General features: G+C 41.9%; 3 protein-coding genes and 1 non-coding gene across 4 annotated transcripts; 2 read left to right on the forward strand and 2 right to left on the reverse strand.

Moving 5' to 3' along the window:
• Nucleotides 1–3,561: 3,561 nt before the first annotated feature.
• atad3 (ATPase family AAA domain containing 3) lies at nucleotides 3,562–47,499 on the reverse strand. Its single transcript, XM_041207056.1, has 16 exons — nucleotides 47,252–47,499; nucleotides 46,879–46,955; nucleotides 46,056–46,157; nucleotides 45,360–45,419; nucleotides 42,251–42,320; nucleotides 37,367–37,532; nucleotides 35,853–35,922; nucleotides 32,193–32,348; nucleotides 30,728–30,784; nucleotides 30,469–30,594; nucleotides 26,201–26,325; nucleotides 25,372–25,423; nucleotides 24,484–24,554; nucleotides 17,961–18,128; nucleotides 11,101–11,209; nucleotides 3,562–4,824 (listed from the first exon to the last, which is right to left on the reverse strand). The coding sequence occupies exons 1-16, from the start codon at nucleotides 47,457–47,459 to the stop codon at nucleotides 4,648–4,650; spliced, it is 1,794 nt and encodes a 597-aa protein (XP_041062990.1). The 5' UTR covers nucleotides 47,460–47,499; the 3' UTR covers nucleotides 3,562–4,647.
• A 234-nt stretch (nucleotides 47,500–47,733) lies between these two features.
• LOC121288508 lies at nucleotides 47,734–59,225 on the forward strand. Its single transcript, XM_041207057.1, has 5 exons — nucleotides 47,734–47,806; nucleotides 49,718–49,851; nucleotides 51,525–52,440; nucleotides 56,634–56,807; nucleotides 58,505–59,225. The coding sequence occupies exons 1-5, from the start codon at nucleotides 47,751–47,753 to the stop codon at nucleotides 58,668–58,670; spliced, it is 1,446 nt and encodes a 481-aa protein (XP_041062991.1). The 5' UTR covers nucleotides 47,734–47,750; the 3' UTR covers nucleotides 58,671–59,225.
• A 5,690-nt stretch (nucleotides 59,226–64,915) lies between these two features.
• Nucleotides 64,916–101,739, reverse strand: vwa1 (von Willebrand factor A domain containing 1). The gene is made up of 6 exons (XM_041207425.1): nucleotides 101,408–101,739; nucleotides 86,334–86,897; nucleotides 73,683–73,961; nucleotides 69,807–70,079; nucleotides 67,703–67,978; nucleotides 64,916–66,261 (listed from the first exon to the last, which is right to left on the reverse strand). Exons 1-6 carry the CDS (start codon nucleotides 101,475–101,477, stop codon nucleotides 66,197–66,199), a joined length of 1,527 nt encoding a protein of 508 aa, XP_041063359.1. The 5' UTR covers nucleotides 101,478–101,739; the 3' UTR covers nucleotides 64,916–66,196.
• Nucleotides 101,740–131,678: 29,939 nt separating this feature from the next.
• On the forward strand, nucleotides 131,679–131,785 carry LOC121288746. Its single transcript, XR_005945427.1, has one exon. It is a non-coding gene; the product is annotated as a U6 spliceosomal RNA (small nuclear RNA).
• Nucleotides 131,786–144,179: the final 12,394 nt, after the last annotated feature.

Raw genomic sequence — 144,179 nt, forward strand, 5'->3', positions numbered from 1 at the left:
GAACCTGAGGGCAAATTCAGAGCAGGCAATGGAAGATGAAGAATCAGTGAGTTACTCTGAAAAACAGAAACAGCACAGGTTAAAAGGTGTACAGCACAGGAATTTGATGGTGTTAAAAGGTGTGTATGTAAATGTAAGGGGTATAGCAAATAAACCCAATAAGCTGAGGGCACAGATAGATACATAGCAGCGTGATATCATCGCTATAACAGAAACTTGGCTTAAGGATGGGCAAAAATGGCAGCTCAATAGCCCTGGGTATAGACTTTTCAGGCAGGATAGGGAGGGGAATAAAAAAGGTGGGGGGGTGTAGCATTATTGGTTAAAGAATGAATTACAGCTGTGAAGAAGGATGATATACTAAATGAAGCATCAAATGAGGCCATATGGGTTGAGCTCAGAAATAAAAAAGGGGCAGCCACACTGCTAGGAGTGTAATATAGACCCCCAAATAGTGGGAGTTAGAAGAACAAATATATAGACAGATTTCTGAGTGCAAAAACAATAGGGCAGTAATCATTGAGGACTTCAAATATCCTAATATCAATTGGGATACGAACAGTGTGAGGTGCACAGAGGGTGCAAAATTCTTAAACTGCATTCAAGAGAACTTTTTCAGCCAGCACATAACAAACCCGATGAGAGGGCGCAATTGTAGATTTAGTCTTAGGAAATGAAGCTGGGCAAGTGGATGAAGTAGCAGTGGGGGGCCATGTTGGGAGATAGTGACCATAATAATAGTTAGATTTAGCATCATTACAGAAAAGGGCAAAGACAGAACAGGAGTAAAAGCTCTAAATTGGGGAGAGACAAGTTTTACAAAGCTGAGAGGTGAGCTGGCGAGAGTGGGCTGGATACAGGTATTAGAAGGAAAAACTGTCAAATCAGTGGTAGGCATTCAAAGGCGAGATTCTACAGGCACAGTGTAGACATGGGGTTAAAATGAGTGGCTAGTTTCTTTTTTCTCTTTTTGGTTGGCGCAGACATGATAAGGTGAATGGGCTCTTTCTGCACTGCAACGTTTCTATGGTTCTGGGTGGATAAAAGGACTAACCCAGAATCAATGTGCTAAATTTTCTTTTCTCCATAGCTCCCTGGAGCTCAAGATACTAGGAAATTTCACATAAGACCGCATGTTTCTTTCCTTCATCCCATAGGAGAAGACACAGTGCTGGCATTTTCAGTTGAGTATTGCTTTTGATATTTCGATAATATTTTCTGATGGTCAGTTACTTTCACCCAAAATTATTGACCTTACAAGGCACCACAAATACCTTAGTGGTAATCATTGCAATATTAGATATTCCAATGAATATGGGTTGGGCATTTTTGAGTGAGAATTTTAACAAAGCTTCACCATGAATTAGAGGTGCCATAGGGTTCATCATTTCATTGTTATAACAAGAGAAATGGACACATGGACAAATGCAGTGAACACACTAACTGCCTAAGGGCTCACGACACCAAACGACACCATGGCTGTTTTTATGCTGAAATGACTTAGTACCAACAATCACAGGGCTAGATTCCCTTGGAGAAGACTATTACAACGCGGAGGTGCTTTAACTATAAATGCATTAACACAGGAGACAGTATGATTAGACACTCTAGGTTTTGACATGATTGCATCCCACCTTACTGGATGAAAGGCCTCATGTAAAAGAGTGGGGTACAAGTCAGATCGCAAGAGCACAGTAGCCCACTATATAAAACAGGCCATTAAATTGGTCTTGGCTGGAGGGTGTGATTATATTCGGTGGGGAAATTAATGGCACTAACAGCAGACATGGCCTAAGGACCTGTAATCTGCATATAAGCTTTGCTGTGTCCCGCCTGGAGGAAGCTTTACTTAATGCTGACTGTTAACACGGGTCAGATACAAAATTAAAGAAAATTCCACACTGGGCAATAACATCTTGCATGTTGACAAGGGTCTACATTTTCAGCGAGAACCAGCTCTTGACTTGTCTTTTCTTGCAAAATAAACCATTTTCTATTTGGCTGATTCCAATAGCTTATCTTTTTATTAGATAAAGCAGGATTTACATGTTTAATCCAATAAAAGAATGATTTATCAAATTAAGATCATTCCATGTTTGGAATATGGTGATGTGGCAAGTTTAAAAAAAAACTATGGGATTCTGTTCACCTTCTAATAAATGAACAAAAGGAAGCTCAAGCTTTCCAGATTGTAAAATCACCAGGATCATTTCAACAATTAATGGTTTACTTAGAATATATATGACAGACCGGAAACCCCACTTGGCCCCCATGCCCAAACATCATTTAAAGCATTCCTGCTACTTCCACTTCAGTCTTTCAATGAAGTTCACCAGTGGTTTTCAACAACAACTCAACATCTGCAGCCACTCTGGGGAGAGGGATTCTGAACATTCCAGGCACAAGGGGCATAGGGATTCTGAACATTCCAGGCACAAGGAGCATTACAGGCTGGCTAAAAGTACATTTGATCTTCTTGGTAGTGATTTAGATGAGCGACCTCACAAGTCATATGGAACAGGCTATTATAGGAGGCTTTCCCATTTTAAATCATGGGAAACAAGAATCATCATAAATAATACAGAACAATTAACATGGCAAATTGCAACCCAGGTTCTCTGCATGTAGCTCAACATCCATAAATATGTGTAGTCATCATTAGAAACAAAAGGGACAAAGGAGTGGAAGTGTGGAAACTACTGGGACCCTATCCCATTCTACACAGATCCAACTCTGGAAAAAGACCATAACTATCAGCTCATCAGGACAGAGTTCTCTACTCTTGTTTAAAGTTAATACTTTTGTTTTATTAATGCCAACAGCTTGGCACATGCAAGGCACCTTTTTTAAAAAAAAGGCAACATGGGAAGAAAGAAGAAACCTTTTTTTTAATGGATTTGGTGCCCCGGGGGGGGCGGGTGTGTGTGTGTGTGTGTGTGTGTGTGTGTGTGGTGGTGGTGGTGGTGTCACTGGTTTAAGTTGGAGATCAAACTGATTCAAACCTTTTTTTAAACGTACTTGTTCCTGGGCTGTGGGCAATGCTGGTAAGGCCACATTTGTTGGCCACTTCTAATTGCCCTTGAGAAGGTGCCCTTCCCCCCGAACCTGAAAGGAAAGCAGGCAAAGTACGACTTCACTCCGTAATGCAGCCCAAGTCTTGGCTTTCCTCATTCAACTTTAGTGCCAATGTATCACTGAAAACATTCTCTGACTGAAGGGGTCAAATGAGTCTCGATGTGACACCCTGTATCCCCTATTAGATAAGCTTAGAGGCACATGGAACAGGATGGATGAGAATTTTTGGGTGAGGGATGGGGATGAGGAAAATTGCAAGGAGATTTCTCACCGTTTGGGCAGTTTTAAGTTAAAATTCCATTTAAAATCAATTCCAATTGGCTCTAATCCAATGCAATCAGTACTGCTGGTGGGTCAGTGCAGAACCACAGGACATTTAACCTTTTGAGGCCCGAGTGCAATTTTCACTTTCTAGAAAATGCAGGCTTGCTGGCAAAGAAATTTCTGTCAAAAATGTATTTAAAATGATTAAAAGTAGTAGTGGGATCAGTTAAATTAGTGTTTAGTTTAATTTATTCAAATTTAACATATTAAAAATCCCAGGTTTTAGTTCTTATAATGTTCATACACAATAGGTTAAATAGGAAGCCGATCCCCCTCCTCACTAATCCCAACTACAGGAATTCTATAATCAGATATTCAGGGGAGTTATTGGTCATCAACCTGGGGAGGAGACAAACAGGACAGATGTAAAGGGCCCAGCCAGCAGCCTCTTTTAATTCCATACAGACTATGTTAACATGCCACAACCACAGGAGATTATATTTGACAAGGGAAACAGAATTGGATTTCCCTGATAGTCCTCATTCCCACTTTATTTGTAAAATTCAGCAACTGTTATGAGGTGGTTTTATTTTCTCACAGTAAAACTCAGTTCAGTGACCTGCTGAGTTGCAAACTAACAATTGCTTGATCACACCACTGATGTAAAATGGCAGTGAATCCCCATGATCTGTGGAAATCGCTATTGAAAAAAAGTGAAAATGTCCATTTCAAGAAAGACATTTGAGGTAGGCGGCCAATAAGGGATACGGTCGCAAACATGATGAATCCAACTGTAGATTATGGATCATGGCCATTGCCATGAGTCGAGGAGCCCAGAACAAAAACGCACCACATCAACGCAAAACATCTTCTACACATTGATACTTAGCTGCACAGACTTCACCATCATACTCTCCTCCTAGGTCAGGTTGTCTACATCGAATACACAACAGCTGCAAGGGATGAATGACACAGGACATACAGTTGCTACAGCTGGTGTGACAGACTGAGACTGACAGAAATGCCATTTTAAGTCTCCTCTCATTAACAAGCTGCTTCCTACTGGTTACACAATGTACAGACAAATACTGTCTGACTAGTGTAAGCTGGAGGTCCAACAGGGCATCAACTGACTGCTGCCTGGGTTGAAGTCATGTGCAAAGCTGCTCGTACCACTGGAAAGTCATAGATGAATAACCCTAGATTGTGCACAGTGCATGCTCAAGCACATTTTACGTTGGTGCAGTTCAGTTCAATTCAGGGATTCTCAGTCCAGCTGCTGGATGCAGACACTGCTCTGCTGGACCCTCACACCGGTGTGCCCTCTGGAAGGGGTGGCACAAGATGCTCTATGTCTTTAGTCTTCTCCCTGCCCTCATTCTTCAGCCACTCCATTTTCTGTTTGTGCTGCCGAATTGCATCAGTCACCCTGGAATCGATCATTGCCTCAGTCAGAACACCATCCTCGGAGGCATATGCTGCAGCCTGTAGAAGAGGAAGAGGACAAGCAGATCTATTACCAAGAATGCACAGAATCTCAGATCACACTGACTATGTAGGCAATAAAAGTGAAACCCAACAAATGGCTTTTAAAAGGATGATGTTTAAAAAAATAGATCGCAATAGGACTTTCTCCAGACTGTGACAAATCACAAACATACATCAAATGTAATGTTTATTAAGAGAAAGCCTTTCTTTTCAGACATTTTATAAAAGGGATTTATTTCCAGCTTTTCAGCATTCCGCTGCAGATTTTGCTTTTAAACAAGTGAATCAGACCTGTGCGGAATAAAAGCATAGTGCTAACAGGCTAGGAGTTGCCATCCACTCCAATGTCAGTGAAAGCAAAGAACCTGAGGCAATTGGATTCAAACAAGCCAGAGGGCACCAATGTTCTAAGCTCCAAGGAGAGCTAGTTTATTTTGTTGGGGTCCTTGAGAGAACATTGACCACGGGTGATGCCAATACCTGCGTGATTTGGGCCAGTATTCCAGAATCCATTGAGAGCATGTTCAACCGTGAGTTGAATTATTCATCTCCATACAAAATGTTATCAGCCCACAGGCTGCTGAAAACCAGACCTTGGCCACTCCCAGGACAGAGGCACGCCGAAGTAATAGACCAACAGTCATGAACGCTGGCAGAGTGGTACCCTGCTGAGCCGACATTCACATTCTATTCTTTCTTTCCAATTTCCTCCTCTCCTTTTCCACAGACAGTGGATTAACATTGGGTGCCAGTTTCATAAGCACCTCAGAGACACTGCCTGAATGGCCTGGCCATGCTGAGCAGGCTCATTAAGATGCAGAGGGCATTTTGAGCAGCCAAATCAAAATGGTCACTGGATACTAATGAGGAGCAGAAATCCTTGCTGATTTTCCTGTTCTCTAGTGTGGGGGTTTGAGGTGGATCCAAGGTGAAATCAGTACAAATATAATCAAACCTGGAACTTTTGGGTACAGCTCTGTATCTCACTGAGCAGTGCATACACCCATTTCAAGGCTCAGTTCTGCACCGGGCAGTGGATGCACGCACCTCATGGCTCAGTATCTCACCAGGCAGTGCATGCACCCATTTCATGGCTCAGTATCTCACTGGGCAGTGCATGCACCCACTTCATGGCTCAGTATCTCACCACGCAGTGCATGCACCCACTTCATGGCTCAGTATCTCACCGGGCAGTGCATGCACCCACTTCATGGCTCAGTATCTTACCACGCAGTGCATGCACCCACTTCATGGCTCAGTATCTCACTGGGCAGTGCATGCACCCACTTCATGGCTCAGTGCTGCACCGAGCAGTGCATGCACCCCCTTCAAGGCTCAGTACTGCATTGAGCAGTGCTTGCACCCAACTCATGGTGCAGTAACTCACTGAGCAGTGCATGCACCCACCTCATGGCTCAGTCCTGCACTGGGCAGTGCATGCAGCCCCTTCAAGGTTCAGTACTGCACCGGGTAGTGCATGCACCCACTTTATGGCTCAGTATCTCACCGAGCAGCGCATGTACCCACCTTGTGGCTCAGTGCTGCACCGGGAAAATCTAAATGCACGGAGGCCAGATCAATGAAAGACCAGCTCATCCATCAGAATGGGGCCTGTGCCTAAATGCTGCAGATTTACAGCTTTAATTACACCTGCAGACAGTGCATCAATAAGTACATTTAAAACTGAATGGAGCCACTTCAGTTAGGAAAAGACTTGACAAATTATTGAGATTGATTTTTATAGTAACAGTAGTCATGAGCGCCACTGTGGCATCTACTCATTACCTTTAAATTCTCATCAATTCAATCCCGCTTTCCTCAGACCACTAGTCCACCCAAACACATCGTACTCACACCCACCATTTAAAAGAAAGCAATCATGTACATGGAATAAGATCACAGATGTGCAGAGCAACCCTTCATTTTTTTCCCTCTGCCTCAAAAGACAAGAGTAAATAGTGGACTAAATTTGGAAAAATAACCAGAACTAAAGCTCTGAATGGAAAATGTGTTCTGGAAGTTATTAAAACTGTGTGTTTTATTTTTACAGATTGATCAATTCAATCGTTTCCCCAAACTGGCAGTTAAGAACACAGATGCTGACTGAGAGACACTTCAGTATTTTGGTTAATTACAGGACATTAAGGAGCTGAAGAAATGGTAACAAGTAGTAATTCTGGTGCTGACGTCAGAACAAGATTCCACTGGGTTTAGATGTGGATGTGTCAGGCTTGAGTGCTTATAGACTTTGGCTTGTGAAACATCCAATAAGCGCATAGTATTTTACAAAATCTGCACAGGCCGACATTACTTGAAAAATGCCAACACCTGCCAGTGGGAGTTATAGTGCTGATAATCCTAATGAACGTTCCAATATTTTGAGGTGAGTGATGGGATGAGTATGTTCATATATCAATCTATTGCCAATCCAAACTAGTACACCAAATAAACCAGTTTAAATTAGCTCCTAACATTGAACAGCTAAAATGAATTAACTTCAATTTAATAAAATAAAAATGTTAATACTTTTACCCAATGAATCACACACGGGTTAAACATTCTTCCCTCGTTTCAACACTACTCAAGCCCAGAGCACAATGGGACCTGCCCGTTTCAGGTATTAGATTACTGTATCTGTTAGAGTTGCCAAGGAAAAAAAATATCACTAGCCATCTTCTTCAATAGTCAGTTACAGAGTCAGGAGGCAAGCAGCATTGATAACCTGAGCTTTTAGAATAGTTGTACCTTCTCCTTGCTGAATGTCAGGTTGGCTCAGCGATAGCACTCTCACCAGAGTCAGGAGGTTATGTTTACAAACTCTCCTCCAGGATGAACACATAATCAAGGCTGACAATTCAGTGCAGCACCGAGTAAGCACTGCATTGTTGGAGGTTCCACCTTGCAGATAAAATGTTAAATTGAATCCCTGTCTTTCTTACTCAAGTGGATGTGAAAGATTGTATGTTACTGTGAAGAGATGGGGAGTTCTTTAAATCAACAAATTAACTTATTTATCTCTTTGCCCTAACCTAAAATAAGCATTTACAGCAAGTCAGTACTTTTGACATGTAAAGCGTTTGGGGGAAGTGCCGAGGATGTGAAAGGCACTACATAAATGCAAATGCTTATCTTCATTATTCCAAAATGAGAAAGTATGTGCATGCTCACTTTTCAAACTTTAAAAAATCCTTCACTGTCAAGCAAATAACCCCACCATGGATCTGACACCATCTGCTCAAATGAGCAGCCAATCTGTCTAATATCTGCAGCATGCTAAAAATGACTGAGTCCACACTTAATGAGCGAAATGGGTAATAATGCAAAAACTTTAAGCCACTGCAGCCTGTTCATCACTTCTATAAGCCAGTATCTGTTCAGTCATTTGCCGGCTTTTGCTTTGATCAAACCTTCCACCCTTACTCCTCCAATACAGAGTGTGGTAACAGCACAAAGGATACCACCATTAACATTAAACAAACAACTTCATCAGTTTAATAATTTCTCTCAATTTCATTTTAAAACATTGTTCATCATCTTTCTTATGGCTAAATTTAAGTAAACTAAATTGGCTAGCAGACATGGTTGCTGAAGTCTGTTTGCAGGCTCCTTGCACCGTGTCTCCTTCCTTTTGTTTTTACCCTGAAGAAAGTCATTATGTTTCAGCACAGCCTCACAGGCCAATGGAGTGAAAAACAAAAATAACAGTATGGCTGTGCCCAGCCTGCCTTCAAAATTCTGTCACTCTCTCATTCCATGGGGAGTATTGACTAGAACTACTTAAGAATTCAGATACCTGCATACCTGTAGAGCCAATAACATAGGTTATGTGGAAGCATCAACTGTAAATCTGACAGAGGCTAAGTACCTGAGTAAACTCAGCCCAACAGACTTGATAGGCTACAATTCTTCACCTGGAATTAAGCACAGGTCTCTCAGGATCAAGAGACATTTTCTGTAAATGTCCTGCTATTTTCAGACCTGTCAGTAGTTTCCATTAAATGCTACAAATGTCAGCTGTAACTCCTTCTAGTACAAACATGTTTCCATCTGTTTATTCAGATGAAGTTACATTGTTTCATAGTTTGCCATTGTGAGATTTGAACTCTTGATACTCTTTTGAGTAAACCTGTTTCCATCTGTTTCAGATGAAGTTACATTGTTTCATAGTTTGCCATTGTGAGATTTGAACTCTTGATCTTGGGGTTACAAACCCAGTACCATAACCACTTGGCTATTTAGGCCAAGCCAAAATTACATTGTTTCATAGTTTGCCATTGTAAGATTTGAACTCTTGATCTTGGGGTTACAAACCCAGTACCATAACCACTTGGCTATTTAGGCCAAGCTAAAAGGTGTAACTCTTTCAACTACAAACACGTTTCCATCTGTTTCAGATGAAGTTATATTGTTTCATAGTTTGCCATTGTGAGATTTGAACTCTTGATTTTTTTTTATATATATATAGGCCTCAACTGTAACTCTTTCGAGTACAAACCTGTTTCCATCTGTTTCAGATGAAGTTACATTGTTTCCCATTGTGAGATTTGAACTCTTGACCTTGGGGTTACAAACCCAGTACCATAACCACTTGGCTATTTAGGCCAAGCCCCTTTGAAAGGTAAATGTCAGCTGTAAACATACAACTGGAATAGGATTAATAATACAGTACAGCTGGGAAAGTGTTAATAATCCAATGTGCTGTGAGCAAGAATTCAATTAAGTATAATATCTAGTTAAATTGAGAAGCAGCCAGAAATTCACTCTCAACTATAGGGAAAAAGAATAACCAGTGCGTATTTACATAGGGTACTCAATTTAACAGCAGTCAGGAGCAACAAAACAGTTATCACACAAAAAAAATCACATACAGGGTAGAGAATGTGTAGTGACAGCCAATGTTGTCACAAAGCTGAGAAAAGTTCCATCTATTCTAATCACCAATCACCTGGGAATGTGAGTGCCTTTTGGGGATTAGGCATAGGAAGTACAACTGGAAAAACAGGGACCATTTATAGTACACACGAAGCCATTTAACAGGCTGATCAATTCTGAAGGGAGCCAAGCCTCGATTATCAGAGCTCTAGCCTGATATAGAGACTGCATTTGCTGCGACTTTAAAAGGTGTAATGCAGGAAAGGTAACTACCTTTAAAAAGAACAAATAAACGCCCAGGCAACTTTTTTCTCCTCATGTCGATCTTTGGGGGCCAGCATCAAGTTGAGGCACAGTGAAGTAACCAGAGGCCATCCAGCCAACTCAAATATGTAGTAGATTTAATTAGACTCTAGACCTGCCCTGCGCAGAATGAAAGTGGGATATCAACTCAGTGGCAGGAAACAGAACAGGGGCCCAAGATACTAGGAGGGTTGAGGTCTCCTGCAGTACAGTCCACTGTCTCTGGGTGACAGCATCTGTCCAGGACAGAGAGGGGTGCCAAGCAACTGATCTCTGCTCCAGCCGAAGCAGTGCTCCAATCTTGCCTGCTGAAGATGGCAACTTCCTTTGAATTGGTATCTTAGTGGGCTTTGGGTGAGCAAATCAAGCTTTAAATATAGGGGTGACATCCCCCAGGCAGACCACTGGTCATTGCTAATCCACGTAATTTGGGACCCACAACACCACTCGTGAAGCGCAAGTGTATTTAAAAATCATATGTCACAAGAGGCCATTCAGCCCATCATGCCTCTACCAGCACTAAAGAGCCACCCAATTAGACCCAATCCCCTGCAAATATTTCCCTTTGACATTTATAATCCAATTCCCAAAAGCAATCAAATCTTCCAGGGCTACAGTTTCACAGAAACTCTAATCAGAACTTTTCAGCATTTCACAATCCATTAAGATGCAGAAAGAGAAAAAAGTCAAACATTCGCACACCCCAAAGACTGAATATCATTCAGATTTTGGCTCCCCAGTATCTGGTTTCTGAAGACATTAGTTAAGCTAAACTGAAATAAAAGCAGCACAGTGGGTGAGGAAGTCAATGTTTTCAGCATCAACAAATTTCAGCAGTCTCCCACCCTGTCCCCTTGAAAGAAAGCTTCATCACTTGGATTTGAAGGGTTGACCAACAAGGGCTTAATCCTGAAAGAGAGACTCTCAGAACATCTGCACAAACTTCCCAACCCTGAGGGAAGGAAAATGTTTGTATTATTTAATGAGAACAAACCGTTTGCAGATACCTTTCCAGATCTTGCCACAGTAAGTGGATATACCATTGCTCCAGACGTTAAATGTTCAAATGACATTATGAGAAATAAATAAAAGCCATACCTGCCAGGCCACTCCAAGTTTGGAAATCTCTCTGCCCGACATCCCTTCAGTTACCCTAGCAAGCTCAGAGCATTTCTTGCCATATTCAAATTGTGCCACTTTCAGGCGCCTGTGAAGAGGAATCAGATGGTCACAGAGCGATGTAAATTACACATGGCCATGGCCAGTGAGCCTCTTTAGGTTCAACTTTCATCTACTAATGTGTGGGCATAATGCTTCTCAATATTTAACATTACACAGCACCTTCAAGTGCCTTAACTTCAAACCGTGGGGATAAGATTATATACTGGTACAAAGTACATCAAGCCAAGGGGTCAAACTTATAAAACAAAAACAGAATTACCTGGAAAAACTCAGCAGGTCTGGCAGCATCGGCGGAGAAGAAAAGAGTTAACGTTTCGAGTCCTCATGACCCTTCGCCAGAACTTGAGTGAGTCCAAGAAAGGGGTGAAATACAAGCTGGTTTAAGGTGTGTGGGCTGGAGGGTGGGGGGGGGGAGCGTAGAGAAGTGGAGGGGGTTGGTATGGTTGTAGGGACAAACAAGCAGTGATAGAAGCAGATCATCAAAAGATGTCACAAACAACAGAACAAAAGAACACAGGTGTTAAAGTTGGTGATATTATTTAAACGAATGTGCTAATTAAGAATGGATGGTAGGGCACTCAAGGTATAGCTCTAGTGGGGGTGGGGGGAGCATAAAAGATTTTAAAATATTTAAAAATAATGGAAATAGGTGGGAAAAGAAAAATCTATATAATTTATTGGAAAAAAACACAAGGAAGGGCGAAACAGAAATGGGGTGGGGATAGAGGAGGGAGCTCAAGACCTAAAGTTGTTGAATTCAATGTTCAGTCCAGAAGGCTGTAAAGTGCCTAGTCGGAAGATGAGGTGTTGTTCCTCCAGTTTGCGTTGGGCTTCACTGGAACAATGCAGCAAGCTAAGGACAGACATGTGGGCAAGAGAGCAGGGTGGAGTGTTAAAATGGCAAGCGACAGGGAGGTTTGGGTCATTCTTGCGGACAGTTCGCAGGTGTTCTGCAAAGCGGTCGCCCAGTTTACGTTTGGTCTCTCCAATGTAGAGGAGACCACATTGGGAGCAACAAATGCAGTAGACTAAGTTGGGGGAAATGCAAGTGAAATGCTGCTTCACTTGAAAGGAGCGTTTGGGCCCTTGGACGGTGAGGAGAGAGGAAGTGAAGGGGCAGGTGTTACATCTTTTGCATGAGCATGGGGTGGTGCCATAGGAGGGGGTTGAGGAGTAGGGGGTGATGGAGGAGTGGACCAGGGTGTCCCGAAGGGAACGATCCCTACGGAATGCTGATAGGGGGGGTAAAGGGAAGATGTGTTTGGTGGTGGCATCCTGCTGGAGTTGGCGGAAATGGCGGAGGATGATCCTTTGAATGCGGAGGCTGGTGGGGTGATAAGGTGAGGACAAGGGGGACCCTATCATGTTTCTGGGAGGGAGGATGCGCGGGAGATTGGCCGGACACGGTTGAGGGCCCTGTCAACGACCGTGGGTGGAAAACCTCGGTTAAGGAAGAAGGAGGACATGTCAGAGGAACTGTTTTTGAAGGTAGCATCATCAGAACAGATGCGACGGAGGCGAAGGAACTGAGAGAATGGGATGGAGTCCTTACAGGAAGCGGGGTGTGAGGAGCTGTAGTTGAGGTAGCTGTGGGAGTCGGTAGGTTTGTAATGGATATTGGTGGACAGTCTATCACCAGAGATTGAGACAGAGAGGTCAAGGAAGGGAAGGGAAGAGTCAGACCTGGACCACATGAAAATGATGGAGGGGTGGAGATTGGAAGCAAAATTAATAAATTTTTTCAAGTCCCGACGAGAGCATGAAGCAGCACCGAAGTAATCATCGATGTACCGGAGAAAGAGTTGTGGAAGGGGGCCGGAGTAGGACTGGAACAAGGAATGTTCCACATACCCCATAAAGAGACAGGCATAGCTGGGGCCCATGCGGGTACCCATAGCCACACCTTTTATTTGGAGGAAGTGAGAGGAGTTGAAGGAGAAATTGTTCAGTGTGAGAACAAGTTCAGTTGGATGGAGGATTGGTGGATGGGGATTGTTCGGGCCTCTGTTCGAGGAAGAAGTTAAGGGCCCTCAGACCATCCTGGTGGGGGATGGAGGTGTAGAGGGATTGGACGTCTATGGTGAAGAGGAAGCGGTTGGGGCCAGGGAACTGGAAATTGTTGACGTGACGTAAGATGTCAGAGGATTCACGGATGTAGGTGGGAAGGGACTGGACAAGGGGAGAGAGAAGGGAGTCAAGATAACGAGAAATGAGTTCTGTGGGGCAGGAGCAAGCTGAGACGATCGGTCTACCGGGGCAGTTCTGTCTGTGGATTTTGGGTAGGAGATCTTGCTGCATTGTTCCAGTGAAGCCCAACGCAAACTGGAGGAACAACACCTCATCTTCCAACTAGGCACTTTACAGCCTTCCGGACTGAATATTGAATTCAACAACTTTAGGTCTTGACCTCCCTCCTCCATCCCCACCCCCTTTCTGTTTCGCCCTTCCTTTTGTTTTTTCCAATAAATTATATAGATTTTTCTTTTCCCACCTACTTCCATTATTTTAAAATCTTTTTAAATCTTTTATGCTCCCCCCACTCCCACTAGAGCTATACCTTGAGTGCCCTACCATCCATTCTTAATTAGCACATTCGTTTAGATAATATCACCAACTTTAACACCTATGTGTTCTTTTGTTCTGTTGCTTGTGACATCTTTTGATGATCTGCTTCTATCACTGCTTGTTTGTCCCTACAACCACACCAACCCCCTCCACTTCTCTACACCCCCCCCGCCACATCCCCTCCCCTCTCTCCCCCCCCGCCCCCCCCACCCCGCCCCCCCACCCACACACCTTAAACCAGCTTATATTTCACCCCTTTCTTGGACTCACTCAAGTTCTGTCGAAGGGTCATGAGGACTCAAAACGTCAACACTTTTCTTCTCCGCCGATGCTGCCAGACCTGCTGAGTTTTTCCAGGTAATTCTGTTTTTGTTCCAGCATCCGCAGTTTTTTTGTTTTTATCTCTGGGTCAAACTTATACAGTGGAACAATCAACTTTAAGCTAGGGGCTGCAGTTTACATAAAACAAGAACTCTCACTCATTTGGCACTTACATCCTTAAACACCCCTAAAACCTTTCACAGCCAGTGAAATACTTTGAGAATTGCTGTAATGTGGACAAACACATCAGCAACTTTGTGCACAAGGAAGTCCCACAAATAGTAATGAGATGCATAACCAGTTATTCTGTTTTGGCTGTGATTGTTAAGGGATGAAGGCTGGTCAGGGCATAAGAAGAAACACCCTCCTCCTCTTCAAATAGGTCCAAGGAGCTTATCTGTCTTCCTGAACATGTGGACAGCCTCATTTTATCATCTCATCTCTCATCATCTCAACTGCTTAGCAATGCAGTTTATAAAACGAGATAAATAGAATGTCATACAACCTTTCACTACACTATACAAAAGGGAGTGCCTGGCAGAGAGTTTAACTCGAGTTAAGCCAATAACTCAATGTCAAGCTTCTGCTGACATTTTCAAACTTCATGCAAAAGACATCCGTAGCCTAGTGAGCTAACGTGTTATCCCTGGAATCTAGCCTAAATTGATAAAATGAAAGACTCTTCACTCCTTTGGCTGCTGCAGCCTAGTCCCTCTGGGAGTGCAATTCTGTAAAAACTGACAAACCACACGTGTAGAATAAGTGGTAATTCCTTAATTTGTTAGACCACTGTAAAATGTTAACCAACAACAGTGAACAAAGTAAAATTTGGGGTGTCTATATTTTATTTAATTGTGTGCTAGATGGTTAGTCTCCATCCCCTCAAAAGTCAATGGTTAATGGAAAGAACAATAAACAGCCATTCAAACTGTTTTTGGGATGCTCTGGAAAGTTACAGGGAACCATTATGTCAGGCTGTAGAATGCAGTTGATGTACTGGTCAATTGAGCAGTATTGAAATGTGGCAAATTGTATTCTAGTAAAATCACTGCCACTGAGAGTTTCACTGAATCCTTCGCTCAAGGTCGGCGTGATCACAAAAGATTTCAGGAGTTGGGCCTGGAAACTCTCAGTAGCATTATCCTTTGAACAAAGTTCATCCTCCCACTCATTCCTTTAACAAAGGCCTTCCTCCCCACCCACTGATAACTTTTGGGGTGAAACAGTGATTGCCCATTGCAGGCTGAGCTATAGAGCTACTATAAGGGAAATGAACATAAACATGTCTGAACTAGTAATGATCAGTAATTTTTCCTGGGTTACCAGCAGTCTGGATGAAGAAGCTGCAAGTCAATTTGTCTGATGCCACAACACCAATATTTAGATAAAATAACTTGAAAACAGCACGAGATTCATCTTAATATTCTTTCATGAATGTGTGTTTTTTTTAATTTAAAAAAAAAGTGTGGTTGCCTAACGGGATAAAACCCAAGGCGCAATTTAAAAAAGGACGAACATTCAAGTTGGCTCAAATTTCTATATGTTCAGTCAGACAGCTGTCACACTCACTGATCTGTACTACAGCTCTGACACTTGTTAGAGTTAGTTGTCACTGCTTTTGCCCTTCCTGGGTTGCGCATCAGTGTTAATCATGTACAAGGCTGTGCTTCAAAAAAAGACTTAGCTCCACTGTACCTCCATTTAATATAAAGTTCCCAAAGCCATTTTAATTATAAACCAGATTATTCTTTATCTATGAAGAGATTTCAAGAATATCACTACTTCCAAAAGGAATGTAGTAGCTTTTAAAAAAAGGAAGCGTATTTGAGGTAGAAAAGGAACAGACAGTGTGTAATATCTTGAGTTCTGAAGTTACTGAATTCAGATCTAATGAAGTTGCAATCCTTTGCAAGTACCAAACAGTGGGTGGGTGAATCCTGAAATTGGATATTCACTCCCACTACACCAGTTCTGGTGTGAACAGGCTTCTCGGTGGAGTTAAAAACAGAAAATGCTGGCTGACTTGCTGAGTATTTCCAGCATTTTCTGTTTCTATTTCAGATTTTCAGCAGCCGTAATATTCTGCTTTTCTAGGCAGAGCTATTGAACCGAACGATAAGATGCAGAAACAGAACTTGTATAAATCTGTAGGGCACCCACATTTCAAACTTGCAGCCCCCCATTCCATTCACAGCATTGTCACTGTCAGACTTTAACAGCTGATGGTTACTGCAATCGATATTGTACCTTTTCATATTGGTAGAAAAAAATGTCAGTTACTTAATAATTACAGCAACTTCTGTCTACTGTAGGCTTTGGCCTGCAATGAGAAATCTAAGCATCTAATTGAGGAGTAGGACTAACGGTTTGTGTTTGAACAGCTGTAAAAAGCTAGGGTGGGTGAGTCGAGGGAGGAGTGGAATTAAATGACAGGTTCATCTTGTTTACAAGACTCAGATGAGTTATGAGTTATAGTTTGGTCAGAGGATCCAAACTGTGCTCAACCCATAAGTTACAAGTATTGCAAAATTAGGGTGCAACATTTCCTACATTTGGTTACACTTGGGGCAGTAATTTCTTTTTACTGTGAAGCCAAGTCTGTAGGGGAGTGGTGGGTAGGGAAGGAAAATGGTGGTGTAGTGGTAATGTCACTGGACTAGTAATCCAGATGCCCGGGCCATTCCCCTCGGTATGCAGGTTCAAACCCCACCACCGCAGCTGGTGGAATTTAAATTCAATATTCAATAAATCTGGAATATCAAGCTAGTCTCTGTAATTGCGACCATTACAACTATCAACTGTTGTAAAACCCCATCTGGTTCACTAATGTCCTTTAGGGAAGGAAACCTGTCATCCTTACCTGGTGTGGCCTACATATTACGCCAGACCAACAGCAACATGGCTGACTCTTAACTGCCCTCTGAAATGGCCTAGTAAGCCACTTAGTTCAAGGGAAATTAGGAACGGGCAACAAATGCTGGCATTGCCAGCAATATCCACATCACATGAAAGAATAAGGGGGAAAAAAAATTGAACTCAAAAAGGGTATTATCACTGGCTTTCTATTTTATAGCAAAGATTCAGTTTCACTTGAAGGCAGAAAGAACAATTAGGTGAAAAAGCAGAGCGGGGCATTTCACCCCAAGCTCTGCTCTCACCTCCCAGTCCTTAACACAGATCCCTCATCACTCAGTGAATGATGTGTGGAACTAAGGGAAAAAAACAGGTTAAGCAAATAAATGAAGGAGCTGTATTTATAAGTGGGACATTGTTACCATTGGCCAAAAGGTTTTGTCCATTCGACAGATCCTGGTCACTACAGTATGTTTAACCCCTAGCAAAAGATCTTCTGCAAATGAGGGAGACTTAACACCTACTACTGCAAAACTAGTTGAATTATCAGGAGCTTCTGGTGGACATATAGAGTGGTGATAGAGTTTTATAGCAAAAAAAGATTGTATTTTTCAATTGTTTTATTGTTTTCATTTTTAAACTGCTGCCAGTATTTCCAATTACCAACAGACCAGATTAAGGGCACAGCAGCTCCTTGATAAGTGGTAGCCTACACTAATCTTATGCCAGACAGAGCTATTGCCCTGCAAGTGCGTAGCCTCAGTGAACATATTTGGAGGGATGTTTCTCCTCAGGAACAAAAAGAACAAAACTTTGTGCACATCCTGACACAGCTCATTAGCAGCAATGTCAGTTGCCAATCCAGCCTTAGTCTCAACACAATTCAGGGTGGGTAGCTCAAAAGCAGTCAGTTTAAAATGGGAGCAAGGGAGGAGACAAGAAATTAAAAATGAACCAGAAGTTAAAATGGAACAGAAGATCACAGTAATATTATCTGTCACTAAAAGAGAAAAGCGAGAACAAATTAGAGCACGTACTGTTTTCCCTCTGTGGCAGGTTTCAGGACATATTTGTCAAAATATAGCCTGACCAGTCGCTCCCTCTCCTCAAGTCCTGGTAGATCAAAGTTAACAATTTCATCAATACGATCATTGATAGCCCAGTCGAACTGCTCTGGTTGATTACTAGCCAACACCAGCATAAATCTGTTAGGAAAAATAGATAAACATTAGTGAGTTAAGTGTCCAGGAGATTAGTTAAAACAAATCTTTAAAGGCAGGTTGGCATCATCACAGTGGAAGTGTATGGCGACTTGAAGATTGCAATGTGTTACACGACACAGCATTAAAAGGGCAAATCATTACTAATTTCATTTCATGATGTTCCTCATAATTCTGGGGTGAATTAAACAGCCCAGATCATGCTTCAAATTCATCCTTTACCAGAATAGTTTGTTCAGCAAACAAATTCACAAAAACAACAAAGCAGATGAACACCAGGATTAGTGGATGAAGCTGTACGTAGGGATGAAACAAGCTAGGATCTGCTCTCAACTTTAAGACACTAAATGAGGGTGGAATGCTGAAGAGAAGATAGGAGGAAGGATGGCAGACAGGGCCAGAACCTGACTTGAATAACCAGGAATTGATGGAATGAATATCTTGGATTGCAGATATTTGTTATTGGCCCTCAGTGATTTGAATTTGGGTACAGTCAACCCAGCTCCCAGCAAAGTTGACTCCAGTCAATTTGTTCCTGCTTCTTCCTCAGTTTTCTTCCTGAACGCAAGTCCTTGGCAATTATTCACTGAACCACAGCAAAGTGGCATGATTTTTACAATGGGTGGGTTAAGGAGGCAGGTCCCAAATCTACATCAGCCAGAACAGAGATCGAACCCCACACTGTAGACACTAAACTGATCCACATCTAGCCAACCAAGTTAACTGCCCTCTCCCCTCGTTTTGCCAAGGAACATATATTAAAAAAAAAATCAGTGTCACTGGGAGTTCAGTAAAGTGCAATGGCGGATGTGTGAAATTCACAATGTGCCTACTTCATCTGTGAAAATACTCAGGAGCATAATTAAAGACGTTTTTCCAAACTTGTACTGTGCTTGAAGAAAGCACTTTGAGATACACAACAATAAGTGGAGTATTGACCGGCCACGAATAGGGGGTTAAATTTAAGGGGATGCATATAATAGACCATTAAATCTCCAGTTTCATGTGCAAATATTTCCTACCGCACATGCACTAATGAACAGAATACAGCACAGAATTCTGGTAAGTGAACCCTTTCATATTAAATATTATGAAATAGCCCAACTAGAAAGTTAGCAATTAATATTTGCATGTGATTGTTAATGTGAAGAACATTAATTGAAGGAAAACCGAGGGCACAGTGTATATTAACAGAGTTTTTTGCTGCTTAATGAAAGTATCCAAATGTAAAATTCACATAAAACACATTTGCTAGAATGTGAATGTACGGTACAGATTTTATTTGTTTTATGTGCATCATTACCATTTTCCTTTTGGCCAAAGGTGGTACTCCTTGCTGGGGCAATGGTTTCAGAGTGACTGATCATCCTCTAGTACCTATCCAAAAGGGAAACTTCCAAGTGCAAGCTAAGATAGTAAATGTTAGCATGTCATATCTCAGAATGGGGAGGGGATATCGCAGCAGAACTAAACCCTGTTCTCAAAACACCCAAACTCAAGTTTCTCAGGGGTTACTGACCAGTGGTCAGTCAAAGGAATCCTGGCTGGCTTTATAAGAGATCTGAGTGGTCAACTGTATTGCTTCCAACCTCTGCTCTAACAGAGATCAGGGAAGTCAATGCAGACCATGCAATGCCTGGGACCTTCTTAGTCTGTGTGGCACAGCTGCACATTGAATAAAGTTGCTGACTCACCAGGCAAACAGCTTTACACGTACTTAATAGATCTAATCTCAATCAAGGAGAAAATCTCCTCAGAAAAAAGTCAATACTTCCAGCCACCGAAGGCATTGATTCAGCAGAACACCTGCGGCCAGCACAGGAATTAAGACTCTGCAACACCAAAATACAAAAGCAGCAAAATCCTCTGTCCTGAAGAACAATGTCACTGTTAAGCAATTAATTACACATGGGCAGGATGCTACTCAAATACATTGTTTAAATAGCTTGGCCAAAATGGCCAAGTGGTTATGGTACTGGGCTTGTAACCCTAAGATCAAGAGTTCAAATCTCACAATGGCAAACTATGAAACAATGTAACTTCATCTGAAACAGATGGAAACGGCTTTGTACTCGAAAGAGTTACATTGTTTAAATAATTAATCTGACAGATTGCAATAGTGCAAACAACCTTGTAGGTTTCCTGAGTGGTCTCTCAGGCACTAGCATTGCTGCCTGGACTGGCATGCTGCTAGTCTATCTGGATTGACATGTTCCTGGTGCTATCTAAACTCAATGTATCATTACTTTCTGGATTGATATTAGTGGTTAGCTTTTTTAGAACAGTTCTCTAGGTGCAGGTGATGCTGCCAAGGCCACATCTACTGTTCATAGCTTCCAGGAAGGTGGTGAGCAAATACAGGTTTCACACTAGGATCCTGGCTCTTCTCATCCCTTTGTCCATTTTTGAAATAATTCTGTCCTTCTACCCATTGCACACATTTCCCTGGAGGGTCATTGGTGACATTCTCATGAGAAGCCCTCAAAGTTGCACATGTTACTGCCCAGTTGGCAGTGGGTGTTTTCCAATGCTTCTACTCCATAGTGGTCTACACACCACTGGTCCAACCTCTTGCTGAGTGGCTTTTAAACAACATCACATTTTCCCTATAGTTCTTCCTGGGCTACAATGTGCTTTAAGACTGGAAACAAACCAGCTGCCATCCAGATTTTCCTCCCTTTTTGACAAAGAAATGAGATAGCAATTTTATTTTGGATTTTTCAAAAAAATTTACAAACTGTTAAAAGTCTTATTTTCTGAAACCTAACATTGCCCTAATGCTAGACCAACACCTGGATCGAACACTTAAAACAAGCTGGTGTTTCAGGCCTAAAAACCAAATGGCTTCAGATCAAAAGTCAAACTCTGAGGTGCAAAAAGCAGATGGAAGGTTAGCCAAGTGTCCTCATTAATGAGGGGTTAGAAAACGAGCACCAGAGTCTGTAAGTGTCAAGTGAACCCAATCAAGATCTCCAGTAGCTTTTAGAAGAGTGATCATTGTCACTAAGTATTAATGTTTGATTCACCATTATTTACAATCACAATTAAAGCATCATCTTGGCTTTCCCTGCAGAAACTGAACACTCATACACTTTTTATTTCAAGACTTAATTTCGGAAATTTGAGCACACTGATACAAAGGTGGGCAGCTCAGTTTCCCTTCCAAGCTTGGAGGTGAACTAAAGATGAAATTCTATGTAATTTCATTATTTCCATCCCTTTTGTTCAGATGAGTATAGATTTGCATGCCTATGTGCATGTAACGCCCTGCAAATGAAAATCTGCTCTTTACATGCAAATACATGGGAACAATCTTAGAGGTCAAAATATCCTTGCAAAAAAACTGACTTCTATTCTCAAGTCAACAACTTGAATTTAAAGTAATTTTGCAAGTGGAAACTTAATTATGTTCCTGCAGATTTTTAAAATAAAATTGATTATTTATTTCAGTATTTGTGTTTGAAACACGAATGCTGAATGGCATAGGAGAAAACTTGAGCTAGAGGAATTTCTGAATCTTATAGTTTTGGGAAAAGTATTAAAAGAATTGTAGAAACAGAAGGAGGCAAAACAACAGAATAAGATTGCATCAGAACCCTCTTGAATTGGGCTTAACATCTCTTCTGGGCCAAGTTAAAATGCTCAGAGAGCCAGTGCATTCACGATGGGCCAAATGGCCTTCTACACCGTAACAATTCTGTGATCACTGTCTTTTACTATATTTCAATAAAAATGCAGAGAGAAGTGAAATTAAACCCAGAAAAGTTATATAACAAATGCAAGGCTTCAGGTGCACACCTGGAAAGGGAAAAAAGAGATTTGGTTTCTTGGGCTGCCCTTGAACAAATCACAAACCCTGCTATTATCTTCTCACTTTTTTGCCTCAAAATCCTATGAAAATCTCAACTCACCATGAGCAGAACCATTGGATTGCAGCAATTTTACAAAAATAAAGCAAGACGCTTTTTAAAGGCAGACAGGCATTAAATAAGAATTAATTTTAAAATAGGAACTACCTTTCAAATTGAAAATGCGAACTGCTGCTTTGTAATTGGCTCAGTTCCTTTTAGTTGAACTGTAAATGTCTTCTTAGTTTAGACGATTTTCCCTTCAATCAACCATATTAAAAAGCAGGCTTAAAGGGCTGGGAGTCGATCAATAAGCAGGAAGCGTGACAGATGATAGCTGGGAAGCGCTGATAAGACCGCCAACTGATAAGCGCGTTAGTATTCAGACTTCACTCAATAACCATAAAAGCATGTGGCTAAGAACCACAAATTTATTTACCTCAGTCATGCAATTATGCAACTTCGAATGTCAGTACCAGGATGCCATATCAATATTTTTTTGAAAAAAAAAAGCATAACAGAGATTGAGCTGCACTGGGTGATCAACTGAATTTCTTGCCAAAAGGCAGATGATGGCATACAACTGTTGCAGTCTGTACAAGTGAAACATTGCCTTAGTACGCTTGTATATGTTAAACATGATCACATTTATACTAAAATTCCTTCCCCGAAATGGAGACCAGTAACACTGTTCAAGAATAAATATACATTCTTTTGATTTGAAGATTACCGATTTCATTGATCTTGGCTGTGATTGGGAACAGTGTGTTTAAAAATGAAAATCAGCATGAATACCCTACCATACACATTGATAGCTCCATTTAACTTAAACCGCAGCACTCTATGGGAGGTGCTTAGCATCACCATATTTTAAAAGCGCCAATTTAGTCTGTCTCAACAATCAGAAGGAAGGGCCATTTCAATGTGTATATCAACATAAAAAGACGACGAAAGGCTCAACACCACTTACAATGCCTCGCAGATTGTGCCCTGTGTCCCCAGCCGTTAGTAAAGCTAACTCCTGGGGGAGGCAAAATAACAGTGGCCAATTTCAGGAAAAGTCAAATTGCTCCCCATTTTCCCAAAGTAACGTAATCTAGTAAAGTTCTAGCAGGCATTGAATCATTGCTAGATATATTTAAACTACCCAACCTCAGGCAAGTTTAAATTTCCTCTGAAATACAGGACTGTACAGGAGTGGAAACTACCATATCCATCCATTGGACGACTTCCAAAGAGCACAGATTTCTTATTCCATTTGATATTTTCCATAGTTATACTTGCCATCACCCTCTTAAAATTTATAACTTGCACAGCCTACTTGCTGGCATGTTCCATATATTTGCCACTTTATGGAAAAGTTGCATCTTGGTGTATATTCACCCGGTCTAAATTTGAATTCATGCCCTGGAGTTCTTATTAATATCAACACACTCAAGGAGCCAGTTTACCTATACTATTTAGGATCTCAGTAAAATCAGGTATGGTAGCTTAGTGGTAACGTTACTGGACAATAATCCAGAGACCTGGACTAATCCATTCAATCACATATTTAAGAATTTGAATTAAGTTTGGGGAAAAAAAGCTAGCAGCAGTAAAAGTGATACCAAAACTGTTGAACTGCTGTAAAAAACAACCAGTGCAGTAATGTCCTTTAGAGAAGGAAAGCCCAGATTGGCCCAGAAGTTGCCCCCAGAAATCATAGTGTGGGCAGGTGTCCTACCTGACAGAGCTGCCAGCCATTCAGGGAGATGGGGTGGGTTAGTATTTAGGGCAGGTGGGGATCTCCAGGGGTGGCTCATAGCTTTGAAAGGTCTCTCAATTAGTCATAGGGCGTCCACGTAGAAGGGACTCCTCCTCACCAAGCCACTGGGTTTACTTGGCAAGCTGCCTGTATGTCACAGCCCCTGTTGACCACTGGTTAAATACCAGCAGCAGTGGGAAGGCCTTCCTGCTCTTGACTAAATTGGAAGAAAGTGGGAAGGTAGCAGGACTCCACACCTTCCTCTCTAATCACATCCCCCCATCCTGCAGCCCCCCCGCCAACTCCCGAACCCACTGGGGGAGGGACAGCATTAAATTCCACCCCCATGAATGAGATTTTAAAATCCTCAGGACACCTTTATCTAAAGTAAGTATTATCTGTAGACATTTCTTATAGCTCACTTATCAACTTAGTTGCCCTTCAGCCAGGGCCAGGATGACTCTGGAGGGAGTCATCTGTATGTTGTGCAACAATTTCATGAAGTGAAGCAAAAGCATAGTCATCAATTAGATTTTCAACTATATTATTCCTTTCCAAATAATCTCATCCTGGTTTACCTGAAACACAACTTAACCCTCCACATCAAATGCCACACCCAACAATTTACTGCCCATTAATCCTTTTATGTTTCATCTTGTTTAAACAGACATCTTCTGACAAAGGGTCCTACTCCTCCTTTCATATGCTGAATGACCTATTGTCTTCTGATTTTTAAGGTAATACTTACTTGTTACTCTGCTCCCCCGTTCGGTACAGGAATGCATTCAGTGTCGCTCTCAGGTCTTCACTAATCTTTTCCTATAAAAACATACCAAGGTAGAAAGAAAATAAGGACAAGGAGCACTTTCTCCAATTCATAAACCAACAACTGGCAGCTGTTGAAAATGGAAATGCATCCAAATAGCTCATATTTTATCTGCTTTACTTAGATATTGAGTATAAAGGAGCTTGTGGTGCACTCACTCAACCAGATCACAAAGATAAAACAGAGGAAGTTCTGATGTGCAGTTGCATTAATTTGTCTTTAGTGGCGTTATTACCAATCTGTCTCTTTCTCCAAATGTTAAACTCATTCTAAAGCAACAAGTGCAAGGCCTACATCGCTGCTCCCAGAGGTTGAAAAAATATTGGAAAAAAAAAGCAAAATTTAGTTTCTCTTTCACACTTCAATAAACTTTCTAAGGAAACATGTGAAACAGAAAGAGCAACAGCTCAGACACAAAAACCACTAGAGATGGCCGAAAACCCCAAACCCAAGATTAACAAAAGGATTGTATTCGGGAATGATACTTCCCCATTGTACCCAATTCTCATGGAAGAAATTGAATGTAAACCCAGCCAGTGCATACACTCCCACCTGATCAACCAAGGCCACCCTCCACTGTGTCAACTAAGGTCCATTGATGGTGCCCCAAGGCAGAGTGCAACCAAGAAAAGAATAAAACAGAAATTGAAGGGAAAAAAAAAGTGGGAACTGAAAAAATGTTGGACAACAAATTTCACTCTTTTTTTAAATGCTGACAATTAATCAGGGCTATGGGACAAACAGCATCTTCTTCCCCAATGATTATTTCTGTTCAAAAAAATTTTCAGAAGGACACGTGGGTAGACTTACTGTTGCTCTCTTTCGGAGGAACGCATCCGCCTCATCCACAAACAGCAAAAGCCTGTGCACAGGAGGCAATTTATGATCATTCCTTTGACTTCAGATAAACACATCCAAATATTCAAAACCTAGAAGCCCAAAATAATTAATTCCCATTATTTAGAATTCCTGAGGTGCAGAAGCCAGGAACACTGATCCAAGAGTAAGGCACTCCCAGAAAACAAACAGTAAGTTGCACCCACATTTTTAAGCAGGTTGGTGTAAGTGGACCAAGGGGCACAAAGAGGATTAGCACACTGTACTTCAGATGAAAGTCTCTGTTGCCTTATGGCCGCAAGAGTCCTACATAAAATGAGTTTGGGCAGTCTCACCAAAATTCTTAAAGGCATAAGTCCACCGCCCCTAACTTAGCAACAGTACCTTGTTAAAGCACAGGTCTTGTACAGAAAATTAAAATCTCAACATTGGCACAGAAGGGGGAGGGTGCGTTGCTACTTGTATTTTAAATCTAAAACATATGGCATCCACCTGGAAGCAAACACTATGTGAAACAAATTAAAAGAAACATTTCAAATGCTCAGCAGCAATATTCATCTCACAAGCACAAATCAGGTTAAAATTAAGTAGCAGAGTCCTCCAAAATCACCGTCCTACAAAGCGCAAGTTGACCAAACCCCCTACTGCATTGGCAAGATTTCAGTATCACTCCCCCAAACATCATTCACATGCAATGAATTTAATCGGTTAATATATAAATATTCATAAAACAAAAATTAGTAGAGCTGAAATACAGAAGGAGTCCTTCACTTCCCTCTGTGCCTTACCCCACCAAACTTACCCTCTTCTGCTGGTGGATGCCCAGTCAAAGACTTTGTGCATGGCTGTGACACCCTCACGACCCATAGGAGCCACATCGCCACCTGTCATAATAGCATAATCCATGCCGGAATGTACAGCTAGTTTCTGACAAAAGAAAAACACAAGAAACATCAATCTGAAAGTAGATCTTCTCCTGAACAGTGAGCTCCCCATTGTAAGGTCAAAGAAAAAAGCCACTGACCTCAGTCGTAGGCAGTATTCAGGTTCTTGTGCATGTGACATGTATTTATATAGCACTATTCTGGAGTGGGCCCCAAAACGTTTTATAGCCAACTTTTTTTTAGTTGTAGTCACTATTTGTAATGTAGGAAATGTGACACACCAATCTGTGCACAGCAAGGTCTCAACGAAAACCAATAAAATGATTATCAGGTTTTTTTTTAAAGTGAGGTTGAAATGAAGGATAAATATTGATGAGGAGACTGGAAGGACTCCCTTGTTCTTCTTCTAATAGTGCCACAGAATCCTCTACATCCACTGGTGGGGCAGACAAGGCCTCTGTCTAACATCTGGTATGAAATATGGCAGTACTGCAATGGTGTGCCAGCTTGTGGAGTGAAGACTGATACAAACACTCATTTAGTATCTCTGCCTGAAGCCCTTCCTGACCTCTCCTAAAGCATCTTTCAATGATCTAGTGGCCTTTGGTGGCCCTGACTCACTTAGCTGTAAAAAACTATTCCCATGAACTCCCAGTTGCCTATGATCCTCTTTTCCAGCAACCTTTAAGTTGATCTAATAACCAGTGTAGATTTTTAAATTGTTTTTAGTGCCTGTCTTTCAATTTATGAATAATATTTTGTTTGTGTCTTATTTATCTTGGTTCATAATCTTGGCTTCTCCTTTCCATAATCCCTTCTTTTGAGTATAGGAGATTCACACCACTTCCATAAGTTTAGATTTGCTCTTAAAAACTTGCCATTTACATTCCACATTAGTTTTATTCCCACCAGTAGATCTGACCATTGACATTTTCCAAATTCTCTAAGGTCACAATAAAACTCATGCATAGTTGCATTAACACTACATCAATGCTGATGCATGAAGTCCCATTAATATTGGCATACCAGCACACAGGAAGTTGTGAATAAGCATAGCCCTCAGGTGAAGTGGGGGAGAATTAGATCAGGGTGCCCAGATTATACATCAGCCCTCATGTTAAGTCCATTAATTATCCTAATTTATGTACTTCCTACTCCACATTTATAATGAAAACCACCAAAGCAAACCTGGCATACAGCAATTTCACCACCAGTGGAGGTGCTGCCACTGACAGGAGGACACAGTTACAGTGTTTACACACATTTTCCATTTCAAATATAAACATATGAATTTATAGTGGGGAAAAAATGACAGGTGTTGCATGTTGAAGCAAGATTTTTAATATATCCAATCAATGTGGTTACATTGAGAAAGTGCATTCTTAGGTTAATGATATTATGTACAGTTACATTAGTATTTTGGCTCTGCCTCAGTGCCCAGTATTTCTTACTCAAGTGCCAGTATAAAATGAATCATTGCAGTGTTACATAAAAAGAATTACACTTTCTAAATATAACTGTACTGCACTCTATAATTTAAGACTAATTTCCCTTTATGCAGTTAAAAGTGTTGAGGCAAATCTTCACGATTAAAGCGATTAAGCAGCCGGGCTATTTACAAGAGAGAGAAATCCTGTGAAATGGTGGAACTGCCGCAAGAGGTGTCAGTGTGGTTATTAAACTCGCAAATGTTAGTGCTCACTTTGCAGGCGATGCTGCTAAACATCTGCCCTTGGGAAGGAAATGACATCTCAGCACTGTGCAAATCTGATAGGAAAGTGCTACACACAGCAGCCACCATTCATTGCACACACTCAGCAATAAAGTCTCATGCAACCAAAAATCTCCCTCATAAGCAGAGTTATTATTTCATGGGCAAAAGCAGCTTTCTTAAATTAACCAGAATAATTCACTTGCAGAGACAAGGCTACATGGTCAGCATTTCGAGTACCTGCACAAACCTCTTTAAACAGGGACAGTACTAATACATTTGATGACAGTTTCGTGTACATCAACTTAACTGGTATCACTGAAGCTATTTGGAAAAATTGATTGCAGTCTGACCAACACAGTCTCCTCCCTACACTCTTCCTTACCTGAAGATTTACTTTTCCTATTTATCAATTGGTTTTTCCACAAGTTTCCTGTCTCAGTTAACATTGATTCACAATTCAAGAATGTTAAACACAAAAACTTCAGAACATTTCATACTGTTTGCTAACACCTGGTAATATACTTGTCATTGTGTTACTCAATTATGGAATAAATTGCTCTGTTTTATTTTTAATTCTCATATTTGTGCTGGGAGTTATTAGATCAATGTACGAGTGCAAAATGCCATGGGGCAAGTGCTGACTCACTAAAGCAATCATAAAAAAAACTTACACAATCTACAACAGCACCAATTAAAATATCATTTCACACTGATTTTCTAAACACAGCAGGGATCGGATCAGAAAACAATCCTGCCTTGCTGTAAACTCATCATTTCATTTACTGCACTTCAGCCCTGTAGTCTGAAGCATGTTATTCAGTTTTTCTGCAAATTCGCTATGACGTCTATAACCATTAAAGACTCCTGAAAGAAAATTCTTCTGCAACATATACCGCTATACTACTCTCTTGTATATCTCTAAGCCTTCTCCACCACCACATGCACGAACCATCACCATCCAACTTCAATTCTATAGGAGCAGCACATCCCAATCTGTGAAGCATTTTTCTATTAGCAATTCCGCTCTGGAACAAAGTTGCGTGTTAAGTATTATATACAACCTTCACCTCATATTGCTCACAACCGAGGCCAAGATGGAGGCCTCCTAACTCTACCAAAAAAAAGCCAAATCTGTTGGATCGAATTGACATTACAATCTGGACAGAGTTGTGAGAATTTCAGAATTAAGAGCGATGGAAATAGTGGTAGAAATTGTTTGGGCCATTCTGTGTTCTTTAAGGCAAAAATTTACTGCTGGGAAATTTGGCACTTAGATGGGAGAGCCCAGGTCAGGTACAACACTGCAGGTACACAGAATAATGTTTTCACATCACTGCCCCAACAATATGCCACAACCTTAGTCACAGAAGAAGATCCAAACACAGTGTGAGTTTTCTTTTGCAGTTGCCACACAAACCTCTCCAACTGTCTCAGTGAAGCTACCTATAAAACCTGAGGAGATTTGTATCTAGAAACTTGCTGGCATGGTTAGAACTAAAAAAAAGCAAATAACACACTAGAGAGTATGAAGCAATGAGATCAACTCACAGCGAGTTGATAAATACATTATGCTTCCCCTTTATCTAACTGACCTGTTGTCAACTCTGGTTCTGACTTGACTCTAGCTATGACAAAAGATATTCTTTCCAATAGCTATCATGTCTGGATGAAATACTAAACTTAAATCTGTCTGTACAGGTGTATGTAAAAGATCTTGTGGCATTATTTTTTTAAAAAGTGTTCCCCTGGTGCTTTTGCCAAAATTTCCCCCACAAATCACCACCACCAAAATCACATCAATTGATCATTTAACTTGTGGGATCTTGCTCTGCAGAAATTGGCTATTGCATTACAACAGTGACTGCACATCAAAAGTAATAACTTAGCCGTAAAAAGCTTTGGGACAACCCAAGGTGAAAGGCAATATAAAAATGCAAGTTCTGCCTTACTTTAACACCAATTTCCTCAAAACTTCCAACAGAGGAATTAGAGGGAATCATAAGACATGATGTTACAGTAACTGCTCAGGCTGCAAGCCTGTGACACTCAGGAATTTTATTGCCTAAAATTTAAGTGCATTTAATGTGAATACCAGGGCTACTGACAGAGAGATGACTCACTGATCATGCATGGCAATTAGTGTTGCTTTTTGTAGGTTTGCAGACTGAAGCGGGGAGGATAGAGGAAGGGTTGTGGTGCAGGAGTGAAAGAAGAATTTCATGAAGGCTTTTTATTTCTCTGCTGGTAACCGATCACCTGAAGATTTCATAGAGAATTGCTCTGAGCTCTAAACATTAATACTATATCTCTCTAATTGTACTCTACCCACATAAGCTTTGACATGTTCTTACCCAAGGAACTGCCCCATTTGCAATGCTATCTGAAATATCCATTTCCCCAACACTAACATACGTCATTTTGATGTGCAGAAGATGGACAGGAATTTCCCCCCCCTCCTCATACTGACCATACCTTAGCAAAAAGGGTTTTCCCCGTACCCGGAGGCCCATACATTAGGATATTTCGATACAGTCCTTTGTTGCTTTTTGTGTTTCTGGTTGCTATGGCAATATCTCTGACACGTTCCTCCAATTTGGGCTGTAGATGGAAATGAGAAGTGAATGAAAGTGGAAAATGAAGAGAATCAGATAATAAATAAATTCAATTTCTTTAGGCACAGAACTGCATACTGAAATTTTTTTTAAAAATCAGCAGAAATACAACAACTCACACTCAACACCACTCCCTCAAGTGCGTCCTGTGGCTTGCTCATCACACGTTTACCAACCTGGGGTAAAAAAACACATATCCGGTTTAAACCTCACAATGAAACATTATCTTTTAAATTTAATGAGCACTTAAGCAAAACCCATTACATCACCTGAAGTCACTTGGTGCAAGGGAATACAAAAGCAAAATACTTCAGACACTAAAACAGAAGTTGCTAGAAATACTCAGTAAGTCAGGCAGCATCTGTGGAGACAGGAACAGGCTAATGACCTTGCACTGTTGAAACGTTGACTCCGTTTGTCTCTTCACAATTGCTGCCTTGCCTGCTGAGAGGTTCCAGCATTTTTTTCTATACTGCAGTGTTGGGAATATTCTGCTTATTATTTAACTGTTACTGAAATCCCAAGGACATTAGTCAACAATTGAAGAGCACTCAGCAGAGTGCACAGTTCCACCACACTGTTAACTCAATGTATTAACATTTATGCACTTCAAGTTCTGTGCAAATTCATTCATTAGTTTTTGATACATGGTTTACAGACAAATAGACTAATGGGGGCAAAAAGATTCATGGTTCAGTGGGTGCAGGTAATAAATACAGGAGTTTCAAAAATGTACATGGTTCACAAGTGAATTCCTGGTCTCCCTCCCCATTTGCCCCCAGTACGCACTCAACTTGATAACATGGAGTTGTCGCGAATCGTTAAGTCACTGCTGCTCACCACACAAGTGGGATGCCAGTCACAAATCATCACCTAACATCCTGCAGTCAATATATCTTCAACCCAAGAGGCAAAAATTAAAAATATATCAATTGGGAGCCACACAGATGCATGAATTGCAGAACAGTTCTGGAGTTGCTGCTGTGGAAGTTGCAGACTTCTCAATACTTGTTATCTCACCAAATACAAAAAAAAATTATTGAAAATAATGTGTGTACAGGGGGAGATTTCAAACTTCTCACAACTGACCAAAAATGGACACAGCAACAAATACACACACACACTAGGAGGGCACCAGCCAATTGTTACATGACTGAAAAAACCTTCTGAACCTGTGCAAACCTATTGACAGTGAACATTCAATTTCACCTTTTATTATTTCACTATTTATGCAGACTACATAAAGCTATTAACACATTAATACTCAAGTTACTATGAAATAAAATTTCCTTTTAACTGATATTTGAAATTACATTGAAGGATGCCACTTTTTATCTGCAACAGTTAAAACCATCACGGGTACCAGGTAGAAAATCTCCGGCTATTCTGGAATGGCTGGAGATTATAGCTGTTGCTGGTGAGGAGGGTTATACGAGTAAGAATTAAGCCTTTGGTTATGCCGGGTTTCATAATGCAACTGGCCCTTATTATTCAGATATTGCGAGAGTGTTCTCCGTTACAGAATCAGTCTGGGCCTGATTAAAGATACCAAAGCTCACAAATCTTTCCAAGAAGCTGCCTTACCTTGATTGGGTGCTTCAGTGCTTCCACTAATGTGATGCGGGAGGTGTCCCGAACCAGGGAAGGCTTTCCCAGCCGAGCCTCAATATATCGCCCAGCAACTCCTGTTGCATTCTTGGCAGAGTAAACACCGACAGCCAGCAGTGTGAGCCCAGCCACCTAAAGGCAAGACAATTCCAGAAAAAAAAATAGATAACATAATGAGTTATAACCATTCCTTGGAGAGTGGCACAAGTATTCAGCTTATACAACATGCAGGCACTTTTACTAAGCATATTTTGTACAGCCAATTAAGAGTTCAGAGGGTAAAGATATTAAACATCCTTAAATATTTAACAACACATATTTGACCCATCATACACATTTTTCCAAATACCATGTTGTCTCTATCCAATCGTGGACATTACACCCCCATTAAAATTACTCTACAACCCAAGTACAATCTACCCCATTGTGCACATAGTCCAGCCATTTCCTCTCCTATGGTAATGTTTAATACCCAAAGTGTAATTGAGTGAAAATCTAGAATATTCATCCATCCCTATATTCCACTAGCCGCTGCCCTTCCACTTGTGGCAGATTGATTGTGGCCCATCAAGTACTCCAGCCCCAACCCCCCCTTAATCTATTCCAATTCCTAGAGCCTCCACGTTAATTCTGGTATTTATACAGCTTGATTTTTTGAAGAAGCAACACCAGGCATTCTGAATTTAGAAGGCACTGAGAGTTAGCAGGAAACCTTACTCTCTTCTATTAAAAAGAGCAAGGGTACAAGTCACACAGCACTACACTAGCAAAATTTTTCAAAAAATAAAGATGATGTTAATTGGGAAATAATGATTAAACAATACCAAACTTGGGCTTCAAAGGCCTGTGAAGAGAAAGCAAACCAGGGAAGTCAACTGATATCAGGCAGGGAAAAATTAACTGAATAATAGGGGATAGTGAAGTGTGCTTTACTTTTTAATGTTGAGACTGCAGAGATGGTGGAGGGTGTGTGGGGCAAGGTTTACTTGGAATTTAGAAGGAACAGGAGAGCAAGGTTCAGAGGAGCAATAGTTGAACAAGGGGTGTAGTTATTACCCCATCACAACAAACTGTTCTTACATTAAGTACTCATGTAGATTGTCACCAGCTCTGTCCCAAATGCTTTTATTCAGGTCTGGGACGTCTCGGTTTTCTTTAAAAATCTGTATCATACCCATTTTAATGAAATATTAATAATTAATATCACCGCTCCAAACCTTAAAGAGATTCTGAAGCAACTGCAAACACTTAAGCAAACCACTAATATATAAAAAAAAATTGCCATGTAACTTGGCAGTAAACTAAAAAGGTCAAACATTATTGCATTACAAAATTAACTTGTGATAAAGAACTGGTCAAACTGGGCAGATAAGGATCAATGTTTACAGGTATTGTGGCTTCACAAGATGAATGTGGGCAAATAGCAACACTTGCAGAATCTCCCCACAAAGTTCTAAGACAGATCAACACTACAGCACAACTCCCTGAGGGGATCTGCTGAAAAGAGTCCATTTTCACTAGCCCCAAAAGAGCTGATGCTTACTACATTGTCATATTAATATACAGTAAAAGAACATGCCATTACTGAGCGCGCTTTACAGCCCATTATCTCAATGATACTCTGGATGGCACATTGAACACAATATAATTTACAGCCCAACGTTGTCATAAATAAACCTTAAGTTTTCAGTTTGACAAGTACATGTAAATGTCAAACCTTCAGCTGATTCATGTGTACAAATAACAAAGGGAATATTCAACCACTTCTAGATCATGTACAGACAACTTTATTTTTACCAAAAGTCAGAGCAATAATCCAACAGTAATATTTGGCATCTATGAAAGGTGGATATTATGAGGCTTCTTGTTGAGTACAGAAATTTAAAAATTAAAGTCTCATTGCACTGGTGTGTCACCAATTACCATCTCCAGCTTTTGGTAATGTTTCCTGCCCATTAGGAATGTCATGGAAAAAATAATCCACATTTGTCTTCTACCAACTAAAGTTGCTGCACCAAACATTCCGAGAGCTCACTACAGTCTGGGGACATGTTGTTGCCAGAAAGAGGAGGCCAAGCCAGGGAAGGACCAGTGTACAAAAACTGGAAGTGATCAAGTGGTTTGTCCAGGATCATGAACTGAACAACTCTTGGTATGGGATCTCAAGCTTCTTTCTTTCTAGAGAGGGAAAGGCCTCCATTGCTCAATATTGCAGAACTGCACACTCATTCCAAAACATCCAACTGCTGCATACACAATCAGCATGATCCACAGCTTCAATATCTCACTCAAAATCTGCATCCTTTAGTTGAAGAGATTGTTTGTTGACAACAGGGGTGCCACAAATCAGATTATCCATTAACTGTGCACACTTCAGCTGTTAGTTCCCAGTCAGCACTTGTATAATTCTCAAGCAGAAAACAAATAAGAAACCAATCTCCTGCTGGGTCAATTCATTTTTAAACCTTGGAGTTGCCAATTAAAACTGCAGTATATCTCAGCTCAACAATGAGAAGAATATAAACCTAAAATTTAAAAATAGAGCAAATTTCAGTAACAAAACCAACTAAATACTTTTGAAAGCGCATGGCATTTGGCCATAAGGATACCCAAGGTTTCCAACTGCCGCACAACTCAGATAAGAACGCAGTAAAAAGTCACTAAACAAAGCACTAGCATGGAACTCTCTTCTGCAAACAGCAAATCATACTGGATCAATTGTTAATTTTAAGGCTGAGATTGATAGTTTTGTTGACCAGAGGTATCAAGGGATATAGGCAAAGGCAGTTATGTAGTTAGTTCAGAGATTAGACACGATTGTATTAGATGGTCGACGAGACTCAAGGGCTTATCCCTGTTCCTATGTGCCATACAACTTCAAAAGGTGATTCCTTGAGTTATTGATACTGTCACATCTAATCTTGTCCCTCACTGCAATATTTAGTCAATCTTCATTCGGATCTCCATTAGTACAGGTACCCTCTGGTGCTTGAAATGTGATATTGCACCTATGGAAATGCAGCACTTGAAGATCACAAGATAGGTACAGTTGGAGGAGGCATTTGGTCTAGTTTAGTTCATTGGTATGGAATAAAATAAACAATGTTTCCTCATCATATTACCCAAATACTTCTTGAGCAGTTCCAGAGGTTTTGTCTTCAATAGCCCATCTGGAAACCACCCCAGATGCCACTGCTTCTCTTGTGTAAAAATGTTCCCAACATCTGTCATAACCTTTCACCAGTTTTAACCTACATTCACTTGTTCTATATTGTGGCATACACTGACAAAATGCTCCTGATTTATCTAATCAATCCTGGTTATTTTGTAGACTTTTACAAACTGCCCCCTCAGTTATTTCCTTTTAAAGCTCAAGTAACAGCTTCTCCACTCTACAAAAGATTAATCTTATCGTACCAGCACCAGTCTTGAGGCCGTTCTCTGCATAGACTCTCGGGCTTTACTGTTTAGCTTGTCCTGATCAAAAACTGAATCCAGTATACAAGATCACTGGGTTCTTCTGATTTACACTTAATTGACCCAGCATTGACTTAAGCATTTTACTTTCACTGTTCATTGCTACCCCAGAGATTTGACAAGTGTTAAGGGAATACTGCATCTTTCCTTCATACTTACTGTAGCCGTCACTTTGTCCCAGTCAGAAACGAAGGCACGGAATCCTTCCCCAAACACTGCACCAGCTGTCCTGAGTGAAAGCAGAAAGTAGAGCAGTCACCGCACCTCAAAACATCATGAGCAGCTGCACAGAAGTGGAAACACAGTCACAGCCTCTTTGGGAACGGGGAAAACAGAGCGCAGGAAACAGGAGAAAGCTTTTGGGACAGGGATTGCATTATACCACTCACTGACTCAGGACTGGACAAGCAACAAAAATTCACTCATCCACCCCATTTCAAAGTGAGGTAATCAAAAATTTCATTAGATTTTACAGCATGAAACTGGTCCCATTGTATGTGTGTGTGTCAGCCTCTTTGTTAAACTTCTGCTCCTATATTTTCAGTGGAGAATTTTTTTCATTTTTATAAACGGAACAAATCTTGACATTAATCCCTAGCTATCTTATAGCTTGTGGAAAAACCCAATGCAGTGAACCTTAAGGAAATCTTTGTGTACATTTTAATTTTAAACAGCTTCCAGTTTTAAACGTACTCAGTAATCATTGCCTGTGCACCGCACGATAATGTACTGTCCTAAAATCCTGCCATCAATAATTGTGTTAGCATGACAGTTACTCACTCCCTTAACTATTTGTGCCTGCAAACATTTGTTAAAAATATGCTGAGGGTGAGATAAAGTAAGGTGGGAGGAGGTTTGTATGAAGTATTACCACCAGCATTAACCTGTTGGGCTGAATGGCCTGTTTTGATGCTATGAAATTTTATGTAAAAACAATACAAAGGAACGTGGCAACAGAAAACAGGGAGGATACCCCACTGCTGGTAATGCAGCAGCATGCTGCGAATGGGGTGTTCATAGTTATACATTCAGAATGCAAAAGTCAGCCAAACATTTTAGGGACCAGATTCACAAGATATTTCCTTGCTTGAAGCTATTTCATGTGACAAGAACCTGGCTTAAGAAGTTGGACCCAAGAACTGAACAGACTTAAAACAATGAACATACTTTGATCCCAACCTATATCACATCACCTTGCATGGAATTGTAAGCAGTAGTAAACAGAGTCCTACTCAATAAACTACCTGTGAGGGAAAATCTGGTCCAGTATAAGAGAAGGTTATGAGTGCAAAAGTGTATTTGTAGCAGCAGTTTTTCTTTAAAGGAGAAGATGACACAACCATGGGATTACCATCACAATTTAATGCTAAAACATTAGGTGCCTAGGAAGTGTTAATTTCTTCAGCAAACGATGAGTCACTCAGGCCCTACGTTAAGCAGTTCAATGCCAAGTGTTTTAATTACTATCATTATCATCCATTTGAGGCCATTTTTATTACCCTGCAAAATGTCACTACACCTTGATTGGCTGTATACATTAAAGGGAGCAGATAAAACAAGGCCCTGATATTGATGGGAAGGAAAGTGATGTGATGGTTTGGTGGGGAAGAAAGAGAATGGATCAATCCCATTTTATTGAATGAAATCAACCCTTCCTTCTGCCTAACTCTTACTTAATGGAATCAAGGACAGTCTGACGATGCTCTGCAGCTTTCAACCGGATCTGTTCTCTGATCAGATCAGCATTCTCTCGCTCAACCTTGGCACGGGCCTTGGCTTCAGCTTCAATTCGAAGCATCTCATTCTTGTGTCGGAGCTCCATCTCATGTTCAATAGTGGCTACAGGGGAGAAAAGAATTATAAATCAGAATATCTTTTACCAAGGTTTGGGGACTGAATTTTCATCTATTCAGTTAAGACAAAGTCCTTGATGCTGGACCTAATTATCAGTTAGGGTCCATTAGTACTATTGGAAGTAACAGACATTTATGGTACAGAAGGAGGTCATTCAGCCCATAGCGTCTCTGCCGAATGCAATTCAGCCTAATTCCACATTCCAGCTCTTGGTTGGCAGCCTTGAAAGTTATGGCAATTTCAGCGTGTATTCATGCACATTTCAAATATGGTGATGGTATCTGTCCTAGCACCCAGAACCCATCACCCTCTGGGTGAAATAGTTCTCCTCAACTCTCCTCTAATCCTTTTCAAATATTTTAAATTCATGCCCCCTGGATATTGACCTCTCTGCCAAGGGAAAGAGATCCTGCCTATTCACTTATCTAGGCCCCTCAATTCTATACACATAAATTAAAGCACCAATCAGCTGCCACTGTCCCAAAGAAATCAACCTCAGCTATTCCATCTTTCTTCATAGCTAAAATTTTCCAGCCCTGGCAACATCCTTGAAAATATTTTTCATACCCTCTATATTAAGAGCACATCTTTCCAGTAAAATGGTGACCAGAACTGCACTCTGGCTATGGCCTAACTAGTGTTTTGTGCAGTTCTGGCATAACCTCCTTCACTTATATTCTATGACTTGGTTATGTGATGAGAAATGTATATTTTTGTCATTATGTTGTCTGTGTAGAAAGCTGTGTGCGTGGGTTAATTAAACAGAGGGAAGGTTACTTTAGAGACAGGTTGTCTGGGAGGTCTAAGGGATGAAAGGTTAAAGGTGTTAGGGTTGTGAATTTGTAATGAGAGGTTATGGTGGGTTTGAGTTACAAGTAAATAGGTTGGATCTGAAATTTGCATTTTGAGATAAGTTGGGAAATTGATTTTTCAGCTGTTGAATTTCTAATAGGAATTCAGAAGTGACAAGGAACATTTGCATGTTACAGGGGTTCCACAAGTAAACAGGGGAAGGTATATTAAATTTTACTGATCTGAAAGTAGAGGCAAAATAGAAAACATGAAAGATTTTTTATATTTGGGGAAGTTGAGTTTCAAAGAGGTGTTTGAGGACAATGGAACCTGAGATGAAAGGGGAAAGAGATATTTAAGAAAAGGGATCTTTAATTGTTAAGAGTTGCTGTGGGGGAACCCACTGAAGGCCAGCTTCTGTGTGCAAGCTGCTGAGAAGCTGTGAGTGTTTTGAATTGGAAGCAGCCACCCAATGTTAAGCCAGATGAGTCTTTGTTTTAGGAAACAGTTTGTTTTTGAGCATCATTTTGGAATTCCACATCAGAGTGGAAATGTTTGAGAAATCATAAGGTGTACCTTTATTAAAGTGCCAACAATTCCATAACTTGGGTAATATTTACTGGGTGTTTATGGTTAAAAGTCTATAAGAGGTTGTTGCCAGAAAGGTAGCTTAATTGTGTACTTTTGACCAAGCATCTTTCTTGGGGGTTGTTCTGTGAGATTATTTTAACAGTGTAACTTTTATCTTGTATGCTTAAGTTTCTTTCCCCCTTTTCAATAAATTCTTTATGTTTTAAAATTCTAAAGGTGTTACTGGAGTTCTATGCTTTTAAGGTCAGTAGCTCTTCCTCCTCACTTTCACAATAAAATAGAAAGGTTATAATCAGCTCTGGGGTCTGGCTTGTTCAGCAATAACATTAGCTGTGAATAAAGGAAAGTATCTCTTCTCTACCTCTCCTGCTAACTTCCTGGATCCGTGCACATGCACTCTGAGGTCTCTCTATTCCTCTACATTTTTCAGTGTCTTACTGTTTAGTGTATTCCCTTGCCATTTTTATCTTCCCTAAATGAATTACCAGAGTTACCTGGATTAAAAGCCGTTTATCACTTTTTTTACCCACCACCAGTCCATTGATATCTCCCTGATGTCTACAGCTTTCTTCCTTACTATCAACCATATGGCCAAATTTTGGACCATGTGCAAACTTCTTCATCATGACCCTATATTTAAGTTTAAGTCATTGATAAATACTTTGCAAAACAAGGGACCTAGTAATGAGACCTGCAGAAACAGCTTTCCAGTTACAAAAACACCCTGCTGCCCATTACTCTTTGTTTCCTGCCACTGAGCTAATTTTGGATCCAGCCTGTCACTTGCCCTCAAATCCCATAAGCTTTTACTTTTCTGATCAGTCTGCCAAGCAAGACCTTGTCAAAAGCCTTGCTAAAAATCCATGTAGGCTATATCAAAAGTGCTACCCGCACAGACCCTTCACGTTACCTCCTGAAAAAATTTAATCCAGTGAGTCAGACATGACTTTCCCAAACAAATCCATCCGGACTGTCCTAACATCATGATTAACCCTCGCCTTTCTAAATGACAAAATAGAACACAGCCCCTCCGAATTTTTTCCAATAATCAGTCACGACCGACCTATAACCATTCAGTCTATCCCTTTCTAAACTACAGTACAATGTTAGCCATCCTCCAGCACCACACCTGTAGCCAGAGAAGACTAGAAACTCTTGGTCAAAGCTTCCACTATTTCCCCCCTTGCTTTTCTTAGCAGCCTGGAATACATTTCATCTGGTCCCGCTGATTTATTCACTTTTAAAGATGCTGAACTCCTCAATATTTCCTTTCACAATGGCTTACCACATCCCAGCATTTCACACTCCTCAACTACATTGTCTCCACTGACCCTGCTTTACAGAAGAGGGGGGAACAAAGTAATTATTAAGAATCATGCCCATGTCTTCTGCCTTCACACAGCTAACCTTTTAGGTCTAAAAAACTTTACTTAGTTTATTTTCTTAATTTAACTTTTACACTTTCCTTTGTATTCCAGGAAGACAGTGTCCTCCACACCCCGATGAGACACTGCCACTTCCCAGTTTAACATTTGCAAAGGGACAAAAAAAGGCCAGTCACTGGACAGAGTACTAGGCAGTGACGGTCAAATCTTGATGGAATGCAAAGCGAGGTGAACAGCCTCATTCCAATCTACAAATCATAAACTTTCAACAAAGATTGCATCATCCATCTCATCACTTTGGAGCAGCATTCTTTCACAACCAGTTTTAAAAGCACTGATTCAATACATCAGCTATCACTAAAGCAAAATTTTTGAGCAGAGATCCCCTTTCAAAATGGAACCAGTTTCTGCAATTAAGCTAAAGTGAAAGGACCACCCAATGGTGCAATAAATAAAAGGAGGAAAATGTAATTGCAGTAGCGAATAAATAAATCTAGGTATAAAAAGAGTACAAAGCCAGTCAATATTTTAAATCAAAAACAGAATTACCTGGAAAAACTCAGCAGGTCTGGCAGCATCGGTGGAGAAAAAAAGAGTTGACGTTTCGAATCCTCATGACCCTTCGACAGAACTTGAGTGAGTCCAAGAAAGAGGTGAAATATAAGCTGGTTTAAGGTGTGTGTGTGGGGGTGGGGTGGGGGGGGGGAGAAGAGAGAGAGAGAGAAGTGGAGGGGGTTGGTGTGGTTGTAGGGACAAACAAGCAGTGATAGAAGCAGATCATAAAGGAAATATGGCTGTGAAAGCGGGTTTTAGTAAACACCTTGTCAAACACCAGGAGAGAAATGGAAAGCAATGAAGGTGAGCAAGGCAAAAGAGAGATACGGAAATCTTGTCGCAGAGACGAACAGAACTTCTTCAAGGAGGTAGGCATTTCTTGAAGAGCTGGACTCACTCAAGTTCTGTCGAAGGGGCATGAGGACTCGAAAGGTCAACTCTTTTCTTCTCCGCCGATGCTGCCAGACCTGCTGAGTTTTTCCAGGTAATTCTGTTTTTGTTTTGGATTTCCAGCATCCGCAGTTTTTTTGTTTTTATCTCTGTGTTTAATTGACTGCCACTGCTCTTCAAGAAATGCCTACCTCCTTGAAGAAGTTCTGTTCGTCTCTGCGGCAAGATTTCCGTATCTCTCTTTTGCCTTGCTCACCTTCATTGCTTTCCATTTCTCTCCTGGTGTTTGACAAGGTATTTACTAAAACCCGCTTTCACAGCCATATCTCCTTTATGATCTGCTTCTATCACTGCTTGTTTGTCCCTACAACCACACCAACCCCCTCCACTTCTCTCTCTCTCTCCCCCCGCCACACCTTAAACCAGCTTATATTTCACCTCTTTCTTGGACTCACTCAAGTTCTGTCGAAGGGTCATGAGGACTCGAAACGTCAACTCTTTTCTTCTCCGCCGATGCTGCCAGACCTGCTGAGTTTTTCCAGGTAATTCAATATTTTAAATGTTGGTTTAAAAAACTCAAGATGTGCCATTATGGGTGTCCTGATCTCTCACATTTTTCAATGGGAACAGATGCCCACATTTTTAAACTAACTTTTGCAAAAACCTGAAGGCTCATTGTAAAAACCAACTGGAATCCTAAAGCTTCACTCAGCAGCCAGCTGGAAGTCGGTTCCTTTCCATCAGAGTGCCTTAATCTGAATAGTAAACAGATCTCAGCTCATTTACCCTCCAGCTCCCTGATACTGCACAGCTCCTTTACAGGACCGAACAGTTCTGATTCATTTCAGCTCATTCCACCAGGCACTCAATTTAAAAAGCAGTAACCAATTCAAGATTAATTTGTTTTGTTTAAAATTTAAATTAACTTTTTAATGTTAAATTAATCCAGACATTAAATTATTTACCAAGGACACAACTGAAATATGTTACCTCTCCGCATAGATTCTTGTTTATGAACAGATTCCTCTTGTTTCCTCAAGTTCTCCTCGTTCAACAGTTGCTAATAAAAACAAGGAGTAATCACTCTTTGAAACAATGATGCTTATTACTGTGTCCAATAGTCACTTCATTTTTCGTGTGAAGCTTTGAGACATTTCAGCTTGCAGCTATAATGTATTGCTAATATATAATTTGAACATTCATGATAGATAACTGGTTATATGGTCTTTCTCTTACATAATTAACATGTATGATGTCAACCTTTTAAAAAATAATTTATTCTCAGCAATGTAGGCATCACTGGCAAGGTCAGCATTTATTGCCAATCCCTAGTTGCACTGATTTCAGCAGCTGGTATTCAGAGGGCAGTTCACATTTTAACATGATCAACTAGATGTCGTAATCTAATTGGTCTAAAGTTGCACTTTCTGCTACCTTCCTCAAACACGCTTAAACTCTTTCCCAACAGTGCAGCCATTTGCTGACTTCAGTGCTGCACTGTACCAGCTGTCCTGTACTCAGCTGTAGTTCAGGCATGTGTCACCAGGAGCCTCTTAAGAGTGAAAGAATAGTGTTAGTACCTCCTCTGGTGGCAGAAGTTAGTACTGCAGCACACGACCTCTTATTCGTGGCTCATTTGGCAGCACTCTAGACTTCGAGTCAGGTTACGGGTTCCAGACCCAGCTAGAGACTTGAGCACAAAAATCTAGCCTGCCGTTTCTTGCAGCCCTGCACTGACAAGGGTGTCATCTTTCAGATACGAAATTAAAATCAAGGCCATGTCTGCTCAAATCAGATGAATGGAAGCGATCCGACAGCACTATCTTGAAGGGCAGGGGAATTATCCCCAGAGTTCTGTCCCATATTTATCACTCAACCAACCTCAGTGAAACAGATCTGATCATTATTTAACTGCTGATTGTGGGATCTTGCTATGTGCATACTGTCTGTCACATTTCCTACATTACAAGTGAGTATCCCACACCCCTTGCTGTCTGAGCCACACAAAGGCCAGGATTATACCATCCTGTGAAAACTGAACCACAGAGACCAGTAAGATTCTACCCTTGACCTGTGTTTAGTTACCTGAACTTAACTGGGACGGGAGTCACGCTACAATCAGCACCCTGGGGGGATTTGGGAAAGGAGAGGGGGGCAAAAAAAGTCAAACTGGTTTCCCACCTCGTTCACAACTCAGCAGACAATGTACTTGCTTGAATGTTATTTATAAAAAAATAAAGCCCAGCAAGAGTCAGGATCTTCAGAAAAAGAGGGGAGAACATACATCATAGAATGATAACAGTACAGGAGACTATTTGCCCTTCAACAGAATTACCAATTAGCCCCATTCTTGTACTCCTTCCTCAAACCCTTGCAGATTTTCCCCTTCAATTATCAAATGCTCACTTAAAAGCTACTTTCGAACATGCTTCTGCTGTCCTTCCAGGTAGGGCATTTCAAATAACAACTTGCTGTGTTAAAAAACAAGTTTCCTTGTATCACTTCTAGCTCTTTTGCAAAACACCTTGAGTGCGTGCCCTCTTGTTACCATACTTTCTGCCACTTGTAAGTCTCTTATGTACTCTATTAAAACCCATTCATCATCTTGAATATCTCTATCAAATCTCCTCTTAACCTTAACTGTACTGAGAACAACTCCAGCTTCTCCAGTCCCTCATCATCTTGTAATTCTCTTCTGCATTCTCTCCAAGGCCTTGACAGCCTTTTTTGAGATCTGGTGCCCAATAGCCCAGCTGAGGCCTATTCAGTATTTCACAGGGATTTAGCATAACTTCTTCACTTTTGCACTTTAAACCTCTATTAATAAAGCCACGGACCTCAGTCGCATTTAAAAAACAGCCTTCTCAACTTGTCCTGCCATCGTCAAAGATTTCTGAACACACAGCCCTAAGTGTCTATGTTCCTGTACCCCTTTTAAAATTATATCATTTAGTTTATATGGCATCTCCTCAATCTTCCTCTCAAAATGTGTATCACTTCACCCTTCTCTGCATTAAATTTCATCTGTTTTCCCCTTTCACCAGTCCATGATCCCTGAAGTGTTACGATCCTCCTCATCGATTACCACATTTCTGTGTTTTGTGCCAGCTGCAAACTTTGAAATTGAATTCTGTATACCAAAGTCCAGATCATTGGTACAGCAGTGGTCCTAATACCGAGAGCTAGGGGACAATACTATATAGCTTCTTTTGGTCTGAAAAATAACTGTTCAGCACAACTCTGTTTTCTGTCCCTTAACCAGTTTTGTATCCATGCTGCCACCATCCTTTTTATTCCATGGGCTTTAATTTTGTTAACAGGATTATTATGTGATATTTTACTAAACATCCTTTGAAAGTCCACGTACACATGAAACACATCATCTTCATAAGCCCTCTCTATTACTTCAAAGAACTCGATCAAGGTAGTCAAGCATGATCTGCTTTTAGCAAATCTGTACTGACTTTCTCCAAATGTCAATTAATTGTGTCCCGGATTATTGTCTCCAAGCTCATCCACACACAAACATCAGGCAAACTGGGCCTGCAGTTGCTGGATTTATCCCTCCAGCCTTTGTTAAACAACATTTGTAATTCTCTAGTCTTTTGGTACCATCCCATATCCAAAGAAACTTGGAACACTGCACAGGCTCTGGCCACATCTTCCATCTTTACATCCTTCAGTAAACTAGGATGCAACCTACCTGGGTTGAATGACTTTTCTGTTTTAAGGGCTTCCAACGTTTTAAGTACATTCTCTATTTATTTTTATTCCATCCAATATCATTACTGCCTTCACCTTTACTGCTATCTTAGCAGCATCCTCTTCTCTGGTATAAAATATTCATTTAGCTTCTCATCCATGCTCTTTGCCCCCTTTCTGGTCTTAGTTAGCTCCACTCTTCATTTCAACTATCGTTTTACTATTGTGTTTACAAAAGACTTCTGAGTTCCCTTTGATGTTGGCCACTACTCATACTCACGTTCTAGATTCAGAAAGAACAAAAGATTTAAAAAAAAGATTTCCTACATCTCCAGACCATTGAAAAGAAAGCCACCCAGTCTTCTGTCACCATACAACAAAGCTCCATGCTACTTACCTGCTGGCGGAGTTGGTCATCATAGCGTTGTCTTGCTAGTTTGTCCTGATACTGAGCTCGCTGTAAAACAAGATACCAAATTTAGTTTGTGGACTTGAAACTTTGCCAATTTCTGATAGATACAGGAACAGACAGTCATGCCATCGCCTATCAACAGAAACATTGGATCAGTATCAAGATAAATCCCAATCCAACTGAAGTGATTATACCACCAGTGGATGAGTCTCATTGATAATATCCACTGCTTAGTTTGAATTCCTAAGCTTAAAGCTTGATCTTTATATCCAGAGGAATATCACATGTCTAATACATGCGCATAGAATTTTACTGCCACAACATTACAGCCAATGACTAAATATTCCCAGGGTTTTATCTTCTCCTCTTTAAACTACTGCTCATGTTTACATCATACATTTCCCTAAGCTCAGGGAATGATGAAGCTGCTCCCAGACAGCGATATAATCTGCTCCCAGGTATCTCTGAATTGTGATTTTAGCCATTCTCTAGAAGCCAAGCACCAATGGCCCAAGGTGCCTGCCTCTGAATCCCAGTCTTGCTGGGGTACACCCAACCTGCCTCCACTCTGAATAGGTAAGAATCATGAACTCATGCGCATAAGCTGCTGTCCATTCATTTTAGGCATTCATCCCCAGGGTCTCATGGAAAAATTATTAATACCAGTGCAAAAAAACTTACTGCCTGGTGCTGCCTTGTTTCTTCAGCCAGTGTTTTCCGCTTCTCTTCTCCCTGTACTTTGATCTGATCGCCTTTTAGTTGCTCCACAGCAGCTTCATATTCCTGCAGACAGAATCACATCAAACCCAGTCAGTTGTCAGTGGAACAATCCAGGACAGATTTGGGGGCATTAGCAGATTAGAAATTATCACTAGGAATTTAGAAATGTATAAAAATTAAATATTCTGCAAATCACACACAGCTGCTGGAAATCTACTGGACAAAAAAATGTAAGATTTTTTAAAAAAACAAAACACGGCACACTTTTCTAAAACACACGAGTGATTCATGAGCACAAGGCAACAAAGTCATTTTGAACATCAAGAACTCTTCAGATAAACCATCAAATATCAAGCCTTCACCCCAAAAGCTAATAATGATTTTAACATTTAAAACACTACCTATGAACAGCTCCATTTTTACCTATTCAGGGTAAACCACATATCACCGGTTAAATCAACCCAAACTGTTGTATCGCCGAAATACCAATTTCAAAGTCCACACTACAGGCCACCTGCACCGGTCAGAGTCACAAGTAAATGTGTAAGCTCTGTTGCGCCAGCTCTCCCTCTAATGGAACTCCTGGCACTGCAACCAAATAGTAAGATGGTCTAAACCTCCACCCACGCAACCCCGAGCGATGTTTACCCACTGTCCCCCACCCCCAGCTCTGTGCCACTACCCCCCTGACCTCACACAATTTCCTCCAAACCCTGCCTTCACCTCACCTCCAAAGGTACCGCTGTCTCCCTACATTAACACCATTTCCTCCCTGGTCCCATACCTTGATGCGGCTTTGATGCTCCATCTGTAGGGTTTGCTCTTGTAACCGGGAGAGATCCAGCGCATCCTTGGCGTGACCTAAATCAAAGAAAGGAAAAATTGGTGCAAGTTAGTGAAGATATTCGGGGCTCGATCACCCCGCCCGTCCCGTCGGAAAAATCTAAACTCGCTCAGACCGATCCCAACCCTCCGCCCCGCGCGGCCTGGCTATTCCTATCCAGGGGGGGCTATGCTGAAGGTCACAGATCGTCTCTCCCCTCCCCCCAAATAACTGAAAGGGAATCCGATTGAGGCAACTGCCAGGGCCCAGTGAACCCCCCACGCCCCGAGTCTATGCTGAGTCTTCACTGAGCCCAGGCTTTCGGGCCACTCACGGGATGAGTCCAGGTCCCGGGCCGCCTTGGCAGCGCGTTCCAGGCCGGTCGGGTCGAAGTTGGTCCATTTGTCTTTGTTTCGATCGCGGTCGGAGCCATCGCTCCCACCTCCACCAGGGGGTAAAGCGGGTGGTATGGGCGGTAAAGGCGAACCGGTATCGCCGGAGCCCTGCTGGCTCCCCTTGTTCAAACCGAAGATCCAAGACATGGCGGCGCCTCCACACGCGCACGGTGACCTCCACAGCCACTGCGACGGCGCGGAGCAGCGTGACCCTGACCCCTCTAACGATTTGCCAATGAGCCGAACGGCCCAAAGCGCCGATTGGTCAACTAGAGTCGCTGCCGTCATTGGTCAAAGAGCCGGGCGATTCTGAATGCCGATTGGTCTTCCTCAATCAAGGGTTTGCTGTGATTGGTTGTTCGTGGAGGTCGGAGGTTTGGGTACGCTGGTAAGGGCGGGGGGATTGGATGTTTCGAGCTGGCTTCTGCTCCGGCGGCCATGGCTCTCAGCTCGGATCCGGCGTTTGTCCTGCACGGGCTCAGGAGCCCCCTGAGGTAGGAGTTGGCGCCCGGCTCTCACCCTGGTCATGGTAACCAGGCCAAAAACGGCGGCCCTCGGGCCTGAGCGGTGCCGGACCGTCTCCACAGGCCGTTGCTGGGGTGGTTGCTATGGACGCTGAGGCGGCAGCACGGCAGCAGTGGGACTATTTGAATGTCGAATACTGTTGAGAGTGATGTTTATTCCCGTTTACTCTTAAGTATTTGTGTGCGTGGGTACTCACGTTTACTTTCATTGGAAGTGGGAGGAGAGGATTTAACTGGTTAAAGAGAAAAATAAAGTGTTAGAGGGTTTTAAATGCTGTTTCTGGTTACTGTGGTTGGAATGGTTTTGGTTCGAGACAGAATTCGTCTCAGTCTCCGGCCTTGAAGACGGTTCTATAATCTCGGCACTGCAGTAACTCGCCAATAGTTATCCCTATCGCCAAGAAAGAGAAAAGCAGCAATGCCATGGGTGTCCTCTCACCCAAATTTCCTTCCTAGACACGCGTCGTCATGACTTGAAATATATTTCGTCGATTGCTGGGTCACGTTTTGGAATTTCTTGCTTAATACCTTTTGTGGGAGCACCATTGTCACAAGGATTGCAGCAGTTCAAGGAGAAGACCTACCAACGCTTCCTCAGGACAGCAAAAGAAGGGCAGTAAATGTAATCTGGCCAGTAAAATATTCCTTAAAAAAGGCCAGTTGTATTACAGAGTAGGCTGTCAAATGGCCAGCGATTGCACATGCTCAGCTTTTATAGCCTAGTTTGGACTTTGCTAATAGCTGGGATGTTTAGACAGGCCAGTTTGAACATGAGTGGCTGCCTCCATCTCCAAGTCAGAAATGAGAACTAGAAATACACAATAAGTCAGTCAGTATTTGGAAGAAAAAGGACAGATTAACATTCTGGGTAGCAAACCTTTGATAGAACTGAAATGGCAAGGTAAATGAGACACTTTACAGGACTGACAAAATGTGCAGAGGTCAAATATGCTAAATTTCAAGCTACTGGTTTGTGATTTTTCATGGAAAAATAGACCTATTTCTGGAATTTGATTCCTAAAACAGTTTCATAATCAGAGAAAAAGTTCTTATTCCCAGGTATTAAAAATGGAGTTGCTTTATTGAGCCACCATAAACCATGGAACCTAATTATAAATGAATGAAATTTAATTCTCAAAGCACTTGTTCCCCAATCCTGTAATGACAGGTGATAAAATGAAATTGTAATTATGTAAACTTTAGTTGTGATTAAAACTCCACATCAGAGACTTGTTCTAGGTTGGCGCTTTAGTGTCAAGTCCTGCCCACTTTTGAATGAGACATTAAACTGGGGCCCACTTCTGCCCTTTTGTACAGATGTAAAGGATCCCATGGCACTATTGGAAAAAGAGCAGGGAAATTCGCTGAGTTTTCTCACCAAAGTTTATCTCTTTGCTGTTTGTGGAACCTTGCTGGATGCAAATTTACCCTGATAACAAGGCTACAGTTTAAAAGTACATAATTGGTTGTGAAATGCTTTAAATGTCTTAAGGGCATGAATGGTGGGATATATGCAAGTTTGTTTTGCTTGGTCACCATAATATCCTGTAAATACTAATACAAGGAGGAGCATTTAATGAGCAGTAAGTCTGATTGTGGTTAGATTGCCATTTGGGTCACGAGTGCTTCCAGAGCCTCTGTGGAAACTCCCTTTTTTTAAATAACATGGCTCCATCTGTCCAAGATGGACAAGCTGGAATTGTGCCGAACTGGAAAATGGAATAGTGCATTCTTTGCCCAGTGTAGGTTAATTTGGTTGAGCCTTTGGAGTCCAATCCTGCAGGAGTAAGCAGATTAGTTTATCAGCCTAGAGCCATCAGACTTCAGAGATTTAGTGTTGTATATCAAATATTGTAGCCAATATATTTGTTTCATTTTCAGGAAGAAACCAAACGGTTATCTTACAAACTCCCAAAGGACATTCACCACACGTCAACAAATTCCAAGAGACCTATCAGCAGCCTGGAGACTCCATAACAGTTCAGCAAAGACTTCCATGGATGATAAACTGAAGGGTATGATGTTACAGCACAAGAAATTAAATTTAGACATCAGCATTTTACACAAGATTGGATCAGGCCTTAACAATGCTGGCAATCTGAACAATGATTGTTTTGGGTTGACATAATAGCTTTTTGTGCTGCTAATGGAGAGGGAGCATGAGAAATAGGAGCAGGAATAGGCCATTTTGCTCTTTGAGCCTGCTCTGCCAATCAGTACAATCAGGATTGATTTACCATAATTCCATCTTCCTGTGTTATCCCCATATCCCTTAATTCTCTTGGTATTCAAAAATCTGTCAATTGTTCTTTTGAATACATTAATTGACTGAGCATCCATGGCCCCCTGGGGTAAAGAATTCCAAAGAGCAGAAATAAAGGGAGAAGTGGGCACGAAGTGAACAACAAGAAAACTTCACTGTAAGACCTTGCGTATCAAGGAGAGAGTGGTAATGTCACTGGACTTGGAATCCAGAGGCCCAGGCTTTGGGGACAGGAGTTCAATTCCCACCACGGCAATTGGTGGAATTTAATCCTGATAATGGTGACCATGACAACTATTATCGATAGTTGTAAAAATCCATCTGGTAGGAACAAAATCTGCTATCCTTACCCGGTCTTGACTACATGTAACTCCAGACCCACAGCAATGTGGTTGACTCTTAACTGCTGTATGAGATGGCCTAGCAAACCACTCAGTTCAAGGGCAATTAGGGATAGGCAACAAATGCTGGCCTTGCCAGAAATGCCTATAACCCATGAAAGAAGAAAGGAAGAAAAAGTATCTGTGGCTTTCCAGCAAAATTTATATACTAGATATTTTGCACTACATTCCTGCACTAACTTCACTGGCTCAGTAGCTAAATCCTGAAAGACCAACAGCATCTCATCCCACGTAAGATATTACTCACTCTTACTGTGACGTCCATGTAGACTGATCTTGGGCTATGGTCCTGAAACGATCACCCTTCTCTTCGGAACCTCTTGCAACAGGACTGGTACATCTGCAATCGGGTTTCTTTCTTCATTCTGGTTTTACTGCAGAGCGTTCCATTCCTCAATATCACTCCAGCTTTAAAATGACCAACATTCCTTTAAGAGTTCCTGGCACCAAGTAATGTGCCATTTGCTTCACAGACTGTGCTTCAGGACCACAGCAATATTATTGCAGAGGTGTTGGCATTGCATGACATATGAGGTCAGTTCAAAGTGCTACAGGTGCACACAGCACCCAAGCAGGAGAATCCCTGCATCTAAATTGCCGGAACTACATTTATCAGCTGCCTATTAGTACTGGATTTTGTGATGATTCTGTATGATAACCGAGAATTAAAGCTGGTTTAAAGAATGAGGCCCAATTATTCACGTGTACTTTGAACATTAACATTGCAAATCACTGTATGTTGTGTAGCACCAAATGATGGAGCTGCAATGTCCCATTAAGTAATCAAAGACATTTCAGTACCAGATGAGGCCATTTATCCTCTGCATCAGAGATATCTTCCCAACCTCAATTTTTCTGCCCTTTCCCTATTATTTAATGTATTCCTTGAAATGTTTATAGAATTCCTTGTTAAATGTTGTGTTGGAGCCATCATGTTTGGATGTGAATCAAATAGTTTTCATTTGGTTTGAGTGTTGTTGATTCTGTGTTGTTTATCTTTTGTTATTTCTATCTTTTAAATTAGAGATGCTTGTGTCTGGCAGCAGGAAGGATAGCCCCAGCATTGATGAGTTGGAACAAAGTTTAAGTGCACTAAAGGTGCAGGTAAAAGGCCTTACTGAGACTCTGAATCCTGAATCATTGACAGAGTACAAGAAGATAGGAAAGTCAGAAAGCATCTTTAGATCCAGTGGCAAGAGCGGTGACTGGCTAGCCTCGGCTGATGGGACATTACCTGAGGAGGATGTAGGTGGACAAGCAAAAAATCCTGATGAGTTAGATTGGTTTTTGAGGCCAAGGCATTTAGTGCAGTCGCTGGGCAGATATCCAGCACTTGAAGACCTTGGTGTTCCTGTTCGCCCCATGTCACCAGTTGATCAAATGGTGAACCTTGCTGGGAGTGAGTTCTCCAGCAATAACTACAGAACTTCTGCCATCTCACCGGACATTGCCTACAAAGAAAGCTTTCCGCTTAGGCTGGGTGCACAGCATGTAATTGGAGTCAAGGCTCTTCTTCCTCCTCAGATTCCTGTCCGGCCTCAATCCCCTGAAAGGAGCAGATCATCATTCCTCAGAGACCGATCTCAGACTCTCAGACGTTCCAGAAGCATCCGATCACGATCTCTGTCCCCAGCTTCCAAAAGAAGTCATTGGCAACAGTCCCGCTCCCAGTCTCCCAAACCCGTGTGGAGACCAAATTCTGCTAAAGTAAATGCATGTGGGCAGCCCCCTCCCCCCATTAACAGGCAGAGGTCAGGAAGCAAGAAGATGACCTCCAACAGACTGACCAGATCATATTCCTATAGACCAGGAGTGTTCAGCTCAAGGTTCCAACCTGCGCCCAGTCAGATCCTGGATGACAGCTCAAGCTCCTTTTGGACTCCATACAGTTTTACAGCCCCAGCTGTGTCATCTCTTTCTTCTCAGCAAATCAGTGAAAGGTAGTCTTGCTCCAGCAGTCCATACTATACAGCTGCAAACAAGGTTATAGAAATTGTACATCAGTTTTGTGGTTTCAGGCAGCAGAAGCTCATGCTAAACGAGTAAACAGTCAAACGCCCACAGTCCCAGCTCTGACCCTCAGGAGTGATAGCTAGGACCTCTTTAGGGTTAGATTGGTGTTTCGGTTCTGAGCTAGGTTAAAATCCATTTCACTGCCTGAGGCATCCCTGTTTCAGTTGCTGATGCATTCATCATTGTGCTCCACAACTAAGGATCATGGACAATTACAGGATTGGGAAAGATCCTGCAGACAATCTATCCAGTACCAAAAATGAATATCTCTCAATTACCAACAATCTCAAATATCTATTCGATTCTCCCTTACCATTTTACATGATTTTTGCTTCCACTGCCTCCCTAGGTAGTCCAATCCACAAGTCTATGCCCTTTGCATAGGGAAAAATTTTCTCCCCGTTAGGGGGGAGGTGCAGGAGTGGGCACAGGCAGTCATACCTCTGATCAGTGCCCCCGATTTCATGTGGGTGGACCAATTAAGGCCCGCCCAGTGTGACGTCGGCCAGGAAGTGCTTTGCGCTCCTTTAGGGGGTGGGGGGATTCTCTCAGCCGGGAGTGTGCTGTATCATGCATGCACGTGAAAGAGCGCACTGATCTCCCTGAGGCTAAGTGCTGCCTGAGGCATCAGCTCCAAATTTAAAAATGTTAAAGAAGCGATATCAAAATTTCCCAGACATGCCCCCTCATGTGACACTGTCACATGAATTGGGACATGTCCATCACTTTTACTGAAACCTTTATTAAATATTTAAAAACCCTCATGAAACCTCATCCTACCTGTGGGTGAGATTTCATGCTTTTTCTTAAGCCCGCCAGAGCTCCCGGCCTGCCTGCCAACCCTATGGGCAGGTCCATTAATGATAAGCACTTTTTAAAATGGCCTCAATAGGCTGTTGACAGGTTGGCTGGCGCACAGCTGATTCGGCTGTGCCCCCGCCGACCTGAAAATGGACATGACACTGGGTAACGTCGGGAGTTCAGCCCAACATCGTCCCACGTCATTTTACATATCGGCGAGCGGGCCCCGCCCCTGCTCGCCGGCCGGAAGATCCTCCCCATAATGTTGTTGAAACTATGCATTTTTCCCCTTCTAATATTGAGACTGTGCCCCTTGGTTCTAGAGGTAAAAGTGATCTCGAACACTTGACTGGGGTTTAATTTATCTACTCCCTTAAGAATCTTGATTAATATTTCTCCTGAACCTTCTCTTATTCACAGTAAGAAATCTTGATTCCTTTAGCCTGTTCCCAAAGCTTAAGCTATGTATCAGATTCATTGCCCTCTTTGCACTGCCTGCAATGTCCTTGTAACACCGTGACCAGAATGGTGTACAATTACTCCATGGATTACTCCATTACTGCCAGATTTTGTACAGATTCATCTCCAGTGATTTGTGCTCTATTCCTTTGGCTACTCATCCTACAAACTATGTTGTCTCTTTTAGTGAACTATCCTTCAGTACTCTGGGATCCCTCTCCTATTGTTCTAACTTCCTCTTTCCCTCAAGTTGATGTTATCTGCAAACATAAGGCAGTCTTGTTTCTGACCCGACTCCAAAACACTCTGTATACACTGTAAACAGCAACAGCTCCAAGCACTGATCGTTGTGGCACCCAGCTTCTGTCCCTTTGATAACCCATCACTTTTCACAAACACCCTTTGCTTTCTTTGCTTTAGCCAATTTTCAACCCACTGCAGAAACCTGTCTCCTATTCAATGTCTTTCTATCCCATGGACCAATTGTTGGTACAGCAAGGTACCAAAAGCATTGATGAATTTAAAAATATCATATTTCCATAGAATTTTCCATTTCCATTTCTAAGGTCTGTCATTTCCTCAAGGAATTCCAATAAGTTTGATAGGCAACACCCACTTAATACTGCCTATATACTTCAGTTTGTCTGTCTATCCATGCAATCACTCTGTCCGGAATGCCATTTTCAAATTTCCGACAAGTGGTCATATGGCACTTCTTCAATCACTTTTTGAAAGCCCAAATATATCACATGCACTGGATTTAATCTATTTCCTCAAAAGAATTTAATTAAATTAGTCTAACCTGATCTGTCCATTACAAATTTTCATTAATTATCTGTGATTAGCTAGTGCATTTCTAAGTGAAAGTTTCCCTACTATTGACATAAGGCTAACTAACCTATCATTATAGAACTTTCCCTTTATAAATGGGAGTATAACATTCACCTTCCTGTCCCCCACATTTTGTACAATCCTTATTTCTATATAATATTTTGAAAATTATTCTTAGTACCTACGATATTTTCTAACAAACCTCCTTCAGTTTTCTTGGGCGCAAAACCAAGTGGGCCTAGTGACTTGATCCAACTAATCATTTTAATACTATTACATTTTAGTATTTCCATCCATTACTTCCTGTCCTTCCTTTTGTGACTCCTGCCCCTTCTCACTGCAGTGTTGCTGCAGCACCTCTCCCTTTGTAATTCTGCTCCTACCTCTCTAGTCATTGTACGATTCTTTCTTGTAGCAGTACTATTGCTACACTATAAGCTTTTTTTTTGTACCTTTTTCACCACCCCCCCCCACCCCAATATAGCCCAAGGGCACTGAGGCCAATTGTAGTACCCAAATGTTTGGCCTGACATTGGCTAATTTAGTACAGGTTAGGGAATAAACTCGCAACCTTTTCTAGTTTGGGCATGTGTGTTTTGAAAGTATAATCATTTTCATAATTTTCTGATTTATTGTAAAGTAGATTTATCGGTGTGAGTATAGTTGGTCTGTCTGTGATTTAGTTACATTTGGAGCTATGTGGACTGCAAGTTTGGAATTATCAAAAGCAGCTAGGTGTAGAAATGTGCTTGAAATGCTAATGAGTAAACATGGATCCTGGCTTAGCATGCAAGGTGTGAAGGGAATTTGCATTTTTTGTTAAGTGAAGGGATTGTTTGTATTTCAAAGGGATGTTAGTCTGTTTACAACTGGTTAGATAGGCAAGGCTAAGGAGAGTGTTTATTTTTCCCAAAGGTTACTGACAATATTGGCAACATGTAAGTTTTTATATTATGGGAAATGTACCATTCCAAAGAGATATGGAACAATAGAATTTACATATTAAAGGGTGAGAAACATATATGAAGGAGAATGAAAGGCTATGTGAGGAGAGGACCATGTAAGATCCAACAGGAGTGTGTGAAACAGCCTTCTAGAAGCTTCCAGCCATTAGTGTATAAGTCGGCTATGTCCATTAATTAAATTGGAGAAAACCATGTGGAATTCCACTGTCAGGTGGGTACTGTGTTAACTTGCTGGTTTTCTTTTAAATCTAAAATCTCTTTTGGGCTGTTGCCTTAAAGTGGGTGTGTAACTGGAAGTCAGGTTAATCAAGAATTTTAGGAGTTATAGTAGTAAGTAATTGTAGCCTTATGTATGTGCTTCAAATCTTTTAGTTTGTTAATAAATATTTTAATTTAATTTTTTAAATCTCGAAAGGTCTTGGTGAAGACTGAATTCAGTGCATACACCTTCTTGTAATAAATACAAATTGCAAAATCATTGTGATAGCGTGACCAAGTTTTCCTTGGTCCACCTGGCACACATCATCTGTCATGTCATAACAATGTGTTAATTAAATTCTCACTGGCTTTAACCCATTGAACATCAGAGAGCCACCTAATTGTTCTTGTAGATTAAATTATATGCAAAAAATGGGGAATTCCACTTATGGCTAATAATTTAATACTTAGTGTTCTAATCTCTTCTACTTTGCCTTCATTTTAATTCAAACCTAAAATCACAAAATTGTACAATTTACAGTAAATATTATTTTAAATTTGAAAATGGCTGATTAGACATACTGAATAGTTTGTTCACCTTTTGAAATCACCCAAAGATGGGTGTTGTGACAAAGCTTAGCAAGAACAGCTCAAAATAAATGGCCAGTAGGCAGATTTGCAGGGTGAAACTTTTTTTTCTAAAAGCTGATTTACATTTTAACAGATTATATTTTTTAGGGTAAAATCTAGGAGAGAAGCAAATAATATTCAGTGATTCCAGGACATAGTACCTAGCAAGGAAAGAAATATTTTGTGATGGAAATACTCTCCGTGTGTCAGCTTTTTTTTTGTCTACTCTCCTGTAGGTTCCTGCAGTCGCTGGCAGATGGCGATGTCAGACAATCATTGGTGGAAATGTCTCCGTACCAACAAGAACACTCTAATCTGAGGCTGCAACGCCTCCGTGTAGAGGAAGAGTTACTACTGGAGCTGAAACGGCAACAAGAACTGGAGAGAATCCGGGGCCCACAGCCCAAGTGGTAAGTGAGGAATGTGACAGATGTGAAGCAGTTCTGAATTGCTTTGTCTTGAAAGTGGTCCCTTTTAAATAAGACACAATGTAGGACATTTTAAAGAGCCTGCTATTCCCTGCTTTTGCTTACTGAGAACTGGAAAGAGATTTTTGTGAAGACATAGTTTTAAAATGCTGAATATATACCCAGATGGCAACATACGCTTTTGGAAGGATGTTAAGGTTTAGAAGGGGATATGGAAGACATCATAATACCAGGGATTGAGTACTTCAGTTATGTGGAGAGATTGGAAATGCTGGAGTTCTTCTTACAATAGAAAAAGTTAAGGTTTGATAGAGGTGTTCAAAATCATGAATGGTTAGATAAAGTAAGTAAAGAGAAACAGTTTCTAGTTGCAGAAGGGGCAGTAACCAGAGGACACAATTAAGGTGTTTGGCAAAGGAACCAGAGGTGATATGAAGAAACAGTTTTTTGCACAGTGAGTTGTGAACTGGAATGCATTGCCTGAAAGGGTGATTAAAAACCATTCAATAATTGAATCAATTCATTATTCAATTGAATAATTCAAAAGGGAATTGGATAAATACTTGAAGGGAAAAGAAAATTAAAGGGCTATGGGGAAGAAGTAAGGGAGTGGAATTAATTGGATAGCTGTACCGCGATACGATGGGTTTAATGGTCCCCTTATGTGCAGTATTGTTCCCTGATAACAAGGCTGGTGCGGACACTGTCAAAGACACAGGGAGTTTAAATTTACCTAATAAAGTGATCCAAGATAGGGGAACTAAAAACTAGAATAAAGAAGGGTAGATAATACCCCAAAGGGTAATGAGGCATTGCATAACCGAAGGGGACACTGCAGTGCTCAAGCACCACCACTTAACCAAGCCTCACTGCAACACTTACTGAAGCACAGTGGGTGTTCCTACAACACAAGGACTGCAGTAGTTCAAGAAGGCAGTGCACTGCCACCTTCTCAAGGACAATTATGGATGGGCAATAAATGCTGGTCTAGCCAGCAATGCCTGCATCCCATGAATGAATAAAAAAAACACAGAATGTAAACAAAATGCTTGACTGCTGGCACTCATCTTCTTGAGGAGTTCTGGTAAGCTGGAAGAACAAGGCATATTTCATTTGCAACTATCACCACAAGTCAAGGATGCGTGAAATATATAAAATTTGTATACTGTACTATTAATCATAGGTATCTGTGACTAGTTACAGCCTGTTGTAAATCGCCAGTGCCTGGTCTGATTGCAGTCTGTTATAAATCTCAGTCTAGGATTGATTGCAATCAGAAAGAAACATTAGTATGTTCTTGTTGCAATTAGACAGTTTCTGTCATTCCTGGCAACAAAATGATGTGCTTGGTTGAATGCAAAAAAGCCAGAATCAGCCGCCATTTTCTTTAGAGGTCATCAAATTCTACAAACAGAAATTATTAATAAAATGAAAGGCAATTTAACAAGTATAATTTAATCTGAATTTCAGACAATAGTTTAAAAATTACTTCCCATTTGCTGCCATGATTTAGGTTTTTGAAGTGCAATCTCTTGGGGACCCAGTGATATTTTTAGATTTTAGATAAGTTAAGGCGGTTCCTTTTATCCAAAATGGATCAATAACATTTTGGGATCATTGTTCTGGGATCAGTTTGCTTTTGATGAATTGTGAAGAGATTGATTTTTGCATCTTTTCAGGTATGAAATGAAAGGATCTCGTTTCCATTATGAAGCTCACAAGAACAGTGAACTGTTACGAAACAGCAAGGACTGGCAGTCTCAGTTTAGCTATCAGGACGATCTGCTCTCTGCATCTGAGCACTTCTCACCAAAAGGCTGTCACAGGCAATCAGATTCTGCATGATATTCAACAGTGATTATTCTCCTGGTACTGATAACCTTCAGTCATCCAGGCATTCATACAAGATGGCTTTAAAGTGCATCATTATGAAAGTGGTAATATTACTCTGTGTAGTCAGGTCTCATTGAGACACTAGAGCACTATAAAACAAAACAGTGTGAGATCTCCAACAGGAATGAGTGCTTTACTCTGGGTGGAATATAATCCCAGTTGGAGTGAAGCAGTATTAAGGAACATGCAGGTGTGCCCATAATTGCAGGATGAAGTCAAGTTTAAGAAGTGCTAAGGTGGTTTGTTAAATTCCTGGGCACATTGCTTTCTAGTAACATTAAAAAAAACACTGATGGAATGGAGCTGTGCTTATAGATGTTAGCAATCTGTAGACAGATGGAATGTGATTCACAGCCATGTGCAGCCTGCAGCTGCATCTCTCACTGTACGGCTTCCATTGTTAGATTGGTATTATAGTAACTGCATCAAGTGACATGGAATTTTCATGTAAAGAATACAAATGATTTCTTGAAATTTTTCTTCTGGAGAGTGGAACATTGCTGTCTGATCCTGATTTATGTTGTCCAGGTTGCTTTTTTCTAAACAAGCAAGAAAGAAAAGCAATAATAAAAACAAAAAAATAAAAACCAAAAAACTGCGGATGCTGGAAATCCAAAACAAAAACAGAATTACCTGGAAAAACTCACCAGGTCTGGCAGCATCGGCGGAGAAGCAAAGAGTTGGCGTTTCGAGTACTCATGACCCTTGGGTCATGAGTACTCGAAACGTCAACTCTTTTCTTCTCCGCCGATGCTGCCAGACCTGGTGAGTTTTTCCAGGTAATTCTGTTTTTGTTTAAGAAAGTAAAGCACTTGTGTCCCACAGGAATTGCAGCTTTTTCTGAGAATGCAACATTTATAAAGATATTTGCAGGAAACCTTCCAACTCTTTGTCAGGAAGTGAATGAGTTTGTTACAAAGTTTTTTGTATGCTTGCTTTGTTTGTGGTTGTGACTTCTGCATATATCCAATGATACTGCATATGATGAAGGCCATTTAGCCCATTTTAGCTCATGCATGGAAAAAAATCCTACAGCTCCATCCTTTGTTCCCATCACAGCATCCGTTTCATCAATGATTCAGCGGTACCCAAATGTTCCTGACATCAGCTCTAATTTGCCTTCCATTGGTTTAAGCCCTCAGCTTATTGTGCTGCTGTCAAAACTTACTGTTCCTGGTTTAACTTTTTCTTTTATTCCATCACTTATTTATATAGTCACCTCCATTCAAGGTTGAAAGCCTCAAGTTTCTCCAGTCTTTCCTCATAACTCAGATTATCTGACATTGGATCAGTCTAGTGGCTCTGCATCACTTCCAATGCTTGACTATCTCCCTAGTGCCTTGGTGGCCAGATGTGGTCTGCTTGGTGCACTGGCTCATTGTGACTTCCTCCAACTCCTATTCTCTTGTAAAAATTCATTTAGCTTTCCTTTTGCTTTATTGATTTCTTCACAGTGATTACACATGCCAAGCAGGAAGTCCACTTATACACCTAGATCTGTTTCAACTTCACCCTTTAACATCTCTGGTGAGATACCTCTGCAGCTCATCATGGGGTTTTCTACAATCCATTTGGCATGTCATGCCCTTTCTTCAAGGCAGAAAAGTAGATTAGTTAGCCAAAATCATCCTCTTTTGTACCTGTTGGCTGCTATTTACTAGATCACTATCAAATAGACAATCTCCATGTTACTTCTGATCATTTATTTTGTTCAGTTTTGATTTAATGCTATCAAGAATGTAGTTATCTGGATCTGTTTTGTGCAGGAAGGTGTAGCTGAGATGGAAGATCAGCCATTATCTTATTGAATGATGGAGCAATCTCAAAGGGCCAAACAGCCTACATCTCCTATTTCTTAGATTTTTTAGTACATATCGAATGCTTAAGTTAATGAAACTGAATCAGGCACTGCAGGTATCACAGCCTAACACTGACATATTTAAATTTAATGACTATATTTATGGAACAACAATTTAGTGTTGGGGAGTTCTTGGACGCAATGATCATTGTGCAGTTTAGGCAGAAATAATTTATCTAATTCATCAAAATCAGGATAAGTCTTATTGAATAGAACAGGTCAGGCCAAAGTGTGAAGACATGAGCCTTTTTGGTTTTCAATGTAATCCAGAGCTATGACTGTAATGTTAATTTTACATGTTAATATGATTTGGGATGGGTAGGCAGAGTGCTGATATAATTAAGGAGATCTATGTGTCAAAATCATTATGTGTCAGTGTTTATTGTTGCTGGGGATCAGTGCATTTGTCATTGATAGGGAGCAGTGTCTTTCATTGACGGGGAGGCAATGCGTTTATCATTGATGGAGGCAATGCATTTATCATTGATGAGGGAAGCAGTGTGTTTGTCGTTACATGGGGAAGCAGTGTGTTTATTGTTGTTAGTGTTATTGTGCAGTTATCATTAGTGGGGTAATTTGTTTTGGTTATTTTCTGCACTGCTTCCAGGATTTAAAGATCACCCTAATGTCTGTGATTATATATGATCTGTTCACATTTCAGCATGACTTCCTCCAACCTGTCCTCTCTCTTGTTTTTCCAACAGTTCAGCATTTTATCAGTTTTGTTGATTTGCTGTTCTGTGATGATAGAACATGTTGAATCACAGTTTTACTTATTATTAGGAAAGAGTGTGTTAGCATCATTGGTGTGAGGGTAGTGTGTGGTTATTATTAGTTGGGAGTGGGGAGAGAGGTTGGTGACAGGACATTAAGATTGTTGCTGGGGGTGGAGGGCATACTGTTGAGATAGTTGATGAGTGAAGAAAGTGTACTTGATATCATTGAGGGAGTGTGTGTATTACTGTTGGGGGCACTGTGGGTATTATTGATGGGGCAGTATGTTGATGTAAAAGGGATGGGGGCACGAATTTAATAGCATTGTTGGGTTTAGCTGTGTGTAAATATCATTGACAAGGAATGCGTGTTCATATCATTAACGCAGGGCATTGTGTTTACATAATTGAAGATTGTTCTGTGATATAATTGATATGGAGTACTGTGTTGATATAATTCATGGAGGGACAGTGTGTAATATATTTAGAGGGCACAGTGATTTAATTAGTGGATCAGTTAGGGACTATAAGAGTGATTTTTTTCTGAGGATGAACGGAAATAAACTAGCATGTGATTAGTACAGAGGTGTTACTGAGCGAATTTTCCTTGCTGTGGTTTTTATTGTCATATTTACTGAAGTAACAGGAAGGGGAATGTGTGAATGTTGATGCACACAGAACATGGCCACTCATCCAGCAGTGACCTCTTATTCCCCGGGAAAGGACTGTGAATCAACTTCACCTTGGAGTTAGTTATAGATTGGAGTGAAATGCAAAAATTGCCTTTGGCCCCTGCTTTTTCAATTAAAGATTAATTACAGTTTGATTTGTGATCAAACCAGGTTACGAATGAATAATTGAGTCTGAAATGAGATCAGGTTATTAGCAGATCTCCTATGCTATTGCTCTTTGAGGTCACAGGTTTCATTCTGTCAGTTACCTGTCTCAGGTTTGGGGGGGCGGGGTGTGGGGAGATGGGCCGGAAAGTATAGAACAAGCAAGTGCAGGAGTAAGGAATACCCGAGCAAAAAGGGGAGGAAGAAGGTGCCAATTTCCAAATGGCCTTTAGGACCAGAGGGTAGGTGGAGTGAAGCTGAATAGGAGGGCAACATTTAATTAGATGGGAGGAGAAAGTAAGAGTTCGGGGACCTGTACAGGGCAGAAGACAGAGGCAGGAAAGCAAACAGTTGGTTAATTTACACTTTGGTCAGTGAAAGCACATGAAATTTATTTAAATGTTTTATGTTTTGAAGTAAAATACTTTGAGGATTGTTGGGATTGAGGAAAGTCAGTTGAGTCAGGCAGAGATTGCGACTAAATTCCATGTTATAGAGTTATACAGCACAGAAACAGGCCCTTTGGCCCATCGTGTCTGTGCCGGAAGTGAGAAAAAATGTATTAAAAATAAATGAAGTCAGTGTTACTGTGACAAAATTACCCTTTGGATTTAGAGGATTGGAAGAATGCCAGCATTGCTAATTCAAAATTATCAGTACAAAAAATGTGTATACCAGAATTTCATTTGTCAATGTGTATGTATATTTTAGTGATTTTGGTATGCAGTGAACTTCACAATGGAACAGTGATAAATTGCAGTTATAGTGTTTCAGTAAACACCATGGCTTGAATTAATGTCCAAGACCTTTCATTGTGGCATTGCTGAATTTTTTAATACGTAATTTGGTAGATTTGCAGTACCAGTTGGTGGCACTGTCTGCTGTAGAGGGTCAGCTTTGTCTCAGTAATATATTGTTCAGCGAGCAGCTCCGCCACAGAGACCAAGAAGGTCCCAAGTTTGGTTCCGTACTGAGTTAACTGATTTCAACCAAAACCAAGTAGAGGTCCTCTATTAGCCTCAGTGCCAGGATGGATGGGATAATCAGCCAGGGTATGGCCTTGCTGTGATCCTCCTCCATTTTTGAGCAGCCTGTCAAATTGCTTAGGGTGCGGTATGCAATTTAAAATTTTAGTTTCTACGTGGAAGCAGCACCAAAATTGACCTCAAACTTTAATCAAATGTCCGAGGCCACTGAAAAACTGTCGTAATGGATTTACTGAGATGGGGAAAGTGTTGGGTTTCAGGGATTCAAATTTTCTGCACAGTATGCATCATTGAACCTAAGCATACAAACAGGATTAGCTGACATCTAAGGTCGGGAGGAGGAAAACACTAAGGGACCTAGATTCTTTAACAACTCAGCCAGATGTCCACATTTTGATTAGATTGCTTTCCCAACAGTTTTTGTAGTATTTTGTATGTTTTGTTTCCTGGTTTTTCCCAATATTTTCAATGTAATAACTGGTCCTGTACCAATTAGATTATTAAAAATGTTGATTTGTCTATAGTTTCAGCTTCTCTTCAATTTAGTCTTCTCATCAAGCAATCAAATATGACAATTTCTAAATATGACATTTTGTTCACCGTGCCTAAAATTTTGTATTGCATCCTAATGATGGATATGAAAGCCTTCTTGCTGATGGTTTGAAGCAGATTCTACTTAGAAGCAAAAGACCTCCATAAGAGGCATTAAACCATATTTCAAACACATTCCAAATGGTTATGCATTAATGTGGAAATGTGTTGTTCATTCTTCTCAGGTTGGTTCCTTAATGATTCACTCATCTGGTATTCTGGTTAATGTGTACTGACCTATTAAAGGTGAATTTAAAAGAATGTGGACTTACTGCAAGTGATGCATAACTGCTAGTAGCAAGCCTGGAGTACAGAACCTTCTGAATGGTTCAATAACCAAAACTCCACAGAGCCATCCATTGAAATCAAGACTATTAGTATTTATGCTGAATAGAGAGAGTCTGGGGACTGATAGCAGTGTAATTCAAAGGAGCTGGTCATCCTGCATATGTTAATCTTTTTGATGAAAATGGCTCTGCTTTCATTGTAAATTGATGAGACAGACCCTACAAAAACAGCAGCAATGCTGAAATAGATTTCTTCTGTTATTTTGCAAATAATGGATCAATGTTCCTTAAGAAAGAACATTCAGTTTGGAAATTAGCCACTGTTAATATGGAGAGGAGGGGTTCTTGTGGTACAGTGGGTAGCATCCCTACCTCTAGGCCATAAGCTCTGGGTTCAAGCCCCACTCTGGGATTTATAACCACGAAGGTGTGTTCATAACATGGCCAAACATGTTGATTATCAGCCTGTAAATCCTCCCAATTCGCCTGATGGCAGGTGGTAAGAGTGGGATTGTTTCCTGGTCAGCCATTCTGTAGAGAGCAATGGCAAACCACTGCAGTACTTTACCAAGCATAATTATGGACCAATCCAATGGATGTCTGTGGTCACCAACACCCTCTTAGAATATGGGACTTGAAGGAGGAGGAATATGGAGAGGAAAGATATATATGGATGATGGAGCATTAAGTCATAATTTAATAGACAGACTAAAACAAAATATTGAGGCACATTAGCTGAATAGTCATGTTGCGTTTGAGGAGTCTCAAATCTAACTATGTGACTTGGGGCACCCTCTGACAATGTTCACAATGTACAGAACATATTTTTCTAGCTTTTTCAGTTCTCTAATTAGCCTGAGAAATGTATTGTGTTTCTAGGGAAACACCAGCAACCACTGCATTGTCAGGTCAGCTCATTGCCACAGTTCCAAATGCACTTCTTTTTATTTTAGCAGGAATATAGAATCACTAGGGAACAGAAGGAGGCCATTTAGCTCATTATGAGAAATTTCAAGTTATTGAAAGAGCACACATAGTTTTCAAAATACACATGAGCTGCAGCTGGTGGAATCATTCCGTTAGCAGTACATGTGAATTCACATTTTAATTTGATACAAGTAATGGCTTACGCATATTGTCGAAACCAAATATAAACTGCTAAATTTACACTGAGTTTTATAAGGATTAGGTAGTTACTGAGCTATTAAATGTTAGCATTTCCTATTTCAAAAATTGTGCACAGATCTGAAAAATTCCATATAATTTGCATTTTCTTTCAGAAGTATAAATGTCCTAGCCCCGTGTCTGGCAGAATACAAGATGTGCCATTTTGCCTGTTTCACAGGATTTGGTATTGGTTCTTTACCAGACATTCACACATGCACTTTTCAATGGGAGTCATTGGGCTGGTGATCGGAAGAAGGAATCACAGCTGACTTTTTTCACCTCTTTGATGGGCATGAGGCCACTTGCAGCTCTCCCCATGCCCACCCTGTCTGAGATTAACTGAAGCACTGCAAACTAGGGATCAAACCTGGGACATTCTGTATGGCTCAGTACCCACGTGTGCAACACATTGAGCTAGCAAGCAGAGTCATCCCTTTTCAAACAGTAGATGCTTTTTAGCTGTTCAGGAGGCCATCTTAATTTCAAAACTTTTTTTTGAAGAGTAAATAAAAGTGCTATGGATGTGAAGCTGCCTCTTGAGATGTTTCTCAGAATACAACCTTGCAGCAGCAGAGCTATATTATTGGCACTGAAAAAAATCTCTCAACAACACTAGTGCTGAAAGTGTGGTACAGCACCTGCCTCTGAGCCAGATTTTTTGCAATTTGATATATAAAAATAGGCTGACATCTTAGAGTAGTGTCACTATTAGATGGATCTCAGCCCTGCCCAACAAGAATGTGAAAACAAGCAGCGAATTATCCAGTCATCTTTACAATCAACCAAATTCTACACACTGAGCACTGTCCAAGATCATCAGACTTAAAATGGGGAAAGTTGAGTGTGCCAGGAACCTAGAATCACAGTACACTGAGTTACTGGGGATTTACACATCTCAGTTGCTTGTACAACACTGACACATGGTGACCTTCCTCCAACTGGGCAACATTGAACTCTGCAAGTTATTAATCCTAACAAATGTTTCTGGTTTTGATGAGTCCTGTTGTGTTACAGCTTCCATTAAGATTTATGCACCATTTTTACCAGCACTGGTGCTCTTGAATGCAGAACGATTTGGTAGATTGTGTCTTAAATGACAAGGAATCTGAAAGAGGAAAGCAGGCATGAGTTAGGACACCTTGTTAATATCACAACACGTTAGGAAGAAAATAGAACATAAAATAAGCCCTGAGGCTATTCGGCTTCAAATACTATCCTCTAATATCCAATCTTATTCATTGTTGCTCATCCCTCTAATACCCTAATTTACCCATTGATACTCATTCCTCTAGTACCTAAAACTCACCAATCACAGCATGTCCCTCATCCATCAATGCTTATGCCTTAGTTTCCATGACTCGCTTATCCCAACTCATTCCTCTAGTTTACCATATCACTTATCAAAGCCTTTCTCTCTAGCACCCTGACTCATCCATTGTTGCTTATTCCTCATTTACACAAACTCACATATAGTCTGTCCTTTCAGTACCCTATGTAACCCATCAATTTCCTCTAGTACTTCAGCACATCTGTTAAAGTTGGTCACTATTCTTCCATTAAGGTCCATTCCTCTAATCTCCTTTCAGTACCTTAACTTTAATTTTGATGAGAGTCCTCCAAGAGCCCCAACTAATCCATCATTGTCCCTTCCTGTAATACCTTGTCTTATCCATCGCTGATGGTGCCTCAATGCCCAAGCTTTCATATCAAAGATGTGACCCTAACCTATCCTGTAAAATCCTAACTTGCTCATTACTAATACCTTTCCTTCTAATACTCTAACTCACCCATCAAAACCACACCCCCCCCCACCCTAACTCTGCTTTACAATAATCAGCTACGATTTGAATGCCCCTAGTATTTATGTTCCTGCTCAGCCTTCAAATACAATTCTTTACTCTGCAAGTGGTTAAACAATAAATTGAAGCAGTGGCTAAGTGGATGACACCAACTGTTTGTGAACTGTGCCACCTTAAACACCAGGCACATCTCCAATGTCATCAGGTTCTCCTAAGGTGAACCATCTGATTATTTGGTATGGAATCTGCTCTTAAAGATGTTAAGGGGTTGCAGTAAGCAACCTGTGATGATGAGATACTTTTATCTAATTGCTACTATTAGGCTGCAATTAAACTGGTGTTATCATTGAGACAAAGCACTTAGTTTGCCCGGGAGTCAGTTCATAATCTGAGTGTACTGGTGTGAGCCCCTTGAGTTAGGGTTTCTAAAGCCAAGCAGAATGGTGGATATCCTATTGGTTGACGGGGTGGGTTGTTGCAGTTGGAAGATGACTGATAAGGAATGACAAGCTATGGCTCATTCTCTATATACAGCACACACAATCTAGAATTAATCAACCAAGGTCATAGTGAGGTACACAAATAATGCAATGACTAAACCCTTAGAGAGACAAAGGACAGTGTAGAATGCTCACTTTGTTATTTCGCTATTATCAGATGTTATTGCAATACATTTCGATTGCATAGATTCATCTCACCTGGTTAAATGGCCAGTCTTGGTACCCCTTACTTGATTCAGATACCTACCTCGTTGCTGTGGTGTGTGTGCTGTCCTGCACAAGCCTCGCCTTGCACCATTTCTGTACACTGCCTTCACACAAATCCGATTGTCAGTCCCTGGAATGAGGTCTGTTAATAGCACACTTCGGACCTGTGCTGGAATGGTTCTCACAGATGGGCTTCTTCGATGACGAGTGCACCTCACCTTGTAGTGCAGCACTGTTCCTCTGGCAGGGTCCCATGAGGCTATTACACTGGTGGGGCTGATGTTAGTAAGCTTCATGTTGTCAATTTTGGAATTCCCTATTCAGAGAGGGCAAAAATGACCTATTATTACTGATAAGGCCTCAGATTAGTGATGCACACTGTGTTAAATAATTGTCCTATGTTTCCATCATGCTCTTCTCTGCTAATGTTCATTAGATGGGTGTCAGAGTAGGTAGTCACTAGGGAGTGGCAAGGTTATGGTACAGACTGTTCCACTATGGATCCAGTGCCAGTCTCAGGATCTTATAGCTCAAGTTTGATACATTTCTAATGCATTGTAATATGGTTTTTCTTACATGGCATTTACCACTCATTAGAAGGGCAACCCTTACCTGAAGTCACAGCAGGGTGTTGGTTTTGGTGGGAGGACACAATGTTTCACCTTTTCTGGCTGTGTCCAAAGGTTAAGCTTACATCCACAAGATCACCAAGCACCTCCAAGAACCAAACTTACTTACTGTCCCCTTCACCTTCCCTTGGGGCCACCATCTTCAAATATGTTTGAAAATAAACAACTATTTAATACATAACATGACGTAAATGCAGTTGAAACACTGCATTGCATCATTTGTGTGTGACAAATTACTCATTGCTCTTTGGGCTCCCCAAAGCATGAAATGATTCCTGTGGTTTTTTTTTCATGAATGCCATCTTCCTTTAAATTTCACTGCTTAAGGTGCATAATTGCAAAAAAAATACGAATATCTGAAATATCTCCTGAAGATAATCCTCAATGTTCGGTCTGCATTATGACCATTCCCATAGTCTCATGCCAGGTGACCTCTACAGTTGGATAGCTGAGCAGATTGTATCCATTCTTTCTCCCAAATCATTCAGTCACTATTAGATCCGAGGGGGTCACTTGTACCTCACAGACCCACCAGATGCTTCCAGGAAGGTTTGACTATCAGATAGAGTCAATCGAGGGGTGACTGGGAACTTGTGACAAGCTTGCAGTCTCTGATGCCTCCTATACATGTCCAAGGCCTTGATGCCAACACCCTGAGTGAGTACAAAACACAGAGGGGTAGTCCTTGTGTTTGGCTGAGTGGTCTATATGGTTGGTGTTTGGGTGATCAGGGGTGGCATTTCCGTTTTGGGGTTGGGACCCCGATGTCGGGTGAATTTCCGGGTCTCAACCCAATGTTGAGTTGGTGTCTGATGTGATTTTTTAAAATGAGCAGGCTAGTTAATGGCTCTGGTGCGCACCCACTGTCCAGTAAAGGATAGTGAGCAGGCTCCAAAGGATGGAGGCCCAATAGGAGCCTCTCCAACAAAGAAACATTGGCAGCCCACCATCAGAGGTGAGAGCTGCTGATGAAGGGAGGAGAGAGAAAGAGAGGGTGCCTCAAATTGAAGGAGCCCTCTGAAGAGCTTCCATATATTTTTGAAACCAAAGAGGCCACAGCTACCAGGCCATCATCATGGAGGAACAATTTCTCCACTTGCTCCCCACACCAACCCTGACAACCTCCCTCTGCCACCCAGGAGACTGCCTTCATCACTTGGTCATGTTTCAGCTTCTATGGGGGTCGGGGGGAACACCAGTGTGCCAGCTGGAACATTCCAGTTGGCATCTCTAGAATGGCCTCAGTAGGTCCATTAATTGGCCTAATGGGCTACCTGACACTTGCAAGTACAGTCATCCCTCCAATTGTGCCTTAACGAAAATAGCTCGAAGGTGAGACCATGGCGGAAGACTGGCACAACAGTTGGCACCGGGAAATTACAGGCCTGTCCACCTCTGGTTCCGCTTCCTCAGATAAACAAAAATTATGCTGCAGGTATCGGGGCAATGCTCTGATGGGTAAAACGTTATCACTGCAATGCAGCATTTCTTGGCTGCTGTGGCCAAACCTCTTACCGTCCTGAGTGCAAGCCTTTGCCGATAATGCTTTTGTTCTGCCGGAATGGTACAGGGCTGACACTGTGACCAGGTAGGTGGTGTTGGGCTCCAAATTGTTCACGACTGTGCTGTTCTGGCTGCTGTCAATGGTGAGTAAACTGGGCTCACCCGCCGGAAGGATCCCATACAGAACCTCGTAGGAAGCAACACTGAGCAGAGTCGGAGCCCAACTGACCCGAAAACTTCTCGGGCGTGACTCAGAGATTAGGATTATCTGTGGACTGGTCTCATCTGGAGCCATAGGAAACAAAATCGTTTCTGAGTTAATTTTGTTCACTCAAACAGCTGCTGATATCCTTGTAAAATTGTGCTAGGTATCATTTTCACAATAATGAACCAGTATATTAATAAATTAGTATTTTTAAAATTAATGTCATCATTATTTTACGTAGTTCTATGCATCGAGGTACACATCAGTAAATGGTCCAACTTCACTGAAATTTAGGTGGTCATTGCTTTCAAGCTCCTGATAAACATAATCCCTCACTATGGGTCAACCCCCACTATGCTGATAACAATGGAATTCAGTGACTGAACAATGATCAATTTGGCTAATTGCCCACACATCACTAACTGACTGATCAGTATATTAGAAGATAACAATCCCTGATTAGTTAATTACGAATGCTGACCATATGAAACATAGAATATAGGAGCAGGAGTAGGTCATAAGGCCCTTCAAGCCTGCTGCGCCATTCAATATGATCATGGCTGATCCTCTATCTCAACGCCATTCTCCTGCTCTCACCTCATACCCATTGATGCCTTTAGAGTCTAGAAATCTATCTATCTCCTTCTTAAATATATTCAGTGACTTGGCCTCCACAGCCCTCTGTGGTAGAGAATTCCACAAGTTCACCACCCTCTGAGTGAAGAAGTTTCTCCTCATCTCAGTCCTGAATAGCCTACCCTGTATCCTGTGACCCTTTGTTCTAGACCCCCCAGCCAGAGGAAACATCATCCCTGCATCCAGTCTGTCCAGCCCTGTCAGAATTTTATATGTTTCACTAAGAGCCCTCTCATTCTTCTAAACTCCAGTGAATGCAGGCTTAGTTGGCCCAATCTTTCTTTATACAACAATCCTGCCATCCCAGGAAGCAGTCTGGTGAACTCACTCAATGGCAAATATATCCTTTCTTGGGTAAGGGGACCAAAACTGCACGGTCCCAGATGTGTACTGTGCTACCAGGCAGTGCTGCTTAGCTTCTCCTTACTGATAAAAACAAAAAAAATGTACCCTGATAGAGATCTTTAAAATTATGAAGGTGTTTGACAGGCTAGACATAAAGAAGAGGAGTTTTGGGGAGCCCAAAACTAGGTGGTATAAATATAAGATATTTATTATTATTATTTATTAAGACTATCTTATAAATCTAAAAGGAAATTCAGGAGAGACTTCTTTACTCTAGGAGTGCATGGGGAGAGCATGGGACTCATCACCACATAGAGCATTTGATGCGAATAGCAGACATACATCTAAGAGGAAGATGGATAAGTACATGAAGGAGATGTTGATAGGCTGTGATGAAGTAGGGTGGGAGGAGGCTCATGTAGAACATAAACAGTGACACAGACCAGGTGGAGCAAATGGCTTCTTTCTGTATTGTAAAATTTTATGTAATGATGCACTGGTAGCTGCAGACTCACACAGTAATGCAAGTTGTACTATGATGCACAAAACCAGTATAAAAGTAGCTACTTGAATTGTCTCAGGATCCCTTACATTCTACCAGTTAAACATATTTAGCCACCCTATGCTAATACCATTACCTGGAGATTAACAGTGTTGCAACTGAATCAATTGTTTTTCAACTACGGGGAGCTTTCACTGAACAACCAAACTGTACTGATCACTAGGGGTTGTGATTTAGAAAGAGATTTGCATTGTTGTAAGCAAATGGGGGGCCAAATGGACTGATGACCCTGCAGACGGATCTTGATGGTCTTTTTCAGCCCTGATCCTGATAAACAATGACCAGAATATCTGGGTTTCACCGTACTTACAATAGTAGATCAGTGTCTGACTGCATAAGTTAATTTAATGCAGTGTGTAAATAAACTCAGAATATCTGGCTCCCTTCATCTAAACCTGCACACAACTCTTGCTGCATGTATGTGCACTGAATGATCGGCCACTTTGCTCATCTGACTCCAGGCTTATCATAGCGGCATTTGAATGTAAGCATGCTTGGGCATCAGGGTCAGAACCCCACTCTAGCTGAGCTGCCTTCAAAAGCTTTGCAGCTCCGATTCTGAAAGCTATGTTGACCCTGAACGTTCTTATAAACTGAGAGTTTCCAGATGCAGCCAGCAGTTTCTGTCAAATACTCAGCCAATTCCTAGTGACAAAGACAGGAAGTTCACAGGCAATGTTGGAGAGAAGAAGATGTTGCAGAGCTTAGTGAGAAGCAACACCTCCTCTAAATTTTTTTTGTTGTTGTGTGTGGCTCGCCCATTCAAATGCATGGTACCTTTAAATGTTTTGGCATGGTATCTTAAAGGGAAAACATGTGCATGTCCAAAATAGGATCTTCCAGGCTGCTGCCCAGCCAGGCATGTGCAGTTATAGGGAACATTGGTGAGGAAAGTGTTGACCCATGAAAAAGAAGCAAGCTTTTTGTACTCAATACCCATTTACTGTTTCTAAACATCCTGATCTATTTATGCAAGAGGAGCAAAGGATCTCAGGGTACAGATGCACATGGTACTAAGTTCATGACTAAGGTTAACATGGCCATTTAAAAATAAAAACTAACTGAGCACTGGGGCTTATTGCTGAAGGGATAGAATGGAAAAGCAGGCAAGTCATATTAAACATGTATAGAACCTTGGTTAGACCACACTTGGCGTACTGTGAACAATTCTGGTCTCCATTTTATAAAAAGCATTGGAGAAGGTGCAGGAAAATAATTACAAGGAGGATGTCAGAACTGTGAAGTAATAGCTATCTGAATAGGCTGGGGCTCTTTTCTCTGGAAAAGAGAAGGCAGTGAGGTGACCTGATGGAGATCTTTACAATGATGAAGGGGGTTTGATAGGGTAGACACAGAAGATGTTTTCACAAGCAGGGGATTCAAAAACTAGGGGTCATAAATGTAAGATAGTCACTAATAATTCAAGAGAAACTTCTTTACCTAGAGTGTGGTTAGAATGTGGAACTCGCTACCACAAGGAGTAGTTGAGGCAAATAGCATAAATGCATTTAAAGGGAAGCTAGATAGTTGCATGAGGAAGAAAGGAATAGAAGGGCATATTGATGGTGCTGGATGTAAAAAGGTGGTTGGAGGCTCATGTGGAGCATAAACACTAGCTTGGATCAGTTGGGCTGAATGGCCTTTTTTGATGCCCTAGACTCATGTAACTTGCCACCTGCTACCACAGGGACTTGTGCTAATCTTTCTGCTGGTGGTCCCAGGGATTAATGGAGACAGTGGTGGTAAGTGGGAAAATCCAACTCTTTGCTTGGGCCTGCCTCCCCCACTGGCATTTACACGTGGTGGGCAGGGAAATGGTGCCCAGCAGTTGGAGTTCTGCTGGTTTTCCAGAATTGTGGCAGGAGATACAGAATAGCACCCCACCCCCTCAAAAAAAACACATGTAGACTGGTCCCGTGTAAGTGGAGTCGGTTAAGGTGTAAGATCCCTGTTACAACTTAAATAATTTTGCTCTCCATATCCAAATTCCAATGTCCTTATTGCCAGATTTACTGAGGTCAGGTAACAAACTTGCAGCCTTCTGACAAAGATGGTTTTCATTTGGCAATACGATAATGTTTAATGAACTGCTTTTCTGATTCCAGATGGTTCATGTTACAGCACACACGTCAGAACTCACCTTCCAGTGTAGTTACCTTTGTCACGAGGGGTTTGTTATAGTTGTTGTTACTTATTGGAGTAAGTTTCACTTCATATGTGGTCTCTGGTAGCAGCTGTCGCAGAACAACACTTGTTTCATCTCCAGTGACGGTTTTCCATGATTTCCTTTGAGGCTCAGTGAGCAGAGTGTACTCAATCAGATAATAGTCTGTATCACTGCTCAGCAGCTTGGGCCACAACAAGCGAAAGCTGCTCGCTGTGATGTCCAATGCCCGCAGCTTTTTAGCCTGGATAATCTCTGTAAGGGAAACAAAGAAGCTATCAGTAAAAACTTTAAACAATTGTGTGTGTGAGACTGACTATGCATGGATGTGATGATGGAGTATATGCAGGAAGGGTCTTGGTGAGTGAGATGTGTGTGGAATATCTCTGAACATACGTGTGTGACATGTACATAACTTGTGTGCATGTAGCGTGTGGCATACATGTGAAATACTGGAATGCAGTCCAAAATTAAAACTACAGCCGTTAGATTTTGTTTTGAACTTACAGAAGCCAGGGGGTAAAGCTGGTCTGCTGTGTGTTCAATATGTTTTTTCAAACTTCACAATTAAACTCATTAAAGGTGTAGACCATATATCATTGAAATTCAAGACCTCAATCCCTTTTGCTTCTGTGCAGAGGGAATCTTATTTATCATGTTACTACACATAACACACCCAGCCCCGTTGGCAGAAAAACAAATTAATTTTATCCTGGGTGACCAAATGAATTGTGTTTGTATAAAGCTTTTTACCTCCTAATGACACTTCAACATGCTTTCCAGGTGAAGTACTTATGAAGTGTAGTCACTGTTCACTATCTCACCTCAGCAATAACCCCAGGTTTGGTTTCTAAACCAGAAGGCAGATCTTAGTTAGGAATACAGGATAGTACTTTACAGCCTTCTGGACTTAACATTGAGTTCAGTGACTTCAGACCATGAATAATGTCTTCAATTTTGACCTTTTAATTTTTTTTCCCTACATCCCCTCCCCCTGCAAAAGGGCCATCTGTAACTTATTCTTATGCTTTGTTTTCACAGAGCGCTGACCCTTGTTCTACTATTAACACATTCTGCTATCTTACCTTTATGCCACTATTAACACCTTCTTTAGTCTTTAACACTGCCATTAACACTCACTTTGTCTGATGTTCTTGGCATCTTTGTCAAATCTCTCCTGAGCTCCCATATATCCCTGACCTCCTATTTTGCTCTACCTGCTCCACTTCCCCATCCCACCCCTCCGCCACAACAGTATAAAATCCATCACATTTCTATCTCTCTTCAGCCCTGAAGAAGAGTTATATAAACTTGAAATGTTAACTCTGTTTCTCTCTCCAGAGATGCTGCCAGACCTGTTAAGTTTTTCCAGTATTTTCTGTTTTTATTACAGGATGGCGGTGTCTGCTAACTCCCTCACCCTAATATTAACCTGTCTTCTGAAAGACCCCATAAAAATGATGATGACATTTAGTGATGAACATTGATTGGGATGTTTTGCTCTCATTGTCCTCCTGTTCATTTACCAAGTTTTATTTTTGGGTGGATTCTTTCACCTTCACCTTCACTGTGTTTAAACATGGGAATGGATTATCCACTGGTTTCTGAAAATCTCTCAAAATCAAGACATTTGGATCAACTTGAAAATCATATAAACACAATAGCAAATTCTGGAAATCTGAAAACAAGAGAAAATGCTGGAAACTTCAGCAGGGTAGGCAGCATCTGTTGAACGAGAAACAGGCGTAATGTTTCAGGTCATTAACCTTTCATCAGAACTGGAAGAAGTTGTACCTCCTTTTGTAGCACTTCATTTAGTGGAGATGTTGGTGTAGTGGTAATGTCACTGGACTAGTAATTGAGGGATCCTAGGTTAATACACTGGGGACATGGGTTCAAATCCCACCACAGCAGCTGGTGAAATTTAACTTTAATAAACATCTGAAATTGAAAGCTAGTCTCAGTAATGGTAACCACAAAATTGTCATTAACTATTGTAAAAACCCATCTGGTTCACTAATGTCCTTTAGGGGAGGAAATCTGCCATCCTTGGCTGGTCTGGACTACATGAGATTCCAGATCCACGACAACGTGGTTGACTTTTAACTGTCCTCTAAAATGTCCTAGCAAGCCACTCAAGTGTAATTAGGGATGGGTAACAAATACTGGCGTACCATCGAAGGATTTCTTAAAAATTGTCCCTTTGGTCAATTTATCACTCCCTATACTCCATCGCCCTATCATACAGACCCTTTGTTCTTTCTCCCCATTCCCTACATTAGCTTTCCTAGCTCATGACTTGCTTATAAACTGTAAATCACTAACTTCTTCCAGCCCTGATATTGACTTGATTGGGTTTGTTTTAACTCAGTGAGTGGATGGGTTTTGAATGAGTTAAAATCTCACACATTAATTCATTTTCTCTCCCCCACAAACGCTGCCTCGGTTTTGGAGTGCTTCCAGCATTTTTATATTTCAAAAGTGTACATATCACTCAAATTGGATTCATTTCGACTTGATTTTTTTTCAGCAGCTGACTGTGAGTGGGGCCACCTAACAGGATCCGCTTTCATGGTGTCCAGACCTCCCAACCTGAAACTGCAAAATCAGTGACACAGGCCCAAAGAAGTCAAGGAGCTTTTGCTCTGCACACTCATCTAAGCAAATATTTCTATTTTCAATACTGCTAATGAGTTCCTAAACCATGAACAAGGTAAGGGAGTTTGGTTCTAAAGAGATTAATTTGTTTTTGCACCAAACCTTCCCAATGAGACCCAAGGGAGCTATGTGTAGTGACATGATAAATTCAGTTTCCATCTGCACAGTGGCCAAAGGGATTAAGGTCTCAAATTTTGATGATCCATAGCGTACACCTATAGCCAGTTTGATTGTGAAATGTGAAAAAAACAAATTGAGCACTCAGCAGACCAGCTTCACTCGCTGGCTTCTGCAAGTTCAAAACAAGATATATCACCATTCCTTCACTGTCGCTGGGTCAAAATCCTGGAACACCCTTCCTAACAGTACTGTGGGTGTAACTACACCACAGGGACTGCAACAGTTCAAGAAGGCGGCTCACCACCACCTTCTCAAGGGCAACAAGGGATGGGCAATAAATGCTGGCTTAGTCAGTGAAGCCCACATCCCCTGAATGAATAAAAAATAACACCAAACTGTAGTGTTAGCCTTGGACTGTATTCAAGTAATTTGGAGATGTTAGACCAAGGCCCCGCCTGCTTTCCTCCATTGACACTAAAGATCCCATGACACTATTTCGAAGAAGAATAGAGGAGTTACCCCTGATGTGCTGGCCAATATTTATCCCTCAATCAACATTGCTAAAAAAAGATTAACTGGACATTATCACACTCCTGTTTGTGGGAGCTTGCTGTACTTCTGTAACTTTTAAGAGTACTTCACTGGCTGTAAAGCACATTGCGATGTCCTGAAGATGTGAAAGGCGCTATATAAATGCAAGCTTTTCTTCTTTCAATATTCAGGAATGCGATTCTGACATTGGACTGGGATCAAAATTCACTCATATCTGGATCAGCTGAGAGAGCTGTATATTGAAGAGATGAAGTGCTCCAAATACTAACACGGCATTCTAAAAACATAGGAAAAGAAAAGGCCCATTCAGCCTCTCGAGACTATTCTGCCATTCAGTTAGATCATGGCTGATCTGTATCTCAACTCCATTTACCCTCCTTTGATCCATATCCCTTGATACCTCACCTAACAACATTCTATCAATCTGAGTCTTGAACATTGCAGTATTGAACATTCTTGAACTTGAACATTACAGCATTCGCAGCTATTTAGGGGTGAGAGTTCCAGACTTCCACACCCTTGTTCCCGATTTCACTCCTAAGGGCCTGGCTCTAACTTTAATCCCTTTGCCCTGGAATTTTCCCACCAGAGGAAATTGAATGCATTCTATAAAATCTCTTTGTCATTTTAAATATTTCAATTAGACTATCCTACAACGTTCTAAACTCAAGGGAACATGAACCAGGTTTATGCCATTTTTCAGAATTCACCCATTTATGGTCAATCTGGGCTGCACTCCTTCCATGACCAATATGTCCTTCCTAAGGTGCATTACCCAAAACTGAACACAGTATTCCAGATGGAGTCTGAGCAGCATTCTGGATGAAGTGAGCCATCATTTCCACGTCCTTATATTTCAGATCCTCTAAAGATAAAGGCATTCCATTATTCCATTAGCCTTCTTTGATTACTTCTTGTAATTACTCACCAGCATTTAGAGATTTGTATACATTCACAATCTTTGGTCCTCTACAAATCTGACTCTCTTGCCATTAATAAAACACTCTGATTTGGCACTCCTGCATTAAAAATCGAAAGTGGATAAATAACTGATTATTGTATCAAGCTGCTAAAGTTAAAAGGCTATAACACTTTGCTGAGAGTGGAAATCTTCACGGAGATCACTAACAGCCCAATCCTAAACACTGGCATTTTCTGCTAACTTTCCTGGGTCACGGTTATCAGATACATTGATAAAAACTGCATGTAAAGGTTATGGAATGTGCATGGATTAACACAATTAGACAGGGCATAAAATGATCCTGGCCATTTGTTAGAAGTTGGAAAATGAAGCTGAAGGAAGAGATCTAAAAAGTTGAGCTCAACAGCTGTTAATGTGTGATTTTCTGTAGCAAAGCATTGCCATCATTATGTTTGTGCGACATTTGACAACTTGGAATTTGTAAGTCTTTGACTTCTGCATCTGTGACCCTCATTCCCAATATATAGACAAGGACTGCAACTTCTGTCTACCACTTGGATACACAATGGAGGACCCTACACTTCCACCTTGAGCTCCATCTGTCAGAGTTTGGCCTACTGACTTAATCTATCTGTGTTCTTTTGCAACTTCAAGCTCCCATCTACACAATTTACTGAATCTGTACCAGTTGTCCTGGTAACATAATCTGATGCAGAAGTGAGACCCCCAGAAATTTTATTACAGTGAGGTAAGAGGCAACTCAAACTTGATTTTAGTTAAAGGATAATGACTGCGTTGCCTTATAGTAAGATGCACACTGTGAGTGAATCTGCCTGCAATGGCATAATCCCATCATTTGGCATACTACTTGGGAAAATGTCCAATTCTTCAGCTTGCTCATCATTTGCCCAGGAGGCTTAGATTTATCAAAAAAAAATTGCAGCAAAGACGCTGTAAAAAAACTGCAGACATGAAACTGGGTCCCAATATGAGCAGAACTTGAACATATTTAATTGATTGTGGGATCTGTAATCTGACAGCCTGGCATTCAGTGGAATTCATTACCGCAGGAGAATTATTTTGTGTGAATATACAGTAATAAACGGATTTCAAATATTCTGTACCTAAACCTCGGGAATGCCAGCTAATTCAAGCTTTCTGTTAATACCCCACCAGCTTATCATGGGTTTGTTCAGCTCCTTTCCCGGGCCTTATTTTAAATGATGTTTTAGGTAAATTTTGTGTAGAGAGTGAAACAAACACAAAGACACACACAGACACACACACACACACACACACACACACAAGCATGGTGTTGTTAAAGTTGTAACTTCAAAACAAAAAAGGAAATGAAGCTCTGAGTGGAATCAGCCATAACTCATTGAGAAACCTCAGCAGATGATCAGACAGATGTTGCATTCTTAACCAGTCTCCCATCCTGTGGCAGCTGAAAAATGCTAGCTGTGAGTGGGAAGCTGCAAGTCACAGTTCACTGCAATTAAGGCTGAGGGTTCCAGCTGCTACAATACGTGGTGTATGTCAACAAAGTATTTATACGTCAAGAATGTCATGTACAACAACATGCCCTGGAAGCGAGACCATCATTATGGCACTGGCCCTCACATGCCTCAAGAATGTAGTCTTCAGCTGGCAGGGGGGCAGGGGGAGTGGGTGGAAAACATATGTCTTTCTGTATACATAGTTCACATGATCATCACAGATGAGGAAGATTGTTCAGCCCATGTTAATCCATCTATCCTGAAGCAGCCGACTTCTCCACAACCCCCCAACCCTGCCATTGCAACATCCAGTTATTTCTAAATTGATTCCAGGATCCTCGTGTCCAGTCCATGCGTTGATCACGACTGTGTGAAGAAGAACTTTCTAATATCAGCTCCAAATATCAACCTTAATTGCTCCACTTGTCCTGCTCTTGCAATTAAAAGTGGCATTCCAGATTCCATCTGGAATGTCCCAACATCTGAAGGATGCAAGGAAGATGTTGGAGGAAGATGGTTGGCTCAACTGTATCAATGGTTGTAGTCAAGTCAAGAATGATGAGAAGGATTAGTTTACCATGGTCACAGTCACATAGGATGTCACTTGTGACTTTGATTTTGATTGCTGTAAGGAAATATGGAGTTGCAGGAAAGATGGGCCAGGATTAGTAAAATTTGTTCAGGATTACCATTTCTATTCTACTGCCTTATATACTTTTAAAATATATTTCTACAAGATCCACTTTTATTCACCATCTTTCAAAGCTGAAGAGCCTCTCTCCTGCTTAGTTATGCAGTATTGTTTCAGTGAGTGAAAAATTATTTGCAGATTTATGCTGGCCAACAGCTGCTGTTCCAAATTATTCCTGGAACAAATTCTAAAGCCTCCAGTTCTCCACACAGTTTAAAAACCAGTAACAGTTTCAGAAGCATTTAAAATTGGAATTTGTATAATTGGGTGAGTGAGGTAGATTGTGTCAATCCGCAGTGTATGAAAGCTTTTCAGACTTTGTGTTCTTTATACATAACTACATAATTTCATCGTGGTTTCCCCGCATTAAGCCAAGCCACTGGAGTTTTCACAGGTTTTGCCACTGCCAACATTCAGTATGTTTGAATGATTGGAAACATCATTATTTCCTGGAGCCACATGGGAGTTATATTTAATGAACTCAATCAATTCCAAGAGGAGCGTTTGCCACTTGAAGGTGTGATATTCATGGAGTGGTCAATAATGGCTTTGGAGAGGTGGTTTATGAGAAGATTGAGTGATGCAGAACAGCCTCACTTGAAAAGATTTCCAAGCTTCTCTCACTGAATTCGCCCAGAAAAACAGAGGCCTCATAGCAGTGTCCTTGCCAGAACAGCAGCCAACAACTAGTCGTGCTCATTCTAGATTGGACAAAATACATCTGCCACACAAACTACTGTTATTAAGGCAGTATTTAGTCAATGAGCGTTGAACCTTGTAGCCAATAAGACTAGCCCAGCCCTGTAGCTACCTTTCCTTGACCACTTCCTCCTCCTCTTCATTTACATGCTGCTCCTTAGCCACATCAGCCAAAGACATGGCCCCCAATATTTATGGGGAGGCAGGCAGGGAGGAAGATGGGGTCATTGTTAGCAGTTGGGAAACCTGGAAATATGGGAAGGGTGGAGGACCTGCCAAACCTAATGGCAAGACTTCGTCAGAATTCTAGAGCTTAGTTTCATGCCAGGCAAATTGAGGAGGTGACTGCTACTGAGTGAGAAGGCCTGCTGTACAAAGCCAAAGCTGAGGAACAGAGAGGAGAGAGGGAGGGAGAAATGCTGGACTTGGGGAGGAGAGATAATGGGGTGGGGGGGGGGTGGGTGCATGGAGATCTCAGGGAAGGAGGCAGGTCATGATGGAATTATTTGACCAAGGTGGGCGTTGGGGTAAGGGGAGCGGAGTGAAGTACTCTTGCTTCTTTTGGCCCACAAGCAGAGCTGGAAAAGGATTTGCCTTTGGGTTGGTCAATTCAGACCAAAACCATCGTCTTGGGCTGCATTACATACTCTGTACCTTAGCCATAGATCCCATCCCACTCCCTGCACACTGTCACAGGTTAAACCCGACTGTTTACAAACTCCATGCTCTATTTGACTCCAAGCTGAACATCCCACCCTATATCTTCTTCAGTATAAATGTTGGCCACCTTCTGGATGACGTCCCATCCTTCACCCTCCATATACTTCATCTCATTAAAAACTCTGCTGCTTGTGTCCAGTGCTGCATCAAGTCCCGCTTAATTATCTCCCCTACGCTCACTGGTAGAAATTGGCTCCTGATTCCCCCAGAAACTAAGATCTAAACGCTACAGCTTCATGTTCAAATCCCTTCATGGCGTCATAAATTCCTATCTCTGTAACCTTCTAAAGCCCTGTAACCCTCTGAGAACTCTGTGTTTTACCAAATTTGCCACCACCGACGCAAAGTAGCAGCAGTGTGTACCATCTGCAAGATGCACTACAGGAACTCACCAAGCCTCTTTAGACAGCACTGTCCAAACCCACAATCACTACCATCTAGAAGGACAAGGGCAGCAGATGCATGGAAACACCACAACTTGCAAGTTCCCCTCCAAGCCACTCACCATCCTGACTTGGAAACATATCACAGTCCCTTCACTGTCGCAGGGTCAAAATCCTGGAACTCCCTCCCTAACAGCACTGTGGGTGTACCTACATCACATGGACTGCAGCGGTTCAAGAAGGCAGCTCACCACCACCTTCTCAAGTGCAACTAAGGATGGGCAATAAATGCTGGCCTAGCCAGCAATGCCCACATCCCCCGAACGAATTTAAAAAAACTTTGGCCACAACATGCACCATTCTCTTTTCCCCACCACTGGGAGCTGTGCCTTCTGCCATCTAGGTTCTAAGCTTTGGAATTCCATCCTTAACCCTCTCCACTTCTCTATCTTCCTTTAAGACCATCCATAAATCACACTTCTTTGACCAAACTTTCGGTTTTCTGTCCTAGTACCTCTTTCTTTTGCTTGGTGTTGATTTATTTCTGATGACTCTTCTGAAAGTGTGTTGGAACATTTTTCTACGTTACTATTTACTGTTGTGCTTCTGTCCTCATTGCGCAATAATTAAATGAAAGCTATGTGGGCTTCACCCATGCCCTGGGACTAATGTCTTTGTGCTGTAAATTCCTTTTGTGTTATATTTACTTGTTCACCATCTTAGAAAGGTCCCTTTGTTTTGTGCGCTCAAAAATTGGCATAAAACCTGGTCAGATGAGTAAAAGAATTTCACTATCAGGTTTTCTGCTCTGCATACAGGGTCAGCACTGGGGAGAGTGGCGGGGGAGGAAGAACTACATATCGAATGTCTTAAACCAGCTGAAAGCTGGGTAATTATGCCACTAACAAATAACCCTTAGAATCCTTTTAATTTTAATTTACAGCCAAAATTCACTTTCCAGAGTGATCCCTGCTGAATGAACAGCATTTTCTGACACAATTTCTTGTGGAGCAATTTGGGAAAATGGAATTCAGACACAATGAACCACAGTAAACATCAATAATAATTAAAGGGAAAAAAAACTTGCAGCTTATAGACACCTTAAAGGAGAAAGCGATTCTTCTGATGTGAAATGTTCACAGTTATTGCAATCCAAAGGCACTTTGCCCTTATGGGTTGATTAGGTGAGCAAGACCCAAACCGATGGCAGGATTTTTGCAGAGTTGGGAAGACTCCACAGACCTTCAAAAATGGTGGGCAGGAGGGAAAAGAGGCCAGGGCATGATTCACACAAGAAGGAAACCTGAACTCAGCAAGGCCATTTAAACTCAGTCCTGAATTCAATTTTAGCTGCTACAAGGGCCTTAACCCACAGTGTGGAAGTCACAAATTTATAGAGTTGATGCAAATATTCTTGAAGTGTGGATTATGTTGTTTAACTGTCATGATATGAAGATTTTGTTTTAAATTTCCCACTTTTTAAACTGTAAAAACCTGGCTGTCAGTGTCAGTGAGAGTTTAAAAAAAACTCTGCTGTAGTGCTTTGATTGACTGGCTAGGTGGCGTAGCATCTGTTCTAGCAGCTTCAGTAGTTCTATCTTGACATTTCCCTAAGGGGTCTTTATGAATTCTTGGCTGGATTCGAAAAGCTACAATTATCTCAGCAGGGGTTCTGAGTTCCCAGTTTCATTGACAGGCTAAAGAATTTATAAAAGAATTTTCTTTCTTTGATGCAGATTTTGATGAGACGTTTGTTTTTATAAGATTTTAAGCACTTAAGGTTTAAAAGCTCTGAATGGGCTTTCATGAATGGGAGTTTTTTTTTTTACTATCAAGCCTGTATAGTGAGAGCTATATTTGATATTTAGAGCATTATTTCATTTCATTGCCACATGACTCTTGAGGTCTGCCCATGGTGGATACTGGGTGTGTTGACATGGGGGTATAAAGAGCCATAGGAGGTTGATGGGGGCATGAGTTGGCATGGAGGTGAAAGGAACCATGGGGAGTGGTTGGGGTAGGAGGAGTGTGAGGGCTAGGGTGCCTAAAATCTTCTAACACAACTGGAACAAAGCCCCAGAGAACTGAAGTAGACTTTCGAACCAGCTCACTCCAGTACTAAATCATCCCTTTGGCTGCCTTCATCCCACAGTCACCCTTCCGGAGCAAACATTGGGTGTGTCGGGGCACTTTTTACCGAGACAGGCCTGGTGAGTTGGGAAATTTCCCGACTCGACCAACCTGCCTCCATAGCCAAAATCTGGCCCTGAGACTCTTGAACTCCCTGTGCCTCTCTCTCCGATTATATTGTCAGCTGCTGCAACTTCTCTTAGAAGACCAATTAATGCATTGGCTCATTTCCCTGTGCATGATACAACATATTATTGCAGACTAATAGCAAAGAGAATGTGAGAAGTAAGATCTCTTGTGCTGAAGGCTAATTACAGTGCCAGTTTTAAGACCCAAGGCAGTTATGTGCAAATTACAAGTCTGTAATTCAGGAATGTAGCTGGCCGTTTAATAATACCTCTCTAATACACAGCAACCTTCACCACATGAACTGCAGTGCTTAAAGAAGATGGTTCATCACCACCTTCTCAAGGGCAATGAGAGATGGGCAATGAATGCTGGTCTTGCCAGCAATGCCCATATCCCAACAATGAATTTTTAAATAGCAGGCAGTGGCACACATTCAACACCATGTTCATATAGGGGCTCAGAACAGGAGGCACTTAATCCAACAACAGGTCACATTTTAAAAAATTTGTTCATGGGATGTGGGTGTGGCTGGCTAGGTCTGCATTTATTGCCCATCCTTAATTGCCCTTGTTCGGAGGGCATTTTAAGATGACCCACTAAACTCTGGGTCTGAGAAGAATTAAAATGTTCTCCAGCATAATTGTCATCTTAGTCACCCTCTATACAACTCACCAACAAAGCTAGGGTAGATCAGTTTTTGATATGCCCAGCTCCAGATAGTGAGTCCTTTGCTGGCTATTTGCTCAATAACTGACAGCCAGCTCCAAATTACACTTTAAAAACAGTTCCAGCTGTGTTTTTCTGTATCATTTGGAACACCAGCTGTATCAGGACCAGTAATAAACAAGAATTGTGATCTGCAATTTTACCCTTTGCTCCTCAAGCTAACCTGCTCTCTCCTCATCATCTCTTTACTTTAACTTCCTTCTTCTCTCTCTAAAAGGAATCTTCCTATTGACTGTATAATTAAAGAATCCGATAACGTTTTGTGTTGGGGATATAACATTTAAATTAGCTGATACTGTATTCAAATTATTTTCTAATGGTGAATTATATAAAACAACACGTTACAGAGGCAGCATTCCTCCCTCATGCCACCTAATTCAAAACTATTTGATTCAAATTTTCAGCAACTTTGCACAGAGATATTTCCATATACAGTTATTTTAAAGAAATTTGTTTCTTTGAATACTTTAGTGGGAAATGTTGTCCTAAAAATATTGGCTTGTGTCCTCTTATTAAGAGGTACAATGACATGACTAATGATAAATTAAACATGTGCATGAATCAGCACTAAATAAACTGCTTCAATTAATGTTTTAAACAATTAAAAACTCCTCATTAATCCCCCATGTAAGAGCTTGTCTGCCAGTAGATTTTGCATTTACTGCAGCGTGGATACTCCCGGTGCCCAGTTTGAGAAGCTGTTCCAGTTACAGGCTGGTACAAAAATTGCCCAAAAGTACATAAAGAGCCTGCTGAACAAGCCAAGTAGTCTTGCTTTGTGTAGTAGAAGGATCCAGTACATTAAGGGTTAACCTGGGACTGAGTACAGTACCACCCACTGCTGATGTAAGAAGGCACCTGACCTAGAGTTTAGGTCAGCTGTGTAGAGCTAGGCAGCAACATATAAGGACATGCCACTGAGTCCTCTTCATACCTGTACTCTCTGCTGTAAATATGTACAGAGTTCAGTAATGTTAATGAAGACTTCTTGGTACTTTTTACAAGACTGCTTAATGGTATCTAAGCAGTACACACCACGGGTATTGACAACCCAACAAACCACTTCATACCTGGTACGAGATATTTCCAACCATAACATGACCTTCAATACAAAAACCCACAACTGATTAGAGAACGGTACAAGACATGGAGGTCATCTGCAACCACCAAACAGCGTCTCGCACTGGATGCCTGGGACCTGGTCTCCTCTTTATTGTAGAACTAAACACACACACACCTCGGGGAGCAGTTAGTCTCCCACTTCAGTCACTGCACACATAGGGCCCTGAGAGGAGGTTCTACACCCCTTAGTGACAGATGATGACAATATAGGGATTGGGGGAACACGCCACAGATGAAGACAATTGTATGGAAGTAATGGCCGAAACAGTGACGTACCTAGAATTTCGTTACGCAGCTCCTCAGTAATAACGTACATATCATCCGGATCCACGTAATATAGGTGTCTTTCTGATGGTTCACTAGCTGCAGCCTTTAGTTCAATATAATTGCCCCTGCCCGTGCTAACAATGAAAATTGTAACCCCGAGGTCCTTGAGGAGCTGGATGGGCTCTGATATATCGTCTGATGATACCCCATCTGTTAGCCATACCAGGACCTTTGGAACATCTGATCTGGCACCAGCTTTCTGTGTGAACGTGGTGTCTTTGGCATGAGTCAGTGCCTTGCCAGTATTGGTGTCTCCCAATTTCTGTTTCATATTCAGAAGAGCCCACTGGAGAGCAGTGTTCGACATGTACTTATTAAATGGAAACTCCACCACTGGGTCATCACTAATGTGCATGAAGCTGACCTGCACATCGCTGGGGCCTATGATGAATGGCTTCAGTAAACCAACAACAAACTCTTTCAATTTGGTGAACTCATAGGGCAAGATACTTCCAGAACTGTCCATCAAGAAGAGCAGATCTCCCTCTGCCTCCTCTATAGAGTGCTCAGCCCCTGAAGGAGAGGAGAAAACAACAGATTAAATTAGGATAAAGCCATAACTGTCCATTGAACTGAAACATTAACTTTGCTGCTCTCTCTGCACTGATGCTGCCTGTCCTGCTGGGTGTTCCAGCATTTTTGGATTTTATTGTGGATTAACTTTGCTGTTTGCACAATATTAGATTCTATTGATAAATGGTTCAAATTATTCATGTATTTAAGCATTGAGATGTAAGAATGATCCTGAGAATCTTTGGGTTACAAGTCCAAGAATGTTATCCTGGCACTCTGAGCAATCATGAGTCCAACTCTGGATTGTGACAGGCAATTTTGATGACCCTACCTCTAAAAGGATATTAAAGAAGAACAAAGAACAAAGAAAAGTACAGCACGGGAACAGGCCCTTTGGCCCTCCAAGCATGTGCCAATCATATTGCCCATCAACTAAAACATTTTGCACTTCCAGAGTCCGTATCCCTCTATTCCCATCCTATTCATGTATTTGTCAAGCTGCCTCTTAAACACCACTATCGTACCTGCTTCCATCCTGGGAAAAAGCTTCTGACTATCTACTCTGTCCATGCCACTCATAATTTTGTAAACTTCTATCAAGTCGCCCCTCAATCTCCATCGCTCTAGTAAGAACAATCTAAGTTTCTCCAACCTCTCCTCATAGTTACTAACCTCCAGACCAGGCAGCATCCTGGTAAACCTCCTCTGCACCCTCTCCAACCCCTCCATATCCTTCTGGTAAGGTGGCGACCAGAATTGCACGCAATATTCCAAGTGTGGCCTAACCAAGGTTCTATACAGCTGCAGCATCACTTCCCAGCTTTTATACTCAATACCCCTGCCAATGAAGGCAAACATGCCATATGCCTTCCTGACTACCTTATCCACCTGCGTTTCTACTTTCAGTGACCTGTGGACCTGTACACCCAGATCCCTCTGCCCGTCAATGCACTTAAGGGTTCTGCCATTTACTGTATAATTCCTGCCTGTATTAGATCTTCCAAAATGCATTACCTTGCATTTGTCCGGATTAAACTCCATCTGCCATTTCTCCGCCCAAGTCTCCAACCAATCTATATCCTGTTGTATCCTTTGACAATCCTCTTCACTATCTGCAACTCCTCCAACCTTAGTGTCATCTGCAAACTTACTAATTAGCCCAGCTACATTTTCCTCCAAATCATTTATGTATACTACAAACAGCAAAGGTCCCAGCACTGATCCCTGCGGAACTCCACTAGTCACAGCTCTCCATTCAGAAAAGCACCCTTCCACTGCTACCCGCTGTCTTCTATGACCAACCAATTCTGTATCCATCTTGCCAGCTCACCTCTGATCCCGTGCGACTTTATCTTCTGTACCAGTCTGCCATGAGGGACCTTGTCAAAGGCCTTCCTGAAATCCATGCATATAACATCCACTGCCCTTCCATTGTCGATCATCTTTGTCACTTACTCGAAAAATATTTATACATTATATTGATATAATTGATTTACAAAAATATTGATACATTAGGTAGGATTCAGAAAGGAATGACTGGGATGGTTTCAGATTGGAGGGGATTTTGTTTTAAGTTTATCTGTTCTTGGGATGTGTTCATTGCTGTCAAGGCCAGGATTTATTGCCCATCCCTAACTGACCTTAAGAAGGTGGTGGTGAGCACCAACGTGTTGTTATATAGGGAGTTCCAGGATTTTGACCCAGTGGCATTGAAGGAACAGTGTTATATTTCCAAGTCAGGGTGGTGTGTGTGACTTGGAGGGGAACTTGCAGGTGATGGTGTTCCCATGTACCTACTGCCCTTAATCTTCTAGGCAATAGAGGTTATGGGTTTGGGAGGTGCTGCTGAAGGAGCCTTGGCAAGTTGCTGCAGTGCTTCTTATAGATGGTAGCCACAGCACATGGATGGTGGAGGAAGTGATTGTTTAAGGTGTTGGATGGGTTGCACATCAAGCAGGGTGCTTTGTCCTACTAAGATATAAAGAAAGGCTCCAGCGACTAAGCTTGCTTTTGCCAGAGAAAATACTAAGTAGAGACATGATCCAGGTTTTTAAGATAATGAAAAATGAGGAAGAGTTGGAAATAAACAACATGGACAGGATTGCTAGATTGGGGATCATAAAAACAAAATTCGCAAGCCTCAATTAGCAATTAGATGAAACTATCTTTCCCCTGCAGCATAGTGGGTAGGAAACAATTCCCAGAGAATGGAGGAACAGCACCTCATCTTCCGACTAGGCTCTTTACAGCCTTCCGGACTGAATATTGAGTTCAACAATTTTAGATCATGAACTCTCTCCTCCATCCCCACCCCCTTTCCAATCCCCCTTTTTTCCAATAATTTATTTAGATTTTTCTTTTCCCACCTATTTCCATTATTTTTAAATGTATTTCCACCCATTGTTTTATCTCTGCCTTTTAGCCTATTTCTATCCCTTCCCCCCACACCACCCCCACTAGGACTATCTGTACCTTTATTATCACATTCCTTAGATAATATCACCAGTTTCAACACCTCTTTGTCCTTTTGTTTATGACATCTTTTGGTTATCTCCACCTATCACTGGCCCTCTATCCAGCTCTACCTGTCCCACCCCCCCTTAAACCAGCCTATATTTCACCTCTTTTCTATTTTTCCTTAGTTCTGTTGAAGAGTCATACGGACTCGAAATGTTAACTGTGTTCCTCTCCGCAGATGCTGTCAGACCTGCTGAGTTTTTCCAGGTAATTTTGTTTTTGTTTTGGATTTTCAGCATCTGCAGTTTTTTGCTTTTATCCCGGAGAATGGATTTGATTCTCAGCCAATTAATGCCTTTAAAAGGAATGGGATAAATATCTATTGAGAAGGGATTGCCATTGAAAAATGGTAAAAACATTGCTTGATTTTTTATTCTCAGTGGGAACAAACCTGGTTGCTCCATAATGTGAAAGGGATGAACAGAAGGTGTGGGGGGATAGCCTATTAAAACATTAATCCAAGTAGATTCTGGGTGGAGTGTGAATGTTATAAATTTTGGGTTGCACTAGAGATACTCATTGGTTCAGCATCACCTTAAGCAAATCCTGTGTTTACCTTTACTGCCCAATACCTAGTCATGTGTTAGTGAGACCTTTCATTTTGAGTACTCTATCCTGCAATCTTGCACATGCCCCCAAGTGCATTTCTCCCAGTTTTGCCAAGGCAGTCTCATATTCTAGTGTGTAGGCCAGTTGTGAACCAAATATAAAATATAGGACTAAACAGGATGCAGTTTTCAGTGAAATTTAAGTTATTCCACATTGCACCACAGAACATGGAAACAACAAAGTTGTCATTTTACCCCATTAATGCGCAAAATTAATTTTACTGGTTAGCAATCGTTGGAACTAATCAACAATCACCTTTCTCTTACAAGACATATATGTCCATATCTTAGCCATGTGGCACTTCATTTCTTGTGGGTTGATTAGACAATGACTTGCCTTCACATTCAAACTTGAGTAGAATGCCTTGAGAGGAAGCCAAGAACCTGACTGTTGAACTTGCCTCCATTGTGTCGGATATTGGCACATCGAGCAGTCAATCAAATCAGCCACCTCTAATGATAAACCTCATTGCCCCCATTTAAATTGTCTGCTCAAATGCAATAAATCCTGTGGTTGTTGTCAGTGGAAGGAAGTCATTCTCACAATACATCCAGCATCTTCTCTGAAATGTCTCAAACTGATAAGGCATGTGAGAAGCACAATTTTTTTAGTTCTGGCTATTAATTCTAATTCCCCTTTCCTCAATAGCTTGTGTGTTGTGCAATTAACCATGTCATGCTGAATTTAAGTAAATAGTAAATAAATAACCCAAAATACTTCCAATATCAAATATTCAGTGATTTTGAAATGAAGACTGATGGCTGACTGGCTTTGCTTGTTCTGTGTTTTCCTATATGGGGTAAATTGATATATTGAAGGTGAGAGTATCCTGTTAATTATCCTATGGCTGCCATTATTAATTCCTGGCAAACCATCAGATGAGGCTTAGGATTCAAAAGGGCAAAATGGAAAGGCACATTCCTTTTTGAGTAAAATGTTCTATTTTTCAAGGTAAGGAATATTAGGGCTAGGAAATGGATTAAGTCAACACTAGACAGCATCAGAACTGGTGTGTTAACTCTGTTTCCCTCTCCACAGATGCTGCCAGGCCTGCTGAGCATTTCCAGCATGTTCTGTTTTTATTCTGAAGTTCTCCTAGTTACCTGGCCAACATTATCCCTCACTCAACATTAGGAACATTGATTATGTGGCCACTTATCTCATTGTGTTTGTGAGGCCCTGCTGGTCATGTGTTGGTTTCCTGTTGGTTACAACACTCACCGCAGTTCAAAAGTACTTAATTGGCTGTGAGGCACTTTGAGATGTCCTGAAGTTGTGAAAGACACTATAGAAATCCAAGCTCTTTCAATCTACACGACTGCACACCATTAAGAGCAGAAGGGGGAATGTGACTGTTGTAATATGCCTTTAAGGGATATCAGCATGCCATCATTAGAAGGGAAGTGTGTCATGTAATCCAGTTTCAGTTTCACTTTGACCTGTGAGCAGAAAACCGTACACATAGCTCTGTTGCTGATGTCTTCAAGCTTTCTACCTATATATAGTTGTTCTTATGTGCCTAGTCTAAATAAATGTACACACAATGTGTTTACCCAATCCCTTATGAGTGACTGGTGTTTTTATATCAGTATAATGACATGACATATGTTCAGTGGTGGTCAAATAGTGTAGCAAAAAGATTAAGTACAGGTACAACATGGTGACCAGCCTTAGATCATGCTACATGGCATAAGACGACCCTTGATGTTTTGGTCAGACAGCAATGAGTTTGCAGCATTGGAGAATGTTGAAATCAGAGTGTGGTGGCTGTACAGAAAAGCTTTGAAGACACTGTGCAGAGATAGTGCTTGAGTAAGGAGCTGGTTAGCAGATGGTTACCTCATGGTGAGATTGCAGTGCATAGCCTGTCAATTCAATAAGAGGACCAGCAACAGGTTAGCTCATTCGGGAAAGATGAGTGACCAGGGTGTGGGCCAGATCAATAGTGAACAAAGGAGAGTCAAACAGTGAAAAACAGAAACAAAATCTTCATAAAATAGGGCCAGGAAAGGTTGTGATTATAATGGGTGGCTTCAGGAGTTACTAAACAATAAATTGAATAAAACAAGGAGGACGGTCAAAGGGATATCGTCAAAATGTCCACAAAATTCCCCAGTTTGAATTGGATGCTGCTGACCTACCATCCAAATGCAAAACATTTAAACAGCATGCAGAGTCCCGGTTTCTTGATTTAGGTGTGTCTGAACCAGACAAGCAAACCATAAAAATTTGCCTAGCAATTAGGAATGAAGATCTACACAGGCTGAACATGTCAGGATTAACAGCAGAAGAGCTAAAGGATCCCCAAAAGATATGGACTACATTGGATGACCGGTCCAGAATCAGGTTAAACTTCTATATTCATCAGCTAGAGTTCATGTCATTTCAACAACAGCCTACAGAATCCATAGACCACTTCATCCGCAGATGCAGGGAAAAGGATATGCACTGTGATTTTTCAAATGCAGAGCTATCAGAATTGTTGAGTTGCTGATCGCATCCATTTCCATGGAAGAATCCCAAAAAGATCTGCTAGACAAGCCCAAAACATATAGCATCGAAGACCTATTGAAGGATGGATGTAAGTACGAAGTGATCCTTACAGGTTGATGAAGCTTACAGGTCCTAAACACAGCTCCAGTAGTTGACGCATTCACTAGAACATCCAAACTGAACAAGACATGTGGAATGTGTGGCCTTCTGCATGCACCAAAGAAACGTCCAGCTTTTAAGCAATTTTTCAAAGCATGTGGCAGAAAGAGCCATTGACAGCAGCAGTGCACTAGAGCAAAGGTTGGTGCAGCTACAAAGAGCTGTGCATTGATCCAAACAGACCCTACACAGCAAGTATGTCCAAGTAATAAGAATGACCAGTGTCCCATCAGAAACATATTCATGAGATGATTGACAAAGCAAAAAATGACGATGATGTGCATGATGAGATGAAGAGCGGTGAACACAGGTTTCATACCGTCAATCTCATGGAAAACATGGACACTGTCACACTATCTGAAGTGTTTACCAAGATTCAAATGATCTGTCCTAAGAAAGTTGGTAACTATTTGTTATTGGTCAAGATTGACACAGGGGCAAGTTTCAACATACTACCCCTTTGAATTCAAAAAGACATAATCCACAGACATGGAAGGCATGGTGAAACCTACTGCTGTGCAACTTTCAACGTAAAGCGGTTTACTAATTCCATGCACAGGATCTATATAGTACATTCAATCTCCCGGGTGTCACAGATGTTCTACATCAAGGAGATTATAGGATCAGTGATCACAGGTCTATCAGCATGCTGCGACTATCCACTAGTGACAACCATGAAATTAGTCAGATGTCACAAGGCAAATCAACCTCAGAAACTACTCCTATCATGTCAGTACTGGACCCAACATTGAAATATCCAGAATGTTTCAACAAAATTGGCAGTTTCAAAGAAGTGGCAAAGTTATGTGTGCAGGAGAATGCAAGTCTGTCAACTGATCTGGTACACATTTTGCACAATGCAAATGCCAACAGCCAGAAGAAATGGCGAAAGATTCCACACTACAGAAACTATTGAAAGCCTTCACTGAAGGATGGCCTGATTGAATTCAGCATGTCCATGAACACACGAGACCATTTTGGCCTTACTGGGATGGGCTAGGCATATCCCGGGGAGTCATTTTTAAATGCAGGCAGGTCATCATACTGGAATCTTTGTCACCTGATGTTCTTCAACAACTTCATCACTCACACATCGGCATTGATCGAATGAGAAGACTCGCATGAGAGACAGTCTATTGGCTAAGTATGAACAATGATTTAAAGTCATCGTCAAGAAATGCAAGGCATGTGAAGAGCATATGCCAAGTCAGCACAAAGCACCATTGATTCCACATGAAGTTCCTGCCCTTATTTGGTCTAAAATCACATCTGACCTCTTTCATGTACTGACTTCATTGTCATCGTCAACTACCAAGTACCTCATTATTCAGCAATTGCACAATATGTCAAGTGCAACTGTCATACAAACTCTAATTGCTATTTTCAGTTTATTTGGTGTGTCTGGAGAGATTGTTACAGATAATGGTTTGCAATTTTTTGGTAAGCCATTTAAGGATATATGTGAGAAGTTGAATATTGATCATACTACTTCTTCCCCTCATTACCCTAGATCTAACGGCCTAGTTGAACGAATGACTCACACTATGAAATCCCTAATTCTCACATGTAGACGGAACCAAGCAAGATACACACAATGCAATGTTACATCTAAGAATTACACCTTTAAGTGCAACTATTCCATAACTGGCAGAGCTCATGTCTAGCAGACCAGTGGTCATCAATTTAACTACTCTTTTCCATTCTACTATCTCAGAAATTAAAGAGCAACTCTTAAAGCTGCAAGAGAAGATGATGTGCACAATAAAAATGTAGGTTCAGGGTTGCAAAGTTTACAGTTGGGATAACAAGTTTGCATCCAGGGTCCCACAGAAGGTACATGGCAACCAGCCAAGGTGACAAAGGTTTGTTCGGAACCAAGGATCTAATAAGTAATTACACACAAAGCTGCAATGGTGAGGCATAACTGAAGACAAATCAGATCTATTCTAGTTTCTTAACCACCATGCAGTCCTATTGCATCGAGGTCTAGATCTCAAATGCAACATCCAAGAACGACAACCCCACAGATCACTGTGAGCAATTAAAGAAATCTCCAAACGAGGTTACCATTACAAGATCTGGACATACCAGCAGATTACTTCTATGTTTTAGAGACTGATAGATTCCTCAGTTATATACACGTACATAATGGTAACTAAACATGAACATGTATTGTCATACTTTGGAAAGGGAAATGTAAGAGAAAGGGGGATGTTGTAATATGGCTTTAAGGGATAGAAGCATAACATCACCAGTGTGTCATGTGATCCAGCCTTAGTTTCACTTTGGCCTGCGAGCAGAAAACAGCACACACAGTTCTGCTGCTGATGTCTCAAGTTTCGTGCCTTGTTCAGCTGTTCTTATGCGCCTAGTCTAAATAAATGAACACTCAATGTGTTTATCCAATCTCTTATGAGTGATTGGTGCTGTTATATTATTATAAAAATGCAGCAGTGACAGAGTTCAGTACTTGTATTTTGCTTTTATCTCAGTACTTTGATGAAGGCTCAGATTATAGGTGAGGAGTGCGTCATGTCATTCTTCTTATGTGACCCCCGCTCCACCCTCTCCCACAATCGTGTTCACAGTCATACATGCTGGCTGCAGTTTGGTTCACTTCCCTTAATTCTAGCCTGATTTGGTGAAACTGGCTGCACAGCTGCACCATCATATAGTTGGTAGGTTAAAAGTTTGCAGAGTGACCCTTAAAGAAACACAAACCCCGCAGCTGTGATTTAATGAAATAAAAATGAAATATGGAATGATGAGCAAATGTAGTAGGCAGCATTCCAAGTGGGAATTGATGGTAACATGAGCCGGTAGTGAGGCTGACTAACCGCCAAACAAAAGATTTATGTTTGGCCCCAAGCAGTGTATAAATACTCAAGAAGTGATTCCATTGTACTTGGAATAATTGCACAATAATACATGATTCATTCAACCTGAGACAGTCTTTACTGCTTACATAGTGGATCAGAGACAGGGACTCCCAGTACATGCAATCTACCTGGTACTGCCTCCTTTGTCATGCATCCCTGGTCACCTTACAATCACTGGCTTACTATCATTTCAAAAAGTTGGTCCATAAAACAAAATAATGGCCTCTGCAACTTTTGGCTAAATTAGAGAGTCAAAAAATACAATTTATAGAATTATTAATAGAGCTTAGTGCACCCAGTCAGTGAGACAATCACAGCACATAAAGGATTGCAGCTTTACTACATACTTATTTATAAAAGCTAAACATTATCATGCACTAAATGATGTGGTTAAATATACAGTGCTGGTTTTGGAAAGAGCTCTGCAAGAATTTTCGGGATTTTTTTTCTCTCATGAAGGTGAATGCCATGTGAATGTTAATGCTGGAAATGGAGTACTTTCTATTTTAGATACAGTGTCAGCATCAACACTGCCAAGGCAGGTACAGCACTGGTCAGATGCAGAATAAAGCTCCAACTCTAGTGCCCAATACACACTTGGAGCTCAGGTATAACACAGGTTAGTTATTGAGTAAAGGATCCTTTACACGTTCCCATTAAACACTCCCATATCAAGTACAACAGGGGCTAGAAATATAGCGAAGCTCTTTTTACACTGGCCCATTAATATGCTTCAGCTCAATGCACCCTACTGCACCTGTGTGACATTTCTAAGGTGTCAACTGCTACAATTTTATTATTTACATCAAAGTTTTTAGAATGTATTTCCTGTATATTTTTTATCTGATTTTATACCTTGGTCACTTCCCATTCTATGATTCACCTCAGTGAAGAATACAGATAAGGAAGACCATTCAGCCCATCTTAGCTCATTCAGCCAGAAAGGCCCTAAATGCCCCCAAGCAGTGCAGCATTCAATTGTTTCTTAATAAGATTTAGGAGTTTTTTTTCTCCTCCCCACACTCCCCCCACAACTACTTTTCCTGGATGTCGCTTCCACATGTTGATTGATCTTTGTATAAAGAATTTCTTGGCCTTTGCCCTATGTAGCGCCTTTCCCAATCTCAGGATATCCCAAAGTGTTTCACAGGCAATGAAGTTTTTTTTGAAGTGCAGTCACTGTTGTTATGTAGGAACCATTGCAGCCAATTTTCACACAGCAAGATCCCACAAACAGCAATGTGATGATGACCAGGTAATCTGTTTTTGTGATATCGATTGAAGGAATCTCTTATGTCGACCCAAGGGTGCATACAGGGCCTTAGTTTATTATCTCATCTGAGAGACAGCACCTCCAACAGTGCAACACTGCCTTAGTACTGCACTGGAACGTCAGTCTAGATTTTTGTGCCTAAGTCTCTGGAGTGGAACTTGAACCCACGACCTCTGGCTCAGATGCAAGAGTGCTACCAACTGAGCCATGGCTCACACTCATAATGTAAAGTAATATTGCAGGATTACCCTTCCCATTTACCATTTCCTTAACCAGCCTATGAGCAGGAATTTACAGATGGCGAGATTTCCCACCCCGTCACCCGAAGAATCAGCAGGGAACACAACCCCACCAATGCCGACTTCCCCACTACCATTTAACGCAGAGGACTTTGGGCGATTATGTAATATGGGCGATATCGAATTGGTGACCCACTCCACATCTTTCACAATTTTTTCTTCTCCTGGTTTAAATAGGAACAAAAATGAATGGTGATGTATGATGGGTGATTAATTCCACATCACCCATTTTATACCATTACCCGAAGTTAAAATGTCCCCCTACTGAATGTTAAGTTTACTAAGAATCCTAGGACTCTTTTAGCTTCATTGTTAGCTATTGCAAAATTGCTCACGGAGTAAATCTGTTTACTTAGTTTTTTTAGTAAATCAGTATTTAGTAATGCAGTATTTTACATTTGTCTACATTTCATTTACGCCCACTAAATAGCATCTGCCACTTTTCTACCTAATAATATGTTTACCCAACTCTTTCAGTAATTTCTAAGCAGTCCTCTCTAAATTTACAACATCTCATACTTTGGTATGATCTGTAGATTTGACTATTTCGCATTCAGTTTCTGAATCCAGGTCATTTACATAAATTGGAAATAGAATGCTCTCAACACCAATCTCTGGCTACCCTAACATAATTCCTTTCACAGGCATTCATTGTTCTCAACTCTTTGGTCAATGGTTTCTCCATTTCCAGGGTTTAGCCTGGATCACTAACATATTGAGTTTAACTAGCAGCCTCTTTGTGGAATTTTGTCAAATACCTTTAGAAGTCCACATAGGACTTCCGTACAGTTGACTTGTGTTGTCACTTCATTGAAGCAGTTGATTATGTCTGTCAGGCTGGTTCTTGTCCTTCTGAATCCTTGATGATTGCTGTTTTCTAAATTATTGGACCGATTATCCTCAAATTTTACTCCCAATAATCAATCCATTATTTTACCTTGAATTGAATGGGTCTTTTGTTGCCTCTGTCTCTTTTCAAATATGGGCACCATGTTAGCCCATTTCTAATCTTCTGCTACTTCACTAGAGCTTGGTGACTTCCTCATACTGGTTGTTAGTGCTGCATAAAACTTTGTTCTGATCTCTCACAGCACTCTGAGATTAGCAGCATTAATCTCTGAGGAGCTCTTTTAGCCTGTCTGAAAGCATCATTTTATTTATGTTAAAGAGATTGATTTTGCTTAGGTTATTTCTGTTTTGGGAGCACATATAGCGTATGTCGGCTCTTCTGAATAGTTGAAGGAAGTAATCCTTCAGAATATTTACTACTTGCGTTCATTTTCAGTTTCAAGTCTGTTAACACAAAGTTTTTGACAACACGTCACATTAAAGCAACATCTTAGACAAACACTTCGTAGCACTTTTCTGTCTGTCCTCATATTATAAATTGAAAATACATTTCTTTTTATTGATGTGCTTAGCCTCTGGCTCTGTAATTTTTATCCAGCTTTCTCTTTGTATCTCTTTTACTATTTTTTGGATTTTTAAAATATTCATTCCAGTGAATCTCTTTCTTTCTCCGTGCCAAGATTATTTAACGTGTTTAGTTATTTTCTAATTTGTTTATTCAACCATTTAAGGTCACATTTATTTAGACTCAGCTTGTTAATTTTAGGAATGTAATTAACTTTCACCCCCAGCATTATACCTTTAAAAGGAGTTCCACTGAAGTGCTGTTGAGTAACTTGCCCCAAATTTGTATATATGTTTTCATTGTTTCTTCAAATTGAACCCTTTTATGGTCATACACAGCTGCCTGACCTATGCAATTTTCACTTCATGTTGAACTTGATTATTCTGTACTTGCTATTCTATTCTGGGTGTAATAACTTCAATGTTTTATGCAAATTCAAATCACTGCAGATGCTGGAAATCTGAAATCAAAACCGAAAATGCTGGAAATACTCTGCAGCTCAGGCAGTATCTGTGGACAGAAAAACAGAGTTAATGTTTCAGGTCTGTGATCCTTCATCAGAATGGTCACAGGCCTGAAATGCTGAAATAAGCGCAAAAAATACCGTGGATGCTGGAAATCTGAAATAAAAACAGGAAGTGCTGGAAAATCTCAGCCAGTCTGGCAGCATCTGTGGAGAGAGAAACGGAGTTAACATTTTGAATCCAATGCCACTCTTCTTCTGAACTGAAATGCTAAGTGTTTTTCTCTCCACATATGCTACTTGATCTTCAGTTGTCTAGTTCATTAACTACTGCCAGAGATAGATGAGCACTGTCCCTTTAGGTTCCTTAATACACTGGGGCATGAAGCATTACACTTACCAGTACAAACTCTAAACTCTAAGCTTTTTCTAGCTTATGTTTGGTTGATACAAGTATTTCATTAAAATAATTTGCCTGTTCTCATACCCGTTTCCACCCGAGTACAAATTATCCCTCCCTTCTTCCACCCATCTGTAGGTCTGTAGTAAGCTGTTCTTGTAAGCTTTGATGTATTTCATTTTCTGGGGTGTCTAACCAGACTAATACATTTGTCAGCTTCCACAGAACTATTCCAAAACAGCAACTCCTAAACAGCCTATATCCAGGTTTTTCAACCATTTTTTATGAAAATCAGACTCATAAGGGGACGAAAATCCCCGGTGCTGTTCATTGTTTGATAAGAAGCTATTATTACTTGCAATCAATTCGGATTCCAAGTTTATCATCAGGTCAGTACAGAAACTGGAAATGGGCGGTTCCGGCTGCCCAGGGGACCGCTTAAAAAGGCACGGTAAGGTCGCCAGCTTGTGATACCGTTTTAGTTTTAACTGCAAGCGCAAGTTTCCACTGAATTAATAAGCCTTTGTTGTTCCACTCAAATCACTAGGCAGTGTGTATACATTCCAACAACGTATAGGCTTTGTGTCACAGGGGTGGATTATCTGGCAATGAGCTACACAGTTAAGAACTAATGTGGAGCCAGGTTCGCTGCTAAATTTTGGTGAAAATCTCAAGAGCTCGTAGCCCGGGTTGTGGTTTAAAGGGGTTCGGGTATTTGAAATTCTACCGGCATCAACTAAATGTGACTTAGCATTCTAAGCAGGTTTTTAATGTGGCACACAGCTCATCCCCAAGTGATCGCGGTTTACCCTATACTAGGAATCAGCCACAGTCACTCTATTAAGGACCAACACAATCAGCGACAGCAACTTTCAATAGTCAGGCGATTTGAGACATTCCTTTTTTCTGTAACACACGAACATGTTCCATCTGAGTGGAGAGCTGACCTTCCACTGAACCGCTCCCAGCAAAACCAATCGGTGGGATAAAGAGCAAGTAGAAGATCCTACCAGACAGAACTAGCTAACCTGGCCACGGGGAAGGGCCAGTTAAATGACACTGGACAGGAAACCATCCGGTTGACCGGCAAGTAAACGCTCCCCTGTTCTCCCATACAGGCTTGTTTATCAGCACTGATCAGGTCAACAGCTGGCACACTTTCCGCTGCATCAAGTGCCTGCTGGATGCCACCCGCTCCTCGGAACGGGCACCATAGACCCATCTAAAGCAGAGAAAGGGACAACCGGGGAGCCCAAGGAGAGAGAATATCCCGCTCCGTGTGCCCACTCCAGCCGGTGCCAGAGAAACAACTGTAACTTCATCCCATTGGGAAAAAAAAAACTGGCGATTTCTGAGACCAGTGCGGGGAATCCCGACTCCTTTTAAATGTTAAAGATTTTATAGCCCCAATTCACCTCTCATTCGCTTTCAATTTTGTCTCAGTATGCCACCGGCTGGGCTGTATATTCCATGGGAATATTCCCCAAACGCAGGGAGAGAGAGAGCCCCAGTATTCGCACTCTCAGCTGGGACGGGTGCATCCGAACACCCCGCACTGTAATCTTAGACACTGGAATTCTGACAAGTGAAAAAATTGGAATTGTCCACAATCCGTCTCGCCTGGATTCGGGTAAGTCTCCGGGCGAGGTGAAATTCTCAGGTTCCAGTTTTAGCTGCAGATTCTGCAGGGTGAAACCCTGTCCCAAACTGGGACCAGGCACCAGCACGAAGACAGGAGCATCAGTCGCAGCTTCAGTAACCCCGGTCTGGGGCGAGGGAACCAACTTGCACCTGTCTCATTTAGGCGCTGACCACATCTAACCTTTGATACGCTCTAAATGAATGCCATTCTTGCCCATCCCACACTCTTGTCATTGTGCAAGTCTTGAAAGTTTGTGAGCCATCCGTCTCCTTACCAGTGATATGTGTCTTCAGGCTTTTGAAAGTTGACTTGTCTCTTACCCCAACCTCCCCCCCTCCCCCCCACCCCGTGTCCTGCCTTACCTGTGCTCTGTAAGATCCAGACCGCTAGCAGAAGGGACTTCAGACTGAAGCTGCCTTTGAGTGTGAGCATGGCGGCTGCAGCTCCCGGACCTCGGTGAGCCGCGCTGTGACTTTGCTCATATTATTGCCAGCGGCGCCAAAGGGAGAAAGTCACCGAGCAACTCCCAGCCACGTCTCAAGCTGGCCCCGCATCCCCCTCAGCCTTGCCGGAGAGTTCCCTCCACTCCCACCTCAAACGAGGACCGCTCAATCGCGGAGAGCTTCCGTGATCCTGTCCCCTCAGTATATTTAACGTTGAACTTGGGAGGCACTGCGTCGCCACAAAGCTGGCAAGGTGCCTGACTGAAGAAAGGGAGGGAGCGAGAGTGGGGGAAAAAAAAATCTTGAACAAATTCAAAGTTTAACTATCTTATCACCCGGTGTTGAGATAACATGTAAGCAAAGGTTTCCTGAAGTCCAACGCCCTAGTTTGGTCACACCTTCCATAACGCTCAGTTCCTGCAATCGCAGAATTTACAGCACGGAGGAAGGCCATTCGGCCCGTCGTGCCGGTGTTTGTAATTTGAATGTCGCATTGATGCAGATGCCCAAACGCTCTGAACAGTTACCTTGGTCAACGTGGTCAGGTGCAAGTTGGAGTCTAGGACAGCTGGTACTCAGTGTAACTTATTCTATCACGGGATGTGGGCATCACTAGCAAGGCTGGCATTTGTTGCCCATCCCTAACTGCCCTTGAGCTGAGTGGCTTGCTAGGCCATCCCAGAGGGCAGTTTAAAATTCAACCACATTGCTGTGGGGCTGGAGTCACGTGTAGGCCAGACCTGGTAAGGACGGCAGATTTCCTTCCCTAAAGGGCATTAGTGAACCAGATGGGTTTTTACAACAATCAATGATAGTTCATGATGGCCACCATCTTATTGTAAAAACAAAAGAGTAAGTGAAGAATGTACTAATCATCAGGTGAGAGAGAGAGAGCTAAGAATTTTCTAGTGTGATAAATGCAACAGTTAGACATTTGCTAATCTTGAGGAGAGAGGCATGGTTGGGTCATTGACTGGCACCATGCCTGTTTGAAATGTAGACCAAGTGCCAGACTGTCCAATACATGCACATTTCATGATGGAAACACACTGCCTGCCATATTGATAAAGGTAGAGCAAGAGGTGAAATGGGCATTAGGTAATTTTAGTCTCTCTTTTGCAGAGTTGGTGTGACCCAGTTGCAGCCAGCTGCATCCAGGAAAACATAGTTTGTCTGTCAGCTACCCTAAAGTCATTAAAGGGGCAGTGGGAAGCCAGCACCAAACAGGTAGATTTGTCAAGAAAAAAATACTTCTCTGTTCTCCTGCTTCCAGTGCTGAAGACTTCCAATCACTTCCCACCTCCCTGATCGGCCCATTCCTCCTGACTCCCAATCACCCTCTCCCTCCCTGGACCTACCTGAGGGCTGCTACAAGTGACGAAATGGCCCAAAATCAAGTGCCAATTCACCAGCAAGCCCCCTGTGGTTGACCAGCATTCACCCTCCACTTGATGCTCTTATTCAAATGAGTTCCAAAGCCTAAGGTTAGGTGTAGCTCAGGCCTACCTGTTTGGAAGCTGGAATCATTCCCTCATATTTGGCTTGAACCATTTTCTAGCTTTGATGATACGTGTTAAGTGGAAGCGTGAGACAGCCTGTTGATCCTTGAGTGAGATCTAGGAATGACAGTGTGTGTGGAAAAGAGCAGTGAGATAGTGTGCTTGTGGGAGCTTTTCTTTGACAATTTTTCCACAAAAAGGATTAGGAAAAGAGTTGTATTTTGTGTTTTAAAGCCAATTTGTATTCACACAAATTTTAAAAAAAGGTACTGATATAAAAGGTGGTTAAAATACTCATAAAGGAAGGACAAATGCAAACAATAAGAAAATTCATTATCCAGCCTGGTTATCAGTAAACACCTCACAGCTTTTGTGGAACCTCTAGTTTAAAAGCATATGGCTGACCTAGTTTTTATTTGTCTCCTTTTTACATTTTTGTATTGGAAGAGAGGCCCATAACAACACTGGCTTGAATGCCTGGACCTCGAAGAGTCAGACATCTGATGAGGAATGAGATCTTATGATTCAAGTGTGTGCTAACTGGAACCATAGGACATGGGTTTTAGAGGATAAATCTGTGAATACATCAGCATATAGCTTGACTGCAGTTAAAAAAAGCACAAATACTGGGTTCCATTAGTCCAGAGACAGAGTACAAATCTAAAGAGGTTGAGTAACAGCTGTAAAAGATACCTGTGGAAATAATTTCTCCCCATCTACTCTGTCCATAGCCCTCATGATTTTGAATAGCTCTATCAAATCTCTTCTCAGCCTTCTTATCTCCAAGGAAAAGGACCTTAACTTCTCCAATTTATCTTTATAACTGAAGTTCTGGGTGCAGTCAGGATACAATTGAGTCTGTGAGGATACAGAAAGGAAACAACTTAGATTGTTCCAGAAAAAAGGAACTGAAACGGAAATGTTAAGGAAGTTATTTCCGTTGCAAACAAGGAATATTCAAGCACTTCATTCTCTAAATATTGTGAAGCAACTTGAAAACCTTCCCAGGTCATTCCACAGAGACACAATCAGGCAAAGATGGAAATCGAATCAAAGACCAGGATATTGGAAGGATATGAACAATAAGCAACAGGTAAAGACCCTCTGGTCCAAGGAGCGTAACTCACACAATTATGATATCTTGCATATATCACTGTTATAATCCATCCCACCCAAAACCCACGTGGTGAGGTAAAAAAGAAACCCAGAAAAAGTCCAGGACAATGTGGGGAAACAAAATTAGGGGAATTCCTTTCGGACCCATCTACGCAATTGAAACTAGTCCCGGAGGCCACTCTGGCCCTGAGTTCCCTGCAGCACCTGCCTTTTGTACGAGGTGCTCTGACCCAGCCAGAAACAGGTCAAGATCTTGCTCGAAGGAATTCAGTGAGTCAGTGTCCACTGCACAATATGGCAGCCTATTCTAGAGATTCACTATTCTCCAGGAAAAGAACCATCTCCTGACAGCTAACCTAGATTTCACAGAATCAGAGAATTATAGAAATGTTATGGCGCAGAAGGAGGCCATTCGGCCAATGTGTTTGCACTAGCTCTCTGAATGAGCAAATCACTTAGTGCCATGCTCCCGCTTTCTCCCCATAACCCTGCACATTCTTCCTTTTTAGATAACTGCCTAATTCTCTACTGGATGCTTCAATTAACCTGCCTCCACTATGCTCTCAGGCAGTATATTCCAGACATTAACCATTCACTGCAGAAAAAGTTTTTCCTCATGTAACTTTGCTTCTTTTACCAGAGATCAATTACCTTAAATCTGTGCCCTCATTCTCGACCCGTTCATGGGTGGGAACAGTTTCTCCCTATCTACTCTCTCCATAACCCTCATGATTTTGAATACCTCTATCAAACCTCCTCTCAGCCTTTTCTCCAAGGAAAAGGGTCTTAACTTCTCCAATCTATCTTTATAACTGAAGTTCATCATCTGGAACCATTCTCATGAATATTTTCTGCCCTCTCCATTACTTTCACTTCCTTCCTAAAGTGTGGTGTCCCGAATTGGCTGTAATACTCCAGCTGAGGCTGAACTTGTGTCCTATACACATTCAACATAACCTCCTTGTTCTTGTACTCTGAGCCCCTATTAATAAAGCCTAGGATACTGTATGCTTTATTAACTGCTCTCTCCACTTTTGCTGTCACCTTTAGTGACTTATGCACATATACACCCAAGTCCCTGTGCTCTTGCAATCCCTTTAGAATTGTACCCTTAATTTTATGATGTCTCTCCATGTTCTTCCTACCAAAATGAATCACTTCAGATTTTTCTGCATTGAACTTCATCTGCTACCTGCCTGCACATTCCACCAGCAGGTCTATGACATTTTGAAGTTCTAACTATCCTCCTCACAGTTTTGACCTCATACAACTTAAAATACTGACACCTGGTCCTCTATTTAATCTATTTAATTTGAACAAGTTGCAAACTGAAATTCAATCTATTCCCTTCATTATCTTATAAATCTCAATCAGCTCATTCATAATGCTACACCTCCAAAGTATAGATTTCAAATTCTTCTGGTCTAACCTTGATAAGTATGATGCTTTACAATGGGAATTTGTTTAGTGGGCCTCCTCTGTGCACTTTCCAAAGCTTCAATATTGCCCATCGCCTGGTGAGACAGAAGCTAGACACAGTATTCCAAGGCTATCCTGACCAAAGTTATACAAGGACAAAATAACCTTATCTTATAATCAATTCTCCTATGAATGTACGCCAATAGCTTACTAGCTATAGCTATCCCTTCATGGCATTGCTCATGTGCCTTTAAAATCTATGAACTGGAAAGCCCAGATCACTTTCTATCTCGACTTTCTTTAATGCTTCTCCCTGATAAATGTATGAAAATTCAGCATTTACTCTGCCCACCTATATAACATAGCACTTTCCCAAAATAAGCATCACTTGCCAGACACTTGCTCAATCTCCCAAAATGTTAAGACCTGTCTGAAGCCGCATGAGCATCATCTACAGTCCAAACATTTGCAAAGATCAGTATCATCTGCAAATTTGAACATTATTCCTCTTTGTGACACCTACGTCTAGATCATCAATAAAAATAGCAACGAGCAACTGTCCCAACACAGATCCCTGCAGGACACCACTGCTGACTAGTTTTCAATAGATCCAAATGCATCAAAACTACTATTTACCTATGGAGAGTCAGCCAGTTCTCAATCCACCTCAAAAATTATCCCTAAAACCAAAGGATTTAATCATGTAGAGAAATCCCTTGTGCAGTACCTTATAAAATGCTTTTTGGAAGTCTAAGCAGGCAACGTAAACTGCGCCTCTCCCTCATCCACCATCTTGGTGGCTTCTTTAGAAAATACAATCAGAATTGTAAGACATGACCTCCATTTTAAGAGTTGATCATTCCTGATATGTCCCTGTCTATCCAATCAAATATTGCTTCCTTAGAGATTTCCTAAAGCATCTTTCCTATTATTGATGTCAAACTAATGGTCCTATAGTTACCCAGGTTCAACTTGTCACCTTTCTTTACAAATGAGGTCTGCATTAGCTTCCTTCCAGTCTACAAGAACCATGCCAGAGTGCAGTGAGCTATTAAAAATACAGTGGTGGTAGGAGGGCATATTGTGTTGGTGGGGGTTAAGGGTGCATCTGAATGGGGGTATGTGTGTGGGGGAGGGTGTGTGCTGAGAAATGCATGGGCTAGTATGCCTGCTGGTGGGATAATGTTCCTGGGGAGGAGTTGTCCCTTAAATAAGTGAGATTTTGTCTTGGTTTGTTCTCAGTCAGGGCCTACTCACCAAACAGCTTTTTAAAAATACAGTGACTACCAAAGCTTAGAAAATCAAGCTCTATAAAAACCAAGAATATACCTGCTGGCTTTTGAATAGCTGGTACAGATGCTGGCGTTGACCTGGATCTCGCTGTTTCTTTGCACTCCCACCTTTCATTGGATAATTTGAAAGGAGCTGTTCCACTTACACTGGCAGAACTTTGTCAAGTAGGACGGCACAATATGAGTGAGTGTAAAGCTGCTGGAGAAGCTGGGCCAGCTCTAACTCAAGCACTTTCATCCACCTATATTTATTTCTCTCACCAAGAATCTGCCAGTATGAAAACTGGACAAAGAATACAATGAGAATCAGGCATGGCCTTGTCATCAGCTTAAGATGCTATTGAATGTGGTCAGGTGCAAGATGGAGTCTGGGACAGCTGGTACTCAGTGTAACTTCCTTACTCTTTCACTGGATGTGGGCATCACTGTCAAGGCTGGCATTTGTTGCCCATCTCTAATCGCCCTTGATTAATTGCTGAGTGGCTTGCTGGGCCATTCCGGAGGGCAGTTTAAAAGTCAACCACATTATTGTGGGGTCTGAAACCATCACATGCAAGCTACACCAGGTAAGGTAAGGCAGATTTCCTTCTCTAAAGGGAGTTAGTGAACCAGATGGGTTTTTACAACAATCAATATTGTTAGACTTTTAATTGCAGATTTTCTTTTCATCTACCATGGTAGGATTCAAACCCAGTTTCCCCAGAGAATTACCGGGTCTCTGGAGTACCGGACCAGTGATAATACAACTAACACCACCACCTCCTTACAGTTTAAAGTGTGCTACAATTTAGATCAACCTCCCATTTTGCACTGTATGTAATTGCATAATACCCCCACCTTTGCCACCATTCACTTTGTGCTATGGTATAGTTTCTTTGTGGCTTTGAGACTGTGAGTTTCCCACTCCGGCCTTGCCAACATGACATGATGCCAAATGCCAGTAGAGTTCTCCCCACCAAAGGACACACAAGAGTTAAGTCAACTCTCAATCTGTGGGCATTACTTTTACTACAATTATTAATGGGGTACTAGTGAAAAAATTATTTTCTGTTCAACAACATTGTGGAATGAAATCTGTTTCCTGTGTTCCAGACAGACAGACACATGGTGAACTATCACTGACGGCATAGCGGAGGAAGTCAGGTCGAAATCCAAAGTATTTATAGCTAAATCTGCCACATCCGCCTACTGCATTCAGAGCTCAACCACCTGCACTATAAATTAAACAGATGAACTGGAGCTCAGCAGAAAGAAGCCCCCAAAGCTTGTTTATCTGTTGTTCCTATCATCTCTGTCTTGCATCAGTGTGTTTAAAAATGTTATGGATTTGGTGCTGTTTTACTCCCAATGAATATAATAGAAAACAAGGAAATGTCAGAGCAATTAAACAACTACTTTAGTTCTGCCTTCACAGAGGAAGACACAAATAACTTCCCAGAAATATTAGGGAACCAAGGGTCTAGTGAGAAGGAGGAATTGAAGGAAATTAGTATTAGTAAAACAATAGTGCTGGAGAAATTAATGGAACTGAAAGCTAATAAATCCCCAGCGCCTGATAATCTCCATCCCAGGGTACCATAGGAGGAGGCCATGGAAATAGTGGATGTGTTGGTTATCATCTTCCAAAATTCTGGAACTGTCCCAGCAAATTGGAGGGAGGTAGAGCAATCGAATTTGTCCCATTCCCCCTCTCTACCCTTGTAGCCCTGCAAATTTAATTTCCTCAAATGCGCATCCAACTTCCTTTTGAGATCACTCATCGTCTCTATTTCCAACACCCTTGCTTTGTATTCAGTGCTGCTGCAGGATGTGGGGTTTTCCGGAATAAGGGACATTTCTTATTGTTTCTTTCAATGATTCAGAGTACAGTATATGAAAAGTTGAATGCTTTAGCAACTTGTCTGGTTTCATGCTGAGCAATGTAGGCAAGTTAGAATTTCTAGTGATTGACCAGCAGCAGGAACTCCCTGTTCTACACACAGTGCTATGAAACCTTTAAGACTCACCTGAATGGCTGGAAACCTCAATGTAATATCTCATTTGTGGGATGGTACCCTGAGTACCACAGCTTATGAGGCTCAAACCCTTGGTGTGGCCTTAATTGAACAAATAACATTTTGACCCGGTGTAGTGATTCTAAGTAAAACCCTTTCATACTGTTTTGGGGATCATGTGGCTGTACAGATGAATCAGCCCTGGCGCAGGTAATCTTAGGGGGTGGAGCTTTCTGTTCATGGACCTGGTTCAAGCATATAGCTTCATCAGGAGCTCTGTAAATAAAGTTTACCGTTTCCAACAAGAAACCTGTCTGGTACACCAAGTTTATTACAGTTGGTGACAAAGATAAATAGATCTGACGCTGCACCTCATCTCCTGAATGTGAGGATATCAATTTTTTAAGGGATGAAAGAAAAGTATACTTACCAGTCATGCCACTTTTCAGCAGAATTGACCCATGTGATTCGTCCATGGAAGACTGGAGCCAGTACATAGAGCGCCTAGGTTTCTACTTTGTGGCAAATGAAATAACAGCGGAGGAAAAGCAGTAAATACCTCTTCTAAGTGTCCGAGGGAGTAAAACATACAACCTTATCAATAGTCTGATAGCCCCAAATGTGCCTAATTCCAAATCTTTTAACGAGCTGGTAGACCTCGTGAAGACACATTTTCAGCTTAAACCATTGGTGATTATGCGAAGATTCAAGCTCAACTCTGTAGTAAGGGCCCTGGGTGAGTCAATCGCAAGGTATATCGCGAAGTTAAAACAGTTGGCTGAGCACTGCGACTTTGGAGATATTCTCAACGACATGTTGTGAGATCATTTGGTTTGTGGCGTACTCAACAATGCCATTCAGTGCTGTTTACTTGCAGAAATTAATATTGATTTGAAGTGTGCCATGGAAATGGTGCTAGCAATGGAGAGTGCTGAGAGGCACTTGCAGGCTTTGCAGAGGTGCAACATGGCACTGTTCTTCGGTTGGGGTGGGAACACACCACCGGGCGTGGTGTAAAAACCAGGGAGACAACCGCAAAGAGGGAAACAGTCTCTACCGCTTGGAAAACAAAAAGGAATACTGGAAGCATCTCACCAGCAGTTCAGAAATTAAGTTGTTACCGATGTGCGGGTAACCATGTATGGGAAACCTACAGGTTTAAAGAAGCAGAATGCCACTACTGTCACAAAAAAGGGCAGGTTATAAAGCAATGCAGGGCGAAATCGAGACAGCAGACCAAGATGATTGAAGTGCACAATATAAATGAACCTGAAGCTGCTGATACTGATATCTATTCCCTATACAATGTCAAGGCAGTGAAAATGGAACCAATCACCGTCATCCTTCAAGTAAATGGGAAGCCTCCAGTCATGGAGGTTAACACAGGAGCATTGACCACAGTGGTGGGAGAACACATCTGTAAATACCTAGACAAAGGTACCCAGCCACTGAATTTGGAGAAAACCACCACACAGCTGAAGACGTACACTGGAGAGGCAATACAGGTGAAAGACATCGCCTCTGTACCTGTATCCTACAGGCAAGAGACAATCCAGCTGCCAGTGATTGTTGTGACAGGTGAAGGACCTAGACTTCTAAGCTGCGATTGGTTAAAGGAAATTAAGCTCAGCTGGTCAGAAGTTTTTTAGGTTAGAACAGGAGGAATTCCTGAGCTGTTAAAAAAGTTTGACAGCATATTCTTTGATGAATTAGGAAAGATAAAATGCTTATAAGCAAAAATATACGTAGATTCAGAGGTAACACCCCGGTTCTTTAAGGCCAGACCTGTGCCTTATGCCCTAAAGGAGAAGGTGGATGTAAAATTGTGCTGCTTAGAGAAATTAGGAATAATTCAGCCAGTCCAATTTTAAGAATGGGCAGCACCCATATTCCTTGTGATGAAACTAGATCAAATTATTCACATTTGCGGAGACTACAAATTAACTGTGAACACAGCTGCTGTGAACACAGGATTGAAGATCTGTACACTAAGCTATATGGAGGAAAATCCTACACCAAACTAGACACGAGCCATGAATATCAACAGCCAGACCTGGACAGCACGTCTAGAGGGTATGTAACCATCAACATGCACAAGAGTCTGTACACGCCTACCCTTTTGTATATCATCTGCTTGTGTGATTTTCCAAAGAACCATGGGAAGCCTTCAACAAAGACTTCCCAGAGCTGTAGTGCACCTGGGTTCTTCTTTTATTCATTCATGAGATGTCGACTTCACTGGCTGGTCCAGCATTTATTGCCCATCCCTAGTTGCCCTTGAGAAGGTGATGATGAGCTGCTTTCTTGCACCACTGCAGTCCATGTGGTATAGATACACCAAAAGTGCTGTTACGGAGGGATTTCCAGGATTTTGACCCAGCGACAGTGAAGGAATGGTGATATATTTCCAAGTCAGAATGGTGAGTGACTTGGAGGGGAACTTCCAGGTGGTGGTGTTCCCAACTATCTGCTGCTCTTGTCCTTTTAGATGGCAGTGGTCGTGGGCTTGGCAGGTGCTGTCTAAGGAACCTTGGTGAATTCCTGCAGTGTATCTTGTAGATGGTACACGCTGCTCCTACTCTGTGTTGGTGGTGGATGGAGTGAATGTTTGTGGATATGGTGTGGGCTGCTTTGCCTGGACAGTGTCAAGCTTCTTGAGTGTTGTGGGAACTGCATTCATCCAGACAAGTGGGGAATATTCCATTACACTCCTGACTTGTGCCATGTAGATGGTGGACATGCGCTGGGGAGTCAGGAGGTGAGTTATTCGTCGCAGGATTCCTAGCCTCTGACTTGCTCTTGTAGCCACAGTATTTGTATGGCTAGTCCTGTTCAGTTTCTGGTCAATAGTAACCCCCAGGATGTTGACAGTGGAGGATTCAGTGATGATAATGCCATTGAACATTAAGGGGCGATGGTTAGATTCTCTCTTATTGGAATTGGTCATGGCCTGGCTCCTGTGTGGCGTCAATGTTACTTTCCGCTTGTCAGCCAAGGCCTGGATATTGTCCAGGCCTTGCTGGATTTGGACATGAACTGCTTCAGTATCTGAGGAGTCACAAATGGTGCTGAACATTGTGCAATCATCATCCCCAATTCTGACTTTATGATGGAAGGAAGGTCATTGATGAAGCAGCTGAAGATGGTTGGGCTGAGGACACTATCCTGAGGAACTCCTGGAACTGAGATGACTGACCTTCTTCAACCACAGCTATCTTCCTTTGTGGTAGGTATGACTCCAACCAGTGGAGAGATTTCCCCCTGATTCCCATTGACTCCAGTTTTGCTAGGGCTCCTTCATGCCACACCTGGTCAAATGTGGCCTTGATGTCAAGGGCAGTCACTCTCGCCCCACCTCAGGAGTTCAGCTGTTTTGCCCATGTTTGAATCAAGTCTGTAATGAGGTCAGGACTTGAGTTGCCCTGGTGGAACCCAAACTGGGCGTCAGTGAGCAGGTTATTGCTAAACAAGTGATAGCACTGTTGATGACCCCTTTCATCACTTTATTGATGATCGATGGTAGACTGATGGGGCGGTAATTGGCTGGGTTGGATTTGTCCTGCTTTTTGTGTACATGACACATGTGGGTTTTGGATTACTAGTCCAGCAACAATACCAATACACCACTGTCTCTCCATGACAATGACACCCTGATCACGGGATCAACAGAAGGCAAACATTTTGCCAACCTAGAAGAGGTTTTGAGGTAATTTTTGGAGGCTGGTGTACGATTGAAAAAAGAGAAGTGCGCTTTCCAAGAAACTGAAGTCACTTATTTGGGTTATTGAGTGCATGCCCAAGGGTTGCACCCAGTAGAGGAGAAAGTCAGGGCAATCAAGGGGGCGAATCAGAAAACCACCTTAGAGACTTAAAATTGCATGAACTGTGTATATTTGTCACAGAGTCATAGAGTTATACAGCACAGAAACATACCCTTTGGCCCATCGTGTCCATGCCAGCCATCAAGCACCTATCTATTCTAATTCCATTTTCCAGCACTTGGCCCATAGCCCTGTGGATGCCCATTTGTATATGATATGGGCTAAGATATTCTAGTTAATAAGAGATGTAAAACAAGAGCAAAGGGAAAGGAATGTAGTGATTGTAAGTAAAATCTTTCATACTATTTTGGGGATCATGTGACTATACAGATGAATCAGCCCTAAGCGCGGGTAATCTTAGGGGTGAAATTTTCTAGTTGTGGACCTGGTTCAAGCATGTAGTTTCATCAGGAGCTCTGTAAATAAAGTTTACTGTTTCTAACAAGAATCCTGTCCGGTACACCAAGGGTAGAATTTTGCCCGTGGCGGGGGTGTTCAGCAGGGGCAGTTGGGAAGCCGATCATCGCCTGTGATCGGCATCAGACCACAGTAGGCCAATTAAGGCCCATCCTGCATGAAATGCGAGCGGCAGTGCTGAGTGCTGCATGTGTGGGCGAGGGGAGGAGGGCAAACGGGCCAAGCATGACCTTCGCACATGTGTGCGAGTGAATGCTTGAAAACCTCCCTGAGAATTGGAGCTGCGTCAGGGAGATGAAGGGATATTTTTAAAAAAATAAAGAAAATAATAATGGAATAAAACATGCCCCCGCATGTGACTCTGTCACATGAGCAGGGACATGTTTCTAATGAAAAATTAAAGGTTTTATTTTATTTTTGTTTGCCTGCCAGTGGATGGGGTTTCCAAAAAAATGCAAAGGCTGCTTGGCCTTTTCGCCTGCCTGCCGAACGTTAGGTTGGACAGGCAGCGAAGATTCTAATTTAATTGATTACTTAATGGCCTTAACAGGCCTTTTAATTGTCGGTGAGCGCACTGCCAGTTCTGGTGTGCACCTCTGACCAAACTATTGTGTGACTACATGTTGGTGTCAGCATGCTCGGCTGACGTCAACGCGCATCGTTTCACGCTCAAGCGGGTCGGATGCGCGGCCGCCTGCTGTGTGAAAATTTCTGCCCCAAGTTTATTACGCCAGCTGAGCCAAAATGACATACAAAGGGACTGTGGTGAATAATGAAACACACGGAAGTCCACGCATGCAAAGACAATGATCCTGGGAATGGTGAAAGTATTGATCATTATTTAATTCACTCAAAATAATGAAAACTGAAAAAAATTTCCATATATGTCTTTAAGCCCGCCAGGTAGCAGGCATGGTTTTTAGGTCTATCCCTATCTGTTTATCTGTTTGTGTTGCTACATTGGAGAGTGCGAGAGGAGGACCCTGGGCCAGACAGTCAGCAGCACTTAGAGGAGAGTGTGAGAGGAGGACCCTGGGACAGGTAGTCAGCAGTACCTAGAGGAGAGTGTGAGAGAAAGATCCTGGGACAGACAGTCAGCAGCACCTAGAGGAGAGTGTGAGAGGAAGATCCTGGGACAGGTAGTCAGCAGTGAGAGGAGGACCTGTTTCTACCTGTCAGGGCTGAAGTGTGACGTCAAAGGGAAACAGGTAGGTGATTGGTGGGTATCTCTTCTGTGTCTCTTTTGACTGGCCAAGTGGTTTAAATCAGGAGACATTATTTCAGCTGAAGAGTACAGTTAAGAAATTTACTTTTAAAATATTTAATATCCAAATTAATTAATGAAATAGAATAGAGATGGTTGGACAGGTGATGTGTTGCAGCTGTAGTATGTGGGAACGGGTGGACGCTGGTGCAATCCATGGTGACCACATCTGCAGCAGGTTTTGGCTGCTCGAGGAACTTTGGCTCAGAGTTGATGAATTGGAGTCTGAGCTGCGGACACTGCAACACATCGGGGAGGGGGAGAGTTACCTGAACACTGTGTTTCTGGAGACAGTCACACCCCTCAGATTAATTACATCAAATTTGAACCGTGGTCAGGGACAGGAGGGTGTGACTGTGAGTAAAGCAAGTAAGGGGATCCAAAATTTAGCTTTGGAGGAGTGTCAGCTGGTGTCCTTGTCCAATAGATACGAGATTCTCGCTCTCAGTGTGGACGAGGGCAGAGACTGCAGGGAGGATGAGCGAACTGATCACAGCACTATAGTACAGAGCACATTCAAGTGGGGGGAGAAAAGAGAAATGTCATAATAATAGGGGATAGCATAGTTAGGGAAATAGATACTGTTCTCTGCAGCAAAGACTGAGAGCCCTGAAGGCTGCTTTGCCCACCTGGTGCCAAGGTTAATAAGGACATCTCTTCTGGGCTAGAGAGGAACTTGGAGCAGGAGGGGAAGAATCTAGTTGTCATGGTCCACGTAGGTACCAATGACATAGGTAGGACTAGGAAAGAGGTTCTGCTGAGGGACTACAAACAGCTCAGGGCTAAATTAAAAAAGCAGAACCACAAAGGTAATAATCTCTGGATTACAACCTGAGTCATGTGCAAGTTGGCGTAGGGTAAATAAGATTAGAGAGGTAAATGCGTGACTCAAAGCTTGGTGTGGGAGAAATGGGCTTCGATTCATGGGGGACTGGCACAAATGCTGGGGAAGGAGAGAGCTGTTTCATTGGGATGGGCTTCAATTGAACCATACTGGGACCAGTGTCCTGGCGAATTGTATGACTAGGGTTGTAGATAGGACTTTAAACTAATTAGTTCAATTGAAGGGAAGTTTAAACAATCAAAAATAAATTAGAGAGTAGAGGTGCAGGGTAGTGAAGATGTGAACGATAATCAAAGTGTGATAGGAAGGAACAGAAAACATCAGCAAAAGAGTGCAGCAGAAATCAGAACCAGAATGAGCAATGATGACAAAAAGTTAAAGCTTAAGGCTCTTTATCTGAATGCATGCAGCATTTGTAACAAGATAAATGAGTTGATGGCACGAATAGAAATAAATGAATATGACTTGATAGCTATTACAGAGACGTGGTTGCAGGGTGACCAGACTGGGAACTCAATATTCAAGGGTATTCGATGTTCCAGAAAAATCGGCAAAAAGGAAAAGGAATTGGAGTAGCTTTGTTAATAGAGGAAGGTATCAGTGCGGTGCTAAGTAGTGATATAGGTGCAATAGATCGTGATGTGGAATCAGTTTGGGTGGAAATAAGGAAAAGCAAGGGGAAGGAGTCATGGGTGGGAGCAGTCTCTAGGCCCCCCAAGAGTTGCCTCACTGTAGGACAAAGTATAAATTGGGAAATAATGCAAGCTTTACAACTGTCATGCGTGATTTTAATCTGCATACTGACAGGACAAATCAGATTGACAGGGGTAACATGGAAGACGAATTTGTAGAGTGCATCAGGGATTGTTTCTTAGAGCAATACATTGCAGAACCTACCTGGGAACAGGTTATTTTAGACCTAGTAATGTGTAAGGAGGTAGGATTAATAAGAGCTCTCATAGTTAAGGATCCTCTAGGTGGTACCGGTCACAACATGTTAGAATTTCAAATTCAGTTTGATGGTGAGCAACTCGAGTCTCAAACCAGCGTCATCAACGTAAATAAGGGTCATTACAGAGGTATGAAGGAAGAGTTGTCTAAAGCAGGCTGGGAAAATAGACTAAGGGGAAGGTTAGTGGATGAGCAGTGGCAGACATTTAAGCAGATGTTTCATAAAGCTCAACAAAAATTTATCCCGGTCAAAAAGAAGGACTCGATGAGAAGGATGAACCACCTGTAGTTAACAAAGGTGGTCAAGGAGAGTATCCAATCAAAAACTAAGGCATACAAAGTGGCGAAAACTAGTGGTAGGCCAGAGGATTGGGAAATTTTTAGGAACCAGCAGCGGTTGACTAGCAGGGAGAAGATTAATTATGAAAGTAAATTGGTAAGAAATATAAAAACTAACAGCAAGAACTTCTATAGGTATATAAAAAGAGAATGGCTAAAGTGAGCATGGGACCCTTGGGGGATGTGATTGGAGAATTGATAACGGGGAACAGAGAAATGGCAGATTATTTAAACTGATATTTTGCATCGGTCTTCATGGTGGAGGACACTATAAACATCCCAAAGATATCAAAGCGAGGAGCTAATGGGAGGAAAGATCTTGTAACATTCTCTATCACAAGGGACAAAGTATTTGACAAACTAATGGGACTAAAGGCAGACAAGTCACCAGGACCTGATGGCCTGCATCCAAGGGTTTTAAAGGAAGTGGCTGAAGAGGTAGTGGAGGCATTGGTCGAAATATTCCAGAACTCTCTGGATTCCGGGAGGGTCCCAGCGAATTGGAAAACCACTAATATGATTCCCTGTCCAGGAAGGGAGGGAGACAAAAAGCATGAAACTATAGGCCAGTCAACCTAACATCTGTTGTTGGGAAAATGCTAGAATCCATTATTAAGGAAGAATTAGCAGAACATTTAAAAAAGCTTAACGCAATCAAACAGAGTCAACATGGTTTTGTGAAAGGGAAATAATTTTTGACAAATTTGCTCGATTTCTTTGAGGATATAACAAACAGAGTTGATAAAGGGGAACTGGTAGATATAGTGTATTTGGATTTCCAGAAGGCATTTGATAAGGTGCCACATAAAAGGTTATTGCTCAAGATGCTCAAGATTGCTCACAGTAGTGGGTGCAATGTATTAACATGGATTGAGGATTGGTTAACACACAGAAGATAGACAGTCAGGAATAATGGGTCTTTTTCAGGTTGGAAAAACATAACTAGTGGAGTGCCACAAGGATCAGTCCTATGGCCTCACTTATTTACCATCTATATTAATGTCTTGGAGGAGGCAGTAGAGTGTAATGTATCCAAGTTTGCTGATGATACAAAAATAGGTGATGAAGACACAGGGAATCTGCAAGGGGATATAGATAGGTTGAGTGAGTGGGCAAAAACTTGACAGATAGAATTTAATGTAGGAAAGTGTGAGGTCATGCACCTTGGTAGGAAAAATCAAAAGGTAGACTATTATTTAAATGGAAAGACTCCAAAAACGTGCAGCACAGAGGGATCTGGGTGTTCTTGTGCATGAAACACAAAAAGTTAGCTTTCAGGTGCAACAAGTAATTGAGAAGGCAAATGGAATTTTGGCCTGTATTGCTAGGGGGTTTGAGTTTAAAAATAGGCAAGTCTTGTTACAACTGTACAGGGTGTTGGTGAGGCCGCACCTAGAGTACTGTGTACAGTTTTGGTCCTCGTATTTAAGAAAGGATATACTGGCATTGGAGGCAGTTCAAAAGAGATTCACTAGGCTGATTCCTGGGATAAAGGGGTTGACAAATCAAGAACGGCTAAACAGGTTAGGTCTTTATTCATTAGAGTTTAGAAGAATGAACGGTGATCTTATTGAAACATACAAGATTCTGAGGGGGCTTGACAGGGTAGATGTTGAGAAGATGTTTCCACTAGTGGGGGAATTTTGAACTAGGGGACATAGTTACAAAATAAGGGGCACTCATTTAAAACTGAGATGTGAAGGAATTTCTTCTCTCAGAGGGTAGTGAATGTCTGGAACTCTCTACCCCAGGGAGTTGTGGAGGCTAAGTCACTGAAAGTATTTGAAGAGGAGGTAGATAGATTTTAAATTTTGGAGAGTTAAGGGCTATGAGGAGCTGGCACGAAAGAGGAGTTGAAGCCTGGGGTAGATCAGCCATGATCTTATTGAGTGGTGGGGCAGGCTTGAGGGGCTGAAAGGCCTATTCCTGCTCCTATTTCTTATGTTCTTATCGCTGACCCTCATGAAGGGCCTTTGACCGGAAATGGCAATCCCACTCTGCAAGTGACTCTCTCCACAGATGCTGCTGAGAGTTTCCAGTGTTTTCTGTTTTGATTTCAGATTTCCAGCATCTGCAGTATTTTATTCTTTTTTCCATCTTGTTAAATATGGGCTAATAATCCTCCCCCACCGGCCAGAGTTCAGCAGCAGTGAACTTCATTCACTCGATTGTTCAAACATTTTTGTGGAGGAGGGCATTTTATAATTTCTAATTATCAATCTGCTGGATGCAAATGTTGGGGGATGGCACATTGTCCAGTTCTGTTGCACATCATACATTTTCAATATTTCCTAAACCCGATCTTACATGTGGAGGATGGGCTGATTGACAAGTGCTTCCGTGGGATATTTTAATTCTAGAGGGCATAGATCAAAAGGCACATTAGCCTTCTGTCTTTGGCAGCTCCTGATAATAATAATGTTATATTTCTGGCCTTTTTTGGGCTTTGGATTTAAATCCACTGGGAGTAGGGCTGAAAGCATCTAAATTGTTTTCCATTAGGAAAAGGAGACTTTCCGCTGAAATCTCTTGGCTGGAATTCAGAGCAAGTAACACACATGAAATCCATGCTTTAACTAGTCTGCTGCCCCACCTAATCCCCACCTAATTACCCCCAAAACTAAAGAAAGCATTTTCTCTCATTTTTGCACTGCAGATAATGTTTTGGCTGGATGGCCAGTTGCAGAATGGAATCAGTATTCTTTATAATCCCTTCCTAACAGTCACAAGTACAGGCAGCTGAACTGCCTGTATGTGTTTGTTTGTTTGTGTAAGTGTCTGTGTGTGCCTGTCTGTTTCACCGCTGGTGCGCGCATCTTTCTGTCTGTGTGCTCCTTGTTTATGTCACTTGTTTTGATCTGAATTTCTGTTCCTGGATCCCTAACCTGCCATCAGGATGAAATGCAGGGATGAAATTTTGAAGGAGGCAGCCAATTAAGGACGGTGAGCAGGCTCCCGAGTCTGGAGGCCTATCCACGACTAACAGTCTGGGAGCTCCACTCCTCAGAGGTAGGGGCTGCTGAAGTTGGTCTCCATTCCCAGTTGCCGGCCATGGATATGTTAAGAGGGTCAGAATGGTTAGGGCCTTTGGAAATCAGAGGGGAAGTCCCCACCACAAGAATGGGCGATGCCATGGTTGTGGCCCATTTTCGGAGCGGCGCCCTTCGAATAGGTTGCAGCCTCCGGCCCCGAGGCCTACCCGCCCTGCCAATGGGAGGCTGCTCACGGTTTAATGGATGGCCTCCTAATTGGTGGGATTGAAAACCCGGGCGGGGTCCTTAATTAAGCCCTCAAGGAGCCGCCGCTTCTTCCAAAATCCCTGGGAAGCGGAAAGCTGGCACGCTGCTCGGAGACTCAAAATTGTGGCCTCGCCTGTCCCGTCTCCTCAGCCAAACAAATATTCAAACCCCCCCACTCCATGTGTCTTCCTGTGTGTGTGTGTGTGTGTGTGTGTGTGTGTGTGTGTGTGTGTTCTCCATTTATGGTTATATTTGCATTTCAATGTCTGTCTCCACACAGGCGCCTGTGTATAGGCCTACTTGTGTGTGTCTGTCTTTAGGGAAAACAAGTTTACTCATGTTTATCTGCTGAAATCCTGTCACTGCCTGGGGTGCTGGTGTACTGTGAGTTGTGGTACAATGCTTCAATTTTAGAAGGTTGTAATTAATTACTGTACTAAGTTACAATTATTTAGGTAAACGGTTAAAAATTTGCTAAGATTAACAGTTTGTGACAGATGAAATACAAATGATGAGCATATTTAGAAAAAAAGAAATGTTGAAAAACATGAAAAGGCTGTCAGGCCCGACAAGCCTACTGATCCTATTTATACTGTGTGCTTCAATATCCTTTCCTGGTAACTCACCCCATCATTTATACTGTCTGTTTCAATATCCTTTCTTTGTAACATTTGATTACCCGTTGAGTCATTTCAATCAAAATTGCTGACGAGCCACAGTTGTGGCTACTGTGGTGCTATGTTAGCCAATTATACACATTTTAGCCAAATGCAATGTTTTGTTGGAAGTCGCTTCATACAGTTATATGTACTTCACATGTGTATATTTACATAACAAATGGCCCAATTTTGGAAAGCGTAGATTAGCAGGGAGACCTTGGTGTCCACAAAAATCCTAAAACTTAACAAGGCAATTTGATAAGGTGGTCAAAAATGCATTTGGGTTACTTGGGCTCATAAATAAGGAAACTGTATATAAAAGCAAAGGAACTTTGTTAATCATTGGTTTGGCCTCAGCTGGAGTATTGTGGACACTCCTGGGCACCACATTTCAGGAAGTAAAGGTTTTAGAAAGCATGCAGGAGAGGGTTACCCCGAGGGATGAAGGACTTCAGGTACGAGGACATTTTGGAAAAGTTAGGGCTGTTCTCCTTAGAACAAAGATGGTTCAGAAGTTACCAAGATGGTGAAAGGGTTTTGATAGATTAAATAGAGGAAAAAAAATCTCTTTGGCACGTAGGTCAGAAACTAGAGGGTGAGAAAGAAAATATTACAGGATAGGAAATTGAGAGGCAAGAGGAAGTAAGCTAAGAAAATAGCCAGTTGTCCCGTAGTCTACTGAAACCCACCACGGCCAAGGAGGAGGAAGACATGAAATTGTTAACAATCCTGACTATGTTTAACTTGTATCTTATGTGCATGCAGATAAATGTTAAAACGATCCATGCGGAATGCTCGAACAACCCCCAAGCACCACTACTCTCCTCCGTCTGGCTGAACTTGTTCTCACACTGAACAATTTCTCCTTTAACTCCTCTCACTTCCTCCAAATAAAAGGTGTGGCTCTGGGTACCCGCATGGGCCCCAGGTATGCCTGTCTATTTATGGGGTATGTGGAACATTCCATGTTCCAGTCCTACTCTGGACCCCTCCCACAACACTTTCTCCGGAAATTCGATGATTGCTTCGTGCTGCTTCATACTCTCGTCTGGACCTGGAAAAATGTATTAATTTTGCTTCCAATTTCCACCCCTCCATCATTTTCACATGGTCCATCTCTGACACTCTCCTTCCCTTTCTTGACCTCTCTGTCTCCATTTCTGGTGATAGACTGTCCACCAATATCCATTACAAGCCTACCAACTCCCACAGCTACCTCGACAACAGCTCCTCACACCCTACTTCCTGTAAGGACTCCATTCCATTCTTTCAGTTTCTTCGCCTCTGTTGCATCTGTTCTGATGATGCCACTTTCAAAAAGAGTTCCTCTGATATGTCTTCCTTCTTCATTAACCGAGGTTTTCCACCCACGGTGGTTGACAGGGCCCTCAACCGTGTCCAGCCCACCTCCTGTGCATCCACCCTCACACCTTCCTCTCCCTCCCAGAACCATGATAGGGTCCCCCTTGTCCTCACTTATCACCCCACCAGCCTCTGCATTCAAAGGATCATCCTCCGCCATTTCCGCCAACTCCACCATGATGCCACCACCAAGCATATCTTCCCTTCACCCCCCTGGCGGCATTCCGCAGGGATCGTTCCCTCCGGGACACCCTGGTCCACTCCTCCATCACCCCTTACACCTCAACCTCCTCCCACGGCACCTTCCCATCCATCCGCAGAAGGTGCAACACCTGCCCCTTTACTTCCCCTCTCCTCACCGTCCAAGGGCCCAAACACTCCTTTCAAGTGAAGCAGCATTTCATTTGCACTTCCCTCAACTTATTCTACTGCATTCGTTGCTCCCAATGCGGTTTCCTCTAAATCGGAGAGACCAAACGGAGACTGGATGACCGCTTTGCAGGACACCTTCGGTCTGTCCTCAAGCATTACCCAGACCTCCCTGTTGCTTGCCATTTCAACACTCCACCCTGCTCTCATGCCCACATGTCTGTCCTTGGCCTGCTGCAATGTTTCAGTGAAGCTCAACGCAAACGGGAGGAACCGCACCTCATTTTCCGACTAGGCACTTTACAGCCTTCCGGACTGAATATTGAGTTCAACAATTTTAGATCATGAGCTCTCTCCTCCATCCTCACCCCCTTTCCGATCCCCTTTTTTCCAATAATTTACATATATTTTTCTTTTCCCACTTATTTCCATTATTTTAAAATGTATTTCTATCCATTGTTTTATCTCTAACTTTTAGCCTATTTCGATCCCTTCCCCCCACCCCACCCCCACTAGGGCTATCTCGTCCTGCTTTCTACCCTTAATGTCATCTATTATCACATTCCTTACATAATATCACCACCTTCAACACCTCTTTGTCCTTTTGTCTGTGACATCTTTTGGCAATCTCCACCTACCACTGGCCCTCAATCCAGCTCTACCTGCCCCCACCCCCCCAACCCCCCCCTTAAACCAGCTTATATTTCACCTCTTTTCTATTTTTCCTTAGTTCTGTTGAAGAGTCATACGGACTCGAAATGTTAACTGTGTTCCTCTCTGCAGATGCTGTCAGGCCTGCTCAGTTTTTCCACATATTTTTGTTTTTGTTTCAGTTTACAAGACATGTTGCATCAAATTAGAACACAATCAACAGCCTACGAGACATAGAATACAAAGAACAGGGAAGTTAAAAAAACAAGCTGGCCACCAAACTTATGTAATTAATCACACACAAAGTTCATTTTATTCTGGCTATGCTCCAAGAATACTTTCCTGTCTTTCACACAAAGCTTGCAATTTCATTTTAACATTTATCTGCATGCACATAAGGTACAAGTTAAACATAATCAGGATTGTTAACATTTCATGTCTTCCTCCTCTTTGTGGTGGGTTTCAGTAGGCTACGGGACAACTGGCTATTTTCTTAGCTTACTTCCTCTTGCCTCTCAATTTCCTATCCTGTAATATTTTCTTTCTCACCCTCTAGTTTCTGACCTACGTGCCAAAGAGATTTTTCTTCCTCTATTTAATCTATCAAAACCCTTTCACCATCTTGGTAACTTCTGAACCATCGTTGATTTAAGGAGAACAGCCCTAACTTTTCCAAAATGTCCTCGTACCTGAAGTCCTTCATCCCTGGTACATCCTGGTAACCCTCTTCTGGATGCTTTCTAAAACCTTTACTTCCTGAAATATGGTGCCCAGGAGTGTCCACAATACTCCAGCTGAGGCCAAACCAATGATTAACAAAGATCCTGCATGATCTCTTTGCTTTTATGTACGGTTTCCTTATTTATGAGCCCAAGTAACCCAAATGCATTTTTGACCACCTTATCAAATTGCCTTGTTAAGTTTAAGGATTTTTGTGGACACCAAGATCTCCCTGCTAATCTACACTTTCCAAAATTGGGCCATTTGTTATGTAAATATGCACATATGAAGTACATTTAACTGCATTGTGTGAGTGTATGTTAAGCGACTTCCAACAAAACATTGCATTTGGCTAAAATGTGTATAATTGGCTAAAATAGCACCACAGTAGCCACAGCTGTGGCTCGTCAGCAAATTTGATTGAAGTGACTCAACGGGTAATCAAATGTTACAAAGAAAGGATATTAAAACAGACAGTATAAATGATGGGGTGAGTTACCAGGAAAGGATATTGAAGCACACAGTATAAATAGGATCAGTAGGCTTGTCGGGCCTGACAGCCTTTTCATGTTTTTAAAGAAGCCAAATGCATGTTAAGATTGTACAGCTAGGGGCACACACCTTGGATAACGGTGAGATTGTGTGCAGCATTGTTTTCCATCTGGAGAACAGGGTAACTGCACTAAAATGGTGACACCCTGTCTTTGAAGCGGCTTTATAGGAGGGCAACTAAGCTGATAGTGGGGCGGAGATGCTTGAGGAGAAATCAAGGAAGATGGGAATGTCTATACTGGAAAGAGGACTGATTGGGGCAGGCCTTTATTGATGCCCTCAAAGAAAAAAATGTCTTCTAGATATAAGGATATAATATTCATCTTTGTAATTGTTGCATGACACTAATGACGGGAGCTCCCTTCATAGACCAGCAACCCAGTATGTGCAAAATAATGAGGATTAATAGGGAACTGTGAAGTTGAAAGTGAAATAATATGATCTGACCCAGCTGTCTAGGTTAGCCAGATTGGGATCCAAGGTATTTTTACCCACTGTGCAGTACTTGTGAATTCCCAGTTCTAATGCTCTGATTTTGGAAGAGTCTGTGGTGTAGTGGTAATCCAGAAGCCCAGGCTAATGCTCTGGGGACATGGGTTCAAATCCTATTACAGCAGCTGGTGGAATTTAACTTCAATTAATAACTTTGGAATTCAAAGCTGGTCTCAGTAATGATGACCGTGAAGCTATGTTCGATTGTAAAAACCCATCTGGTTCATTAATGTCCTTCAGGGGAGGAAATCTGCCATCCTACATGTGACTGCAGACCCACAGCTATGTGATTGATGCTTAACTCTCCTCCGAAACTGCCCAGAAAGCCACTCTGTTCAAAGGCAGTCAGAGAAGAGCAACAAATGCTGAACTTTTCAGCGACGCCCACATCCCATGAAAGAATAAGGAAAAGAAACTCCATCACGTCCTTAAACTACCCAGGTTAAGATTATTCTATTTTTTTACTAATGCTCAGAAACAAAGGCCCTAATATTTTTGGGAGGCGTGGAAGGTGCCAAGAGCATGGGGGTCCTGCCAGATTTAACAGCAGGACCTCATTATGACTTCTACCCTTCTGTTTCCTGCCCTGGCAACCAGTAAAAATGACAGCCTGCTCAGCTCTGGGAGGGAAAACCAGTGGCAAGAGGCTGCAGATGGAGATCCTTGGGGGAACTCTCTCGCAATTGGGATGAGGCTTTTGATTGGGGAGAGAGGAGGTCAGCCATGATCGCATGTGGACAAGTTGCCGATCGTGGCTTGGGTTGGAGGGAGGAAGAGAGGCCATCGTGGTGGTGTGGTCAGCGATTATGCTTTGAGGGGCTGTTGGGGGGTGGTGGTGGTGAAGGGGGTGCGGGGTGTGGAAAGAGAGACCAATGAGGCATGGGACTATCTGCAGTTAGCTGGAAGGATGAGAAACCATTGGGGCTGTGGCAAGGTAGAGGCTGGCAATTGCGGGAGGGGGTAGAGAGGTTGCGATCGGCAGTGGGAGTGTCAAAGGCTTCCTCAAGAGGTCATGGGAAAGAACTCCTGATCCTCTTGGTCCACAAGAAATGCCATAAAAAGCAATTACCTTGGGGATTCACCAGTTCCTACCTCCCTTTCACCACCAAGTTTCCTGGCCTCTAGGAAACTTGTGTGGCATCTGTAAACTTTAAACCGGGCTTCTAAATGCACTGGTTTCGAACCTGATTTAAATATGTTAATGAAGTATTCTGCCTCTCCACAGAGTTCAGGAGGAGTTTAATTCATGCCAGAAGATGTTTATGTCCTTGTGGCAGGTGCCTTGCTGGCAACGCAGAACCGATTTAATCCTAGACTGAAAGAAAAATGCTCGGCCCGTGAGATTAGATAGCAAACAGTACTTTAAAGAAACCTATTTCACTTTATTATAAACAAATGGATTCCTGCCTCTTTTTAAATTAACATAATCAAAAGAAGAAAATAAATACTTACATTTATATAGCCTCGTTGATAACCTCAGCATGTCCCAAAGGACTTTAGAGCCAGTGAAGTATTTCTGACGGTGTAGACGTTGTTTTTAATGTAGGGAATGTGGCAACCAATTTACACGCAGCAAGGTCTAACGACCAGCAATGCAATAATGACCAGATAATCTGTTTCAGTGTTGGTGTTTGAGGGATAAAGATTAGCTGGAATACTCAGACATAAATAAAGTAATCGATATCAGCCTGATTTAATGAACTATCAACATCTTGTGCAAATATCTCTGAAATCACCATGCGTTGGCTCCAGTGACACTCGTTGGAATCAATCCAATATAAACATTTAACCATTGAACTCATGTCCAATCTAAATTTCAATTGAAAAGATGCCAGAGCCAAGTCCACAAACTTAATTTCAAAACATCAAGTTCTTCATTTCATTGGTCAAGTCCCTGGGACCTTTGAATTAGCAGTTGGAACCTTTGTAACACATGCCAACCTATAGAACTCGGAAGCTGATACACATCTTCAAAAAGTTGGCTCAGGCTCTGAAAAGCTGATCTACTCAAGAACAACTGAAAAGCAGCCAATAATTAAGACCATTGCTAGAAAGTGGTTACAATTCTTTTCAGAACATCATGTTAACTCGAAACATCAACTATGTTCTTCTCCGCCGATGCTGCCAGACCTGCTGAGTTTTTCCAGGTATTTCTGTTTTTGTTTTGGATTTCCAGCATCCGCAGTTTTTTGTTTTTATCATGTTAAGGGTTTTCTATTAGTAATGAGAGTTCTTGTCTACAATATGCAGAGGAAGCTATCAGGGCCAGTACTGTTGGAATCAGTGCAAAAGGAAGATGAGCCAGGCTGGTGCTTTAGCTACTGGACTGTGGAGAGACAGAGTGAGCGGAGTGTGGGGGGAGGGGCAGGGTGGAGGCAGAAGGAAGTTACTGGTTGACTTTGGCCCACAAGTACGGATAAAATGAACAGTGGTCTCAAACGTAGTCTGTCTGCATGAAAACAGTTGGTTAGCATGAATGCTTCACTCCGTGAAAACCGCTGGAGATTGATTGTAATGGCTGAGGCTTCATTTAAGTCAATGCAAGCTTTAAGAATTCCTACCAGTTGGTTCAGATTTCTGAATGGCAGTAAAAATGATGAGATGCCTTGTTCTCATCTAGATTCATGTAATGGTTTAATCAGAATTTGGGGTTTCTAAAGTGATTTGTAATGGACTTGCAAAGCCTTTTCCCTTGAAAGTCTGTACACAACCCTGAGAATAATAATTCAGCTACTATATCACAGACGACTGTAATTTTGAGTCATACTTGCACAAAGGCTTAATTAATAACTGCATTTGCCTCTTCAGATCCCATCTACCCACATAATGATGATGCACACATGCCACAGTGTATTTTACACACAGACATCAGCTGAATGCAGCAATAATGGAAAAGCAAGTGTTAGAAAATCACTTATACAAACTAAAAAGATAGCTGTGTTTCAGTACAAAAACAAAAATACCTGGAAAAACTCAGCAGGTCCGGCAGCATCTGTGGAGAGGAATACAGTTAACGTTTCGCGTCTGAGTGACTCTTCAACAGAACTAAGGAAAAATAGAAAAGAGGTGAAATATAAGCTGGTTTAAGGTAGGGGGGTGTTGGGACAAGAAGAGCTGGATAGAGGGCCAGTGATAGGTGGAGATAACCAAAAGATGTCACAGACAAAAGGACAAAGAGGTGTTGAAGGTGGCGATATTATCTAAAGGAATAAAAAACAAAAAGGAGGGGGAAAATCGGAAAGGGGGTGGGGATGGAGGAGAGAGTTTATGATCTAAAATTATTGAACTCAATATTCAGTCCGGGAGGCTGTAAAGTGCCTAGTCGGAAGATGAGGTGCTGTTCCTCCAGTTTGCGTTGAGCTTCACTGGAACAATGCAGCAAGCCAAGGATGGACATGTGGGCATGAGAGCAGGGTGGAGTGTTGAAATGGCAAGCGACAGGGAGGTCTGGGTAATGCTTGAGGACAGACCGAAGGTGTTCTGCAAAGCGGTCACCCAGTCTGCGTTTGGTCTCTTCAGTGTAGAGGAAACCGCATTGGGAGCAAAGAATGCAGGAAACTAAGTTGAGGGAAGTGCAAGTAAAATGCTGCTTCACTTGAAAGGAGTGTTTGGGCCCTTGGATGGTGAGGAGAGGGGAAGTAAAGGTGCAGGTGTTGCACCTTCTGCGGTTGCATGGCAAGGTGCTGTGGGAGGGGGTTGAGGTGTAGAGGGTGATGGAGGAGTGGACCAGAGTGTCCCGGAGGGAACAATCCCTGCGGAATGCCGCCGGGGGGTGAAGGGAAGATGTGTTTGGTGGTGGCATCATGGTGGAGTTGGCGGAAATGGCGGAGGATGATCCTTTGAATGTGGAGACTGGTGGGGTGATAAGTGAGGACAAGGGGGACCCTATCATGTTTCTGGGAGGGAGAAGAAGGTGTGAGGGGGGATGCGCGGGAGATGGGCCGGACACGGTCGAGGGCCCTGTCAACGCCCGTGGGTGGAAAACTTCAGTTAAGGAAGAAGGACGACATGTCAGAGGAACTATTTTTCAAAGTGGCATCATCAGAACAGATGCAACAGGTGAAGGAACTGAGAGAATGGGATGGAGTCCTTACAGGAAGCGGGGTGTGAGGAGCTGTAGTCGAGGTAGCTGTGGGAGTCGGTAGGCTTGTAATGGATATTGGTGGACAGTTTATCACCAGAAATTGAGACAGAGGTCAAGCAAGGGAAGGGAATTGTCAGAGATGGACCATGTGAAAATGATGGAGGGGTGGAAATTGGAAGCAAAATTAATAAATTTTTCCAGGTCCAGATGAGAGTATGAAGCAGCACTGAAGTAATCATCGATGTAACAGAGAAAGTGTTGTGGGAGGGGGCCGGAGTAGGACTGGAACAAGGAATGTTCCACATACCCCATAAAGAGACAGGCATAGCTAGGGTCCATACGGGTACCCATAGCCACACCTTTTATTTGGAGGAAGTGAGAGGAGTTTAAGGAGAAATTGTTCAGTGTGAGATCAAGTTCAGCCAGACGGAGGAGAGTAGTAGCAGATGGGGATTGTTCAGGCCTCTGTTTGAGGAAGAAGCGGAGAGCCCTCAGACCATCCTGGTGGAGGATGGAGGAGTAGAGGGATTGGATGTCCATGGTGAAGAGGAGGCGGTTGGGGCCAGGAAACTGGAAATTGTTGATATGATATTGGGTGTCAGAGGAATCACGGATGTAGGTGGGAAGGGACTGGAGAAGAGGAGAGAGAATGGAGTCAAGATAGCAAGAAATGAGTTCCGTGGGGCAGGAACAGGCTGACACGATCGGTCTGCTGTGTCAATTCTGTTTATGGATTTTGGGTAGGAGGTAGAAGCGGGCCGTCCGAGGTTGGGAGACTATCAGGTTGGAAGCTGTGGAAGAAAGATCTCCAGAGGAGATGAGGTCAGTAACAGTCCTGGAAACAATAGCTTGATGTTCAGTGGTGGGGTCATGGTCCAGGGAGAGGTAGGAGGAAGTGTCTGCGAGTTGACACTGAGCCTCCGCGAGGTAGAGGTCTGTGCGCCAGACAACAACAGCACCACCCTTGTCAGCAGGTTTGATGACAATGTCAGGGTTGGACCTGAGGGAACGGAGTGCAGCAAGTTCAGAGAGAGACAGGTTAGAGTGGGCGAGAGAAGCAGCGAAATTGAGACGACTAATGTCATGCTGACAGTTCTCAATGAAAAGATCAAGAGAGGGTAAGAATCCAGAGGGAGGGGTCCAGGTGGAGGGAGAATATTGGAGGTGGGTGAAAGGATCCGTTGAACAGGGAGAGGACTCCTGCCCAAAGAAGTGAGCACGGAGACGAAGGTGGAGGAAGAAGAGTTCAGCATCATGCCGAGCCCGAAATTCATTGAGATGAGGGCGTAAGGGTATGAAACTAAGTCCTTTGCTGAGCACTAAACGTTCAGAGTTGGAGAGGGGAAGGTCAGGGGGTATGGTGAAGACACGGCCGTGGCTGGAATTGGAAGACGGGAGGGGGACAGAGGGATAGGCAGGGGTGGAGGGTCCTGGATGGGTGTTGATGTCGATGAGTTGTTGGAGCTTGCGTTCCTTTGCACCTGAAAGAATGAGACAAAGTTTCTTGTTGAGGCGTCGGATGCGACGAAGAATAAAATGAAACTGCGGGCACACGCAACTTTGAAAAAGGGTGCAGTGGTGCTGCTGGAGGGAGAGGTCGAATGTGTTCATATGGCGGTGCATGGCACTGAGTGTGGATCTCAGAATGCAACGAGAACAGCAGTCCGAGGAGCGTTGTATGTCCCGGAGATACCTGTAATCCTGGGTGAGTTCGAAACAAGAGGGATGGAACTTCAGTTGAAATCCATGTGGGGTAAGTCGGAGACGGAGACATTCACTGAGAAAGGAGGTAAAAACAAAAAACTGCGGATGCTGGAAATCCAAAACAAAAACAGAATTACCTGGAAAAGCTCAGCAGGCCTGGCAGCATCGGCAGAGAAGAAAAGAATTGACGTTTCGAGTCCTCATGATCCTTCGACAGAACTTGAGTGGATTCATTCAAGTTCTGTCGAAGGGTCATGAGGACTCGAAACGTCAACTCTTTTCTTCTCCGCCGATGCTGTCAGACTTGCTGAGTTTTTCCAGGTAATACTGAGAAAGGAGATATGGCTGTGAAAGCGGGTTTTAGTAAACACCTTGTCAAACACTAGGAGAGAAATGGAAAGCAACGGAGGTGAACAAGGCTGTGTTTCGGTGTTGTTCAACTTCAATTTCCTCCTCCTTTATCTCATAAACCATAATTTTCTATTATTTACTTTGCAATATTCCTGGAATTGTTTTATTTCCTTGTTTTTCATTTATTTTGCTTTCCATCCTCATATCTTAGTTCGATATTTTTTGTGCATTTTAACCAAGTTGTTTCTCCTTTCATTCACGTTTTCTTGTAACGCTTCCTTTTTCTTCCCTATAGTTTGGTATAAACTTCCATTTAATTCAACCACTTGTCGTCACTTATTTAACTTTTACTCTCTTTATTTTCTATTACTTTTACTTTACCTCATTATTTTTCTATTTGCTTTTTAGTTTCTTGTTTATCACTTCATTATTTTCTCCCAAAACTGTGTCTTTTATCCTTATAATGGGAGGAATTTAATATAACTGAGGTGGGCTCAGGTTGCCGGCCAGAAAACCAGTGGGAAACCTGCATTGCATCTGAGGGGGAAGCCTGACAGGATTAAGTGCCTATCAGGCACTTAACTGGCCAGCATCAGGCCACCTCTGGGATTCAGGACCATGGGGACAGAAACCCAGCCTGCCAAGAGCTGCTGCCAGCCAACGAGAGGCCAGCAGCTCGCCATTCCAGGCAGTGCCACCAGGAGCACTGGCTGCCATTGGTAATGTACTCAGGGAGAGGCCTAGGATTGTTGAGGACCCAGGCCACAGGCAAGTGAGGACGGGATGGTGGTCGCGGGAAGGAGGCAATGGCAGGGGGCCACCTTCCCACTCAATGCCGGGTCCCAAAACTAAGTACCTTTGAAAGAGAGATATCCCCTAGAAGGCCACACGCAAATCCAATGGCCTTCTGGAGGTATGGGAAAGCCATACCACTTGCATATAATCCCTGAGCCACCTTTAAATTCTTGGGGCCTGAGGGATAACTGGTGTCAATTGGCTCAATAATGAGACTAATTGACAACCTGCTGCGAATGAGTGCATTCACCCCATTGTGCTCGCTTCGGCAGCACATATATTAAAATTGGAACGATACAGAGAAGATTATCATGGCCCCTGCACAAGGCTGACACGCAAATTCGTGAAGCGTTCCATATTTTAGACTTAAAAAACATTTCACCCATGGGCTTGTTCCCCCCTCCACCTTAATCATGGGAGGTACTCCCACTACCAGGAGACTAACGTGCAGCCTCTCTTGTGATTATGTAGGCACAGCCACCATCTTTCCTGCCTAGATTCTTGTTTTGATCTTTCCCAGGGATTTCCAAGCCTCATTTAAATTGCCTTTTCTTATTTCTCAGTGTTCCTTTCCCCCTCTTTTCATCAACATTTTATGTAATCTTCCATATCTATCATGTACCTCCATTTTCCTGGCTGGTGTGCACTTCAATTTTCACACATGAATCCTTTTTTTTCTCCACCACTTTAGATCACCCTACACTTCACTATAGCTTTGCTTGCTCAATTGATTCTGAGATTGCCCACTGCTTCTTGTTTCACACCTGTCTTGGAAAATAACCCCTGAATCCCTGATTAATTTTCCTCTATAATATGTAGCGAATCTCAAAGTGGGAGGTGACCTATAAAGTGCCAAGATTCAAGATCTTGGCCGTGTTGGTGTGAATAGCAGAGATAGAAGAAGCCAACAGTGATGTTTGCTTGTAAAGCAAGTAGTTAGCAATAACGTGAACACACATGAAACTTCCCATTATAAATAAAAATGATAGTCACAAATACCAAATGCATAAAGAAAATGCCAAATGTTTTCCAAAGTCTCAATTTGACCCTCTGACCATCAGTTCTGCTATAATTCCCATCATACAAACCCCCCACCTATGATCTTTACGCTAAAATATTACAGGTGACTATTGATAACCCATTTTGGATTTATTCACCTGCTTCCATAATGCAGTAAATGCTATGATCAAAATGTACAATCAACAGCCACTGCTTCCTTCCACTTTGGTCAGCTGTCATATCATATTGGCTCTGATTTTGTAGTAGTAATGATGGCAAAACTGTAATTGTCACTGTTGCTACTTATTTGAAACTGAGCGATTTGTGGAGTCTGCACATTCGCAGTTAAACGTGGAAATCCAAAAGATACTATCAGTGATTCTAGCTTCTCCATGGGTTGAGCTACTAAAATCCACTGCAGACTGCAATCAAATAACTGAACTTACAAGAACATTTATGCAGTTAGTCTTGAAACCACTGAAAAAGTTGCACCTTGAATGAAGTGTAGTTGGAGTATTAATTTTGTACTAATTTTATAATTATAGCTGAATAATATCTCTGGCCCTGAAAAGCTAATTTTACATTTGTGGAATGTCATAGTTCACTACATATTTTTAAAATAATTTTTAAAAAGTTTGTTTATATTATTTCAGTTTCTACCTCAACCCGGTGTATATGTCCCAATCTTTATTTTGTTCTGTGTAAAATGTTATCAAAAGCAAATGATAATCAGTGCTTTTAACTTCCTGCTTTGCTGTCTGTGAGAATTCATCAATGTAATTGGGTGCTTACTTTGCTTGATGATGTCCCTGTTGCTGGGTGCCCGGAGATTGCCTTGACCTGGCTCCAGATTCAAATTAATGTTGAGAAAGGTGAAATCCACATTACTAAGATCCCTGGATCTTTTTGGGCAGCTTTCTTTGAGCACTGTTACTTTGCTGCTGACTGCAAAGTCATAATCCGTTTTCAGTGTTGGGGTTGGGAAGTCAGGGCCCTCCTATTAAGCTTGCAAACCAGTATTGTTAGCTGAAGCTACAGAGAGGTTTATGAAAATTGTGTTTAATTTATTTTATCCTGGTCAGGCAAACAGAAAAAGATAAAACATGTACAACATTTCTGCACCACTGGCCTTATGAGTTGTATATATAGCCAACCAACAGAGCTTAGCCCTCGTAATTCATCCATCCACCCTATGTGCATGCTGCCATTTCAAATCACTCTCTGCTCCCTAACTGCATTCCAATCCTGAAAGTTCATAATTTGCCACTTCCGCATATGTGCACAGATCGCAGGGGAGTCAGTTAGAGCAAAAAAGATGGTTTGAAGAGCATACATGGGCTTGAGTAGGTAGGGATTAAACAAGTGAGCTGCTGCTTTGATCACAAGGGGTGATAACTGTGTCCTTTGACCCCAAGCCACAAAGGTCAACTGTAGGACTCTGACTACTGCTTGTTTGAAGGACAAGCATTGAATCAGCAACTGTAGACATACTTGTTTAGTGCAGCAGAGATAGGAACAGGAGGAGGCCATTCAGTCCTTTGAGCATGTTCTAACATTCAATTAGATCATGGTTGACCTCTTCTTTAACTCCAACTACTATTCTTGGTTCCATAGCCATTGCCTCACAAAAGATCCATCATTCTGTTTTGGAATTTTCAATTGGTTCTCAACAGCTTTTTGGAGGAGAGAGTTCCAGATTTGCACAGCCTTTTGGGTGATGAAGTGCTTCCTGAATCACTTCTGACAGCAAGACAGCGCTGAACAGGTGAGACATGGGCAGTGTGGAACCAGTAGAAAAACTGCTGGTTATGTGACTGAGCCAATGACTCCTGGGAGTGAAGTCAAGTTGATATTCAGACAGTCTTGGTATACTGATGCCGATTTGTTGCTTATATTGTCTGATATAGATTGGAGAAATTGGGAATGTTCTCCTTAATTGGAGAAGAGGAGGTTGAGAAGAGATTGGATAGAGGTATTCAGAACCATGTGGGGTCTGGACAGAGTAGATAGCGAAAAACTGTTCCCATTGGTGGAAAGATTGAGAAGAAAGAGGGCACAGTTTTAAGGTGATTGGCGAAAGAAGCAACGGCAACTTGAGGAGAAACACAATGAATAGTTAAGATCTGGAATGCACTACCTGAGAGGTGGTGGAGGCAGATTCAATGGAGGCATTCAAGAGGGAATATTATCTGAAAGAGTTGAGTGTGCAGGGTTATGTGGAGAAGGTAGTTCGGTAAAGCTAGGTGAATTGTTCATTCAGAACGCTGGCTCAGGCATGACATGAATGGTCTCCTTTTATACTGTAACAATTCTGTGATTCTGGTTGGTGTGAATGGCTGCAGCCCTCATTCCAGGGAATCTCTCCCACTGGGAAATTATGGTCACAGGAAGCATCCAGACTCATTGAATAGATCAGCACAGAAGGAGGTCATTCAGCTCATTGAGCCTATAGTGGCTCTTTCAAAGAACAATCAGTTAGTCCCATTCCCCAACCCTTTTCCCATAACCATAGAATCATGGAATGGTTACAGCACAGAAGGAGGCCATTCGGCCCATCATGGCCATGCCAGCTCTCTGCAAGAGCAACTCAGATGGTGCCACTCCCCTTCCCCTTTCCCCTGAGCCCAGTAATTTTTTCCTCTTCAGATAATTATTCAATTCCCTTTTGAAAGGCATGATTGAATCTGCCTCCACCACATTTTCTGGCAGTGCATTCCAGATCCTAATCACTCGCTGTGTAAAAACGTTCCTCCTCATGTCACTTTTGGTTCTTTCGCTATTCACCTTAATCAGTGTCTTCTGGTTCTCGATCCTTCCACCAATGGGAACAGTTTCTCCCTGTCTACTCTGTTCAGACTCCTCATGATTTTGAACACCTCTATCAAGTATCATCTGAACCTTCTCCCCTTTAAGGAGAATAGCTGCATCTTCTCCAATCTATCCATGTAACTGAAATCCTTCATTCCTGGAACCATTCTCTTCACATCCTTCCTGAAGTGCGGTGCCCAGATTTGGACATAATACTCCAGTTGAGGTTGAACCAGAGTTTTATATAGGCTCACCATAATTTCCTTTCCTTTCTACTCTATATCTCTATTTAAAAAGCCCAGGTTCCCGTATGCCTTATTAACGGAGTTCTTAACCTGCCCTGCCACCTTCAATGATTTGTGCACATGTACCCCCGGTCCCTCTGATCCTACATCCCCTTTATGAGTTATATTCTTTATTTTATATTGCCTTTCCTCATTCTCCCTACCAAAATGTATAACTTCACATTTCTCTGCATTAAATGTCATCCAAGAGTTTGCCCATTCCTTGCAGTTTTTTCTACTTCAAGAATTTACCCAATTTCCTTTTAAAAGCTACAATTAAATCTGTATTTGCCACCCTATCAGACAGTGCCTTCCATATCCTAATCATTTCTTGCATAACAAAGCATTGGTTGGAGATCGGGTCACAAAGTTGTAGATTCAATTCTCAGGCATGTGTTCCCTGTGAGCATGGCTGCTAGAATATCAAATTATCTCAATTCTGTCAGGTATCCAAAATGATATTTTTTGCTCTGATTAACTCAAACTAATTTAAAGTAATCACAGACTGAGACCATTGAATCAGAAGAAAGGATGATCTTTCATTTAGATAACCTGTTGTGATGTCCACGAGACTTCCCAAAAGACTTTATAACCAATAGATTACTTTTGAAGTGCAGTGGCTGTTGAAATTAGGCAAATGGAGCTGCCAATTCACAGACAGCAAGGCCCTACAGACAGCAGATGAATGACTAGTTACTCTTTTTTGTATTGTTGGTTAAGGGTAGAATGTTGGCCAATACAAGGGGTCAACTTCCCATTCTTTAGATTGTACCATTGGATCTTTACAATCACATGAGCATGCAGATGGATACTCCATTTAACATCTCATCTGCGAACAAATAACTCCAAAAATGCAGCATTCCCTCAAAACTGCGCTGCAGTGCCAGCTGAGATTATATTCTCAAATTTGGAATGGATTTGAACCCACAATCTTCTGACTAAGAAGTGAGAGCGCTGCCAACAGTCTACTCAAAGAGAATTCTGAGCCAATTTGTTCTCATCCTAATGGAAATAATCAAACAGAGTTTAATATGTCTGAGTAGATGCCAAGCTCCAACTTAAAAGTCAACTACAAGTTAATGCAAGAAAAATGTCTCCATAGCTCTATATAACTTTGTCTGAGATCAAACGATTGCTTTCAATAGCATTTGAAATAGCTGCCCCGGGACTGGCATCGTCCATGGTTGGTGGGTGGGGATTAGGAAGTGATGTTGTCATTTGACTCTGATCTGAGTTAGTTCATGAGGCTTTTGCCTGTTTGAAATGGGAACTCTGGCTTCCAGATCAATGATCCGTGGAAAATCAGGCCAGTTGTATAAGTTATGGTAAGTAGGTTTTCTTTTCAACCCACAATGTCCCATCTTTGAATACACATAGGGTGGTAATGATAAGAAAATGGTTCACTTGTGTTTAGTGTGCAACATGCTAAATTGCAATCATGGAGGCAGCTAAATGCATGATCACAGGAATTATATATTTAAAAGACTCAGTGGATTGGTCTTGATCAGTCATGTTTACTTATTAAAGTTGGAATGCTAAGGTGGCATAAAGTGAATTGCTTTTTTGGAGAGCTGGTGTAGACACAATGGGCCAAATGACCACCTTCTGCGCTGTAACAGTTCCATGATTCTGTGAAGAATGACTATAAAGGATTTGCCTGTCAGTGTTTCAATTATTGTGCAGCCGCAGGTTGTGATGGGAGTCAGTTTTATTCTGGTTTCTAATGCATCCTCAATGTCAATGGAATGGTTGGTTATTTATTAACTTGGCATTTGTTCCTGTCACACTTTAAAGTCTTGTCACATTCAGACCTGCAGGAAAGAACACAGGCTGAAATGCTTCACTGAACAAGAATGTTGGAAGTTGTGAATACAGAACCCTTGTGTATGACCTTAGTAGTGCTGTTGCTGCACCTTTCCATTATATTTTCTACCACTGTTTTCACAGAGATAACTTACAATATGATCATGTGTAGGAATCAGGCATGACTATAGCTCAATGTTATGCAATTTGCAGGGTGAGGAAGACCCACTGCAGAGTTGTGAGAAATTGTCTCCTAATAAAAACAAAATGATCATGTGCAGAGAAATGGATTTATATTCCAGGTAACTAAAGTGTGAAGTAAGGCTTAGCCGGCTTATTTGTGCTTGTTAATTAGTGATGAACCTGAAAGTATATCCAGACAGGGAGGCCACAGTAAGTGGAAAGATGTCACCACCCCCATAGACCATGTTTCATCCAAAGCCAGGCTGCTAGTGCAATCATTCACAATATTGTGGATGCTACGGGCTGTGTTCAGTAATGAATGAACATCATGCTGGGAAATGTAGAGAGAACCAGACTTGTTGGATCTGCTGGCAGAGACTAAGATGCATGGGATGAATGGAATGGACAGGTAGAGTGGGAAAGATTGGTGAGAGAGGAGGTGGCACTTGGGGTTGCTGCTCATAAGAAGACAATGTAGCATGCCCCATTGTGCCCTTTGACTGAGAACTCAGGAAAGCTATGGAATTATGCATTATGTAGTATTCAGTTGGTTAGGATTTGATTATATGCATCTGTTGACTCTTCTCTGCTTTTTATGCTATTAGCCAAGCCTGGGTGTGGCAGAGAAAGAGAAAATAAACTGAAAGAAGCACCTGGAAGCAGGAGAGCAGATATTTTAAAAAGCACCTGTAAATAAAGCTCATGTTACATGCATAGAAACTGGTGTCATCCTCGGCATTTCTCCAATGCATAAAACACAAGATGTATCTTTGTCAGCTTTCTTAACCAAACCTACCTCTTTGACCAAGCTTCTGGTTACCTGTCCTAATATCACCTTATGTAGATTAATGTCAAATTTTGTTTGTTAATGCTCTTATGAGGTGCCATGGAGTGCTTTATTATGTTAAATGTCATATATAAATACAAGTTGTTGTTGAGGTGCGTGAAAGAGTCCAAAGATAAAGTCTGAAATCTTGTCTTGGGATGAAGTTGACGTATAAATATGATGAAGTCAGCTTGGTGCTGGAAATAGCATTTCCTGACTTTCCTCCGCCATTTCCACCAACTCCAGCATGATGCCACCAACAAACACATCTTCCCTTCACCCCCCCCTGTCGGCATTTCGTAGGGATCATTCCCTCCGGGACACCCTGGTCCACTCCTCCATCACCCCCTACTCCTCAACCCCCACCTATGGCACCTCCCCATGCCCACACAAAAGATGTAACACCTCCCCCTTCACTTCCTCTCTCCTCACCGTCCAAGGGCCCAAACACTCCTTTCAAGTGAAGCAGCATTTCACTTGCATTTCCCCCAACTTAGTCTACTGCATTCGCTACTCCCAGTGTGGTCTCCTCTACATTGGAGAGACCAAACGTAAACTGGGTGACCGCTTTGCAGAACACCTGCGGTCTGTCCGCAAGAATGACCCAAACCTCCCTGTCGCTTGCCATTTTAACACTCCACCCTGCTCTTGCCCACATGTCTGTCCTTGGCTTGCTGCATTGTTCCAGTGAAGCCCAACGGAAACTGGAGGAACAGCACCTCATCTTCCGACTAGGCACTTTACAGCCTTCCAGACTGAATATTGAATTCAACAACTTGAGGTCTTGAACTCCCTCCTCCATCCCCACCCCCTTTCTGTTTCTTCCCCCTTCCTTTTGTTTTTTTCCAATAATTTATATGGATTTTTCTTTTTTCACCTATTTCCATTATTTTTAAATCTTTTATGCCCCCCCCCACCCCCACTAGAGCTATACCTTGAGTGCCCTACCATCCATTCTTAATTAGCACATTTGTTTAGATAATATCACCAACTTCAACACCTCTGTGTTCTTTTGTTCTTTTGTCTGTGACATCTTTTGATGATCTGCTCCTATCACTGCTTGCTCGTCCCTACAACAACATCTCCCCCTCCACATCTCTCCACCACCCCCCCACTCACCCACCTTAAACCAGCTTATATTTCACCCCTCTCCTTGTAAAGAAAAATCAGTTCTGTTGAAGGGTCATGAGGACTCGAAACGTCAACTCTTTTCTTCTCCGCCGATGCTGCCAGACCTGCTGAGTTTTTCCAGGTAATTCTGTTTTTGTTTCCTGACTTATATTGTGTAGCATAAGGAAGTTCGGTATAGCGAGGGTTAAAGTTCGACTGGGGAAACAGTACTGCCCACATTATGATATATAGAGTGGACCGTGTATGGAGAGAGTCTTGTAGAAGTTGGCCTGAAGTTAGCTCCTAGTCAGGTCTGTACTTTGTACATATGTATATAATTATGTGTTACCAATGTTCAACTTAATGTTTAACTTTATAAGTCTCTGAGCTTGATTGTGAGACCTACTAACAACCCTTACAACATACTGCATGTGGGCAGGAATGGGAATTATAGCAGTTGAACAGACAGAGATGAAAATAACATTTGCGTATTAATTTGTCGCTATTTGCCTATATGTATGAGGCTTCTGTCTAATACTGATGGGAGCTTAGTAATGCCAGGACCACTCGAGAATTGGATGAATGATAATGCAGCAGTAAATTGGTACAACTACCCGCTGCTTCCACCATCACCCAGTTTTTAAGTACAAACAGGACAGCAGCAACACAAACATGGGCCCATACAAATGAGAACTTCATTGAATCTATTCAATACTGAATGCTCAGCCATTTTGTTTCGATATTTCAACAGTGATAAAATTCAGTGATTGGGATGAGGTTAAACCACGCTGTGACTGTAGCCAGCATGTTTAACTGGAACTTGGATGTCAAACAATGAAGTTGAAGTGGGGGAGTCCACTGCAGGCACAGTGATTAAGCTCAGAGTCAGCTTCCTTGCTCGTAATTCTCTATGAACAATGGAAACGTCAAGTTTCCAAGGAATGTGCAGTGAGCTGTGAAAAACTCGGGCATTCGCAATGAATGGTCAGGTCATGGGGAGAGTAGGGGAGAGAGATTTTGGCTGGTACCATGCTCACCCTTGACTATTCAAAACAATAAGAAAAACAATTCTGAACAGTAAGGGAACAAAGAGCCACTGATACCTGAACTTCTACAAGGTTACTGATAGAAATCTCAGTTATTAGAAGATGTGCCTGTGGAATACTTCAGTGAAGAGCTGCATTTGGAATCAACCACCATCAACTTGTAGGGGATCAGACAGGTGTACTTAAACACGCAGAAGATGCTTCAAAGTCCAAACGCTTTAGTGAAGCGTAAAGTTGTGAAAGAATCCCCCCCACAAGATGCCTACAGAGGTTGTAAAATCCAACACAGATTGCAGGTCAGAAAGAATGGCCTTGTGGCCAGGCAATACAAACTGCAAGAACCGCTGCAGACACACTGTCCTGTTAGTCAAACTCCTGACCTATGCAAACGTTGCCAATTTGTTCTGAGGAATCTCTACTGTCCATTAGAAAAGACTTGTGGTCAAATGGGCTCCATCCGTGAAATAACTGAGGATAAAAAAGAGAGAAATGTAACAGTCAGTAGACTCAGTGCTAAACATGTCCACTTAATACAGAGCAGCAACCGACAAAGCTAATATCATGTTAAAATTGTTAGGCACAACAGCTGAATACAAGTCCAAGGAAGTTGTAATTAAACTGTATATGTTCTGGTCAGACCACAGGGAGACCCCAGTTCTGGTAACTGCGATGCAAGGGAGACATTGTAGTACAGGAGAAAGCGCAGAGAAGAGTTTTGAGACTGATTCATGGCTTTAACATTCTGAGCTGGAAGAAAAGGCTGGAGTAATTAATCTTTTCATTCTGGAATGGAGGTGACTGAGAGGTGACTTTGTAGAGGTAAGTAAGAAAAAAGTTTTGGAAATGTAAATCCGGAATATTACTTTAAATTAAACTGTGGGGGTAGGACAAGGGGACACACTCCTGTGTGAAAAAGTAACCTTAGGACTACTATCAGCAAATTCTTTAACAGAGAGAGTAATCATACCTGGGATGAACTTCCCAGTAGAATGAAGGAGGAGACATCTCAATGCATTTACGAAACAATTGGATGTTGCAATGGGGGTCAAAGGGCTGCTCCTGGACGGATGAACATATAATGACCAAATAGTCTTCCTCATCTGTAATTACCTTGTGTTCTTCAAGAGAAAACATTTGCCAAACTTTTGGTTTACAAATGCACACCTTCCTGATGCAATTGGGCTGAAATGATCACCACTTCATTCATAGGTATGATAATTGCCCATGGAACAATTTTTCCCTGCTGGCTTTCATCATCTCGCATATTAAAAGGTGTTGCTAAAATCTTATTGACAAAGTAGAATCATTGCAGTTGAGGGCTCCTATCTTGATGCCACACCCTTTAAGACTCTGCCAGGTGCCGATGTTATGTAGGAAGAAAGAAGCATGGGGTAAGAATTAAGCCTAATACCTGGGTCTTGCCCCTCACTCCTCACTCCTCACTCTGATGTGAGGGACATCACCTCTCTACAAAAAGTACACCAACAATGGAAATGATGAGGATGCTCAATGCTAACGGCTGCAGTTTTCTTGTTACTGTGAATTGCTGCAACAGTCACTCTATATGTGGGAAAAGCACACAGTAGATGTAATTTCCCATAAACATTCATCCTGACCACTGAGATAAACACAGTAATAAATCAGGATGGAGAAAATAATACAGCTTTATCTATATTAGAATACAATAACATAGCCTATCCTTCTACCAGCTGAGGAACAAAGTCTGAGGGCAAAGCTGGACTCAAGTGACCACGTGAAATGGAGCAGTGGAGGAATAAACAGTGAGCTAACCTTTAGCAAGAGAATGATGTCTGTTTGATTCATGCTGCCCTTTGGCATGTGACTGAAAGTGAAATAAGGCGTTCAATTTTATCCAAACATGGAAAATATTTTTGAAACGATTGCGGCAAGTAGCAGAGGCAAGTACCAGAGGCTGAAAGGATTTAGCAGCTGCTTGTGGGAGTCATTCTTGGCATTATTCAGCTATTAAGATGATAAATTCATTGGCACAGATTATTGGAGCACAGGCTGTTTTTTGCCTTTTATTCATCTCCTTCACTTTGCCTAGTATTGACTTAGTACTAGGAGAGACCTGGAGCCCCCTTTCTGATATTTAATGTGATCCTGTTGCTGCTAAAATGTCAGAACAGTTTATCCACTGGTGCAATACAGAAAATATACTAAAGTAATGTATGGAGCAACTCAAGATGGTGATGTGACATAACAACAACAACTTGCATTTGTGTATCTTCCTTAATGTGGTAAGCTATCTCAAGACCCTTCACAGGATTGATTATCATTCAAAATTTGACACCGAGCCACATAATGAGATACTCGGATAGGTGTCCAAAAGTTTGGTCAAAGAGGTAGGTTTTAAGGAACGTCTTAAAGGAGGAGAGAGAGGTAAGAGAGTTTTAAGGAGGGAATTCCAGAGCTTAGGATCCAGGCACCCGAAGACACTGCTGCCAATTATGCATTAAAATTGGCAAGAGTCCAATTTTAGTCAGAGGACCATAGAGATCACAGAGGTTTTTGGGTCAGAGGATATTACAGAGATGGGGGGTGGCGTGGGGTGGGAAAGACCATGGAGGGATCTGAAAACAAGAATGAGAATTTTAGAATTGAGGTGTTGTCGGACTGGAAGCCAATGCAGGTCAGTGAGAACAGGGCAATGAGTGAGCAGAACTTTATCTGAAATAAGGGATGGGCAGCAGAGTTTTGGCTGAGCTCAAGGTTATGGAGGGTTAAAGATGGCCGGGATCTTGGCTAGTAGATATCGATAGATGTGAACCTCCCAGATCTAACATTTATAATAAAATTTACTTCACACTTGGCAGGTCTCAAAATAATAACACTTTACAGGACATCACAGATCTAATGTTTATGATGATATTTATGTGACAGTTTACGTTGCAGTTTACAGAGCCTCACAGATTTTCAGCCTGAATATCTGCAGTTCTTCCTCGGTGCACTCTCACAGTGTAAGTGTGGAGAATGTCCTATGAGTTGGACATGTGAGGTTCTAGTCTTGGCCCTAAGTTTCCTGAGAGAACACCTATCTGCCCCAAACACATCCCCATTTTATAGGGGCTGTAGCTGAGGGAAGGGAACTCCCAGACTGAAAGTTTCAATGGCCCTGGTCTGGGTTGCACCAGATGGCCAGTATGTAAGGCCAATTGAATGCCACTTAAAGGCCTTTTCTTGCCTAGCCTCACCGCAGGACTATTGCACGTTCGTGGGGGAAGGCTGCAAATAAACAAACTTGGATCTCGGGCGGGAAGTGGGAAGGGCACCTCCATCAGAAACCCCCATCTGACTGAGGGGCACTCCCCGCTTAAGGCCTGGTGACCTCCCCTTTCCCCCCACCGAGACCCCAGTCGCCGCCCTCACCTTCCCTATCTTCCTGCTCTGGGACCCCTGACACCTTTTCTTCCAGTTCCTGGATTTGGTCTCAGGCCTCTGAAGTTCCTCCTCTGTCCACTGCAGCACTGTCGCTGCAGGGACTGGAGACCTGCTAGCCAATCAGATTGGCCGGCAGCTCTCTAAGGTGGATCAAAAACAGAAATACCTGGAAAAACTCAGCACGTCTGGCAGCATCGGCGGAGAAGAGCAAAGTTGATGTTTTGAGTCTTCAGTTCTGTTGAAGGGTCATGAGGACTCGAAACGTCAACTTTGCTCTTCTCCACCAATGCTGCCAG

This window comes from Carcharodon carcharias, chromosome 15 (genome assembly GCF_017639515.1).
Source record: "Carcharodon carcharias isolate sCarCar2 chromosome 15, sCarCar2.pri, whole genome shotgun sequence".
Lineage (NCBI taxonomy): Eukaryota > Metazoa > Chordata > Chondrichthyes > Lamniformes > Lamnidae > Carcharodon > Carcharodon carcharias.

Bases quoted from the DNA above. Each gene is read 5' to 3' on its own strand.
- atad3 (XM_041207056.1), bottom strand. From the start codon at position 47,459: ATGTCTTGGATCTTCGGTTTGAACAAGGGGAGCCAGCAGGGCTCCGGC. The intron at 42,321-45,359 runs GTAAGTAGCATG...TGTTTTTATTAG, and splicing joins ATGACCAACTCCGCCAGCAG to CAACTGTTGAACGAGGAGAA. The intron at 26,326-30,468 runs GTATGGTCAGTA...TTCTTTTGTCAG, and splicing joins GGAAAACCCTTTTTGCTAAG to AAACTAGCTGTACATTCCGG.
- LOC121288508 (XM_041207057.1), top strand. From the start codon at position 47,751: ATGGCTCTCAGCTCGGATCCGGCGTTTGTCCTGCACGGGCTCAGGAGC. The intron at 47,807-49,717 runs GTAGGAGTTGGC...TTTCATTTTCAG, and splicing joins GGGCTCAGGAGCCCCCTGAG to GAAGAAACCAAACGGTTATC. The intron at 49,852-51,524 runs GTATGATGTTAC...CTTTTAAATTAG, and splicing joins CATGGATGATAAACTGAAGG to AGATGCTTGTGTCTGGCAGC.
- vwa1 (XM_041207425.1), bottom strand. From the start codon at position 101,477: ATGCTCACACTCAAAGGCAGCTTCAGTCTGAAGTCCCTTCTGCTAGCG. The intron at 73,962-86,333 runs GTACGTCACTGT...TTTCCCTTACAG, and splicing joins GCTGCGTAACGAAATTCTAG to AGATTATCCAGGCTAAAAAG. The intron at 67,979-69,806 runs GTAAGAGGTTTG...CTCTCTGAATAG, and splicing joins AAAGGCTTGCACTCAGGACG to GGAATTCCAAAATTGACAAC.